Source organism: Lepidochelys kempii, chromosome 10 (genome assembly GCF_965140285.1).
Source record: "Lepidochelys kempii isolate rLepKem1 chromosome 10, rLepKem1.hap1, whole genome shotgun sequence".
In the NCBI taxonomy this organism is placed as follows: domain Eukaryota; kingdom Metazoa; phylum Chordata; order Testudines; family Cheloniidae; genus Lepidochelys; species Lepidochelys kempii.
Window position 1 is genome coordinate 33,026,695 of NC_136389.1, and position 123,744 is coordinate 33,150,438.

The window sequence follows — 123,744 nt, forward strand, 5'->3', positions numbered from 1 at the left end:
CTTCCCTCTAAGGCATCAATAATAGTTGTATGTGCTAACTGGACCCCTTCCTGTACTGAAGTGGGAGGAAAAGTTTAAAACATGAAAAGGTCAAAGTGGCTTTCACCAGAACTCTGTGGGTGAGGGGAAAGAGGGTAGGAAACTTTCCAGGTGAGACTAGAGCCTATGCAAGGAGGCTGGAAAGGAGAATTTTTTCAATATCAGTTTTGAGGGATAAGATCAATGATCACTTCCAGTGATCATTATGAGGGGTCATTTTAAAAACTGAACACTAACTCACCACCCTTTGCTTTTTGAGCTTCACTGATGCTTCCAACCCTCCCCTCCTCTAAGCTGGAGCAGCCTATGGGAAGAAAGTTTCCACCTGTGAGTGGAGTCCCCAATGTATACAAACTGCATTGATGAATGGTAATATACCCAGCCCTTCAATCTTCTGCCATGGTCCTGGGCAAATACCTCCAGCAGCAACTGAGCACTAGGAGACTGCCAACAACAACAAAAATACAAGCAGCTACTTTTGCCTCACCAGTAATTGTACAGGGCTGGGCCTGGAGGTGGGGGCTCCACAGCTGTTGGAGGGGAGATTTAAGCATCAGGGGGTACAGCTGCCACTCATGTCATTTAGGACAAATACAGAGGTTTGTGCTTAAATTGGGGTACACTGTTGCCCTCCTGTAGAGGTATGGCTACAGGTTACCCCCACACCTCTGCCTTGTTTTAAGGAGCTGATTAGCCTGGAGAATAAAAGTTAGCTCCCCTCAGGGAATCCAGCGATCAGCACTCCCAGCAAATGAGTGTGGCCCTTATAAAGAAGAGGCAGTTTCCACAAGGACTTGACTGGGTTGTGCAGCCACCCCTGCTGGCTGGATTTTGAAATGCAGGCAAGCAGCTTACAGCAAAGGCAGAAAGCATTAACCCACCTTCTCAGCCCCCTAGCTGCTTGCCTACAGCATACCATCTCCCAGCACACCCCACACACTAGGAGGCAAGGCTTTGTGCTGTTACTGATTAATAGTGCTTTGTCAGCAGGGGAGAGTACTGCTTCCCCTGGGCATAGGCTATCTGTGTTCTGCTCACCACTCTCTCCCCTCTCAACAGGGGTGGGAAGAGCTCCTCTGGAATCAGACCTCTGCCTCACAGCACTGACCTGGCTGTAGTGGGACACCACTCCTCCAAAGGCATTCAGGTTGCCCACTGTGGGCTTGGTGTAAAGGTACAGTGGTATACCCTTTCCAATAGCACAAACCCCTGCTGTGAAAGTCTAGGAGACTTGAGCCTGCTGTGGCCCATGGTTTCAGAAGATAATACATCAAGCAATCCCAGCTCTCTAACAAAGACAGAAAATTGCATATGAAAGCTACTGGGGAAAGAAAAAATTATATTCATCTGCATCCTGTGCAGCATGAGGAAAGCTTGGTTTCCTTAGTTAACCAGATACAATTCACATGCTAGAAGATCCCTCCAAAACCCTCCCCAGCCCTTGGACAGGGCTCCTGCAATAATATCTATAGTGCAATTCAATTCACTGTCACACACTAGAATCTGGTTTCCATGATGATTAGACAGTCTGAGGGGGAAGATCTGTTCCTTTGTGACAAAAGCGGCCCTCACTTTTGAGCAATCAAGTGTCTGTTGGACATAAGGAGCAGAAGGCAAACTACTTCCTTTGAGAGTCTCAGGTTAGGAAAGAATGTCACAAGGTTTTACATGCAGCTATGGTATAGGTAAGCAATTCCACCTGTTGAGGTTGCGCTAATAAACTGAATAATTTTGGAGGCAAAAACCAAAGCTAGTCTGTCCAGAGTGCCCAGAAGAATGCCAGTTGGAGATCCAGTTGAAAGGAGTGGAAAGTCAAGGTTTCACAACACTACACAGAGTAATTACCAGTGCCAAATTAAGCCTCCTGAATGAATTCCATGCTCCCTGTGCAACCTTGCATCCATCCCTGCAGAGATGAATTGACTGTAAAGGCCAGTTTGCAATGAAGTTCTCAGGGACTGCACCTCTCCTCTTCCACCTCTCTGCATGAAGAAAAACTCCCTTACGAAGACATCAGAGTATAAACTTTATTGGGTCAAAGGCTTTATCACAATTAAGTTACATGAAAAAGTTAACCGTTAACTTTAATATATACAAGGACTTGCTCCCCCAGCCCATGGGAAGTTATTTGCTCAGCAATTGCTACATGCCAGGGCAAAAAAAGGACCCTAATTTATAAAATTGGTTTTGAGCCTAGGGTCCTTGCAGCATGAGCAGCAAGTTATTCTGCCTTTGGGGCAACTGAGCTGTTTTTGGAGCAGTTTGAATCCCCCCCCCCCCCCACCACCACCTTCTCCTTGGGAAGGACAAAGTGCAATTCCTGATTGAGCCAGCTCTGAATGCTCTGTCCCAGTGTCACAAACTATGTGCTTGATCAGCATGTGAGGAGCTATACTACATTGGAAGGGGCAAACTAGCAAACCCTAGCCTGCTCAGGGATATGAAGAGCTGATCATTTGACAATAGGTGGCTAAAGCCATCCCCTGATTTAAGACCCGCATCCGGTCACTACAGATTTTGGCTTCAAGTGGCAGTTGTGGAGCTAGACTACAATTCCTGCATTAAGTTACTAGCTCAGAACCCTGCTGGGTAATTATATCGATTACTAGGTGTGGTACCATGCAGTATTTGGATTATTGGTATACAAACAGTCCTAGGCATTCACTGCAGATTCTGGTTTATTGTTTACTTAAATCTTGCATTTAAAAACTCCACCAACAACAGAGGAGCAGTCCCAAAAAGTGTGTGTTCATCTGCTTGTGTCACCATGAGGTAACTCCATCTAGTATCCATCCATCACATCACATACCAGGCTGCAACACCTGCAGCCAAGGCAATGCAAGCTGCAAGGACAAACTGTATGGTGGGCTGCTTCAGCATGGCCATGGCAACGTGATAAGGGCAGCCAGAGTCCCCCTTGCCTGCAGGGAAGGGCAGAAAGCACTGTTAGCGATATTACATTAAACTGCATTTCTGGGGTACTTGTAATAAAAGAAAACCTACCTAGTTTTGTGGCATAGTATGGGCACTTGCGCAGGTCTCCTTTTCCATCATGCACTGGGAGCCCTCCATCCTGGGCTTCTTCCGTTAACAATGCACCAATTTTGTCCAATTCATCAAATACCTGCCAGGGAAAATGAAGATTCAATGAGAGTCACCAAGAGCATACAGCACTTCACAGCCATTCTTGTAAATTTCACTTAAGTGCAGTTTGAAGCTGAAGTGTCATCTCACATTTAGTCTCAGTTTCCAGATCAAATTAGCTCAGCTAACAAGAGCTGCTGGCCAAGGTCTTCAGAAGGGACTGGTAATTTGGGTGCCCAACTTGACATTTTAAAGGGGTCTGGGTCTTCAGAACATGCTGATCACCCATCTTCTCAAAAGTTGGACCCCCCCCCCCTACAACCCACAGTCACTTTTGAAAGTCGTTGCTTCTTTTCCTAGCTGCCAGCCCTGCAAACTCAGTCTGAGGCTTGAGTGTTAAAACTGGGCACCTACCTTTAATACGTCAGCTGAATTAGGAATTTTGGTGAAGAACCAAACCAGTGAACTTGAGCTCAGGGGTTCTCAACCTTTTTGCTGAGACCCTCTCAACATGCTATAAAAATTCCATGGCTCACCTGGGCCACAACAACTGGTTTTCTGCATATAAAAGCCAAGGCCAGGGCTAGGGGGTAGCAAGCAGCACAACTGCCCGGGCCCCATGCCACAAGGGGCCCACAAAGCTAAGTTGCTCAGTCTTCAGATTCAGCCCTGGGTGGTGGGGCTCAGGGCCCCAGCCCCATGCAGTAGGGCTTCAGCTTTCTGCCCCGGGCCCCAGCAAGTCTAACGCTGGCCCTGCTTGGTGGCGGCCCAGGCCCCTGGTTGAGAACCACTGCTTTAGCTCACTCCTCCAGGGCAGACTTACTCTGCAAGGCTAATGAGAATTAAATTCTCTCTTCTAGTTCTGATGCACTTGGCAAGCGGGGCCATTTTCAGACTAGAACTAAACCCTTGAACAGAGTACTAGGGTTTATTTTTAGTTCAATATTTAGTAAATGAAGTGTGCAGCTCCAAATACTCTGAGGCTAACAACATGACTTCTCTGTTGAAATGCTACTGTGCAGCTTGCTCCAGCAATGTTACTCATTAAACAGAACAATTTCATGCAGCACTGTAAAACAGGATGAGCCCTTTACATACTGGCACCTGAAACAGGTGTCTAGGTTGCAGGTGAATCTTGTGGTTTGTGTGGACTTTACAGGACACAGCACTCCAGCCAGCAACAAAGGTAGCAGAACTTTCCGTGAGCCCTGTGAAACTGGAGGGACAGGGTACTGGCCCTCTTGTACTGGAACGAGTGGATCCTTAAATCCTAGAGGTTGTGAAGAAATCCCATCCTCCACCCTTCCGTGACAGTCATGAAGGAGGGGAAATAACCCTAGATACATCAAGGAGGGATCACCAGCAAGAGGGCACATCCCACACGGTCAGTCCACAGAGTTATTATATGGGGACCTTGGCTCTTCTTCCCCCCATTATGTTTACATACAGAGCAGTCCTAAAAAACAAAGATCTTGAAATGCCTACTGGGGACTATCTGTGCCTACAGGCCCCTGAAAAACAAACATCGGAGAAGTGCCAACATCTGACTGTCATAAATAGCACTAATTGTTCTCTAGTGCATCACATGAAATCCACAGTCTCTCTACTCCTGTTTACTCCTAAGGAGGGCAAATGTCAGTTTGGAGGGGTCAGCTCCATTTACAGCCCTATTTAAAACTGATTTCTCCAGAGCTGGCCGGGCCATGGGAATGTTACAGCCTGGAACTCTGCCCTGTTTGCAAGTGAGAGATTCAAGAGATCTTTCTTGTTCATCTTACAGGGTTTCACTGAAGGTGAAATGCCTGCACAGCACCAAGCATATTCTGGGAGCTACTGTTACCTGGGACTCTGACTTTTTTATTCCTGTAAGACAGGGCAGGGTGGGATTCTACTCCACACAGATGAGAATGCTGCTTTCACCAGCAGTGTTCCCAGGCCTCTCCCAAGTGCCTAGAGGAAAAGTTGGGAGGTCTCAGTGAAGTGTATTAGCAACTCAAAAGAGCCTTGAGTATTGCAGAAGGGTTGAGGCCACCAGGCTCTGCTGCTGTTCCTTTCCCTTTAGACTCTGGCCTGAAAAACCCCTTTCCCAATCCATTCTCTCCTCAGACATTCCTGCGAGCTTCACTCTGCTCCCTTTACTCCCTGTGAACACATTTTCGGTTCCCCCCTGCCCTGCATCCCGCCCCCAAACAGAGTGCTGAGCTTCATCATTACCCTTGATTCTGTCTGCTGGCAGAGAGCCCCTCCCAACTTGGAGTGTGAGGGAGTTTTAGTCAACAAAAGTTAAGGAGAACTACAGCACCATTCGCTGGGACCTGTGTCCCCTATGTTCTGAACCCAGCTATCACAGCTTGAACAAGGCAAGAGAGTACTTGGATAGTTTTATTCCAGGGTTTTTTTTTGGGGGGGGGGGGGAGAGAGGGGAGGGTTTGGCAGGGGGGAGAAGGGGAGGAAGAGAACTACTTTTGGTAGAACTGAACTGGGAATGTAAGAAATCATAACTTGTGCTCCTCTGTGCTCTCACACTCCAGCCAACAGGGGAAAGCGTCAGGTAGGGATTCAATATGACATGGAAGAACACATCAAATAAATAGGGCAAGACTATGACAGAAGCATCCTGCTGCTTGGTGCGAAGCTTGGAGAGGAGGCTCAAATAGTTTGCATTTAACTTGTGTAGAAGGTACAACCCAGCATGCTCAACAGGGTAGATGGGTGCTGTTGGGATAATTGGGCCTACAAAATTTACCTTAATTGTGAGTTCAACTGGAGGAAGCGAGTGTTGATGAGAAGAGAGATGAAAGGCAGGGGAAAGGGGGGGGCAGACTGAATTACTCTAAACGAAAAGGCCTAATGATGTAATTCAAAGACTGTATTAAGATCATGCCTGGTAAACAAGCACGGAATCAGAAAATCAATGAAACAAAATAGAGGTGTCAAAGACTAGGCCTAATCGGTGGAATAATTAGGGGATAGGCCCTTTGTGGGTCTTTAAAGAAAGATTTGGGGGAAGAAAAATATTGGCTACTTGAGCAAGCTTCACCATCATGGTGCCACCCCCCACTATCTCCTGGGACCCTGGGCCTTTGTCATCTCAATCCCGAGATGTTCTGACCAGACGAGGCCAGAGAGGAACCTAATTTAATACTATTTAATGCTGGACAGTGACTGGGTCATGTTAACCCCAACTAAATTAATCCAACAATACTTAAGTGCATAGAGGCCAAAACAGGTAGAACCTGTACATCAAAACTTGTACTCTCCCATCTGACTGATAGGGAGTCAAAACAGGTTGTGTGGTCCTGATGACCCACTGCATGCTGGAATGTTTAGTCTCTAGGTTACACCTTCAGATTAAAGAGGTAAAATACCTACAGTCTGCTCCATTTTATATAAATACAAAGCAGCCCTCAGAATCCTGCTAAATCGTCAAGTCAGCCTTTAGATGGCCAGAATGTGGAAGCTCCTGAGTGTATGATGCATTTGGCTAATTAAGTGCTTCCTTGGCACTCCAAAAGGTTGGAAGTAGGTTCAGATAAGTTTGTGGGGTTTTCCCCATTGGAGGAAGCCTGGTTTCTTCCCCTTATCTTACTGAATACTTAAGCATGTATTAATTATTGGCATTACAATAACTCCTGGAGGCCCCAACAAAGATTTGAGCCCAAGCATGGTAGTGCTCTCTCTACGTGTCCTTAGTAGAGACATCAGATGCAGTTTGCATTTCTTGTTTAAAAGGCTTATAGCTCTACTCTTTCCTCCTTCCCCTGTTTACATTACACCTGGATTTAGCCAACGCCATCAGTCCTGCACTGTCAGGAACATTAACGTTCCGTCTAAACCAGGTAGAAGATTAAAGCAGTGTAGCTTACTTAGGTACAGGCAGTTACAAGAGTTTGGGGATGCATGGTACCTGCATGTTGAATTCAAATGCCTTATTGGCTTCCTCCACAATCCTCTCCTTGGCTTTCTTGTCCAAGTCCAGGGCATTTATCCTGGCCCTGTAGAACTGTTTGAACTGCTGTGCATTGGAAATGTTGTCAAACACATAGAACTGGATCCCTTCCCCAGTACTGGGCAGCTTCAAGGCCCTCTGGGCTACCTTCTTGAGTACCTGGCCCCCAGACAGGTCCCCCATGTACCGTGTGTAGGCATGGGCTACCAGCAGCTCTGGCTCATACTGCCCAACATGATGGATTCTGTCTACATAACTCCTAGTTGCCTCTGAACACTGAATCTTCTCTTTCCAATTTTCCCCATAGAAATACTCCATGTCTTTAGCCAATGCTTCTTTCCGATGAAGCTCTAGAGGGAAGTACAAAGGGGCAAATGCAGGGTGGTCCTTGTTGCAGTCCATTTCCTCTTCCAGGGCAGAGTATGTGTAGTAAAGTGCCACAGTAGCCAACTAGGAACAAAAGCACAATGTATGTGAGAGACCACTTGCTGGAAAGAATGATGTATTTAGACAGATTATGTACAGACCCATGCGTTCCTCCCAATAAACCACACTCCATACAGACCACACTTGCCCCACCATATTATCTATTAGGCTAGGAAGGAATCTTAAAAGGAAATGGTGAAGTCCCTTTGCTTGGGACACATCCAGACATGAGACTGCAGGGACAATCCTGCAGGAACTGACAGAACACAGATGAGATGTCCTGAGAAATCTTCTCTCCCTCAGATTTCTGTACTGGAGAACAGACTTCCCCTCAAGGCATTGGACTGGGAGCCCAGAGTTCTAGGTTCTATTGCCAGTTCTGCTATGGACTTGTCTAAGGTGATGCAGCAAGTCACTGAACCCCTATGCCTCAATACCTATCTGTAAAATGGGAACACCACATCCTACTTCAAAAGGGCGTAGAGAAGCTTAATTCATTACTGCTTTAAGCCCCTCTAAGGGAAGGCACTATTTGGATGTGCAGACTGTTATGATCAAAAGATGATGTTCATATGTCTATGCTGAATGCTCTGATCTGCCCAAAAGGGACTGGCAATTAAAACAATAGAGAAAACACCTTAGTATAAATAGCTAACATAATTCCCAATACTTTCTGAAAATTTCAACTGCACTGGCATTTATAGACCTGAGGCATGACGTTAAGGGGCTTCCAGAAGCAGTCATGACAATGGAGCGGTGGCTGAGCCAAACACAAGTGGAGTTACAACGCTCTGCACCAGGTCACAAACACCAAGAGCAGGGAGGCAGGCCCAGCCCCACAGGACATGAGCTGCTGCTGCTGGACACATGTGAGGTAAGCTCACTTTACAACCTCTCCCCAGGGCCTCCCTTCCACACCAAGCCTACCACCCATCTAGAACCTTCTTGCAAACCACTTGTCTGTGGGGACCCACTGTTTTGGAAACACTGCTTTAGCTCTCCATTAATTGGTTTTCCAGACCAGCCAGCACAAGGTGCTGTGGAGCAACTTTTAGCAATTTGGGTTGGGAGTCAGCTTACTATGCCAATTCTGTAGCACTACAAGGTACTGCTAATTCTGGGAGTGAGACACCATGCTGGATTCCCTGACATGTTACACACAGTGTCACTTCTAGGCAAGTCAGGTTTCCAGCAGTTTAGTTTGATTTAGTTTGCCCATGACAAGTAAAAATCCACACCCAGAACATAAAAATAATATTACCTGGCTCTTATATAGCCCTTGTCATCAGTAGATTTCAAAGGGCTTCAGTCTGATGTAGGGAAGTATTATCCCCATTTTAGAGACTGGGAACTGAGGGAGAGAGGCTAAGCAAATTGCTCAAGTTCACACAGGAAGTTTCTAAAAAAGCAGGGAACTGAACCCAAGTCTCCAGAGTCCCAGGTTAGTGCCCTAACCACTGGACCATCCTTCCTCTCATTGTAACAGTGTGTCATGTCTCCAATTTGGGATAGAGCTTTCAACTCTACAGCTCAAGAGCTCATCACACATGCTGTTAAGGAAGCAGAGTTAGAAAGTACAAACCTTAAAGAGCTCCTTCTTGATCCGTCCTTTCAGGAAGTCTTTGACAAACTGAGTGTTCTCTGCACGATCATGAGACTCTTTCGTCCCCTCCTTGAGCATCTCTGAGAGGTCAGTGGGACTGTGAAGAACAGAAATTCACAAAGGGCATGAGATGGAGAACATGCCCAAAGGATCCCAGGAAGATTCTGTATGTCTTAAGAGCAACTTTTAAGTTACACAGGGCCAGGGCCAGGCCCATACTTTGGACCAAGGCAGCTATTTGTGCTTCAGGCCAGTCCTGCATTAGACCTGGTGGAAAATGAATTCCTATTTGCTGATGGCAAGCTCCAGGAAGATGCCACCTGTGTCTTTTTGTCAATTAGTGCTAACTGACATCCAGCTCAAGACAGTTATTCTCTGGCTCAAAATGTGGAGGGGAAATCCTGCTTCTCTGGCCACAGGGGACACAAAAAGTGCCGCTCCAAAAATCAGCCTGTTTTTTATTCCTGTGCACATCCCTAAGCTTCAGGGATACAGTTTACATGAAATATATTACATAAACCTGTGTTGTAAGGTCCCCCAAGTGAGGTTTTGGACACCACCATCATGGTCTCTTAAAATGTTGTCGTTTGGATAGGACTGTGCCATCACATCATCACACTGTCAGCATGGAAGTACAAACACCACCATACAAAACATGCTGAAGAACAATCACCACAGCATGACGACATTACACTTGTCCTCTTGACATTTGGGGTTGTTTTGAACATCCAGTCCCAATATGTTAGCCTCTGAAACAGGCAGTCTCATCAAACCCAGGACTGTCCCACAAAGTCATCATCAGTGATTACCCCAGATGCAACAGAAATCCAACTGACAATGCTCAGAGAATAAGATCAAGCACAAAGGTGACAGCAGCTCATAAGAGATGTTGAATATACTACTGAGCTATAGTAGTGTGAATCCACATTCCAGCACAGTCTGGATGTGCCTTGAGGTGTGACAGGTAGCAATACCGGCAGGAGAGAGAGGCTAACAGGTATGGTCCATTCAGACACCCAAATACCAAGTCATTAAAACTGACTTTTTTGCACAAATTCTCCTACCGTGAATTCTGAGAATATAGTAGAACCCCAGAGTTACAAACTGACCAGTCAAACGCACACCTCATTTGGAACTGGAAGTATGCAATCAGGCAGCAGCAGAGAGGGGGAGGGGGAAAAAGAAAATACAGTACAGTACTGTGTTAAACATAAACCACTAAAAAAAAAAAAAAAAAGAGAGAAAGTTAAAAAAAAAAAAAAAAAGATTTGACCTGGTAAGGAAACTGTTTCTGAGCTGGTTTCATTTAAATTAAGATGGTTAAAAGCAGCATTTTTCTTCTGCATAGTAAAGTCTCAAAGCTGTATTAAGTCAATGTTCAGCTGTAAACTTTTGAAAGAACCACAATGTTTTGATCAGAGTTACCAACAGTTCAGAAAAAGAAAAGGAGTACTTGTGGCACCTTAGAGACTAACCAATTTATTTGAGCATGAGCTTTCGTGAGCTACAGCTCACTTCATCAGATGTTTACCGTGGAAACTGCAGCAGACTTTATATACACACAGAAATCATGAAACAATACCTCCTCCCACCCCACTGTCCTGCTGGTAATAGTAACAGTTCAGAGTTACAAACAATCTCCATTTCCAAGGTGTTCGTAACTGAGCTTCTAATGTAATCTCAGAATAGTAACCAAGCCCTTCACCACATGGCTGGTGATCTCCCTGTGATCACTGTATTAGCTGTGCACCTTTGACAGCCTCAACTGCACTCTGCCCATTAACCCAATCTCACTCATGTCTATTAACATTCCAAACCTCCGAGCTGCTTCAGTTAAAAAACAACCTGACCTCAATGTTTTCCCTACTCCCAGTTGTGGAATTGTCCCATAGTCAGTCCTGAACTAGTGCCAACTCGAAGATCGCTCAGCTTGTGACCCATCACAGGTAGGAAACAGTAACTCTTCCTTCCCAATGACACAGGACTTTCTTGTTTCTGGTACTAGTGCCTTGAGATGGCAGATTTTAATAATTTACTACAACAGATAGCCTTAGTTCCTGTCTTCCGACAATGGCCAATGCCAGATACTTCAGAGGGAATGAACAGAACAGGTAATCAAGTGATCCATCCCGTCACCCATTCCCAGCTTCTGGCAAACAGAGGCTAGGGACACCATCCCTGCCCATCCTGGCTAATAGCCATTGATGGACCGATCCTCCATGTCTAGTTGGCAGCCGGTGTCAAGTGGAGTACCCCAGGGGTCGGTCCTCAGGCCGGTTTTGTTCAATATCTTCATAAATGATCTGGAGGATGGTGTGGATTGCACGCTCAGCAAATTTGCGGATGATACTAAACTGGGAGGAGTGGTAGATACGCTGGAGGGCAGGGATAGGATACAGAGGGACCTAGACAAATTGGAGGATTGGGCCAAAAGAAATCTGATGAGGTTCAATAAGGATAAGTGCAGGGTCCTGCACTTAGGACGGAAGAACCCAATGCACAGCTACAGACTAGGGACCGAATGGCTAGGCAGCAGTTCTGCGGAAAAGGACCTAGGGGTGACAGTGGACGAGAAGCTGGATATGAGTCAGCAGTGTGCCCTTGTTGCCAAGAAGGCCAATGGCATTTTGGGATGTATAAGTAGGGGCATAGCGAGCAGATCGAGGGACGTGATCGTCCCCCTCTATTCGACACTGGTGAGGCCTCATCTAGAGTACTGTGTCCAGTTTTGGACCCCACACTACAAGAAGAATGTGGATAAATTGGAGAGAGTCCAGCAAAGGGTAACAAAAATGATTAGGGGTCTGGAACACATGACTTATGAGGAGAGGCTGAGGGAACTGGGATTATTTAGTCTGTGGAAGAGAAGAATGAGGGGGGATTTCATAGGTGCTTTCAACTACCTGAAAGGGGGTTCAAAAGAGGATGGATCTAGACTGTTCTCAGTGGTAGCAGATGACAGAACAAGGAGTAATGGTCTCAAGTTGCAATGGGGGAAGTTTAGGTTGGATATTAGGAAAAACTTTTTCACTAGGAGGGTGGTGAAACACTGGAATGCGTTGCCTAGGGAGGTGGTGGAATCTCCTTCCTTAGAAGTTTTTAAGGTCAGGCTTGACAAAGCCCTGGCTGGGATGAATTGGGGATGGGTCCTGCTTTTGAGCAGGGGGTTGGACTAGATGACCTCCTGAGGTCCCTTCCAACCCTGATATTATATGATTCTATGATTCCACAGGTTGACTGTGCATTGTATGAAAAAATAATAGACAGCAGGTCTAAAACACAAGGAAGTAATTTCATTTGGTGACCCCTAATTCTTATGTTATGAGGAGGAGTAAATAACACTTCCTTATTTACTTTCTCCACACCAGTCATAATTTTATAGACCTCTATCATATCCCCCCTTAGTCATCTCTTTTCCAAGCTGAAAAGTCCCAGGCTTATTAATCTTTCCTCACACAGAAGCTGCTCCAACGTCCTAATCATTTTTGTTGCCCTTTTCTGTATCTTTTCCAATTCCAGTATATCTTTTTGAGATGGGGCAATCACATTTGCACACAGTATTCAAACTGTGTGCATACCATGGATTTATACCAGAGGCAATAGGATATTTTCTGTCTTCTTTTCTATCCCCGTATTAATGATTCCCAACGTTCGGTTCGCTTTAACTGCTGCTGCACATTGAGTGGATGTTTTCAGAGAACCATCCACAATGACGCCAAGATCTCTTTTTTGAGCGGTAACAGCTAATTTAGACCCCACCATTTTATATGTAGAGCTGGGATTATGTTTGCTAACATGCATTATTTTGCATTTATTAACATTGAATTTCATCTGCCTTTTTGTTGCCCCATCATCCAATTTTGAGAGATCCTTTTGTAGCTCTTTGCAGTCTCAGACTTAACTATCTTGAGTAGTTTTGTATCGTCTGCAAATTTTGCCATCTCACTTTTTCCAGATCATTTATGAATATGTTGAATAGGCCTTGTCCCAGTACAGACCCCTGGGGGACACCATCATTTACCTCTCTTCATTCTGAAAACTGACCATTTATTCCTACCCTTTGTTTCCTATCTTTTAACCAGTTACCATCCCATGACAGCTTACTTTGCTTAAGAGCTTTGGTGAGGGGCCTTGTCAAAGGCTTTCTGAAAACGAATGAATTAGCAGGATAAACTGAAATTAAGAAAATATTCTTTGCATCTGCAGAATAGCCTACTGCCATCAAAAGCTCATTTAGAGAGACAAGGTGGGTGAGGTAGTATCTTTTATTGGACCAACTTCTGTTGATGAAAGTAAACCGAGCTCTGCCAACTTGAGAGCTTCTCTCTTTCACCAACAGAAGCTGGTCCAATAAAAGTTATTACCTCATCCATCTTGTCTCTCTAATATCCTGGGATCAACATGGCTACAACCACACTGCAGAAACCTGGTTCCAGATGCTTAGCCAGTGACTTCCACCAGTTCTTTAGCTTGACTTTCTTTAAAAGCTCAGCAGCAAACATATACTGCTTGAATATTGTTTTTATATTTATTAAAATAATTTAAATTAGACTATAGTCTATTTAAGCCTTAACACTGGTTGCCAATGTTAAATGGGTTTACTTTTCAAATGAAAACTGAATTTAAATTAAGACAACAAAATCTGATTTTTAAAGTCAGTTTTGATCCACTCTAATAAACTGCTCTATAGGAGATGATAAAACACTCTCACCCTTCAATCCAGCAATGATTCCAGCCTCATCACCACATTCACTTCCTTCTAGGTCTTCCATGCTTGCAATGAATGGACCAGCCTCCCGATCCCAGTGTGCCATGCCATGCCCTCAGCCTCTCATTCAAATCCCACTTTAAGGTCCATCATCTCCATGTAGCCCCACAAATATTACTCAAATGCACTCTCCACCCCAACCTTCAGTACAGGAGAGACCATGAAAGGCTCTTTCTGGGTTTCCTAGTGCATCTGATTTTATCTACATCTTTTAGATTAAACTCTCTAGGGCAGGGACTGTGGGTATTGTAGCTACTGAGAACACTCTTGGTGCATAACAAAAAGAGTCAATATACTCCTGGTTATAGACGTGCGCTGCATTTTCATCTCACTAGAGGGTTTTTGATTTTTAGTAAAGTGAATAGATGCACTTTATCAAGTCACAGCATCTCCCGGTGGATCCTTAATGAAAGGGTTCATCTTTGCAGCTGCTTCACCCCAGAAATGCACAAGATAAGACTTTTGAACCGTCCAGTGATTCAGGAGGGATAGATTATTGCACTCCAAAATATACAAGAAAGGGAAAATCTCAATCAGAATATAAGGAATTATTTCTTGGCAGAAAGCAATTAGGTTGTGGAAGAAACCCTATTAACTCTTGTCATTTGAAACTGGATGGGATAACACTGTAGGAAATAAATTTGCTGGCCCCAGGGAGATGAGCTGGATTAACTAGTCACATCCCAATACATCCTCATCACTAGTCTTTCACTTCAGCCATTTACAGATATCCTTCTCTCCTGAATGGGGGTGGAATATATATGAAAAAAAGTGTTCCCACATTACTGAAAGCGGGGGTGGGGGGAAGAGAAAAAGAATGGGGACAGCAAACACCACATTCCTGCCTGCAACCCACATGCAGAGATACCCCTCTAGGAGACAAGTTGTTCTAACCAAGTAAAGCCCCACACTCACTAGCCAGGAGGGCCTGACAGGACTCACCTGACATTGTCGTCCTCTTCTGTTTCCTCATAGCGGACATTCTCTGCCTCATCTACCCCCTCAGAGGTTTCTGTTACATCAGACGGCATCTCTCCACAGACCTGATCTTCCTAATGTTCTCTTCACTTCTCAGTCCTGTTTGGAAACAGCCAGAGTTCATCATCCAGTTATTTCAGCAACACTTTAAGTGACTGAAGAGCAAAAACTTGACTTTAATAAAGCAGAAGATTCCTGAATGAGGAGTGGGGGGAAGCACCAAAAGCTGCAACTCCTTGAGCTAAGAAAGTCTTAACTCACTCAAACACATGCATTGTCAGTCGACAGAGCTGTGCACTTGACGTCCTCCCTTGGTGGGCTCAAGGATATAGGGCATAATACAAGCTTACCTGTTTATGGTCCAACACTGCCTTAGAAAACAAAGAACCTTGTGTCCCCTCTTGCAGCTCTAAGCAAAGGCACTGATAGCCTCAGCTCAGAGTTACATACAGTGCATAACAAAGCAGCTCACATACTAATAAACCGTAACCTTGTGCAAGAAAGACACCTGTAACTCAGCAAGCAATCCAAGTTAGGCTTCCCACTCGGGTTTGGTGAATCAACTGAGCAGACTAGAAGACCTGTATTTCACCAGCCTGCATGATGATACTTCTGAGCAAAACAACTCTCTTCCACCAGGACTGCAAAAATATCCCTAGACCGTCTGCAGAAAAGCAAGATTTAGAGCAGAGTGACTGACCTGGGGAAGGAAGGGAAACAACCCTCCCCCCTAGATCTTTTTCATCTTTAGTTTCTGGGATTTGAGCTGCAACTGACTCGCTTACATCAGCAACCTGCAGCCTCTCCTCTCTCCTATTAGCACTGCAGTAAGTTACACCAGCTAAGCAACAAAGGCAGACAGCTTGGCAGGGAATTAACAAAGCCTCTCTCTCTGCAACGTAGCACATCTGGAAGGGAAGAGAAATGGGTCATGGGATTGCAAAACAATGCTAGCAAAACAGGCCTCCAGATTGCACAGTTCTTTTCAAAAAGGCAAGGCAGAGTTCACTAGCCTGGCTTTCCGGGACAGGCTCCACACCTGTCCAAAGAGTTTGACAAAGCAAAACTTCTGTGTGGCTGAAGCATTTTTCTTTTGTTCCCCTTACATTACTCTGTTCCAGCATGGACTCTCCCAAATAATAGATCCCAATTATTCAATAGGCTTTAAAAAGGACTACTTGAAAAAGCTTGAGATAATATTGAATCTGTTCCACTGCACACTACTTTAAAGACTAGGAGCCAAACATCTGGCTTTTATTACCAACTCTGACTCACTGACACTTTAGGTAAACTACTCTGCCTCTGTTTCCCTCTCCCTACCCCCCACTCTGAATCTGTAAAATGGGAAATAAGACAATTAGCTGATAGACACTAATCACCACTAAGTTAAGAGTAGAAGATGGCAGAGCTGACAGATAATGCCAGAAGGCAGCTGGGCACAGACCAAGCCCACTGCTTATTATTTAGAAAGCATGTGTGCTAAACGCTGTCTGACCAAACACATTTCATCCTCTTATACAGTGTCTCCCAATCACCTCACTATGAGCCAGATATGTACATCACCACTCACCTTAAGAAAGCTTGTTTTAGACCTCCATGTCTATGTTTGGAGGCTGGGAAAACAGTAAATGAGATAAGACTGTTTAGAACAGGCCAAGCTAGTTAATGTGAAGCCAGAATTGGCAGCTCAGTCCCCAGCTCCCAGTCTGAAGAACAAACACACAAAAAGGATGCATCAATTATAAATTAACTGCCCTTCCAGTTAATGACCTCTGGTTTCCTAACCCTCTCCTTCTGCCTTCCAGTAACTGCCCTACCTTCCCCACCACTTTCTCTAAGTTTTACTAAAAATTTTCAAACAAAAGGTTCCAGCTGGAATGTCCTGAAGACTGAAGCCTTCAGTGATACACAAACAGCACAAACAATAGCCAGATAAGCCAGCCCTGCACAATGTGCCTTGCTCAAACCTGAAGGCATTATCACTCACAGGGTATGTCTACCCTGCAATTAAAAACCCATGGCTGGCCTGTGCCAGCTGACTCGGGCTCAAAGGGCTTGCACTAAGGGGCTGTTTAAACTGCAGTATAGGTGTTTGGGCTCCAGGACCCTGTGAGATGGGAAGGTCTAGCCCACGCCACAAGAGGCCAAGTCAGCTGGCGCAGGCCAACTGCAGGTGTCTAATCACAGTGTAGACATACCTACAGTGACCACAGTTAATCTTTGGCTTCTACTAAGAATACCAACTGCCCCAAATTGTGATAGCCATTATGCTAAAGACACTTGCCTACTGGGAACTGGCCTAAGACCCAGCATCTCATTTCATACAAGTTACCAACACTCTTTGTATGGTAAGTTTGTCAATGTAAAACTGAGCCAGATTCAAATTTCTGACTTAGAGGTCACAGCCTTGTAACTCTATTATCAATCCCCCCACAAGCCAGGCAGTGCCCACAATCTTCACTCCTCCTGGAAAACCAGTCAAAGCCTACTTTACGTGTTTTCTGTTGGACACGGTAAGCCTGTCAGAGTTACAAAGCTTTCCAAGCTTTGTCTCTGCAACCATGTCCTATTTTCCTCATTCCCTTTCTTTGATTACCGCCCCAGTTCCAACAGCAAATATGCATGCTCTAACAGCTACCTGTTAAATGAACAGTACGTGTTCTCCAAGTGCTACACAGATACTCAGTTTTGCTTAATGCCCCTCTGAGATGGTATTAATCTCATTTTACAAGGAGGAACTGAGGCAGAGAGGTTAAGCGACTTGCCCAAGCTCACACAAGGAAGTCTGGCCAAGATGGGGATGGAAATAGAATGTCTCCTGCATGCATAGAAACAGCAGTAGGTCAATCTTGTCTGCACACCACTTCCTTACAGCTGAGCTCTCAGTGAGCATTTGATTTAGTCCCTGCTCCAATATTTCAAAATTCAGGTTTTAAAGTCATAAATTTGCATCCAAGCCCAATCATTCTGAAAGTTCAGTCTTATGTTCCCCAGAAAATAAACCAAACTTTTGGAGAAATGGTATACAGATCTAGAACCACTACTGATATGGAAGCAGAGCATCTCTGGTACTGCAGCAAGTTACACCAGTTAAGCCATTTCAGCAGGAAGCTTGGCAGGGTAGAGTAAAGCTTTTCCCCATGCAATGCAGCACATCTGGGAGGGAAGAGATTGCACAGTACTCTTCAAAAAGGCAGAGACAGTGTTCAGAGAGCAGAGAGCTGCTCTGAGACCACTTCCACTCACTCAATGATACAACAGAGGTTAAAAACAAAAAACAAACACCGCCCTCCCCAGCAAAATCCTTCGTGTAAAGGGAAGCAAACTGAACAAGAATATATTAAAAAAAAAAAAAAAAGACAGGCAAGAGGAACTGCATGAGATAAGCCACAGTAACATGGTTTGATAAAGGTTCTTAGCAACCAGGTTTTATATAACACCGACTCTTTGGTAGGATTATTTGTTTACAAAATAGACCCAAGTGGCCTTTGGACTCTTCTCCCACAGATTTTTTAAGACCAGCATTTTCCTTGAATTTCCAAATTCATAATACAGTTTATAAAGTTTCAGTAGCAGCAAGTACTTGAAAGCAACGGTCTCCTCTCCACACACGTATCAGATTTTCTTTAATTAACACAAGCACTTTCCTACAGCTTTTGTGCCAGAGAGAAAAATGGTATAGCATAACACTGCTAGTTATGAAGCATATGGCATGTGCAGGAGATACTGTTTTAGAGGCAAACAGACCTTGAAAGATTGACAAGTCCCAAAAAAGCACCTTCGTTTTACATTTTCTTGTAACTGATTACAACAGAGTTCTTCTAGCTCCATTTTCATGTAATTTATCCTTTAAAAAGGGCACCAGTTCCCGTAGACCTACATACAATGTAGGGCCATATGCTGGAGAAAACCTCTTTTAAAAACACTAAGCTTCTAAAGGGTAAACTGATAATTTTAAAAGACTGAAAATACCTCCACAGTGTTTGTGGAAGTTCCGGGCCAGCAAAGTCTAGGAGGCCAACCCTCTCCAAGATTTGAATTCATTCATGGGGCATGGGAACTTGAAAATAAGGAGTCATACTAACTTGGCATATTTACCTTCATACCATCTGTTCTAGACTCTGACTGTTGAGTGAAAGGAACAGACTAGAGTCCCCTTCCCTAGAGCAGTGGTTTTCAAACTTCTTCCCTGGCTACCCAGTTGGAGAAAATTGTTGATGCCTGTGACCCAACAGAGCTGGGGATGAGAGGTTTGGGATGTGGAAGGGACTCAGGGCTGGGGGTGTAGGCTCTGGGGTTGGGCTGGGGATGACGGGTTTGGGGTGCAGGAAGGGGCTCCAGGTTTGTGGGGGTGGGGCTCAGTGCGAGAGCAGGGTATTGGGGTGTGGGCTTACCTCAGATGGCTCCTGGTCACTGGGGTGCTAAGGCAGGTGCCTGTCCTGGCACTGCGGACCATGCTGCACCCTGGAAGCAGCCAGCAGCAGGGCGGGCTCCAAGGCGGAGGCACACAAGCAGCTCCGCACAGCTCTCGCCCACAGGCACCACCCCGCCTCCCCCAGGCTCCCATTGGCCAGTTCCGAGCCAATGGGAATACGGAGCCGGTGCTCGGGATGGGGGCAGCGTGCAGAGCCCCGTGCCCCCCCCCCACCTAGGAGCTGTACCTGCTGCTGACCGCTTCTGGGGCACAGCGCAGGGTCAGAACAGGTAGGAGCTAGCCTGCCTTAGGTGGGCAGCACCACCACCGGCACTTCTAACGGCCCGGTCGGCAGTGCTGACTAGAGCCGCCACAACCCACTGCCTTCCATTCCACAACCTAGTACTGGGTCGTGACCCGCAGTTTGAAAACCATTGCCCTACAGTCACGGTATTAGTAGGCTCTCGGAACAGCTCTGCCTGTCTTTAAGAGATATGCCTCCTAGATAAGCAAAGGTAAGTTATTTAGCTGCCAGCCTGCAGCTCCTGATGAGCTGAATGGAGTTTCACTCTCTCCCACTTACTACTTCAGGTACTCTATACTGAAAATGCAACAACGGCACAGCTGAAGTGCTGCAATGCTTCAATGTGGTCAATACCCACACTGATGGTGTATGTAGTCCCTGTCATAAATATAAAGGGAAGGGTAAACACCTTTAAATCCCTCCTGGCCAGAGGAAAAACCCTTTCACCTGTAAAGGGTTAAGACGCTAAGACAACCGCGCTGGCACCTGACCAAAATGACCAATGAGGAGACAAGATGCTTTCAAAGCTTGGGGGGGGGCGGGGGAGGGTTCTCTCTGTCTGTGTGATGCTTTTGCCGGGACCAGAGCAGGAATGCAGGTCAGAACTCCTGTAAAAAGTCAGTAAGCAATCAAGCTAGATATGCGTTAGATTCTGTTTTGTTTAAACAGCTGATAAAATAAGCTGTGCTGAATGGAATGTATATTCCTATTTTTGTGTCTTTTTGTAACTTAAGATTTAGCCTAGAGGGATTCTCTATGTTTTGAATCTGATTACCCTATAAGGTATTTACCATCCTGATTTTACAGAGGTGATTCTTTTACTTTTTCTTTAATTAAAATTCTTCTTTTAAGAACCCAATTGCTTTTTCATTGTTCTTAAGATCCAAGAGTTTGGGTCTGTGTTCACCTATGCAAATTGGTGAGGATTTTTATCAAGCCTTCCCCAGGAAAGGGAGTGTAGGGCTTGGGGGAAAGACGTTTCCAAGTGGGCTCTTTCCCTGTTATATTTGTTAGATGCTTGGTGGTGGCAGCAAAAAAGTCCAGGGACAAAAGGTAAAATAGTTTGTACCTTGGGGAAGTTTTAACCTAAGCTGGTAAAAATAAGCTTAGGGGGTCTTTCATGCAGGTCCCCACATCTGTACCCTAGAGTTCAGAGTGGGGAAGGAACCTTGACAGTCCCCCTCCTTGAGGCAACAGCTAGGTTGATGGAAGAATTCTTCCATCGATCTAGTGTTGTCTACACAGAGGTTTAGGTTGGCTTAACTATGTTGCTCAGGGGTGTGGATTTTTCAGACCCCTGAGCGGCATAGCCACTCATGGCTGTAAACATAGAATCAGAACTGGAAGGGACCTCAATAGGTCATCTAGTCCAGTCACCAGCACTCAAGGCAGGACTAAGTAATAACTTGACCATTCCTGACAGGTGTTTGATTTGTTCTTAAAAACCTCCAATGACAGATATTCCACAGCCTCCCTATACAATCTGTTCCAGTGCTTAACTATCTTGACTGCTAGGAAGTTTTTCCTAATGTCCAACCTAAACCTCCCTTGCTGCAATTTAAGCCCATTGCTTCTTGTCCTATCCTCAGAGGTTAAGGAGAACAATTTTTCACCCTCCTCCTTGTAACAACGTTTTATATACTTTCTCTTCTCCAGACTAAACAAACCCATTTCCTTCCCCACCCCAAATCTTCCCTCATAAGTCATGTTTTCTAGACCTTTAATTGGCCAAACCGGACAGTCTCTATGCAAAAGAATAAATGGATACAAATCAGACATCAAGAATTAGAACATTCAAAAACCAGCCGAAGAACACGTCAACCTCTCTGAACACTCAATAACAGACTTAAAAGTGACAATTCAACAAAAAAACCTTCAAAACCAGACTCCAACGAGAAACTACAGAACTGGAATTAATTTGCAAACTGGACACCATCAAAATTAGGCCTGAAGAAAGACTGGAAGTGGATGAGTCACTACAAGAACTAAAAAAAACCCACTAATTCCCCCATGCTAATTTGCCCCTACTGTTACTCACACCTTTTTGTTAACTGTTTGAAATGAGCCACCCTGATTACCACTACAAAAGTGATTTTTCATCCTGTTGATAATAGTCCACTTTAATTGAATTGTTGTGACCCCCTACTTGGTAAGGCAACTCCCATCTTTTCATGTACTGATATACATCTTCCTAGTGTATTTTCCACTCCATGCATCTGATGAAGTGGGTTTTAGCCCACGAAAGCTTATGCCCACATAAATTTGTTAGTCTATAAAGGTGCCACAAGTACTCCTTGCTGTTTTTGCTGATACAGACTAACACAGCTATCACTCTGAAACCTGTTAATTATTCTTGTTGCTCTCTTCTGGACTGTCTCCAATTTATCCACATCCTTCCTGAAATGTGGCACCCAGAACTGAATACAACACTCCAGTTGAGGTCTTATGGGCACAGAATAGAATGGAAGCATTACTTCTCGTGTCTTGCTTACAACACTCCTACTAATACATCCCAGAATGATGTTCGCTTTTTTTGCATCAGTATTACACTGTTGACTCATATTTAGCTTGTTATTCACTTGGACCCCCAGATCCCTTTCTGCAGTACTCCTTCGTAGGCAAGTCATTTCCCATTTTGCTTGTGTGCAACTGATTGTTCCTTCCTAAGTCGAATATTGCATTTGTCCTCACTGAATTTCATCCCATTTACTTCAGATCATTTCTCCAGATCATTTTTAATTTTAATCCTGTCCTCCAAAGCACTTGCAACCCCTCCTGCCTTGGTATCATCTGCAAACTTTATAAGTGTATTCTCTATGCCATTATCTAAAATCATTTATGAAGATATTGAACAGAACAGAACCCAGAACTGAACCTTGTGGGACCCCATTTGATATGCCCTTCCAGCTTGACTGTGAACCATTGATAACTTGTTGGAAAACCATTCCCAGAGAGTAGTTATGTACCCACCTTATAGTAGCTCCATCTAGGCTGTATTTCCCTAGTTTGTTTATGAGAAGGTCATGCGAGACAATATCAAAAGCCTTACTACAGTCAAAAATATACCACATCTAATGCTTCCCTGCACTACATCATTAGAATACACCTCTGTACCATTCACACAGTGGGGCTTGATAATCAAAATAGAAATCCTGTGGCAAAATGAAGTTGAAAATTCTATCCTTCTGAAAACATCCTTTTCCAGGGCAAAAGCTGTACACATCTGGAATAAGCGTAAACCCATTCTGAACAATCCATCCAAAATTACAGACATCTCTCTAATTTCACTCCAATTTCAGTACTCATCAGGTTTACTCTACGAATTCCCAATGAAGTTACTAAAACAAATATGTAGGTTTAGTTGTTAGAGTATGGATCTACAAAGTCTGTTCCTGGCTTGACCTCTGATGCCATGTGACTTGGGCAGTCATTTATGGACTGTGCCTCAGTTTCCCCGTCCATAAAAAGCAAACGATACCCAACTCATGAATTTGAGGCTTGTAAAGCTCTTTGAGATCCATTGATTAAGAATGCTTGTGCCCAATATTCGTACAGTCTTCTCTCTATCATTTCTGTTTTGTGCTAAGGTAATAACTGTCCTACTTTACTGAGTCCTAAAGAACCATGAGCATTTGTGTCATATCCCATTCATTCTATGGAATTTATTAAAGATAATATTACCATAATGCCTCATTCCAGAGAGGCTAGAGATTAACTGCTCAGAAACTGATCTAGTAGTGAGGGGACTAAGACTGCAAGAGCCAAACCCCAAGTTTGTCCAGGTATTGTCTGGTATGAGCAGAGCAGAAACTGAGCAGTCTGGTGTAGTGATCTCTGTATAGTGCTATAGATGTTCGAATTAATACTAAATGGGTATAATACTCTTAACAAAACAAAAAAAACAACAACAAAAGCCATTTAATACCTCAAGATTTTCAGCAGGAACAAGTATTAGAGCAAGACTAGAGAAAGGTTAGACACTTCTGAACAAGAACATCTGCATCTCCAGCTAGGGCAGAAGCTACCAGCCAGGCTTGTCAATCCACATGCTTCTGGGTACAGTCTAATCAACAGCAAGTCAGGAAAGAAAATCCCTGATGCAGAAGAGGATTATGAGGACTTTACACCTTCCTTTCTAGTATGGATCTGGTCACAGACAGGATGCTCAACTGGGATACCTGCCTAGGCAGATCTTTGGCCTGCACCAGTGTGCAAGTTCCTATGGGAACCAGTATAGGATAATTTTGCACAGAGGCATAAAATGGCAGCACTTCCAACCCCAAATTACAGCTTCTAACCCAAAGTAGTTTTAGGTAACGTGCAGAATAAAGAATGGGTGTTTCCACACACCAACCTCTGCCACCCCCATTTAAAAAAAAAAAGAAAGAAAGAAAAAGGTATTGTACTTCAGGGACGTGTTTCTAACTCTAAGTCTCAGCCATGTGCCGCTGGCCAGACAGGACCGAGCAGTATTTTCTTCAGAGTGCAATAGCAAAGTCCCCTGCCAAGTTGCCTATTGAGTGAAGTGAGGCAGCCCGTGTTACAGGTTCTCCAGCCAGGTCAGAGATGAGGCTGCTAGGCTAAGAATGGCCTTACTTTGCAGTAAGAAAAGGAGTACTTGTGGCACCTTAGAGACTAACAAATTTACTTACGTTGCAGTGTTTCAGTCACGAGCACTGTAACAAGATTCTATATATTTTTCCTTAGTTAATTTTGCCTAGTGATTCAGTGACCACAAAAAACAAAGCACAGTTAAGGTTAATTTTGCTGTCCTGTTCATAAAAATCACATGGGAGGTACCAATGAGTGTTGAGGCAAGGCCTTGTGCAACTGTACTATTTGGCCAGCTTTCTAATGCTTTTGATACATATTACATCAAATTAAATCCTCTATTGTTCTAACAGGAAGCTTCCATCAAGCCAGATGTGCCCAAGAGATATCAAGTGGGGTCAGTAACAGACAGTTACAATGCATTAAACAATTCAACTATGTTGGTAACAAGCCTCAATACATAGCAGTTATGACAAATGTGTTATTCATGTATCTCACAATGGAAGCATTACCAGTGAGGTGGGGACAGTAAGAGGTCTCGGAGAAATGCCATTTTCAAAGCTCTTTACAGAACTAAATTTGGACAGAGTTAGAGGTACAAGTGCCTGATGCCAGTTCTTTACACTTGTGTGTACTGTTAACAGCACACGGATTGTAATAGATCCAAAATACTATAAATATTTCCATACTGAAGGACCTTAAAAGTCCTTTACTAACAATTACAGTAAACACAAGGATATCTTCCATCTACCCATTAACTGCAGCCCTCTCTGAGATGGAACATGCAATCATCTAACCACACTACACAATAGTGTAGGATGATGGGGAATGCTATCCAAAGGAAACTGAAGGGTAAATTTAGGAAGACAGAATGATTATCAACGTTGCAATTCAGTCAGAACACTGCACTAATAGCCATATTACTCTTTGATAAAGAATTCTACGAAACTTTTCACCAGTCAGCACCTTGATTTACATCTTATCCAAAGGACAGCATTTCCAGCAACACAGTGCCCCAAAGTATAATACAGGGGCATTGGTCCAGTACTGACTCTGGAAGAAAAGCACCAATACCACTTCCTGACACACACAGAGGAACAATGTACTACTTCCAAGGGCCGACTAGCACAACCCTGAATAGTGTGCAAGATATGCCAGTTGCACCACAAGGTGAGGTAGCTGCAGGCAGCACAGAAGGTTGTGTGTTGGGTTTGAAAGAAAGATTCTTCCTCATTTAGCTGATGCCACGCCAGATTAGAACTAACCTCTGACAGTGGAAAGCAGGCCAGATGTGGCAAAACTGAAACAGGAAGAGACCACAAAGGACCAAGAAGATAGAAATTTTGTTGAAGATAAGAAACCAAAATAGGTTTCTCCACAACAGAGGTGAAAGGATAAAATTTGCACATACACGTAAGTAGCGAGGCTGCAACATTCTGAATGAAGCTACCCCAGTTCTCTGAAAAAAGCTAGCAAAACAAGCACCCACTAGCGTGGGGAGTCCAGTTACCCATGGAAACCGGTACATGATTACCTATTTGACAATATAGTTCACAGTTACCGGACTTGCCATAGAACATCAGTTCCACCATCTCTTTTGAAAGCATAGGATACAAGATGGGCAGAAGAGCTTTTTAATGGCAAAAAAAGGGATGTGACAAGGCTTTCTAGGATATCATGGGAAGGTGTTATTGTCACTCCAGTATGGCAGCTAGAACTTTGCTTCCTCACATGATTGTGTCTCCTCCAGGCCCACATGTACACTGTTGCAGTTGGCCAGATACACCATAGGGGTATGACACTTTCCATAAAAACATAAGACAGCCATAGCCAGAAATAGGAAACTGGACCTGATGAGGCAGTGACCTAACCTTTTGTTGTTCTAATTTGTTGGCAACAGGTGGAAGGTTTCCTGTGATTACTAAGGGTAGATATTTGTGGACCTTCCCATCCTCTGTTCAAGATCCTGGGAAGGACCACATCTGGGATGAATTCTTCCTTGCCTCTGTACAAATAAGAGGCCATCTTTAACTCCTAAATGGTAGAGGAGTAAGCTGTTAATCATCTGGTTGGACTAGATACTTATTAAGGCCAACACTAAACAACAAAAACAGGCCAAATGGATAAATTCAGAGATGTATGCCTACAACTGATTTCAGAATAAGGATATTCCAAAAATATATTTCTAGTACAGCAGCCAGTTTCTCCAGGAGTCAGCTGGAGTTCAACTGCAGAGGTCTCCTCTGACCAGCAGTGATTGTGCAAAGAGGAACACATCTATGAATTGTGATTGCATACTGAAACGCTGACAAAGGGGAAAGTTGGAAATCCTGCAACATTTTAAAAATCACAGTCGTCATTATTGGTTTATTTTGAAGTTGTCCAAGTACATCCTGTGGTTTGACTAGACACCAGAAGGATAATCCCATTGAGGAAACTAAATTCCCAGCAGCAGTTTTTTGCTATTTACTGTAGGAAAATATCTGTTGCTGCTAGGCCACAAATTATGGTTTACTCTGGATTAGTTGAGGACAGTCCTCATTATGATTAATGTACTGGCATATTAGAAATTTAACCAGGCCTAGCACTGTAGTTGTACCAACCAATTTCATTGCAGTGAGAAGATTGCTGTTGCTAGGCCCTGAGTGATTTCCAGAAATAAGGCATGTAGAAAAGAGCAATGCACTATTTGTATCTTGTTAATGGATTACCATGGTTAGCAGATTAAATACATTTCTAGTGTCTCATTGCCTCTGCTTGGCTCTGTTTCCTGAGTAGTACATTTTTATAACTATTTACAGATAAAGATAAAAATATCAAATCATTTGAGTCATTTATTCAGTAAGAAATCAGGCAATGCGTTTTCTGGGCATTTTTACTTGCAGTGATATGGCACTTTACAAAGTCAACTAATCTGTCTTCTCAACACCCCTATGACGTAAACAAGAATTATCCTCATCTTATAGGAGGAAGAGATTAGTACCTGCCAAAGGGCACATAGGAAGTTTATGTCAGCATAGGAATTGGAACTCTGGAGCTGCTGATTCCTGGCCCTTTGTTCAAGCCATTATTTAAAAAGCTGCAGTCCAATTAAAAATAAAATATAAGCTACCCAGCAGCTATTGCTTCTCACTGAGAGACAAAGGCTTAGAACTAAAGGGACAGCTATGAACGGTGTTTCAGGACATGCGCGTTGAAGGTCAATTTACTGTTTGGAACCATATCATGGCAGACATTAACAGAATTAACAGAGTCAGCCAAGCACTCTCCACTGTCCTCTAGCACTGGAAACACCAGCTCTAATAGAAAGTGACGAATTTTAATACAGGGATAGCAAAATGTTATCCTTGGACTTTACTATATTGCCCACAGTTGCCCAAATCTCGGTTCTTACATGGCACCCATTACAGTGGAATCCAAATGTTTCACAAAAATTAGAGTATACAAACATATTTAACTCTTTCCTTTAGTCATCTGGGACCAGGCGTGTGTGTTAAGTTATTATGGGAAGGCTTGGTTGAAGTGGGTTTTGCAGTTCGATCAGAAAATGCCGACAATCACAGTCATCCCGGAGCTCATTCCAAACTCTCAGGCTGTTCAATGAGAAAGCTCAGCCTTCTACATACAAGAGTTCAATTCTTGAAACTGACAGTTCCAGTGCAACTTGGCTATCATGGGAGTTCCTGATTTTGCAGCAGAAAGTGGTCCCCGTACAGATATGGATCAATCTCATGGCGGACTTAAGAGGAGAACTGAAAAATGCTGAGTCAAATCTAAGTTAACAGGGAACCAAATACAGAGAACAGCAAAGATTTTTATGCTCTTGGCTGCTTGCGTTGTTGAGAAGCCTCATTGTTGCATCCTATGTCAAGTCTTCATGTTTTATTTTTTAGACTGCAATGAAATTGTCAATTTTCTCTATGATATCAGACCTGGACATGTGACTGAGTTGATTCCAACAGGAGTGGGTAGAGTTCTTGTCAGCTGTAGATTAACAATCAGAGGGTAAACACCCTCAAAAGAAGGTGATGTTATGAAGTGGAGAGTTCTTCAAAATATTTTCTTCTATCCATTAGCTTCAGCTCAGTCTTTCCAAGAATTAGCTTCAGCCAGCTGCAGATCTCAGCCAGGCGCTTAGAATTTAAAGAAGGTGTCATCTAGTACTGATGTCAAGGCAACAGAAGGGATCTGTCCGCTTATTGATGACTTAAAGAAGGTGGTGTGGGCTTTTTTTTTTTTTTTTTTTTAAAAGTGATTTGCTTTTAAAGGAAGCTGGAAGGGCATACTGAATGGGGGTCCCACAGGGATCAGTTCTGGGTCTGGTTCTGTTCAATAACTTCATCAATGATTTAGATAATGGCATGGAGAGTACATTTATAAAGTTTGTGGACAATACCAAGCTGGGAGAGGTTGCAAGTGCTTTGGCGGACAGGATTAAAATTCAAAATGATTTGGACAAACTGGGGAAATGGGATGAAATTTAATAAGAACAAATGCAAAGTACTCCATTTAGGAAGGAACAATCCATTGTCTACATACAACATGGGAAACAACTGCCCAGGAAGGAGTGCTGCAGAAAGGGATCTGGGGATCACAAGCTAAATCGAGTGAACGGAGTAACACTGTTGCGCAAAAAAAAAAACCACCCCAAAAAACGCAAACATTCTGGGATGTATTAGCAGGAGTGTTGTAAGCAAGACAGAAGAAATAATTCTTATGCTCTACTCTGCGCTGATTAGGCCTCAGCTGGAGCACTGTGTCCAATCCCAGGCACCACATTTCAAGAAAGATGTGGACAAATTGGAGAAAGCAGAGAAGAGCAACAAAAATGACTGAAGGTCTAGAAAACATGACTGCGACAGGGTGCTGGGCAAAGGGTTGCAGATCCAGCCCTCTGTCATACCCACTCCTTGTTAGGGGAACAAATTAGAGCAGGCTGGAGATAACCTGGCCCTAACTGGGGAGACAGAGACAGCTGCTACCTAATTAGCCGGGGACTGCATAAAAGCCTTCAGAGAAGAAAGCTCGGAGAGAGCAGGAGAAAGGAAAAATGGAGGGAATGGAAGCTAGGGGGTAGCTCTCCCCCCATAGACAGTGAAAGGTTACTTGCACATGGTGAAACGGTGGTGAGAACAAAGTGCCTCAGTGGTTACTAAACCGAGGGTCTGAGCGTGACTTTATGTACCTGGCAGAAGTCAAGGGGGCCCTGCTACACTCTGCTACAATAACCTCTGAGGGGAGACTGAAAAAATTGGTTTTGTTTACTCTAGAGAAGAGAAGGCTATGGAGGGACATGATCACAGTATTCAAGTACATAAAAGGTTGCTACAAGAAGGAGGGAGAAATATTGTTCTCCTTGACCTCTGAGGATAGGACAAGAAGCTTTGGGCTTAAACTGTAGCAAGGGCTGTTTAGGTTGGACCTTAGGAAAAACCTGTTGTCAGGGTGGTTAAGCACTGGATTAAATTGCCTAGGGAGGTTGTGAAGTCTCAATCGTTGAAGATTTTTAAGAGCAGATTCGACAAACACCTATCAGGGATGGTCTAGATAATACTTAGTCCTGCCATGAGTGCAGGGGACAGGACTAGATGACCTCTTGAGGTCCCTTCCAGTCTTACAATTCTATGCTTCTATAAGTGCACCCTCTCTTCCATGCATTGTACTTGTCAAATGTTTGCTCATTCAGAGCAAGCAATGCTCTCCCATTACCCTGAAGAGATTTTAGCCTGACTTTATAAAACAGACATGAACCTCAGTACAAGTGCTCCAGTGAAGGTTTGGGAGGGGAAAAGCCACAAACATGCAACCCTGCTTTCAAAGCCTTAATGAGCTCAGCTGGAAGAGAGCAAAACAGTATCACCTTCCTTCACCCCCATGGACATGAAGAGAAATGACAGTACAAGGACTTGGTATTTTCCATATTTACATTTTAAAAAAATCTCCATCCTCCCCTAACTTGTTAGTTTTGCAGTCCAAAACCAGTATGTCATGTAGTAACGCAAGCTTAATATTCAATAAAATCCATTTAACTCAGTGCTAAATTGTGAGGTCCAAAGGTGTTGGGTGTTTGGACTTTTAAGTTAAGATGTGACATGCACATAGAAACGTACACACTAGCCATTTCATTTTACTGAAGAAAAAGTCAAAGTCAGAGATTGCCCTCCCCCCTTCAACTTTTACATTAATGCTGTAGTTCCCAGGAAACTGAATGGCATCAAAACTTTATTACACACAGCAGCAGCAAAGAGTATATCAGCTCCTCTTGCACCCAGATCCAAACATGTAACAGTGAGATTAGTCCCAGACTTTTAGTGACACAAGTAAAATTAAATATTTTCTGTTTTTAATTTCAGAGTATGCATATGCCCTATTGTGTGTTTTATGGAAATGATTTAAGCAATAATGATAAGGAGGGGGGCACTTTTTGACAGCCAGTGACCCAGGGAGACTCATCATATAGATCTGAGGAAGTGAGCTGTAGCTCACGAAAGCTTATGCTCTAATAAATTGGTTAGTCTCTAAGGTGCCACAAGTCCTCCTTTTCTTTTTGTGAATACAGACTAACACGGCTGTTACTCTGAAACCTGTCATCATATAGAGTCAGTGACCAAAAAACAGAGGAGGAAGAGGAAAAAAAACACTCTACCCCCCAGAGACCAACAGCTGGGCAGCCAGTGTGACAGGTGATGGACATAGAAGCTGAAGCATCCTAAAAGAGGGGTGCAAGAGAAGCGTTTCCTCCGAGGAATGGCACCGCCCTTTCCATTGAGGCACGGGCAGGAAAAGCTGCGCCTCGCCCCGGGAGGCAGGAGAGGCGCCCGCCCCTGGGCAGTGGCAAGAGGACGGAGGGCGGTAGAGCGCAGGCAGACAGCGCTGTGCGGCCCCAGGCACGTGCCCGGGGACCCCCCCGGGACAGACAGGCGGGATGATCTCACACCGGCACGTCTCGGCAAGCCCGTCACTGGCTCCACCTGCCCTCCTGGGGCTGAGGCGAGGCGGTTCCCGCCCCCAGCAACGGGCCCAGGCCGCTCCGCCTGCCACCGCGCGCTCTCCAGGCTGCACGCCCGTTGCCAAGGGCGCTGCTCCGCGGAGCCAGCGCCCCGCGCCCCCGCCTGTCCCAGCCGGGCTCCGAGGGGCGACCGCCCGCCCGCCCTCGATCCCGCCCCAGCCAGAGGCGGCTCCGGGCAGCGAGCGGCAGCCACCCGCGGACACGGCTCCGTGGCGGGCGGTCTGAACACTGCTCGCCCCGCCACCACCTGTCAGGGACCCCGAGCCGCTGCCGCACCGCCGGCCCGCCCACTTGGCGGGGCGCACGTTGGGGCCGGGGCCGGGGCCGGGGCCGCACGACCGGCGGGCAGCGCACCAGCCTCGCCCCGCGGCGCCCACCCGGCCGAGAGACGCTCCGAGCGGCCCTCACCCGCAGCAGCTCCAGCCCAGCTCCTCTCAGCGCCGCAGCCGCCTCGGCCTGCCGGAAAAGGTGGGACAAAGGACTGTCGGGCTGATTAATTATTCACGAGAAGGCGGGGCACCGGCGAGTTTCTCTGTAATTCAGCCCAGGCTGACGTGACTGGAGCCGTGACGTAACAGTCCCCACCCCTGTGCAGAGGCCCCGCCCCTCATTTGCCCCCGCCATAGCCCGTGGATCGGGAGCGTCCACGTACCCTCCTCCCTGGCACTCTGCACTCCCACGTGCTCCCTTGCCCCAGCCAACAAGTTGTCCCTGATTGTCCATCATTAATGAGTGCCCAGAGTTCCCTGTCAGGGCTGGGGCTTCACTGCAGTAGGTACTATATACATAGCCTAGAATAAAGTCTCTGCCCTTTTCGGTCCACCCCCCCCTAGTTCGTAGTAAAAATCACAGGCAGGTCCTGGGCTTCCATGATTTTTATTTATTTCCCCAGACCTGTCTCTGACATTTACTAAAAATAACGGTGATAAAATCATCTCAACCTTAGCAATGTAGGGCTGGAAGGGACCTTGAGTGGTCAAGTCGAGCCCCCTGCACTGGGGCAGGACCAAATAACCTAGATCAGCCCTGCCCTGACAGGTGTTTGTCCAAGCTATTTTCCACAGGCTCCCTTGGAAGCCTATGCCAGAGCTTAACTGCCTTTACAACTAGAAAGCTTTTTCCTAATATCTAACCTAAACCTCCCTTACTGTAGATTAAGCCCATTATCTCTTGTCCTAACTTCAGTGGAAAGACAAGTGATCACTGTCCTCTTTATAACAGCCCTTAGCATATTTGAAGACTGTTTTCAGGTGCCTCCTCAGTTTTCTTCTCTCAAGCCTAAACATGCCCACTTTCTTTAACCTATCCTCAGAGGTCAGGTTTTCTAAACCTTTTATTATTTTTGTTGCTCTCATTTGGACTCCAGTCTATCCACACCCTTTCTAAAGTGTGGTGTCCAGAATTGGACACAATACTCCAGCTGAGGCCTCACCAGTGCTGAGCAGTACAATTACCTCCCATGTTTTATGACACTAGTGTTAATACATCCCATTAGCCTTTTTTTGCAACTACATCACACTGTTGACTCATTCTCAATTTGCAATCCACTATGCCCCCCAGATCCTTTTCAGCAGTACTACCACCCAGCCAGTTATTCCCCATTTTGTAGTTGTGCATTGGATTTGTCCTTCCTTCGTGAAGTACTTTGCATTTGTCTTGATTGAATTTCAACTTGTTGATTTCAGACCACTTCTCCAATTTGTCAAGGTCATTCTGAATTCTAATCCTCCCCTTCAAAGTGCTTGCAGCCCATCCCAGCTTGGTGTCACCTGCAAATTTTATAAGTTTACTTGCCACTTCGTTATCCAAGTCATTAATGAAAATATTGAATAGTACCAGACACAGGATTGACCCCAGAGGGATCCCACTAGATACACTCTCCCAATTGAACAGTGAGCCATTGATAACTACTTTTTGGGTATGGCCTTTCAACACATTGTACACCCACCTTATAGGAATTTCATCTAGACCACATTTCCCTAGTTTGCTTATGAGAATGTCATGGTGGATTGTGCCAAAAGCCTTACTAAAATGAAGATATACGACGTATACTGCTTTCCCTCATCCACTAGGCCAGTAACCCTGTCAAAGAAGGAAATTATGTTGGTTTGGAATGATTTGTTCTCACAAATCCATGATGACTAGTCCTTATAAGCCTATTATTTTCCAGGTGCTTACAAATCGATTGTTTAATAATTTTTTCCAGTATCTTTCCAGGTATCAAAGTTATGCTGACTACTTTATAATTCCCTGGGTTCTCTTTTTCCCCCTTTTTGAAGATAGATACTATCTCTTCTGGGACCTCACATGTCCTCCAGGCACAGTTGCCAACTTTCACGTGGTAAATAAGCACCCCAACTTTCACAATAAGCCAAAAATCAAGAAAATCCCATTTCAAAACAAGGCCAAAACAAGCCAATCCCTAAGAACCACAACACTCTATGTCTGGGACCATGGTGGGCCTGGCACCCCTGACTCTCTCCCCCCTTCCTCCTACTTGCCCCTAGTCCCTGCTTGCTGGAAGTTGATAAAAAAAAAGCAGCTACAAGCCAAAAACTAGCCAACAAGCAACTCACAAGCCAATTAAGCCAAAAACAAGCCCAATTTCTGTGTGGTTTTTTTCTTTGTTTGTTTGTTTGTTTTGCGGGTTTGGCATGTCTGCTTCCAGGAGTTCTCAAACAATTCTGAGATTGCTTCAGCTGGTTCCTTAAGTACCCTAGGATGAATGTCATCAGGACCTGCTGCCTTAAGTACATCTAACTTATCTAAATATTCTTTATCCTGTTTTTTTCCCTATTTTGGCTCATGGGCCTTCCTCTTGTTAATATTAATTGTATTGTCTGGTCACCATTAACCATTTTAGTGAAGACTGAAGCAAGATAGGCATTAAACACCTCAGCTTTCTTGATGTCATTCATTGTAGCGCACCTTCCCTTTTAAGTAGAGAGACCTACACTTTCCTTTGTCTTTCTCTTGCTCCTAATTAAAGAACTTCTTATTGCCTTTTATGGCCCTTGCTAAGTTAACTCATTTTGTGCCTTAGCCTTTCTGATTTTGTTCCTACAGGCTCGTGCTGTTCTTTTGTATATCTCCTTAGCAATTTGTCCATGTTTCCATTTTTTGTAGATTTCCTTTGATTTTCAGGTCATTAAAGAGCTCCTGATGGAACCATATTGGCCTCTTAATAGTCTTCCTGTCTTTCCTTTGCAGCAGGATAGTTTGCAGTTATGCCTTTAATGTTGCCTCCTTGAGAACCAACTAGCTGTCCTGCACTCCTTTTTCCCTTAGATTTCCTCCCCATGGGACTTTATCTACCAGTTCTTTGAGTGAGTTTGCTAAAGTAAGCTTTTTTGAAATCCAGCATTCTTATTCTGCTGCTCTCACTCCTTCCTTTCCTTAGAATCATGAAATCTATCACTTCAGAGTCACTTTCACTCAAATTGCCTTCCACCTTCAGATTCGCTACCAATTTCTCCTTGTTCATCAGAATCAAATCTAAAATGACTGTCCCCCTGGTTACTTCCTCCACTTTCTGGAACAAAACATTGTCCACAATATGTTCCAAGAACTTACTGGAAATTTTGTGTTTTCCCATATTACATTTCCAGCAGATTTCAGGGTAGTTAAAATCCCCCATTATTACTAGGTTTGTGTTTTGGATATTTCTGGAATCCTCTGCCCTTAGTGTATTCCTTGGCCCCATGCTTCTCTGCCCCCCTAGAAGAATGCTTCCTCTCTCAAGCTCCTCGTCAGCCTCCCAGGGAAAATCCTTTCCCTTCCCCCGCTGATTTTAAACATATTAAAACAGTAGTTCACCAACTGTGGTCCTTGCAGGGCACCCACACAGAATTGGCTGGTCACATGCTGCTGGTTCTTTTTTTTCAGCTCTTATATTCCATTAAAGAAAACTAAAAATAAACAAATACTGAAGGTGATTTGTAAGAAATTGTGTCAGTTGCCATGGAGATTATATATGATTTTGTACGATAAGGAAATCAGTCTGTTTGCTAGCAAATATAGGGGGATGAGTGAAAGGAGTGGGGCAGACAATCATGCATGGGAGGTGGGCAATTGTGACTGGGGGTAAAGGCCCACAAGACACTCTTTATTAAGGGGTGGTGCCCACTATGGTGAAGGTTGCAAACACCTGAATTAGATACAGACAAGCATTTGCCGTTTTACTCTCCCTGATGCTCAGTTACTCAGTGACACCAGCCATCCTTTGTTCTGTATCCAGGTTACATGTCCCTCTCTCATGGACAAGCTGTTGCTCTGATCTGAGCTGCACTATATAAATTCTGGCTGCATAGACTAACTGGGGCACCTAATCTGAGCCTGAGAAGAAACACTGATTCCTAACTTAGTTTCCCTGTAAATGCCACCAAATGGCAGACAACCCCAGAATGCAGCACCGTCCCTGTTCCTTCCCCAAGTGCAGAGTCCAGCTGGCCAAGGAGACTCAGAGGAGGAATTACTCAAACAGTGCGTTCGGCAGGGCAAATCTATTTCTCCTGGTGTTTATAAGGAACCAGAAGCAAGAGGCCAGTTTTCATTTTCCAGCTGAGTCTGGAGGCACTGACAATCGGTGTGTAATGGGAACACATGGAGTGATGTTCTGCCTCCCTGCCACTATTCAGACAGCAAGCGGCATGGTTTGGGTTGAAGCTAGACACATTCAGATTGAAAAATAAGGCATACATTTTTAACAGTGAGGGTAATTAACAATTACAAGGGTCGTGATAGATTCTACCAGTGATGCTTAGGAAATAGGTCTACTTCAAAGTCTCCATGATTACCTATGGTTTGCCTAAGGACTCCTGAGTTGTCAAGAGAAGGCCTGGAACTGTATAAAGATGTCTTGGGTCCTGATCCTTTTTATCTCAGATCTGCTTGATACTTTATGCAGGGGAAGCTTGAGTCATAAGACTGAAATCTCCAGTCCCATCTGGATCACCCTAGATATGAACATTGGACTACAACCTATGCAATAATTCTGAAAGAACTCTTTGCAACTGCAAAGCTCACCATCTCTACCATGCAGCTGATCTGAGAACTGTACTCATGTCTGTGTGTATACTGATCTTTTAACCAATACTCTCTTTTCTTTTTTAATAAATTTTAGTTTAGTTAATAAGAATTGGCTGTAAGCATGTATTTGGGTAAGATCTGAAATATTCATTAACCTAGCAGGTAATGTGTCCAATCCTTTGGGATTGGTAGAACTTTCTTATCTGATTAATAAGATTTTCAGTAATCTTCAACATATTTCACTTGGGTATCTGGGTGGAGGCCTGAGGCTGGATTGCTTTGAGGGAACTGTGTTTTGGCTTCTGGGTAACCAGTAAGGTATTATAGAAGCTGTTTTGAGGCTAGCTTGGTGGATCTAAGTACTGAAATGAGCACTAGCTTTAGGGATTGTCTGCCCCATTCTTTGCAGTTTGCCCTAATTAAGTAACCCGGTCCCGGTCACAACTCTTCTACCAGCTAATGCTGGCATCAACGAAGACTGGGTTCAATATTTAGGGGTTCCTCCTAATGTTACAAAACAGCTCAAGCACCCACCCAGAATGTGGGAAAACTAAACACCACCCTTGGGTGCCTCTAAGAGGCAATACTTCACCTCTTGCAAACACAGTCTGCGTATAACAAAAAAAAAACTTTTATTAAAAGGAAGAGGGAACTCAGCATTAATTTGGGAAAACACCACAACAATTCAAAAGCATGCAAACAATAAGTAAACATCCACCCCACAGTATCTTGGGCAGTGTCCTTTGCCTCACTTTTCCACCTTGCAGTGTGAATGTCCAACAGATGAATATCCCTTTAACACAATACTCCCCTTTTCCTTCCACTGTACCCCAACTCTCAGTGGTTGCAAGTTCAGCAAATCCCCAGAATCCAAGGGTGAATTCATATGGGTTCACCTCCAACCCCTGAAGGGGGATAGTGGTCAGGCAATTCCTCCACTGCTCATTGTGTTCTGAGGTTCTATCACATAACCTACTTCTTAATGATTTCAGCCATGGGCAGCATGTATAATAGGCTGGGGAAGGCTGTGCCAAGGCCCCCTCCTGCTACTAGTTGACCCCAGCCCAGGCAGGCTGCTTCTCTTCTGGGAAGCCTGCTGGGGCTAGGCATGGAGCTAGGGTGGCTGGGACTTCTTGGGATGGCTGGGGCCATGCCGCCCAGTGCTCCAGGGCTGGGAGGAGGGGAGACTGCACCACCTGCCCACTTGGCGCTCCGGGGCTGGGGGGGAACCACCCGCTGCCCACCGGGCACTCTGGGGCTGGAGGCACTCGGGTGACCCGAGGCTGGGAGGAGGGGGCTGGCAGCCACCAGGTGGGTGGTGGGGAACCTCTGGGCTTCAGGTGCACAACGGGACGGGAGGGGTGGGCCAGGCTGGGGGCCAGCCTCCCCAAGCCCATGGTTCACTCACCCCCAATGAGGTCAGCTCTTATTGATTTCTCTGGGTAATGGGGAACCTCATGCTGCTTCCCTCTCTATATTGCCTTTCATCACAACACTGGTTTAAGCTTCATCCCCCTAAATCACTGATTTCAGCACCAGTGATTGGTAAGCAGAAACAAGGACTACAAATTGAGTCCAATCAACTCTGTCTTTAAACACTGGAGAAAAAAGATCAAAAGATATCTAGGACTCTTTAAACAGCAGCCACACACCACATAGGAATTCACTAAGGGCAGAGGATTCCACATCCCCATCCTCTCTGATATGGCCTATAGGGCTGGCCTGCTTGCTTGCCTATACAGTAACTCCTTGCTTAACATTGTAGTTATGTTCCTGAAAAATGCTACTTTAAGCAAAATGATGTAAGCAAATCCAATTTCTCCATAAGAATTAATGTAAATGGGGCAGCGGGGGACGGTTAGGTTCCAGGGAATTTTTTTTTCACCAGACAAAAGACTATATTTTATTATATACACAGTATGAGTTTTAAACAAACAATTTAATACTGTACACAGTAATGATGATTGTGAAGCGTGGTTAAGGTGGTGGAGTCAGAGGGTGGGATATTTCCCAGGGAATGCCTTACTGCTAAATGATGAACTAGCATTCGGCTGAGCCCTCAAGGGTTAACACATTGCTGTTAATGTAGCCTCACACTCTACAAGGCAGCATGAATGGAGGGAGGACACACAGCATGGCGGAGAGAGAGACAGAGACACGGTAGGTGTGAGAGAGAGAGACGCATTGCCCTTTTACGTACGCTGATCCCACTCTAAGTACACTGCCTTTTTAAGTAGATCAGCAAGTTTAGACAGCAGCTGCTGCCAGTAAGCTCCCACAGTCCTGAGCCCTGTTGTGTGTCGTCCCCCACACCGTTCTATGGAGATGGGGTACAGGAGCGGGGGGGGGCAGGAGTGGAGGAAGGGGGACACCTAACATTAGCACCCCTTTTTCCTCCACCCCTGCACAGCAAGCAGGAGGCTCCTGGGAGCAGCTCCAAGGCAGAGGGCAAGAGCAGCACAGGGCAATGCGAGGAGTGACAGCTGAACTGCCCAGCAATTGATAGCCTGCTGGGCAGCTGCCACACAGGGAACTTAGGGGAGCTAATAAGGGGGCTGCCCTTATCTCGTGCCAAGCCCCCACCAGCTAGCTCTAATGAGCTGCTCTTCCTGCAAGCAGTGGACAAAGCAGGTGGCTGCCCAAACAACGTTATAAGGGAGCATTGCACAACTTTAAACAAGCATTTCCTCTAACTGATCAGCAACGTAACAAAGAAACAACCGGGACTATGTTAAGTGAGGGGTTACTATATATATCTCTTTTCTTATGGGTTTATTTGTTTTGTTATAATAGATTTATAGGTGTATATTAGAGCATTTTTGGTTGTAATGCAGTGGTTCTCAAACCTTTGTACGGGTGACCCCTTTCACATAGCAAGCCTCTGAGTGTGACCCCCCCCTTAAAAATTAAAAACACTTTTTTATATATTTAATACCATTATAAATGCTGGATGCAAAGCAGGGTTTGGGGTGGAGGCTGACAGCTCACAACCCCCTGAAGGGTCCCGACCCCCAGTTTGAGAACCCTTGCTGTAATGCAAGGGATCTACAGGCCACATCTTGTACGTTGAGCTAAGGCAAAGTTAGTGTACATATGTGTGGGACCTTTCACCTAGATAGGTGGCAATGAACTAAAGCCTAAGGTCCATATATGGCTGCAGCCTATAACATAGATAGATAAAGGATGCGTTGAAGCAGATTGGTATAAGCAGACTTCCTAAATTCATGCCCTCTTTAAACTTAAGAGATACACCACAAAGAACTTGGAAAGAATCGAAAGAACCAATTAGGCCAGAAACAACGGATGTGAGAATGAGCTAATGGCATTAATATGTATGCCTATGTCATCAATATCTACAAACAGACCAGCCTATGGAGTAAGTGTACCCCAACATTTGTGTGGGTGAAGAAACTAAGTTTGGACATAGAAGGTTCAAGCTCTGTAAGAGGGGTGACCCACCATGCCAAGGAGGCTTCTTTGTTCTTAGTTCTTTGTTTATTATCCTTTTGTCTATTAGCTGTTAGGTCTTAATTGTAAATTTTAAGTCAGTGAGTTAAGTAAAAATAAGTTAGCTTCTTTATAGCTCTTAGCTCTTTAGCTTCTCCTAAACTCTGCACCTCCCACTCAAGAATTGAGGAACCTGGACCTGAACTCTCTTGGCATGCCAGAGGCGAGGCTGGTCTTTTGTCTCTTACCACCAGGTTATCAAGGAAGGGTGTGAGTATATTAATCAAAAGCTTTATACTATATAATATCACATGTATCTCAAACAATATTATTGTCTTTGTAACGCTGATTATTTTACCATTTGATTACTATTCCATTTATCTCAATAAAAGTCTTTAAGGCTACATTTGTCTCAGTGTGAGCTGAGGGTGCGGGCTCTGGGTTGTGGCTGGGGATGAGGAGTTTGGGATGTAGGAGTGGGCTCTGGGCTGGGGCTAAGGGATTTGGAGTGTGGAATTGGGCTCAGCGCTGGGGCAGGAGGTTGCAGTGTGGGAGGGGGTACAGGCTCTGGCTGGGGATGTGGGCTCTGGGATGGGACTAGGGATGAGGGGTTTGGGGTGCAGGAAGGGGCTCCAGGATGGGGCAGGGAGTTGGAGTGCGGGAGGTGGTGCAGGGTGCAGGTGGGAGTTAGGGTGTGGGAGGGGGTTCTGACCTGGGGCAAAGGGTACGGACTTCAGCAAGGCAGCACTTACCTCAGGCAGCTCCCAGCTGGCGGTGCAGCAGGACTAAGGCAGGCTCCGTGCTGCTCCCAGAAGCAGCTGGCATGTCTGGCCCCTAGGCAGAGGTGCCCCAACAGCTCTGTCCGGTGACCGCACCCACAGGTGCCAACCCCGCAGCTCCCATTGGCCACAGTTCCCAGCCAATGGGAGCTGCAGAGCCAGTGCTGGGGGCAGAGGCAGCCTGCAGAGCTTCCCTAATCGCCCCTGCACCTAGGGGCCAGACATGCCAGCTGCTTCTGGGAGCTGCACAGAGCCAGGGTAGGCAGGGGGCCTGCCTGAGCCCCACTGCACTGCTGACCGGACTTTTAATGGGCCAGTCAGCGGTGCTGACTGGAGCCGCCAGGGTCCCTTTTCGACCAGGCGTTCTGGTCAAAAAACAGATGCCTGTCAACCCTTAATTAGGGCATGTTAAGTTCAGTTCTGGTGCTCTTTAGTCATACAGTAAGGATAACAACATTTCATTATCCCACATCGAAAACTAAAGTGAATTTTAACTGAAAACAGCCAAAATTGATCACTTTGGAAAAGCAGGACTGTCTGCTGATCCCCTAGGGAAAGTAGGTGTGTCTATGGAAATACAGGCTGCTCTTGAAGCCTTTTCCTCCAGTTCATTGTCATGCTCTCTGGAGTGGCTCATGACTGAGAGAACCAACCTCAGGGCAGACTCTCAAAGAGCAGGGCAGGCACTAAGGTGACCAGGTGTCTGGTTTTTGACCGGAATGCTCGGTCGAAAAGGAACCCTGGCGGCTCCGGTCAGCACCACTGACTGGGCCGTTAAAAGTCAGGTTGGGCGGTGTTGCGGGGCCTTTCACATTTCAAAAAGGATGTTGAAAAAGTATACAAGAGTTATCTGAGCTCTGGAAAACGTGCCATATAGTGAGAAACTAAAGAAGATAAATCTATTTAGTTTATCCAAGACAGGGTTAAGAGCTGACTGAATCACAGTCTATAAATACTTACATGGGAAAGAGATTTCTGATAGTAGATGGCTCTTTAATCTGTTATGTTCACAATATACAAATAGAGAAGCTGAAGTATTTTATGTTTTTATCCTTCTGGAAGGTTGCAACATAACATTACTTTATTTCTTAAGATCCAGAACTTTCACACACCAGAACTAAAACCAGGTTGCTCCCTAAGGCAAAGAGGCCCAACTCCCACCGCCTTGCTCTAGGTCAGCAGTTCTCAAACTGTGGGTTGGGACCCCAAAGTGGGTCATGACCCCATTTTAATGGGGTTGCCATGGCTGGCATTGGACTTGCTGGGCTTCGTCTTTGGCTCCCCGACCTGGGGTGGCAAGGCTCAGGTTTCGGTCTCCCTTCCTGGAGTCATGTAGTAATTTTTGTTGTCAGAAGGGTGTCAAGGTACAATGAAGTTTGAGAAACCCTGTTCTAGGTTGGCTCTTTGCAGACGCACTGCTGAAAGACCCAGATAGCATACTTCCCTAGAGGGCCACTGTGATGGGTTTGGTCACAGAGACCCCCTTGGGACTGCCACCTGATGTGCTGAAATTACCTCCAAGCCCATTTTCCCTGATGGCTTGGGACTCCAGAACCCTGCCTTGTTGAGCCAGACACGCTAGTCTGCTGCAACACAGACCCAGATCTGAACCACGTCCCCAAAGCTGCAGGCTTTAACTGAAAACCACTCAGCAGGTTACCTATCTCCTCTACCCAGACACCCAATTCCCAGTGGGATCCAAACCCCAAATAAATCCGTTTTACTCTGTATAAAGCTTATATAGGGTAAACTCATGAATTGTCCGCCCTCTATAACACAGAGAGAGAGATACGCACAGCTGTTTGCTCCCCCAGCTATTAATCACTTATTCTGGGTTTAATAATAAACAAAAGTGATTTTATTAAGTATAAAAAGAATTTAAGTGGTTTCAAGGAATAACAGACAGAACAAAGTAAGTTACCAAGAAAAATAAAACAAAACACACAAGTCTAAGCCTAATACATTTAAGAAACTGAATACAGGTAAATCTCACCCTCAGAGATGTTCCAATAAGCTTCTTTCACAGACTAGATTCCTTCCTAGTCTGGGCCCAATCCTTTCCCCTGGTACAGTTCTTGTTACTTCCATCTCAGGTGGTAACTAGGGGATTTCTCATGACTGGCAGCCCGCTTTGTTCTGGTCCACCTCCTTTTATGGCTTTGGCACAAGGAGGGAATATTTTGTCTCTCTGGGTCCCCACCCCTCCTTCTAAATGGAAAAGTACCAGGTTTAAGATGGATTCCAATACCAAGTGACATGGGCACATGTCCTGTGAGACCCCAAGCCTCCATTCTTTCCAGCCTGACTCACATGAACACAGGAAGTCTTACAAATAAACGGAGCCATTTACAACCAATTGTCCTGGTTAATGGGAGCCATCAAGATTCTAAACCACCATTAATGGACCACATTTTGCATAATTACAACAGGACTTTAGAGTAGTACTTCATATTTCTAGCTTCAGACACAAGAATGATACATTCATACAAATAGGATGAACACATTCAGTAAATTATAAGCTTTGTAATGATACCTTAAAAGAGACCTTTTGCATAAAGCATACTCCAGTTACAGTATATTCACATTCATAAGCATATTTCCATAAACATATGGAGTGCAACGTCACAGCCACTACTAACCTGGAAGCAGGACCAGGAAAATCCCTGAGAATTTAAAGTGATAGGTTATAATTTTAAGACAATTTTCAATACACCACACAATCTGTCAGAAAAAGGCTGAATGAGATCCATCCTGAAGCTGAAACTAGACAAATTCAGATTAGAAATAGGGTGCACATTTTTAACAAAGAGGTTAATTAGCTATTGGCATAACATACCTAGGGACATGGTGGATTCTTTCTAAAACGTCAGCTCTAGTTCAAACACAAATTATAAGTTTGATGCAAAGATTACTAGGTGAGGTTCTTTGGCCTGTGTTATACAAGAAGTCAGACTTAGATGATCATAATGCCCCTTCAGGCCTTGATTTATTAATATATGAAAACTACAGTCTAATGGTTAGAGATAGCCAAGCACAGTTTTGGCATGCTCATTCTGAGAGGCAGTGTGGCAAAGTGGAAATATTTGGGTCTGTCATAACAGAGACCTGTTTTTTATTCCTAGCTCTGCCTGAAGTGACATTGTGCAAGCTCTCAGTTATCATCACAATGAAACAGTTACATAATAAGAAAAGGAGTACTTGTGGCACCTTAGAGACTAACCAATTTATTTGAGCGTGAGCTACAGCTCACTTCATCGGATGCATACCGTGGAAACTGGTTAGTCTCTAAGGTGCCACAAGTACTCCTTTTCTTTTTGCGAATACAGACTAACACGGCTGTTACTCTGAAACCTAAAGTTACATAATAGTTGCCTATCCTCAAAACAGTTGTGAAATATGCAGATATATTAACAGAACAGCTAGGACTAGAACTCATGGTTTCCTAGCTTATAGCACATTCCATATAGGAGAAAGTCACCCCCATTCATATGGTATTTTATTCATGATGTGGGCAGGCGCGGCAGAACTCAAAGGGGACCTTTAAATCACCACTGGAGCTCCATGGTAGCTGTAGCTGCGGAAGCGGGTGGGAGCCCCAGGGCTCTGGCAGCAATTTAAAGGGCCAGGGGCTCCGGCTGCTGCCAGGAGCCCAGGGCCCTTTTAAATTGCCCACCTGGGGAAGCTGCCGCCTGCTGGTACGGTTGGCTGTGTACCGGCTCTTGCCGGTACACCAGACCGGACCGGCTTACTTTCCCCTCTGAAGGCAATACTTATATACTGTCTGTCATTGACAATATGGCAGCATTTATTGGGAGGAAATCTGAGCATCTGTGTACAGGAATAGCACCCGCTTCCACCAAAACTGAAAATCAATCAATAATTCAGAAATAGGCTTGGAATACTGGCAAAGTTGAAATTTATAACAGATGACCAAAAATCTGGGAATTCAAAGCCATTGAAACAAAAGGGATTGAGATCTTCATTTGATAAATCCTACCAAGATCCCTGATGCATTTAGTTTTGACTCCTGCTTTACTGACAGGATTGAGTTTACAGTGAATGGATGAATTATGATTACTGCTTGTTTATAAGAAATCATTTATGTCAACTACAGACCTGTATTTTCAATTTACTTCTTTTTACAAGGCATTTAATGCCTGAAATTGAATCTGCCATACACAAATCTTTGTGACTTATGAGTCTCTAAAATGTTTCTGTGGCTTTTACAGTGCAGCAGTAGTTCTTCAGCCAGACAGCTCTATACTCTTGCAGCAATTATGATAGTGCATCTCAAGAAACAAATGTGCTGTAGAGGGCCAGGTCCTTCCAGGAAGTAATGACTCGCAGGACAGCCAGAGTCTCCAAGCATGGCAACTCAGACCTCCAGGAGGCTAGTGCCCAGTAATAAGCCAGTGCAACCCAGGAGGCAAGACAAGCCAGTTGCTATAATATCCACTCAGTCGGCTCTGACTGCCTCATTTGGAGCTTTGCTTCCAGCATGCAGAGATTTAACCCATTAGTTTACAGGTGATTTCCTAGTATGATAATTTGCATCATAGATGGCTTTCAAACTATTGTTATAAACTGAAATAAAAAAATAAAAATAAAACACCTCCCCAAGACTAGGAGCTGGGTAGAGGTGAAGAGACATATTAGGTGTATGTGACACTTTTGGGGTAAATCACTACCACCCATTCACAGCAGGAGGGAGCCTTGTCTGTGCCCACCAGGGGAAACTCTCCCTAACCACTGGGTGCTGGAAACACAACTGCTCTGCGGCCCCCACTCTCTCCCTCTGGAGACTACCAATTAGCACACTCCACCTTGCTATACTTGAGTGCCCTGTCCATTGTCTTCTGGACATCTGCTGACTCCGAGGAAGCCATGCACTCCAGTTTAGTGGCTTCACTTCAGTTCAGCATTTTCATTGGCACAAGGCACTCAGACATAGCTACAGTAAAACCAAACTGACGTTTATTTAACAAAGGTTGAGTAAGGATTCAACTAAGGCAAGTTAAAGGATTTGGAAACATAAGGTTACAGGTTAAAAAAATATAAAACTTCCTGCCTAGGGAGATTGTGGAAGCTTCTTCACTGGAGGTTTTCAAAAGGAGGCTGGACAGCCATCTGTCTTGGATGGTATAGACACAACAAATCCTGCATCTTGGCAGGGGATTAGACTAGATGACCCTTGAAGTTCCTTCTAACCCTATTGTTCTATGAACCTACAGCCTATACCTATTAAGTTATTTTCCTGTCTAATAAGGTATTTCTCACCCAATGGTCAGTCCTTACAGCACTTGTGTAGTCCAAAGAGCTGGGATTCACTTTTCATGAGACACTCTCACTGGCTGAATATCACCTCTATGATGGATACCATCTTGTGCCCTTTCCTCTTCTCTTACACAGTTACAGACTATTGTCTCTTACAGCAGGGGGTTCCCTAGTCAGAGACTTTTCTTGCGGCTCTTTTGTCTTTGTAAATGCGCAAGCCTACATCTGAACCAGACAGCAAACACGGGACTCGGGCTGGCTCCACGTCAATTGTTTTCAATGTTGACAGAGTCAACACTCAGACTCCCTGCCTCAGATGACAAGTTTCACTTCCAACAGTTTTGGAACATCATATTCTGCATGTTACATAACTCTAAAACTATTTTCCTGTACAAACATCTCACAATAACCATAACAATCAGCTAGTTCTTAGCTTTTGGCAGAGACCAGACATAACCCGCTTTGGTGAAATATTAAGAAGATGGCGAGACACAGGGGTAATATACCTGCCTGGGTATGTCTGTGTTACAGGTTAGATACCACTTCATCTGCATAGATGGTTTGGTTGGAGAGTAGCACTGGATACAGTTTGTAGGTTATGGAGCAGCTTCACAGCTGCAGCAGAATTAAGGTTGAAATACCATTTCTGTTCAAAGGTAATTTTTTTTAAGTGTTCCACATGCATGGTCAAAAAGGCCTGAAAATCACTATGCCAGTAAGTGGATCAGGACAGAATTTATGGTGCACTTTTGGGCAATGGGTAGCTGTAGTAGATAAGCTAGACACTTGGACCTAGATTCTTCACTCTACCTGAATTGCACTTGGACGGAATGAAAAGAGGGGACCATGGAACCATTTGTAGCTCCCTGATTTGGGGCCACATGGCAAATTAGGGCTGCCCAGGGCAAAGAGAAAAGAATGGTAACTTACTCTACAGCAACTGTGGTTGTTCAAGATATGTCATCTACATGTATTCCCTTCTGGTGACTCACAAGCAGTGACCTCCCATTCCAGAGATGGGTGCTCGGAGTCTATTGAAACAACCATTGTAAGACAGCTCTACCAAAGAGGACCCGGCCCACGCATGCTAGAGCTATCATTACCATAATGTGATTTGCATAGAGGGCCAACCCAAAGGAAACCCAGAGAGGAAGTCAGGGTGTGATGCTGCAAGGGATCCTTGTCACTCATACCCACCTTTGTGGCCACTTGGCTCTGCGAGGGCCAGTGCAAGCCAGCGCTTTCTCCTGACTCCCTCTCTGGGTCTTCTGTGGTTTGGCTCTCTGGCCAAGTCACATACCCTGGATGGGGAGTGAACTGTTAACTACATGTTCAACTTGAAGTTCACAAACAATGTACATACACCTCTACACAGATATAAATACAAATTAAGCAGAGCACACATTCCTTTGTTTGAGACAGACCTGTTTGCCAGCCTCAGTTTGGAACGTGTTAATAACACCATACAGTGGAATCTTATAACTTCAATTAGCAGACAATATTCAGATGATCACAAGTGGTCTGTCATTGGTGCTTGAGTTTTATGGACCCAGAACCTCCAAGGGGGGGCCTTTGAGAGAAAATAGGCCAGTGGAGTATGCTTTGGGGGGAGGGGGGTTAATCCAGAGAAAGGGACAGAACAGGAAATTGAGGGATTCCAAAATGTACTACAAGACAAAATCCGGACATCTGATGGGAGCCAAAAGCCTGAGATGGAGTCTGGCCAGAACATCTGAAAACAAGCTCTGGCTGTTCCGTTTAAACAAAGAAAATTTGCTAAATTCTTAAAGATAAATGGAAGCCACAGAGAGAAGAATAGTGCTGAAGACACTCCAGAAAGAAGAAGACAGGGTACGCTGTCTCCAGCTGAAGTGTCCACATAACCAGTCTCTCAGGAAGGAGCCATGCCAGTTCTAAGACCCTGTATACAATAAGGAAATTTGCACCGGTGTCACTATGTCTATGTTACCAGACTGAGCTGCTCTGATGACAGCCCCAATTTGTGCTGTGCAGCACATCTACAGTTATTATATTGATGCAATTTCTTTAATACAGCCAGAACCTGAATGATCCCTTGTGTTTCCACGTACCCGATTCCTGGTGTTCACAAGCATTTGTAAATGGGCTGGATATAGTGATTAATGCTAACCCTATTTTGGGATCTTTTTGACATACTTCTTGACAGTGAGAAAATTTCCAGGCAACTGGAGGAGACATGGATTTTTAAGCAATTTAAAAAATAATGAAGATGATGTTTTTTGAAACGAGAATTAAAAACTCATAGGCTGTAGCATTTCCAGATGCAGCAGTAACCACACTCAGAGGAAAAACTAAAAGAATCCTTAATCCCATAACTCTGTTAATATTCCAAGTTAGTAACAGGTACAAGAGAATCCCAAAAAATAAGCTGTTTTTTTAAACTGTAAACTCTTCCAGACAGGAACCATGTAATCCTGTTCGTGCAGCACCTAATACAATGAGGCCATGACTGTCATTGGGGCCTATGGGCACTACTGTAATATAGATATTAACTAGTACAATCTCCCTGTGATGTAGGTGATTAATATTATCTCAGTTTTACAGACAGGAAAACCTAGGTACAGCAAGGTGAAGTGAGCTAAGGTCACAGAAAAAAAAAATCAATGACAGAGTTGGAAGTAGAACCCAAGAGCCCTGACTCTCCACCTCCTTCCCTAAACCACTAGAAAACAATCCCTAGCAGAGCCAGAAATAAAACAGCCCTACTCCTATCCCACTCATCTTGATATTACATAGCAATGAGTCCTGAAATACACCAAAAGCCCCATTTGACTGTGAAAATCTCACTATAAATTGTCTAAAGCCCATCCTGGGCATAGGGGAAAGGGCAATTTTATCTTTTCTCTTAAATGTATGTTTATTGATAACCTTCACAACATGACTTCTCTCCAATTATACCACCAGCTTCCCTTTTATCTCCAAATGTTCCATCCTCCTGCTGCCCACAGCACCTCCTGGTCTCTGGCTCTGGCTCCCACCATACATTCCTCTCCACACCTCAGGCCCCTATATGACTCATCTCTCTACACCAACATTTCCTCTTTGTTTAACTTGACCATCCTCAGCAAGGCATTTTTCATTCTCTGTGAAAAGAGAAGAGCCTTATGGACTCAAAGCAAGAAACATGCCTGGCTACTATCCATTGGGAGACTCTGGAGGGATATCTGACATGAAGCTTTCAGCCCATTTTTAGGGTTTCCCTCCCATGTGGATTCTCTGATGTCGAATGAGGGCAGAGCTCACAGTGAAGCCCTTTCCACAGTCGACACATTCATAGGGTCTCTCCCCAGTGTGGATTCTCTGATGCTGAATAAGATGCGCGCTCTGACGGAAGCTTTCACCACACTCAGTACACTCATAGGGTTTCTGTCCTGTGTGGATTCTCTGATGTCGGAGAAGGGCTGATCTCCAAAGGAAGCCTTTCCCACAGTCAGCACATTCATAGGGCTTTTCCCCTGTATGAACTCTCCGGTGCTGTATCAGGTGTGAGCTCACTGTGAAGCTTTTCCCACACTCAGCACACTCATAAGGTCTTTCCCCCGTGTGAAATCTCTGATGCTGAATGAGGGCAGAGCTCACACTGAAGCTCTTCCCACACTCGGAACACTCATAGGGTCTCTCACCCGTATGAATTCTCTGATGCTGAATGAGGTGCGAGCGCTGCCGGAAGCTTTCCCCACACTCAGCGCATTCATAAGGTTTCTCTCCAGTATGGGTTCTCTGATGTTGAGTAAGGGCTGAGCTCACACTGAAGCTCTTCCCACAGTCACCACATTTGTAGGGTCTCTCACCCGTGTGGACTCTCTGGTGCAGGATAAGCTGTGAGTTCCCAATGAAGCTCTTGCCACACTCACCACATTTATAGGGTTTTTCTCCTGTGTGGATTATCTGATGCCGAATGAGTTTTGAGCTCATACTGAAGCTTTTCCCACACTCGGTACATTCATAGGGTCTCTCCCCCGTGTGCTTTGTCTTATGCTGAATAAGATGTGAGCGCTGCCGGAAGCTTTCCCCACACTCAGCACATCCAAAGGGTTTCTCTCCAGTGTGAATCCTTTGATGCTGTCTGAGGTTTGATCTCAGCCGGAAGCTTTTCCCACAGTCATCACATATTACTGATTTCCCCATTTTGGGATTTCCTAGGTGGATAATGTCTGGCAGTTTCCTAAAACCTATTTCACATGCAGTTGATTTACCTCGTCTCTTTCCTGGAGGAGTTCTTTGGTGCCTTTCTGATCTGTGCTGACCCTCACAAGCTTTATCCTGCTCAGGACACTGGGAAATATTCCTTTGGGATGCTCCTGATAACGTGCCATGTGGTTCCATTGACTCATGACTGTCCTGGTGTGGATTCTCCTCCTCATTCTCATTCACAATCCCATCACCTGTTAGAATAAAATGAGAATCTAGAGAAGAGTGACTGGAGAAAAAGGAAACCTTGGGAAAGGGAATATCATATTTCCATATGAACACATTGTACCTACTGTTTTTTTTACAGGTTACCCATAAGATAGTAAAAGAATGGTGAAAAGAACCTTCTGAATAAACAGCACAGCAGAAAAGCACCAGTAACGAATTTTAGAGGAAATGTTATAAATTAAGTTATATTGTTTAAAGGAAGAATTGATTTTTTTAAAATTTAGTCAATTAAAAGAAATCAAGTTGACCACAGCTCCTGGGAGACCCAATCAGGGACCCACTCCCTAGACACTGTACAAACAACTAATAAGTAGAGTCCCTGTCCCAGAGTGCTCACAGTCTAGCTTGAAATATGGTTTCAGGACTAGAAGCGTTCCAGGTTTCAAACAGGACTAAATCATAAACTGAGAGCAGATTCTTCCCCCAAAGAGGGGGAGAGGCCCTATTCTCCCTCCACATTCCATCTGAACTCTCAGCAGAACAACAAGTGAGGTCACAGACGCCCACCTGAAATTAATCAGTATGGCTGGGAAGTCCTCAGAGATATCTGTCTTGAGAACATGATGAGTATTGGTTACAATAATGGGACAAAATGGTGCCAGCTCACAGCATTTCTGGAGGAATTCCAGAGTTTTATTCTGCTCACTGACAGTTCTCCAGACAGTTGAGCTTATTCCTCACCTGCACAGGTGCCACTCAGCATCTCCTTTTCCTCGTAGTCCAGAAGATCAGGAACCCACGGCTCTTCCTCTCGTTCTATGAGGGAGATTATATCTGGTTTTTTAACTGGAAATTCTGCTCAGGGTAGGAAAAATGAGCAAGATCAAGGTTTGTCACATCTTGCTACAAAAAACCCTGGCCCTCTCTTTGCTGGGGGGACATTTCATCTTCATGGAAAGGAAATAGCTCCTGGGAAAGTTAGATGTGCTGTTAAGTGTGTTGTGCCACTTGTAGGAGATTCAGAGATCTCCACACCATGGGGGACTATGGCAGAGTATTACTGTGCCATTTGCACATCTCTAACCCAGCCGGTTAGAGACCAGGGCCTGCTAGAGAACAGAACCAGCCCCAAGAGTGGAGGAACAGCCATTCTATGTGTGTGACTGACCAGTGACAGGTTAATGTCACAGTTTTTTCCCCCTTGGAAGCCCTGGGAAGAGGGAGATTGGCAGTGGTGTGGTATCTCTGATCCTCCTTCCCAAATGGAGGAGATAGGGGAATACAGTCTCTTCCCACAAGCTTTTGGAGCTATCAGGAGTGAATACATAACAGGGAGCATGCCACCAGGCATTTGCTGATGGTGGTGACCCCCTATCTAGACCACAGGGCTGCTGAAGAGAAGGAACAATGTCCTGTTCTATGCTAGCACTGCCTGCTCCCACTCACTTGTCCATAGAATCACAGAATATCAGGGTTGGAAGGGACCTCAGGAGGTCATCTAGTCCACCCCCCTGCTCAAAGCAGGACCGATCCCCAACTAAATCATCCCAGCCAGGGCTTGTCAAGCCTGACCTTAAAAACCTCTAAGGAAGGAGATTCCACCACCTCCCTAGGTAACGCATTCCAGTGCTTCACCACCCTCCTAGTGAAAAAGTTTTTCCTAATATCCAACCTAAACCTCCCCCCACTGCAACTTGAGACCATGACTCCTTGTTCTGTCATCTGCTAGCACTGAGAACAGCCTAGCTCCATCCCCTTTGGAACCCCCTTTCAGGTAGTTGAAAGCAGCTATCAAATCCCCCCTCATTCTTCTCTTCTGCAGACTAAATAATCGCAGTTCCCTCAGCCTCTCCTCATATGTCATGTGCTCCAGCCCCCTAATAATTTTTGTTGCCCTCCACTGGACTCTTTCCAAATCCTCCTTGTAGTGTGGGGCCCAAAATTGGACCCAGTACTCCAGAGGAGGCCTCACCAATGCCGAATAGAGGGGAATGATCATGTCCCTCAATCTGCTGGCAATGCTCCTACCTATACAGCCCAAAATGCCATTAGCCTTCTTGGCGACAAGAGCACACTGTTGACTCATATCCAGCTTTTCGTCCACTGTATCCCCTAGGTCATTTTCTGCAGAACTGCTGCCTAGCCACTCAGTCCCTAGTCTGTAGCTGTGCATGGGATTCTTCCATCCTAAGTGCAGGACTCTGCACTTGTCCTTGTTGAACCTCATCAGATTTCTTTTGGCCCAATCCTCCAATTTGTCTAGGGCCCTCTGTATCCTATTCCTACCCTCCAGCGTATCTACCACTCCTCCCAGTTTAGTGTCATCTGCAAACTTGCTGAGGGTGCAATCCAGGTGATTCTACAGATCATTAATGAAGATATTGAACAAAACCGGCCCCAGGACCAACCCTTGGGGCACTCCGCTTGATACCGGCTGCCAACTAGACACGGAACCATTGATCACTACCTGCTGAGCCTGATGATCTAGCCAGCTTTCTATCCACCTTACAGTCCATTCATCCAGCCCATACTTCTTTCACATGCTGGAAAGAATACTGTGAGAGACCATATCAAAAGCTTTGTTAAAGTCAAGGAATAACAGGTCCACTACTTTCCCCTCATCCACAGAGCCAGTTCTCATCATAGAAGGCAATTAGGTTAGCCAGGCATGACTTGCCCTTCGTGAATCCATGCTGACTTTCCTGATCACGTTCCTCTCCTCAAAGTGCTTCAAAATTGATTCCTTGAAGACCTGCTCCATGATTTTTCTAGGGACTGAGCTGAGGCTGACTGGCCTGTAGTTCCCCGGACCCTCCTTCTTCCCTTTTTTAAAGATGGGTGCTACATTAGCCTTTTTCCAGTCATCCGGGACCTCCCCCAATTGTCATGAGTTTTCAAAGATAATGACCAATGGCTCTGCAATCACATCCGCCAACTCCTTTAGCACCATTGGATGCAGTGCATCTGGCCCCATGGACTTGTGCTCATCTAGCTTTTCTAAATAGTCCTGAACCACTTCTTTCTCCACAGAGGGCTGGTCACCTCCTCCCCATACTGTGCTGCCCAGTGCAGTAGTCTGAGAGCTGACCTTGTTTGTGAAGACAGAGGCAAAAAAAGCATTGAGTACATTAGCTTTTTCCACATCCTCTGTCACTAGGTTGCCTCCCCCATTCAGTAAGGGGCTCAAACTTTCCCTGACCTGAAGGAAAGAGGCCAACTCCTGTTCTCCCCACTCTTACTCTACTCTTCCATGGAGACCAGGGAAAACTATCTCTGCCACTTCCATGTGGATGGGACTGCTGGGAACGACCTCAGGGTCTCTGTGGGAGACATTCCACTAGCCAAAGAAGAAAGTAGGTTGGCGTGTGACTGGGGGTCTGAATAGTAAGGTGACTAATGTGTGAGAGATATGGGCCTGAGGGGTAGAATGGCAGGATGACTGGTGTGTAAGTGGCTAGGTCTGTATGTGACAGCGTGGATGATGTATGATTTGTGTGGGGTAGACTGGAATGGGGGGGGTCATGACCTAAGAGTGGCAATTTTGGGACATCTGAATGAGAAACTGGGCTGAGTGAGGAAGGTGAGGAAACTGTTGGTGGGGAGGTGAAGAGAGTATTAAAGGATGAAGAGTGGGGTAAAATATTAAGAGAGAAGATGGGGAAAGGGAGGAGAAAGCATGATTCAGGAAAGGCAAGGGGGACTGAGAGAGAAGGAAATAAGCAGGGAGAGGGATAGAGCATAAAATGAGAGTGGGAAGATTAGATAGATGGATGGATGGATGGATGGATGGATGGATGGATGGATGGATGGATGGATGGATGAAAAAAAAGAAAGAAAAACTCCAAAGAAGAGACAAACACAAATTACTCAGTTATTTTTGGGCTGCTTGAAAGATATTGCGTAGACTGTTTCTACCTTCCAGGAACCAGAGAAGAACGCAGAGCTAAAGTCACCCTGGGAACACCAGAGACCACAAAGCTCCTACTAAACATGGACAAATAAATCCTTCACCACTGATAGCAGAATCTGGTCATTCTCCTGCTCAAAGTCTTTGCAGAGGGCCCCTCCCACCTTAAAGGTCCCTCTCTGCCTAGGTTAAACACATAGCTGCTTCCTCAAGCGTCACTGGCATGCATCACTCCCTTTTTTTGGTCCTGAAAGAAAGAGACTTTGGGAGGACTAGAATAGATAGAAGAACAGAGAGACACTACTGAAGCAAACTTCACCATCACAGCTGCTACCCCCCACCACCTCTTGGGATGCTGAGTTTTTGTCATCCCAAGAGATTTCCTGACTAGACCAGGCTAGCACAGAATCATAGAATATCAGGGTTGGAAGGGACCTCAGGAGGTCATCTAGTTCAACCCCCTGCTCAAAAGCAGGACCCATACCCAATTAAATCATCCCAGCCAGGGCTTTGTCAAGCCTGACCTTAAAAACTTCTAAGGAAGGAGATTCCACCACCTCCCTAGGCAACACATTCCAGTGTTTCACCACCCTCCTAGTGAAAAAGTTTTTCCTAATATCCAACCTAAACCTCCCCCACTGCAACTTGAGACCATTACTCCTTGTCCTGCCCTCTTCTACCACTGAGAATAGTCTAGAACCAACCTCTTTGGAACCACCTCTCAGGTAGTTGAAAGCACCTATCAAATCCCCCCTCATTCTTCTCTTCTGCAGACTAAATAATCCCAGTTCCCTCAGCCTCTCCTCATAAGTCATGGGTTCCAGACCCCTAATCATTTTTGTTGCCCTTCGCTGGACTCTTTCCAATTTATCCACATTCTTCTTGTAGTGTGGGGCCCAAAACTGGACACAGTACTCCAGATGAGGCCTCACCAATGTCGAATAGAGGGGGACGATCACGTCCCTCGATCTGCTCGCTATGCCCCTACTTATACATCCCAAAATGCCACTGGCCTTCTTGGCAACAAGGGCACACTGCTGACTCATATCCAGCTTCTCGTCCACTGTCACCCCTAGGTCCTTTTCCGCAGAACTGCTGCCTAGCCATTCGGTCCCTAGTCTGTAGCTGTGCATTGGGTTCTTCCGTCCTAAGTGCAGGACCCTGCACTTATCCTTATTGAACCTCATCAGATTTCTTTTGGCCCAATCCTCCAATTTGTCTAGGTCCCTCTGTATCCTATCCCTGCCCTCCAGCGTATCTACCACTCCTCCCAGTTTAGTATCATCCGCAAATTTGCTGAGCGTGCAATCCACACCATCCTCCAGATCATTTATGAAGATATTGAACAAAACCGGCCTGAGGACCGACCCCTGGGGTACTCCACTTGACACCGGCTGCCAACTAGACATGGAGCCATTGATCACTACCCGTTGAGCCCGACAATCTAGCCAACTTTCTACCCACTTTATAGTGCATTCATCCAGCCCGTACTTCTTTAACTTGCTGACAAGAATACTGTGGGAGACCGTGTCAAAAGCTTTGCTAAAGTCAAGAAACAATACATCCACTGCTTTCCCTTCATCCACAGAACCAGTAATCTCATCACAGAAGGTGATTAGATTAGTCAGGCATGACCTTCCCTTGGTGAATCCATGCTGACTGTTCCTGATCACTTTCCTCTCATGTAAGTGCTTCAGGATTGATTCTTTGAGGATCTGCTCCATGATTTTTCCGGGGACTGAAGTGAGGCTGACTGGCCTGTAGTTCCCAGGATCCTCCTTCTTCCCTTTTTTAAAGATTGGCACTACATTAGCCTTTTTCCAGTCATCCGGGACTTCCCCCGTTCGCCACGAGTTTTCAAAGATAATGGCCAATGGCTCTGCAATCACAGCCGCCAGTTCCTTTAGCACTCTCGGATGCAACTCATCCGGCCCCATGGACTTGTGCACGTTCAGCTTTTCTAAATAGTCCCTAACCACCTCTTTCTCCACAGAGGGCTGGCCATCTATTCCCCATGTTGTGATGCCCAGCGCAGTAGTCTGGGAGCTGACCTTGTTAGTGAAGACAGAGGCAAAAAAAGCATTGAGTACATTAGCTTTTTCCACATCCTCTGTCACTAGGTTGCCTCCCTCATTCATTAAGGGGCCCACACTTTCCTTGGCTTTCTTCTTGTTGCCAACATACCTGAAGAAACCCTTCTTGTTACTCTTAACATCTCTCGCTAGCTGCAGCTCCAGGTGCGATTTGGCCCTCCTGATTTCATTCCTACATGCCCGAGCAATATTTTTATACTCTTCCCTGGTCATATGTCCAACCTTCCACTTCTTGTAAGCTTCTTTTTTATGTTTAAAATCCGCTAGGATTTCACCGTTAAGCCAAGCTGGTCGCCTGCCATATTTACTATTCTTTCGACACATCGGGATGGTTTGTCCCTGTAACCTCAACAGGGATTCCTTGAAATACAGCCAGCTCTCCTGGACTCCTTTCCCCTTCATGTTAGTCTCCCAGGGGATCCTACCCATCCGTTCCCTGAGGGAGTCGAAGTCTGCTTTCCTGAAGTCCAGGGTCCGTACCCTGCTGCTTACCTTTCTTCCCTGTGTCAGGATCCTGAACTCAACCAACTCATGGTCACTGCCTCCCAGATTCCCATCCACTTTTGCTTCCCCCACTAATTCTTCCCGGTTTGTGAGCAGCAGGTCAAGAAAAGCTCCCCCACAGTTGGCTCCTCTAGCACTTGCACCAGGAAATTGTCCCTTACGCTTTCCAAAAACTTCCTGGATTGTCTATGCACCGCTGTATTGCTCTCCCAGCAGATATCAGGAAAATTAAAGTCACCCATGAGAATCAGGGCGTGCGATCTCATAGTTTCTGCGAGCTGCCGGAAGAAAGCCTCATCCACCTCATCCCCCTAGTCCGGTGGTCTATAGCAGACTCCCATCACTACATCACTCTTGTTGCTCACACTTTTAAACTTAATCCAGAGAGACTCAGGTTTTTCTGCAGTTTCGTACTGGAGCTCTGAGCAGTCATACTGCTCCCTTACATACAGTGCTACTTCCCCACCTTTTCTGCCATGCCTGAACAGTTTATAACCATCCATGACAGTACTCCAGTCATGTGAGTTATCCCACCAAGTTTCTGTTATTCCAATCACGTCATAATTCCTTGACATCACCAGGAACTCCAGTTCTCCCTGCTTGTTTCCAAGGCTTTGTGCATTCGTATATAAGCACTTGAGATAACCTGCTGATCACCCCTCATTCTCAGTATGAGGCAGGAGCCCTCCCCTCACAGACATTCCTGCCTGTGCTTCCTCCCGTAGCAAGAGGGATACAAATGACATCACCCTCCCTACCAGCTCTAGCTGAATCCAAAATACCACCTGAGATGAAATGGGATGGGTCTTTAACACAATAGCTCCAGCCCACCTCAACTAACTTCCTGTCTTTTCCCCAAAGGATAGTTATTACCATCTTTGATACTATCTAAGAGATTGTCAAACAAGGGGGTTTTGCCTTTAAAACTCTCTCCAGCTAGAGAGAAAGGGAAGAAGAAATGTTGTTAAAATGAAAGCCTTACTTAATACTTTACATTTCAACACTTTAACTGTTTTTCCTTTTCTATATCTTTAATAAAAGGTTAAAATGGTGCATTTGCCATGGTACTAACCAGGCTGAGGTCTCTGTATACCAAACTTCAGATCTTCTTACTGTTTAGTGACTGGGTTATCTTAGCCCGTATATTCCATCTAAATTAATATAACAGGTAATCTGGAGTGACAAACAGGAAGCTATTCTACAACCTGTCAGGGTGATAAAGGGTTTTGGTCCATTTTAAAGCTAAATTCTCCTCAGGCTTTCCTTGGGCACAGATATTCTAAACTCTGATATTGAAAACCACTTGGTCCCTTTACTACAGTCCAGACCCAGCATCTTCCCCAGAACTAAATGAACCAAGACATTTGTGTAACCTCCCTTTAACAGACTGAACAAATTTCTGTAGAGGAGCAGAATAAAACGCTACACTTTGGGGAGCTTCCCTGACAATGTCCCTAAGAGCAGAGCATTTCCTCTGCTGTATGGTTACTAGACAGAGATAGGGCACTGCCTTTTTATTCTTGTTCCTCTCAATTTGCACAGTGATGATGCAGTAACAGGACTGGGTAGCACTGGGAGCTCATCACCTCTCATTATTTTTCCTGTCTCTTTCAGTCCCTCTTCCTTTCTATCTCCTCCCACTCTGCTAGGAGATTTGGTGACTTCCATTTCCGGGTGCATAGGCGCTCCCCTACCTGGATTGGCTCCTGCATGTGCTAACAGGACCAAGAACCTGTGTGTGAGTGTCAGTAAAGTCAGCAGATCTGAGCGGTACAGTCACACATGGAGCAGACATGGGGGGTGGAAGGGGCCATAGGCGGCAAGTTATATTGGCCCGTGGTGCCTTGGCATCAGCAATATTCAGAGCCCAGAGGCCCAGCTCCACCAATATTTGGGGCTGGGTGTCCCCCGACCCCGCCCACCTGCCACCACCTCACGCCTCGCCTCCTACGAGTGTCCCCTGGCCTCCCCTTGCTGCCCCCACCCACCGGAGCAGAGTGTCCCTGCCTCTGCTGTGCAGCTCCATGCTGCCTCCCTGCAGCAACTGCTGCTGCAGGGTCCTACTGCCCCCCATCCCCTCTCGACTGCCAGGGAAGACTGACTGTGAGCCTGCCCTTCCACCTCAGACCCTTCCCTTTTCCGGCGGGACCCTTCACCAGCACAGGGGCCCCCCCGCCCGCAGTCATTGCTCCTGCCCCATGCTGAGCAAGGAGGCAGCCCCATTGCTCACTTCCAGTGAGGCTACAATCAGGGGCAACAGCAGGGGAGGAGGCGCACGCAGCACCCCCCCACACCCACCATGGGGGAGGCGAGGGAGATTCCTGGACCTGAGAGAGGCCCTAGGAGCACATGCAGTGACAGTGGTGGGGATGAATGTGCTGCTGAGGGGGCGGGAAAGGGGGGCTCCTCCCCCAGAGTTCACTGCTGCCAGCAGGGAAAGGGCTGGGGGAGTCCTCCTCTCTGGGCCCTGTCCCAGAGCAGCCTGCATGCACCCTAAACTCATCCCCAGCCCTGCCCCACCCCAGAGCCCACACCCCCAGCCAGAGCTTTAACCCCCCCACACACACCCTCAACCCTCTACCCTAGCCCTGAGCCCCTCCACCACCCCAAACACCTTATCCCCAGTCCTAGCCAGAGCCCTCATCCCCCTGCACTCCAACCCCCTGACTTAGCCCTGAGCCTCTCCAACACCACAAACCCCTCATCTCCAGTCCCAGCCAGCACCCTCATCCCCCCACACCCTAACCCTCTGCCCGAGCCCTGAGCCCCTCCAGCACCCCAGACACCTTATCTCCAGTCCCAGTCAGAGCCCTCATCCCCCTGCACTCCAACCCTCTGCCCCAGCCCTGAGCCTCTCTAACACCCCAACCCCCCAGCCCCAGACAGAGCCCTCACCCCCTACACCCCTACTCTCACCCTGAGCCCCTCCCACACCCCAAACTCCTCATCTGCAGCCATACCCCACAGCCCTCACCCCCCACCACCCCTCCCTCTGCACCCTCTCCCAGAGTCTGCACCCTGCACCCCAATCCCCTGCCCCAGCATAGGGCCTGCACCCCAGACCTCCTCCCCCATCCAAACTCCCTCCCAGAGCCTTAGGCAGGTGGGGGGTGGAGTTTGGGCAGGGGCGGGTTTTGGGCACCACCAAAAATTATATAAACCTGCCACCCCTGGAAGGCACAGATTTACAATCACGTTCCCCAAGTTCTCTCGGTTACCTGGAGTCTTCGCTCCGAAAGAAGCTAGTTACAGTCTGAAACTATCCCCCACCTTGCTTGGAACAGAAAAATCTTACCATGCAAAACAGGAAGAGAAGAAAGTGAACCGCAGCTACCGTGCTAGGGCTCCTGGTAAAAAATAAGGCAGCAGCAGCAGTCTCAGCAGCGGGAGCACTAGCCCTTGTCACGTGACAGTGGTAATGCTAAGGAACCAGGAATTGTCATGTGACAATAGCAGCAACTCACAGAATCCCTTTTTCCCGGAGCTGAACAAGGGATTTGTCTAGATGCAACCACTGGCTCATTTTGTTGTTCTTTAAATGTTAAATAATAGGCAAAAGCATAACAACTCTCTGCTCTGAACAAGACTAAACTAGTGCCAACAAAGAGAACGATTTTATTGTATGGAAATGAGAAACCGCTAGGTTTGATGGGTTCATTCAACAAAACAGTGACAAAGGAGTGCACTGGCCACAGAATCAATGAGTTCTGTAAAAAGAAAAGGAGTACTTGTGGCATCTTAGAGACTAACAAATTTTAAACCCAACTCCTGTCTATATATTGGGAGGTTCTCAGACCTGAGGAAGGGGCCTGTGAAGCTTGAAAGCTTGTCTCTTTCACCAACAGAAGTTGTTCCAATAAAAAGTATTACTTCAACCACCTTGTCTCTCCTATATATTGGGGGGACATTTCATGTGCATGTAAGGGAACTAGCTCTTGGGAAAATCAGATGTGCTTAGAAATATGTTGTGCCACCTGTAGCATAAAATCCCTCCTTTACCTGTAAGGGGTTAAGAAGCTCAAATAACCTGGTTGGCACCTAACCAAAAGGACCAATAAGGAAAGAAGATCCTTTCAAATCTGTGGGGGAGGTTTTGTTTGTGCTCTCTTTGTGTGCTCTCTCGGGACAGAAAGAGGGACGAGGCAGGGGGAAAAAAAACCCTCTCCTAAAAGCCTACCTGAATTAAGATTACAAAAATTGTAAGTAAAAGCAAGGAAATGCGTTAGATTGTCTTTTGTTTCAGCTTGTGAATTTTCCCTATGCTAAGCAAGAGGTTTATTCCTGTTTTTTGTAACTTTGAAGTTTTGCCAAGAGGAGAATGCTCTGTGTTTTAAATCTTATTACCCTGTAAAATTACCTTCCATCCTGATTTTACAAAGGCGCTGCTTTTACTTTTTTCTTTATAATAAAGTTCTGCTTTTAAGAACCTAATTGGTTTTTAGCATCCTAAAAACTCAAGGGTGTGGTCTGTGCTCACCTTGTTTACCTATTTGGTTGGTATATTATTCTCAAGCCTCCCTAGGACAGGCGGTGAAGGGGTTTGGGGGGATATTTTGGGGAAACAGGAACTCCAAGTGGTCCTTTTCCTAAATCTTTGTCTAACTCACTTGGTGGTGACAGCAATACAGTCCAAGGACAAGGAAGAATTTGTGCCTTGGGGAAGTTTTTAACCTAAGATGATAGAAATAAGCTTAGGGGGTCTTTCATGCGGGTCCCCACATCTGTACCCCAGAGTTCAGAGTGGGGAGGGAACCCTCACATGGGGACTTTAATATGCCACTTGTACATATCTAAAATAGCAGAGATAACACAAGATAGAACCAGACCCAGAAACGGAGGGATGTTTAGAATGCAGAACAAAGCTCGTCCAAGCTTAAACCAGGAGATCAGTTCTGAAAAAAAGGAATGAGGAAAAATATTGACATCACCAGCTGTTGTTAGTGGACATAAGATGTGTACTCTAAGATCCTACAGGGATCAAGGTACTAAGCACAAAAGAAATGGCAGCATCTTCAGCTCATTCCAAACCCAGCTGAATTACTGTGTGACCCTGATAGCAATGGCACTTCCATCACAATTTTAGTGACAGGAGCAAATGCTGTTGTGAATAAATCCTGAACTAACTGAAGAGAAGGCTACACCTTTGCGATTGGATAATCTAGACTAGGGGTAGGCAACCTATTGCACACGTGCCAAAGGCGGCACACGAGCTGATTTTTAGTGGCACTCACACTGCCCGGGTCCTGGCCACCGGTCCCGGGGGCTCCACTGCTGGCCTGGGGTACTGTCCACCGGTCCTCTACCAGCCAGGGTTCCATCTGCTAGCCCCACTCAGCCCGCTGCCGGCCCTGGGTCACGGCACTGGTCCCAGGGGCTTTGCTGCCGGCCTGGGGTACCGGCCGCTGGCCCACTGCCAGCTGGGGTTCTGGCCACACGCCCCCTCAGCCCGCTGCCAGGCCCCAGTCTCGGCCACCAGTCCAGGGGGCTCAGCTGCTGGCCTGGGATACCAGCCACCAGCCCCCTGCTAGTCAGGGTTCCATTCGCTGGCCTTGCTCAGCCCTCTGCTGGCCCTGGGTCACAGCCACTTGTCTGGGGAGCTTTGCTGCTGGCCTGGGGTCCTGGCTGCCGGCCTGGGGCTCTGCAGCTTCCCCCAGCTATGGCCCTCTGGCCCCAGCCTGGGGCAGTGAGGGGTGCAGACAGGGCCAAGAGGGGGCGCAGTTCAGCATGGATCACATGGATTCTTATTACTGGCACACAAAACCTTAAATCTGAGCGAATAAATGAAGACTCAGCACATCACTTCTGAAAGGTTGCCAACTGCTGATGTAGACGAATCCACCAAACAAAAACCCACCTCTCAAAACCAGATGATGACCAGATCTGGATGAGTGCTGAAACTGCTTTCTCAGATGGATCTTTTCTGTTGTAATTTGTTAAATATAGGTTCTGTTCTTTAAATCTGTCTTAGGAAGCTGGGGAGCATTCTCGGTAAAGCTCTCCAGCGACGCAATGGTAGAGACAGACAAGATTTAAGGTAATACTTCAGTAAATGGGAAATGACTGCCTAGGAAGGAGTACTGCAGAAAGGGATCTGGGGGTCACAGTGGAAGACAAGCTAAATATGAGTCAACAATGTAACACTGTTGCAAAAAAAGCAAACATCATTCTGGGGTGTATTAACAGGAGTGTTGTAAGCAAGAAATGAGAAGTAATTCTTCTGCTCTACTCCATGCTGATTAGGCCTCAACTGGAGTATTGTGTCCAGTTCTGGGTGCCACATTTCAGGAAAGATGTGGACAAATTGGAGAAAGCCCAGAGAAGAGCAACAAAAATGATTAAAGGTCTAGACAACATGACCTGTGAAGGAAGATTGAAAAAATTGGGTTTGTTTAGTCTGGAAAAGAGACGACTGAGAGGGGACATAATAACAGTTTTCAAATACATAAAAGGTTGTTACAAGGAGGAGGGAGAATAATTGTTCTTCTTAACCTCTGAGGATAGGACAAGAAGCAATGGGCTTAAATGCAGCAAGGGAGGTTTGGGTGGACATTAGGAGAAACTTCCTAACTGTCAGGGTAGTTAAACACTGGAATAAATTGCCTAGGGAGGTTGTGGAATCCCCATCATTGGAGATTTTTAATAGTAGGTTAGACTAACATCTGTCAAGAATGGTCTAGATAATACTTAGTCCTGCCGTGAGTGCAGGGAACTGGACTAGATGACCTCTCGAGGTCCCTTCCAGTCCTATGATTTTATTATGCCAGTACCTGTTATATTATCCCAAGCCCTCCTATTTTGGGGCATTTCTAAATGTAGCTTAGTGACATGATCAGCTACAGTCAAAATTTTTCAAGTGCCAGCAGATACCCTGTTAGTCACCAGAAGCCACTATTTCATTCACTGAGTAGACAACATTGGCTGTGCAGTGAGCCCAACATAGCAGGGCAGTGGGAGTAACCACAGTATTAACACCCTCAATAGTTCAGAATCATGAGTCAGACCCCAAAAAATCAAGAGACTTAAAAAAATATTATATCATGTTTTTGGTTATCTTTTGATGTTTGAATTCCTCCTGCCCACCCCCAGTGCGTGCAACAATTTCAGAGCTGCCCATTCTCCCAAATGTATAGAATGGTACTCGGTAGTGTGAATTCATTGTTTCATTTACTATAGTAATGTAAGCAGTCAGAATGAGTCTCCCTTGACATCTGGTGGTGAGCTATGGAAAAGGACTTCAGGGGCTGATTTCTTTTGCATGGGCACACCCAACCTGCCTAGCACCCTTATTGGGGCAGGAGTAATAAAGGGTTGTTATCCCGGTTACGTGAATCAAGGACAGTAGAACTGTACTTGGCATTTTATGACTAAGGGACTCACCCTCAACTAAGCAGCACTCACTAGGCAAGGGGCATGGGTTCCAAAGCCCAGTGAATTGAGAGAGGTTGGGGATAGGTATTTGTACCTGGTAGTATGGGCCCCTTTTAAGGGTTCTAAACACCACCTTGATCCTTCCTCTCTCCACTGTGTAAGAATAGAGCTAATTTAGACTCAAGTAAGAGTCTTGTTACATGCTGCAGAGCTGAAATCACTGATACCTAGGTCTAAGCATTAGACCTACTCTGGGCTAGTGGTTCTGATGCAAGAAGACTATCCAGGTGCACCAGCAGTGAGGCTCCCCTACTAACAGCTGAAATCACTGAGAGTTTAAATCACAGAGAGCTGTGTTAAGTAGCGGGGGCCTGAAGACATATTGGTGAGCTGATAGCAGGACGGCTAGTGGAGAAGTGCAGCCAGCTGGGTGGCTCGTGGAGAGGCGCGGCTAGCAGGACAGCTGGCGGAGAGGCATGGGCAGCTGGGCGCCTGGCGGAGGGGCACAGCTAGCGGGATGGCTGGCGGAGAGGCATGGGCAGCTGGATGGCTAGTGGAGACACACAGCCAACTGAGCAGCTGGTGGAGAGGCGCAGCTAGCAGGATGGCTGGCGGAGAGGCATGGCCAGCTGGGCGGCTGGTGGAGAGGCGCGGCTAGCGGGACGGCTGGCGGAGAGGACGGGAGCAGCATCCCACAGACAGATGTGGCAATCAGCTGTCGAGGGCCCGAGCAGCGGAGAGTGTAAGGTGCCTCCATACCTCCACCCAGGCTGGGAGGTGAACTCTACCAATGAACTTCTGAACTCTAGGGCTGCACTGACCAAGGACAGCAACTGTGAGTGGGGGAACTTTTGGGTTGCTGGACTTAAGACCCTGAGGGGAAAAGGACACTGCCCAACTTACTTGGCGGTGGGTCTTTTGCTCATGGTTTGTGTTATGAATCCTGTTTATTGCGTTTCCCGAACCTAATGCTGCATTGTTTCCCTACTTTATTAAAAGGCTTTTGCTACACTCAGACTCTGTGCTTGCAAGAGGGGAAGTATTGCCTCTTAGAAGCACCCAGGGGGGTGGTACGTAATTATCCAAGGTCATTGGGTGGGGGCTCGAGCCCGTTTTGCATTGTGTTATTGAAAAGGAACCCCTAAATACTGAACCCGTCCCTTGTTGCTGCCAACTCTGACGGGAAGCAGGGTTACAGTACTATTCATATTTAAAACAGTATGCCCCCGGAAATATTTAGTTTATATATTATATTCACAACAACTAAGTTAATAACAGTGCAAGCTGACAACTTAATTGGTTAATAACAGTAAAAGCATTCTGATTGGTTAATAACTTTGAGCATAGAATCATAGAAGATTAGGGTTGGAAGAGACCTCAGGAGGTCATCTAGTCCAACCCCCTGCTCAAAGCAGGACCAACACCAACTAAATCATCCCAGCCAAGGCTTTGTCAAGCTGGGTCTTAAAAACCTCTAAGGATGGAGATTCCACCACCTCCCTAGGTAACCCATTCCAGTGCTTCACCACCCTCCTAGTGAAATAGTGTTTCCTATTCCACCTATTCCACCTAGATCTCCCACACTTCAACTTGAGACCATTGCTCCTTGTTCTGTCATCTGCCACCACTGAGAACAGCCTAGCTCCATCCTCTTTGGAACCCCCCTTCAGATAGTTGAAGGCTGCTATCAAATCCCCCCCTCACTCTTCTCTTCTGCAAACTAAACAAGCCCAGTTCCCTCAGCCTCTCCTCATAAGTCATGTGCCCCAGACCCCTGATCATTTTCATTGCCCTACACTGGACTCTCTCCAATTTGTCCCACATCCTTTCTGTAGTGGGGGGCCCAAAACTGGACGCAATACTCCAGGTGTGGCCTCACCAGTGCGGAATAGAGGGGAATAATCACTTCCCTCGATCTGCTGGCAATGCTCCTACTAATACAGCCCAATATGTCATTAGCCTTCTTGGCAACAAGGGCACACTGCTGACTCATATCCAGCTTCTCCACTGTAATCCCCAGGTCCTTTTCTGCAGAACTGTCGCTTAGACAGTCGGTCCCTAGCCTGTAGTGGTGCATGGGAGTCTTCCATCCTAAGTGCAGGACTCTGCACTTGTGCTTGTTGAACCTCATCAGATTTCTTTTGGCCCAATCCTCCAATTTGTCTAGGTCACTCTGGACCCTACCCCTACCGTCCAGCATATCTATCTCTCCCCCCAGCTTAGTGTCATCTGTGAACTTGCTGAGGATGAAATCCATCCCATCATCCAGATCATTAATAAAGATGTTGAACAAAACCGGCCCTAGGACCGACCCCTAGTGTATTCCACTTGATACTGGCTGCCAAGTAGACATCGAGCCATTGATCACTACCCTTTGAGCGCAACAATCTAGCCAGCTTTCTATCCACCTTATAGTCCATTCATCCAGTCCATACTTTTTTAACTTGCTGGCAAGAATACTGTGGGAGACCGTATCAAAAGCTTTGCTAAAGTCAAGATATATCACATCCACCGCTTTCCCCATATCCACAGAGCCAGTTATCCCATCATAGAAGGCAATCAGGTTGGTCAGGCATGACTTGCCCTTGATGAATCCATGTTGACTGTTCCCGATCACCTTCCTCTCCTCCAAGTGCTTCAAAATGGATTCCTTGAGGACCTGCTCCATGATTTTTCCAGGGACTGAGGTGAGGCTGACCGGTTTGTAGTTCCCCAGATTCTCCTTCTTTCCTTTTTTGATGGACACTTGATTCGTTAATACTGATGGGCACTTGATGGGCACTTGATTCGTTAATACTGTAGAACCTCAGAGGGACAAATACCTTGGGAATGGAGGTTGTTTGTAGCTCTGAAATGTTTGTAACTCTGAACAAAATGTTATGGTGGTTCTTTCAAAAGTTTACAACTGAACATTGACTTACTACAGCTTTGAAACTTTACTATGCAGAATAAAAATGATGATTTAACCATCTCAATTTAAATGAAACAAGCACAGAAACAGTCTCCTTACTTTGTCAACTCTTTCTTTAGACTTTCAATTTATTTTTTAGTAGTTTACATTTAACACAGTACTGTGCTGTACAGTATTCGCTTTTTTATTTCATCTCTGCTGCCTGACTGCGTATTTCTGGTTCCAAAGGAGGTGTGTGGTTGACCGGTCAGTTTGTAACTCTGGTGTACATAATGCAGAGGTTCTACTGTAATTAAATCACACACTGTTTTAATATCATGTGCTGCAAAGAGCCAAAGGAGACACATTACAGAACCAATTTCCGCTCGCGAGCCACAGTCTGAGTTATCACTGGTATAGAACAAGGGGATTTGGGCCCCTGTTGCAGGAGCTCTCACTACAAGACTCAGCTGAGATCAAATCATAAAAGGTTGTCTAAAACACTGTCTGATGGCACGGAGAATTCACAGCTTCTCCCCAAACTCATATTCTACTTAATTAATTCTGCATCCCAGCTCAGCCTTCCCCCTACTCCAGCAATTAAGTATGCACCTCCAGCCCCAAGAACAACCTCCTCTTATTAATCCAGGATTTTATGTGTCCCCACCACTGTAGTGTCTATTTGGTGTACTTTTTTATTCCTGAGTTACATTCAAACAGGCCGTTGTCACTTGTGAATATCAATTTTTCCATTGTATATCTGCCTATCCCGTTTCTATGCTCCGACTATACAGTCAATACTAGGAAAGGAGGGTAGGCCACTTTCTATTTGGGATCAAAGGGAGAAATTGGTGCTTGCATTAATTCAATTGCTTTAAAGCAAGAGAAACGTTCCACCCCAGCTACCCCCCTGCTCTGATTCAGCCACTGCCTGAGCAGCCAGAACATGCTATTGTGAGAGACAGGTGGAAAGTTCCATTTCCCTGTGGGGCTGTCCATGGATAAATTCTAGAGAATTTCACATAATTCAGTGCTTTTTTTTCTGACATAAAAATCAGAAATTAGCCATAGGGATTCTCAGAGGTGAGAGCACAGGAGAGATTGGAGGCTTAAGTTAAAAAAAAACTGAGGTAAAATTCTGACAAGGACACATCTTTCCATGATGAGACATTCCCGCAGGGGTCAGATGGCTCATCCCACTGGCTTGTTTACTCTTCAGGTGCTGTAGCATTTCCCTCCAACAAATCCATAAAGCCCACCCCCATCCCCATGGCTCAGCAAAGCCAGTAGGTGTCAGGCTGTAGACATGTATATCTAGTTCCCTATAGTGTTGTAATGCTGCAATCCATCCCACGCACCCCAGAAACACAGCCTGAGGCCCCTTTCCCTCAAAGGCCTTCCAAACAACTCGAGTTGGATGGGCTGGAGTTCAGATGAGCCTGAGAAAGCCAAGGGGTTGTTGCAGGGTAAACAGGGACGTTGTGAGAACCTCTGCTATTTGAAACACCATTTCTGACTTTTACCAAACTTCACAGCAAACTCTGCTCCGGGATGAGATAGGGCGTGTGACATTTCAATGGGATCCCATTTTTTGTGAGGGGGAAGTTGTGGTGAAGAGGGTTTAAAAATCAGGATTCAACGTTGACTATGGAAAGACTACTGCTGTCAGACTGTTTGGGGCGACATTTCTTGTCAGAGGGAACACTACAGCCAATACATTCTACCCTCTAACCCTGTGCCAGCACTTTCCCCCATTTTACTGACCCCCTCCTAGCTGTAAGCAGATACCTCTATGTTCCTGCTCAGGACAGAGGGATGGGACCTCCCTGTAGCAGGACAGGGAATGACAAATTCTCATTCCTGTTGCTGCTACCAAAAGAAAAAAAAAGAGTTGGGGAGGACAGGGGAAATGAAGGATCTGGCACCCCCATTCTGGTGCTTTCAGCCATTTTAGGGGAGATAACACACTAGTGTCAGATGAGCACAGTGATAGCCCCCACTTCCTGAGACCTACTTTCTTGCTTCACTGCTAGTTGACTTCATTAACATGTCAGCTTGCTCACTGGTTCTCCTGGTGATACATACTACATCCACTTCCTCCAGACCACCCTCTCCACACCACCACAACTAATCTGGCATAGGAACTCTAAGGACCACAATGCTACATTCAGATCAACACCCGTCTCCTATCCCATCAAAAGAAGCATCGCAAACACAGCCTTGGTACAAAGTATATGGCGAGCCCTTTCTCTCCTTACTCGTAATTGCACCTCTAACCTCCTTGCAGGGAAAGGTGCACCAGGCACGCCCCCCCTGCCACCTACACAAACACCTTTTCAGGAAGAAGAAACACTGTCCCAGCAGTGATCCTCACTTGAATCTCCCATCACATCCCTTCTCCTCAAAACTTCAGAAGGGAACACAGAGAAAGGAGTAGCTGGTTTCCCCTTCATGCTATATGCCTTTTGCATATGCTGACCCTATATCTCATTATAAATATAGCACGTTTGCTGCTCATTCCCAACTCTAGGTCTCTTTTGCCCATTGCTTCTTCTGCACATTTCACCTCCCACTGAATAGCTGTTTTTCTGATTCACCATTAAAATTTTACATTTCCCCCTGTCAAGGTTCCTCCCCCACTCTGAACTCTAGGGTACAGATGTGGGGACCTGCATGAAAAACCTCCTAAGCTTATCTTTACCAGCTTAGGTCAAAACTTCCCCAAGGTACAAAATATTACATCCGTTATCCTTGGACTGGCCGCTACCACCACCAAACTACTACTGGTTACTGGGGAAGAGCTGTTTGGACGCGTCCTTCCCCCCAAAATACTTCCCAAAACCTTGCACCCCACTTCCTGGACAAGGTTTGGTAAAAAGCCTCACCAATTTGCCTAGGTGACTACAGACCCAGACCCTTGGATCTTAAGAACAATGAACAATCCTCCCAACACTTGCACCCCCCCTTTCCTGGGAAATGTTGGATAAAAAGCCTCACCAATTTGCATAGGTGACCACAGACCCAAACCCTTGGATCTGAGAACAATGAACAAGCCTCCCAACACTTGCACCCCCCCTTTCCTGGGAAATGTTGGATAAAAAGCCTCACCAATTTGCATAGGTGACCACAGACCCAAACCCTTGGATCTGAGAACAATGAAAAAGCATTCAGTGTTTTACAAGAAGACTTTTAATAAAAAATAGAAGTAAATAGAAATAAAGAAATCCCCCCTGTAAAATCAGGATGGTAGATATCTTACAGGGTAATTAGATTCAAAACCATAGAGAACCCCTCTAGGCAAAACCTTAAGTTACAAAAAAGATACACAGACAGAAATAGTTATTCTATTCAGCACAATTCTTTTCTCAGCCATTTAAAGAAATCATAATCTAACACATACCTAGCTAGATTACTTACTAAAAGTTCTAAGACTCCATTCCTGTTCTGTCCCTGGCCAAGACGACTACAGACAGACACAGACCCTTTGTTTCTCTCCCTCCTCCCAGCTTTTGAAAGTATCTTGTCTCCTCATTGGTCATTTTGGTCAGGTGCCAGCGAGGTTACCTTTAGCTTCTTAACCCTTTACAGGTGAGAGGAGCTTTCCCCTGGCCAGGAGGGATTTCAAAGGGGTTTACCCTTCCCTTTATATTTATGACACGCCCCCCAAATCTCAGCTAGGGTGAAACACTGGCTGGGATTTCTTCCTGGAGCTCTAGGAAACAGAGTTAATAAGACACATGCATCTCTAAATATACTACCAAGTACATAAAGACTAACAATATTTTCCACATCTGAAGGACGATTTTAACCAGTTGATTCTGGGAAACTTTCACGGGAGAGTGCATCAGCCACTTTGTTAGAAGCTCCTGAGATGTGTTGGATGTCGAAATCAAAATCTTGGAGAGCTAAACTCCACCGAAGAAGTTTTTTGTTAGTTTCTTTGACGGTGTGAAGCCACTTTAGTGCAGCATGGTCGGTTTGCAGGTGGAAACGCCGTCCCCAAACATATGGGCGTAGCTTTTCCAGAGCATAGACAATGGCATAACATTCTTTTTCAGTGACTGACCAGTTGCTTTCCCTCTCAGACAGTTTTTTGCTGAGAAACACTACAGGGTGGAATTCTTGATCAGGTCCTTTCTGCATTAAAACTGCTCCCACACCACGCTCGGATGCATCTGTGGTTACTAGGAACGGTTTGTCAAAGTCTGGGGCCCTTAGTACAGGGTCAGACATGAGTGTCGCTTTAAGCTTGTTAAAGGCCTTCTGACACTTTCTGGTCCACTGAACAGCATTTGGCTGTTTCTTTTTGGTTAGGTCTGTCAGTGGGGCAGCGATTTGGCTGTAGTGCGGTACAAATCGTCTGTAATAACCGGCCAAGCCTAAGAAGGATTGAACCTATTTCTTTGACTTTGGGACAGGCCACTTTTGGATAGCATCCACTTTGGCTTGTAGGGGGCTGATAGTTCCTTGACCCACCTGGTGTCCAAGGTAAGTCACTCTGTTTAGGCCTATTTGACACTTCTTAGCCTTAACAGTTAGTCCTGCCTCCCTTATGCGCTCAAGGACTTTTTGTAGATGTTCCAGGTGGTCTGCCCAGGAATCCGAAAATATGGCCACATCGTCAAGGTAGGCGACTGCATATTCTCCTAATCCCGCTAGGAGACCATCTACAAGTCTTTGGAAAGTGGCGGGTGCATTTCGCAGCCCGAAAGGGAGTACATTAAATTCATACAGCCCGAGATGTGTGATGAAGGCTGACCTTTCCTTGGCAGATTCATCTAGCGGTACCTGCCAGTACCCCTTGGTTAAGTCCAAGGAAGAGATGAACTGGGCCCGTCCCAGTTTCTCTAATAGTTCATCAGTGCGTGGCATTGGATAGTTGTCTGGGCGAGTTACAGCATTTAGCTTACGGTAGTCCACGCAAAAACGTATTTCCCCATCTGGTTTGGGAACTAGAACCACTGGAGATGCCCATGCACTTTCAGAGGGGCGGATTACACCCATCTGTAACATATCCTGGATCTCCCGTTCTATAGCAGTTTTAGCTTGAGGAGACACCCGGTAAGGGTGGACCCTAATTGGGTGAGCATTACCTGTGTCAATGGAGTGGTATGCCCGTTCAGTCAGTCCTGGGGTGGCTGAGAACGTTGGCGCGTAGCTAGTGCACAGCTCCTGGATCTGCTGTCGCTGCATACGCCCAAGGGTCATGGAGAGGTTCACCTCTTCCACACCACCAGCACATTTCCCTTCGTAATAGACACCTTCAGGCCACTCAGCGTCGTCTCCTCCCTGGGCTGTAAACTGACAAACCTTTAATTCTCTGGAATAAAAGGGCTTTAGAGAATTAATATGATACACCTGTAACCCTTCTGCCCGTCAGAGTTGGCAGCAACAAGGGCCGGGTTCAATATCTAGGGGATCCATTCCAATAACACAATGCAAACCGGCTCGAGCCCCCACCCAGTGACCTGGGACAAATATATACCACCCCCGCTGGGCGCCTCCAAGAGGCAATACTTCCCCTCTCGCAAGCACATAGTCTGAGTGTAGCAAAAGTCTTTTAATAACAGAGAGAAACAATGTGGCATTATGTTGGGGAAACACCACCAACCGGATTCATAACACAACCCATGAGCAAAAACAACCCCACCCCAGGCAAATTGGGGCATGCCCTTTTCCCTTTGGTTCTTGAGTCCAGCAACCCCAAAAGTCCAATGCCCCAAAAGTCTCTGTCCCTGGTCAGGGCAGCCCCAGAGTTCGAAAGTTTATCGGCGGAGCTTTACCTCCCAACCTGGGTGGAAATGGGACAGGGGTAAGAGGCACCTTACGTGATCTGAAGCTGACCGCCCCATAGCTCCATAGCGGCGCTCTGCTCCGCCAGCCGCCCCACAAAACTCCTTCGCGCAGCTGCACTCCGCTCCACCAGCCGCCCCACGAACTCCTTCGCTCAGCTGCGCTCCGCTCCGCCAGCCGCCCCACGAACTCCTTCGCTCAGCTGCGCTCCACTCCACCAGCCGCCCCACGAACTCCTTCACTCAGCTCCACGGCCCACAAGCAGCTCCTGCCATCCACACACTGCTCCATGTCGAACTGCTTCACCAGCCGTCCCGCAAACTGCTCCACAATATATCTTCAGGCTCCTCCACTACTTAACACAACACTCAGTGATTTCAGCTCTTAGGTGAATTCAGCTTATAGTAGGGGAGCCCCAGTGCTGGTGCACTGTCAGCCCAAAGTGAGCTCAGCAGCCTATAACTAGACTTCTAATGAAATCAAAATTAGCTCTGATATTTCACAGTGGAGAGAGGAGGAAGTGCAATCAGCATGTAAGACCCTCACCAAGGGGCCCATGCCACCAAGTATTAATACTTGTCCCCAGCCTCTCTCCCTTCACACAGTTTTGGAACCCATGACCCTTGCCTAGCGAGTGCTACTTAGATGATGGTGAAGCCCTCCATCGTAACAAAAGGCCACGTACAGTTCCAAGCACAGTTCCCATAATCAGGGTAATAACAATTTATTCTTCCTGCCCCAATAACAGAGACACTGGGGATCCCACAGCAGCCAAAGTGACCATTTGGGCAGCTATGGTCTCATTCTAGGCGTGGTGGGTGTGCCTATGCAAATGAGATCGGCCCCTGAAGTTCTTTTGCACAACTTGCCACACCTCACCACCAGATGTCAGGGTGGAGCTCATCCTGACACTGCTTACACACCTTAGGCTTTCGGTTGGAGGTGGGGAATGCTATGAGATAATTAACAGCTCCCAGGCGCTCCTGGACCACGAATGGCCCTTCCCACGATGCTTCCATTTTATGGGCCTGGAGCGCCTTTAAGACCATGACCTGGTCTCCTACTTTGAAGGAACGCTCTCTGGCATGTTTATCATACCAGGCTTTTTGCTCTTTTTGAGCATCCTGTAAGTTTTCTCTAGCAAGGGCTAAAGAGGTTCGGAGGGTGTTTTGTAGGTTGGTTACAAAGTCCAGAATGTTCGTTCCTGGAGAAGGTGTAAATCCCTCCCATTGCTGCTTCACCAACTGCAATGGCCCCTTAACCTCACGGCCATATACAAGTTCAAATGGGGAAAACCCTAAACTGGGATGTGGTACAGCTCTGTAGGCAAAGAGCAACTGCTGCAATACTAGGTCCCAATCATTGGAGTGCTCATTTACGAATTTACGTATCATGGCCCCCAAAGTTCCATTAAACTTCTCCACCATGCCATTTGTTTGATGATGGTAAGGAGTGGCAACCAAGTGATTTACCCCATGAGCTTCCCAAAGGTTTTTCATAGTTCCTGCCAGGAAATTAGTCCCTGCATCTGTGAGGATGTCGGAGGGCCAACCTACCCTGGCAAAAATGTCTGCTAGTGCCTGGCACACACTTTTAGCCCTGGTGTTGCTTAGAGCTACTGCTTCCGGCCATCGGGTGGCAAAATCCATGAAAGTCAGTATGTACTGCTTTCCTCTGGGTGTCTTTTTCGGAAAAGGACCCAGAATATCCACAGCTACTCGCTGAAATGGAACTTCAATGATGGGGAGTGGCTGGAGAGGAGCTTTGACCTGGTCTTGGGGTTTTCCCACTCTTTGGCACACCTCACAAGACTGGACATAGGTAGAAACATCCTTGCCCATTCCCTCCCAGTGGAATGACCCCCCCAAACGGTCTTTGGTCCTGTTCACCCCAGCATGGCCACTAGGGTGATCATGGGCTAAGCTCAAGAGCTTGGCCCGGTATTTAGTTGGAACTACCAACTGTCTCTGAGGATGCCAGTCTTCCTGGTGTCCCCCAGAAAGAGTTTCCTTGTATAAAAGTCCTCTTTCTACAACAAACCTGGATCGATTAGAAGAGCTGAGAGGCGGTGGGTTGCTCCGTGCCGCCGTCCACGCTCTCTGGAGGCTTTCATCTGCTTCCTGTTCGGTCTGGAACTGTTCCCTTGATGCTGGAGACATCAGTTCCTCATTGGATTGGGGACATAGGCTTGGTCCCTCTGGAAGCGATATAGGGGATGGAGCTGTTTCTGTTGACTGTGAACCGCTCTCCGCTGGTGCACTATGTTGGGATTCAGGCTCCGGCTGAGCCTCTTGTGTAGGGTTATCGGCTGCTGCCAGTTCAGGTTCGGTGGGGCCCTCTGGTGTTGAGGTTGCAAGTACTGGATTCAGTGCTGGCACGGGGTCTGGTGTTGGTTGTTTGGCTGGTTCCGGTTCTGGGACTGGTTCCGTCTGGGTCTCTGGGACTGGATCCAATACTGCTGTTGCAGACATTGGCCTGGGGTCCAGGTCCATCACCTCTGACTGGGTCCTGATAGAAGTTTCCGGAACAGAGCTAGGCCTCACGGCTTGTTTAGCCTGGCTGCGGGTGACCATTCCCACCCTCTTGGCCTGCTTCACGTGATTGGCCAAGTCTTCCCCCAACAGCATGGGGATGGGATAATCATCATAGACTGCAAAAGTCCACATTCCTGACCAGCCCTTGTACTGGACAGGCAACTTGGCTGTAGGCAAATTGAAAGAGTTGGACTTGAAGGGTTGAATCGTCACTTGGATCTCTGGGTTGATTAAATTGGGGTCCACTAAGGAAGCATGGATAGCTGACACTTGTGCTCCGGTGTCCCTCCACGCGGTGACCTTCTTCCCGCCCACACTCACAGTTTCCCTCCGCTCCAAGGGTATCTGGGAGGTATCTGGGCCTGTGGACCTCTGGTGTGATTCCGGTGCAATGAACTGTAATCTGTTGGGGTTCTTGGGGCAGTTGGCCTTTACATGCCCCAGCTCGTTACATTTAAAACATCGTCCAGCTGACGGGTCACCGGGGCGAGGTGGGTTGCTGGAGAACGGGGTGGTGGGACGATAAGGGGTCTGGAGGGTTCTTTGGGAGGTAGGTGGGGCTTTGGGCGGCCCCCGGTAATAGGGTGTGGTCTGGGGTGGTCCCTTCTGGTCTCCGCTCCAACTGCGACCAGTTTTCTTCTTCTCTGCCACCTCCACCCATCTGGCTCCAATCTCTCCTGCCTCGATTACAGTTTTGGGTTTCCCATCTAGGATGTATCTTTCTATTTCCTCAGGAACACCCTCTAAGAATTGTTCCATTTGCATTAGGAAGGGCAAATTTTCTGGAGATTCACCACTTGCTCCTGATATCCAGGCATCCCAATGTTTCACAATGTGGTAGGCATGTCGGGTAAATGACATGTCTGGTTTCCACCTTAGGGCTCGGAACCTCCGACGAGACTGCTCGGGTGTTATCCCCATTCTGACTCTCGCCTTGGATTTAAACAGTTCATACTTGTTCATATGTTCTTTAGGCATTTCAGCTGCCACCTCAGCTAAGGGTCCACTGAGCTGCGGCCTCAGCTCTACCATGTATTGGTCAGTAGAGATGTTGTACCCAAGGCAGGCCCTTTCGAAGTTTTCTAAGAAGGCCTCAGTATCATCACCTGCCTTGTAGGTGGGGAACTTTCTGGGATGGGAAGTGGTACCTGGAGAAGGATTGCTAGGGTTTGTTGGTATATTCTGCTGGGCCTTTATCCTCTCCATCTCCTCCACATGCTTCCTTGCCTCCATTTCCCTCTTGTGGGCAGCCTCCTGTACCTCCTTCTCCAGCCGCATGAGTTCTATCTGTCTTTCATGTTCCCTTTGTTTTTCCTCAGCCTGAAATTTGGCTAATTCCAGCTGTAGTCGAGCCGAGGATTTGGCCATTCTAACCTCTCTGTTTTTAACTAACTTTACACCCGAGGTTTAGAAATAAACAAACAAAACTTGGCTGTAAAATTTTGCTGTGCTGGAATAGAATACCTATTCTCTGATAGTGATTGTCAGCCTACAGAAAAAGACAATTCCCTTGTCTCTGTTCTGGGCCCAAATTAAAGCAAAAAACCTCCAACTACTTGGAAACCTGCTTACCCAGCCCAAAGAAAAAAAATTTCTTTTCAAACCTGTGCTCCTTGTAAAACAAAAAAAAATCAAAATCCTAAAAAAAACCCTGCCACTTTTGTCTCCAGGCAAATGGGTAGAGCACACACCCCCTATTTACTTTTAGGAAGAAAAGAAAAAAAAACCTCTGGGTTGGAAGACTGTGAATTTCCCTGCAGGAGTTAAGTACCCTGCCTCCAGGCAAAGAAAACCTGCAATTCACAAGATAATCCCCTTTTGTCTCTGCTTGGCCACAAAGCAGAGAGAAACCAAGCTGCTTTCAGTTTCAAAGCTGCTTTCTGGACTTCCTAAAAATTCCTTTTTAAAATCTGTATTTCTAGTTCAAAAAATCTCAACTGGATCTCAAAATGATTTCAGGTTAATCCCACCACTGTGCCACCATGTCAAGGTTCCTCCCCCACTCTGAACTCTAGGGTACAGATGTGGGGACCTGCATGAAAAACCTCCTAAGCTTATCTTTACCAGCTTAGGTCAAAACTTCCCCAAGGTACAAAATATTACATCCGTTATCCTTGGACTGGCCGCTACCACCACCAAACTACTACTGGTTACTGGGGAAGAGCTGTTTGGACGCGTCCTTCCCCCCAAAATACTTCCCAAAACCTTGCACCCCACTTCCTGGACAAGGTTTGGTAAAAAGCCTCACCAATTTGCCTAGGTGACTACAGACCCAGACCCTTGGATCTTAAGAACAATGAACAATCCTCCCAACACTTGCACCCCCCCTTTCCTGGGAAATGTTGGATAAAAAGCCTCACCAATTTGCATAGGTGACCACAGACCCAAACCCTTGGATCTGAGAACAATGAAAAAGCATTCAGTGTTTTACAAGAAGACTTTTAATAAAAAATAGAAGTAAATAGAAATAAAGAAATCCCCCCTGTAAAATCAGGATGGTAGATATCTTACAGGGTAATTAGATTCAAAACCATAGAGAACCCCTCTAGGCAAAACCTTAAGTTACAAAAAAGATACACAGACAGAAATAGTTATTCTATTCAGCACAATTCTTTTCTCAGCCATTTAAAGAAATCATAATCTAACACATACCTAGCTAGATTACTTACTAAAAGTTCTAAGACTCCATTCCTGTTCTGTCCCTGGCCAAGACGACTACAGACAGACACAGACCCTTTGTTTCTCTCCCTCCTCCCAGCTTTTGAAAGTATCTTGTCTCCTCATTGGTCATTTTGGTCAGGTGCCAGCGAGGTTACCTTTAGCTTCTTAACCCTTTACAGGTGAGAGGAGCTTTCCCCTGGCCAGGAGGGATTTCAAAGGGGTTTACCCTTCCCTTTATATTTATGACACCCCCGAAATGCATTCCTGTTTTGTAATCTTCTGACCATATTTCCAGTCTCCCTAGGCCCCTTTGGATTAATCCTCTGTCACCTATAGAATAATGACTGGTTTGGAGAAAGTAAATAAGGAAGTGTTATTTATTCCTTCTCACAACACAAGAACTAGCGGTCACCAAATGAAATTAATAGGCAGCACGTTTAAAACAAACAAAAGGAAGTATTTCTTCACACATCGCACAGTCAACCTATGGAACTCTTTGCCAGAGGATGTTGTGAAGGCCAAGTTATAACAATTCAAAAAAGAACTAGATAAATTCATGGAGAATAGGTCCATCAATGGCTATTAGGGATGGTGTCCCTAGCCTTTGTTTTCCAGAAGCTGGGAATGGGTGACAGGGGAATGGATCACTTGATGATGACCTGTTCTGTTAATTCCCTCTGAAGCACCTGGCATTGGTCACTATTGGAAGACCCAGTATGGCCATTCTTATGTCACCACGGCTCCCAAAGAGATCTTAGAGAAATTTCCCATTTCCTGGACAGGACAGTTCTGTTTCTATTTTAGGGTTTGTCTACACAGGGGATTTAATCAGCAGCTATTTGGCAAGCTTTAGGTAACACACAATAAGGAAGCAACACTAATAGCATGCCTACAGAACGGGTGTACCCACTTCAGTTTACATTATGGCATGCACACGGTGGGGGTCTGCTGCGTAATAAGCATACAGCATGAGTCTTAGGGGATATCCCATGATCCTTTGCTTTGCGCTGAGCTGTGTGCATACTGGGATTTTTCCTCACTGCACATTATGGGATGCATATAGCGCAGGGGCGGGCAAACTTTTTGGCCTGAGGGCCACATCGGGTTTCCAAAATTGTATGGAGGGCTGGTTAGGGGAGGCTGTGTCTCCCCAAAAAAGCCAGGCGAGGCCCAGCCTCCACCTCCTATCCCCCTTCCCCCCCCCGCCCGCTTCTCGCCCCCTGACAGATCCCCTGGGACTATTGACCCATCTACGGCTAGCCCACCAAGCAGATGATGTGGCAGCAGCTCCTCCAGAAACAGCAGCGACCACTTCAGTGGTGGTGGAGGAAGTAGGACAAGGATGATGAAGGGGGGTGGGGAGGGTAACACCAAGCAACTGCTACTACAAGCGTGGTTCCTGGGGCGGTTTCACGTGGTACAATGCTGTTTCTGGACTTGGGAAAACAACATTGATTGGTGGGAAAGAATTGCACTGCAGACCTAGGATGAACAACAGTGACAAGAGAATTTCAGGATGACAAAGGTGATCTTTTTTGAAATATGTGTTGAAATAGCTCCAGAGCTGCAGTGGGAGTGTACCAACCTGCAATGCCCCATATCATAATGGGTTGTGATCAAGCTGCTTGCTCATAAACAGGAGAGACTCTCCTTCCCCGTCTGTACACCCCATTACAGTCCTCTACCCAAAGTGCTGCAGGAGTGGAAGGAAATTGCGAGTTATACTGGGAAGAATGTTCATGCAGCTATCCCTCATAATTTTCAGACCAAAACTGAGCAATTTCTCAGTCTCAGATTCTGCTTTATCTCTCCTGCAGACATGGTGAAAGTGAAGAGAAAAATAGAGAGGGTTTTGCACTTACTGACTGAAGCATTCACTGTTCCCAGGCTTTCTTTATGCAAGTGTGTGAAAAGCCATTAAAAGCGTTGCTATAGGGAGTTGTAGTCTTAGTACCTGTATGGATATGCAATGCCCATGTCTACTTCACGTAAACGGAGAATAATAAATGAACTTCTTTCCCTGTAACCACTGTCTCAATAAACAGTTGAATTTCCCAGAATTGCATGTTTTCATTGTTAGACTATGCTGTGGGAGAAGAGGGGAGGTGGGGTAGAGGTTGTGGCTGCCCTATGCTGCTGGCTGACATTTTGAGCAGACAAACAGGGTTGGGGAGTGGGGTGGGGGTGGTTCACTGGGCAGACAAAGGCAGGAAGGGAAAGGAAAATAGGTAAATCGGTATGTGCCCTCCGTTGCATGGTCTTGCAATCATTTGATGATCAGGACTCTAGGATGTGACAGAAGCCAACTGTTCAGCAAGAAGAGCCACCATTATGAAAATGTATACGCAGGAGGGAGCGGGCGTGCGCGAGAGTTGGCTGAGGGAGGGAGGTGAGGGCTAGAGACTCAGAAAGGCTTCTACTTCACATCTGTGAAAAATGGCTGTGGCTGTGGAACAGAACAGAAGGTACCACAGCAGTATAGTATAGTAATATATGATGAAGATAGACACTTACTTGCCGAGGTTCCCTCTATAGGATCTGCCTCCAGAGTCCCGGCCTGGGTTTCTGACTGGGAATTGGCCTCACAGCCTACAGGGCTGCCCTGAGGGTCCTGATCTGAGGAAATCCTGGGTTTCCAGGGAGATCTCTTCACCTTATCTTCATTGTGTCCCTCCTCCAATGACTTTCTGCTCATCCTTGGGGGATTGAGGGGCTTTTGGGTCACAGGGTCTACAACCTCCTTGGGTTCAGTAGTGATGTAATTGCATAAAATCTTGTCCAGCTCCCCCAAAATGGACACACTATATGTCCACATCCACACTATTTCCTGCCATCCCTGTGTGACGGGATCCCCAGGATGCAGCCTGGGACTGTGGGACTGCTGTGCCCCCTGAACTCTCTCCAGCCTTGGCTGTCTCTCACAATGCCTTGCTAATGACCAGCAGCAAACCCCTCCAGGTGCTGTGATCACGCAGCACAGCAGCATGTAGAACCCCACACTCAGCTATATTGCATGAATGCTCCCAGAGCCACTCATGAATCACACAGAGAAAGGCACCAGAACCAAATCCCCCCAGCACTGTACCTTAGATATATATCATCTTGCACTGCTGAAGACGAGCAATGCAGATTTATTAATCGGTTCACCACTTCATCAATGGAAAGTGGATATACATCAGCCTTTGTAAAACCTGAGTGGATTTACCACACATTTCAAGACAAACTCACTGGTAAAGATAAACAATTAAAGAAGTGTATTGATTACAAAAGATAGATTTTAAGTGATATTAAGTGATAAGCAAAAAGGTCAGAGTTAGTTACCAAAAGAAATAAAATATAAGCACGCAGTCTAAACTCTCAACTCTATTAGACTGGGCAACATCTAGATTAAGCAGTTTTTCTCGCCCCATTGGATATTGCAGTCCTTAATATACAGATTTGTCCCTTAAATCTGGGCCAGTCTCCTTTGTTGGAGTTTTCAGCCTTCTTCTCGGTGTCTTTGTTGTTTGCAGCATAGGCGGGGGCAGGAGAAAAGGCCAAGCACGTGGTCACTGTGTCTGTTTTATACTCTCAGTCCATGTGGTGGAAAATACAAGTCCAGGCATGTCTGATGGGCACTGCTGAGTCTCCAGGCAAGGCTGAGCAATTCCCCTAGTGTGGCCTCATGCAGGTGAGTCATTGCATCGTAGCTCCTTTGCTGGACAATGGTTATTGAAGGGTTGATTGACACCCCCACCTCGGTGCTGGCTACTTTCCTTACGATTGCCTCTGGGGAGCTAATGTCTGGCTGAGTCCCTAATTTACAGCACGTTTTAGTGACCATCATACAACACAATTCTCATAACTTCATATGCATTAATGATACACATATATAGATAGAGAAAAGACTTTCAGCAGATCATAACCTTTCTCCGATACTTTTCAAGGCATGCTTTAGATGTAAGATCACAATAATACAAAAATGAGGAATATGGGGGTTCCAGGATGCTCCCCCAAGGTATAGAAAGTCACACCCTGGTTTTAGTGTAAATACCCCTGAGCTGTTTGCTCAGCATTGGTAGGCACCCAGTTGTAACCCCTTGCAGACATCTCCTTAGCCACATCCACAAAAAGATCTTTATTACAGTGACTTGCCACATAAGATAGTTGCACCAACACTTCTCCCCAGATGGCTATGAGGTCTCAACACTCCAAAAGGCATAGAATAATAGAATCATAGACTTTAAGATCAGAAGGGACCATTATGATCATCTAGTCTGACCTCCTGCAAAACGCAGGCCAAGGAATCTCACCCACCAACTCCTGTAACAAACCCCTAACTTATGTCTAAGTTACTGAAGTCCTCAAACCGTGGTTTAAAGACTTCAGGGTGCAGAGAATCCTCCAGCAAGTGACCTGTGCCCCACGCTGCAGAGGAAGGTGAAAAACCCCCAGGGCTGCTGCCAATCTGCCCTGGGGGAAAATTCCTTCCCGACCCCAAATATGGCGATCAGCTAAACCCTGAGCATGTGGGCAAGACTCACCAGCCAGACACCCATGAAAAAATTCTCTGTAATAACTCAGATCACACCACATCTAACATCCCATCAGAGGCCATTGGGCATATCTACCGCTAGTGGTTGAATATCAATTAATTGCCAAAATTAGGCTATCCCATCATGTCATCTCCTCCATAAATTTATCAAGTTTAATCTCGAAGCCAGATATATCTTTTGCCCCTACTGCTTCCCAGAACTTCACTCCTTTGATGGTTAGAAACCTTCGACTAATTTCAAGTCTAAACTTCCTGATGGCCAGGTTATATCCATTTGTTCTTGTGTCCACATTGGTACTGAGCTTAAATAATTCTTCTCCCTCCATTGTATTTATCCCTCTGATATATTTATAGGGAGCAATCATATCTCCCCTCAGCCTTCTTTTAGTTACGCTAAACAAGCCAAGCTTATTGATTCTCCTTTCATAAAACAGGTTTTCCATTCTTTGGATCATCCTAGTAGCCCTTCTCTGTACCTGTTTGATTTTGAATTCATCCTTCTTAAACATGAGAGACCAGAACTGCACACACAATATTCCAGATGAGGTCTCACCAGTGCCTTGTATAACGGTACTAACACCTCCTTATCTCGACTGGAAATACCTCACCTGATGCATCCCAAGACCACATTAGCTTTTTTCACGGCCATATCACATTGGCGGCTCATAGTCATCCTGTGATCAACCAATACTCCAAGGTCCTTCTCCTCCTCCTCTGTCACTTCTAAGTAATGCGTCCCCAGCTTATAACAGAAATTCTTGTTATTAATCCCTAAATGCATGACCTTGCACTTTTCACTATTAAATTTCATCCTATTGCTATTACTTCAGTTTACGAGGTCATCCAGATCTTCCTGTATGATATCCCGGTCCTTCTCTATATTGGCAATACCTCTCAGCTTTGTGTCATCCACAAACTTTATTAGCACACTCCCACTTTTTGTGCCAAGGTCAGTAATAAAAAGAGGTTACTCCACTAGTAACCTCCTTCCAGTCTGACAGTTCACCTTTCAGTGTGACCCGCTGTAGTCTCCCCTTTAACCAGTGCCTTATCCACCTTTCAATTTTCATATTGATCCCCATCTTTTCCAATTTAACTAATAATTCTTCATGTGGAACGGTATCAAATGCCTTACTGAAATTGAGGTAAATTAGAGCCACTGCTTTCCTTTTGTCTAAAAAAATGTTACCTTCTCAAAGAAGGAGATCAGGTTGGTTTGGCATGATCTACCTTTTGTAAAGCCATGTTGTATTTTGTCCCAATTACCATTGACCTCAATGTCCTTAACTACTTTCTCCTTCAAAATTTTTTCCAAGACCTTGCATACAGATGTCAAACTAACAGGCCTGTAGTTACCCGGATTGCTTTTTTAACCTTTCTTAAAAATAGGAACTATGTTAGCAATTCTCCACTCATACGATACAACCCCTGAGTTTACAGATTGATTAAAAATTCTTGCTAATGGACTTGCAATTTCATGTGCCAGGTCCTCATCTGTTACTTCCAAGTAATGCGTCCCCAGTTTATAACAGAAATTGCATGTTCCAAAGTTTCTGAAATAGCATTACAGCAACACTGCTACAGCCAAATCCAGGAGCAAGTGGGCAACTTCTGGGCCTGTGCCAGTTTTTAAGTGCAGGAAGGAACATCTGATCAACTTGACCCCAGAGCAGTGGAGGGCACACAGGTAAACAGACAGGTCAATAATGGACACCCACAAAGCAGTGTGGGATAGAAGTTGGAAGACTGCCAAAACAGTGCAGACAAACAAGGGACCTAACTTGATTTGCATCAAACAATACACTTTGAAAGAGAATTCCAGAGCTTGTGATAAATGTGGCATTCATGCGCTGTGACGAACTGTGTTGTGTATACGCAGACATTTTCACACTGGACTAACTTGAGTTAATGCGGACTAAACCCCTCCTATTTAGACACACCCATAAGGGTTTATACTGCCACCCATCATGCTAGTATCTGAGCACCTTCCATGTGAAATCAATAGCATTAGTCCTAATGGCCTTTATGGAGTCTGTCACTACTCCCTTTTCAGTATAAAAAATCAGCTTAGAGTGTTTTTTTTAAAATTAACACATTTTAAGTTGATTGGTTTCAGGTTTTTGTTTTGATATTTATGAGAGGGAGGTGAGGGAGGGGGTTGAATGCATTTTGGGGGGTAAAAGAAGGTGGCAATGCCTTTTGCTCCTGTTCAGACTAAGTGGGTGAGGCTAGTATAAAACATCAAACTAAAATGATTTGTCTAATAATTTTAGATTTTAACACGTGTCACACGTTTTCTCCAATAATCCCAGTTGTTTGCTGACCTGTACAAAGACAAGTGGGTGAATGTAATCAGAGCCCAGCTATTGAGATGCAACTATAAGCCCCATCTATAGAGCCAGAACCTCCAAGGGAGTCTTTGAGATAGAAAATGGGCTAGCTGAGTATCAAGGAAAGAGGATGTAGGGACTCTTGACACAGCAGGAAACACGGATCATTTTAAACAACTTTTTATTAGAACTTTAAAAAAACAATAAAGATAATGTTTTTTTAAACTAAAATTAAACTCAGATACCCTGTGAAATCCATATTTCAAAACACACACACAAATAAAAACACACAACCATGCTCCCTGCACTCACAAAAAGAATCCTCAAAGTTCATAACTTCAAGAAAAATTCTTGTCAGTAACAAGGGCTACAGAATCCCAGAGAAGGAAGCTGGTGTCTTACATTGTAAACTCTTCCAGGCAGGAACTGTGCAAACCTCATTGTGCACCACCTAGTACAATATAGCCCCAATTCCTGATGAGGCCTCAGGTCACTACTTTAATATAGACATTAAATAATAAAATCCTCCTGTGAGAGTGATTATCATTATTATTATAGTCTCCGTTTTACAGATGGGGGTGGAGGGGGGAGAACAAAGGCACAGTGAGGAAGTGAGCTGCCCAGAATTACCAAACAAGTCTGTGACAGAATTGGGAATAGGACCCAAGTGTGTTGACTTTCCACCTTCTGCTCAATCTGCTAGAAGATGCTCCACTTATTTCCCACTATAAATTGTCTGGTGCCCTCCCTGTGCTCATTTTTTCATTCCTCTTAAATATATTTATTAAAAATGACTAAAATGACTTCCCCTTAATTACAGTACATACTTCCCCCTTCCATCACCCAAATGACCCCCCCCCAGCACCTCCTGGTCCCTCCTCTGGCTCCTACCATGCATTTCTCCCTACACCCTAGGGCCCTACATGACTCTTCTTCCAGCACCAACACTGCCTCTTTGTCTAACTCAACCACCTACACTCCATCCTCAGCAAGGCATTTTTCATTCACTATGAAAAGGGAAGAGCCCTGTGGCCCCAAAGTGGAAACACAACTGGCTTCCATCCACTGGGAGACCCTGGAAGGATATCAGATATGAAGTTTTCTCCATTTTCAGACAGCTCTTAGGGCTCCCCCACAATGTGGATTCTCTGATGTCGAATAAGGGCAGAGCTCACAGTGAAGCCTTTCCCACAGTTGGCACATTCATAGGGTTTCTCCCCAGTGTGGATTCGGCGATGCTGGATAAGATGCGCACTCTGACGGAAGCTTTCCCCACATTCAGTGCATTCATAGGGTCTCTCTCCTGTGTGGATTCTCCGATGTCGAAGAAGGGCTGATCTCCAAAGGAAGCTTTTCCCACAGTCAGCACATTCATAGGGCCTTTCCCTCGTGTGGAATCGCCGGTGCTGAATGAGGTGTGAGCTCACTGTGAAGCTTTTCCCACACTCAGCACATTCATAAGGTCTTTCCCCCATGTGGAATCTCTGATGCTGAATGAGGGCAGAGCTCACACTGAAGCTCTTCCCACACTCAGCACACTCATAGGGCTTCTCGCCTGTGTGGACTCTTTGATGTTTCATAAGCTCTGAGCTCTGACTGAAGGTTTTCCTGCACTCGGCACATTCATAAGGCTTCTCTCCAGTGTGGGTTCTCTGATGACGAGTAAGGGCTGAGCTCACACTGAAAGTCTTCCCACAGTCACCACATTCGTAGGGTCTCTCTCCTGTGTGGATTCTCTGATGCTGGATTAGCTGCCAGTTCCCACTAAAGCTCTTGCCACATTCGGCACATTTATAGGGTTTTTCTCCAGTGTGGATTATCTGATGCCGAATGAGTTTTGAACTCATACTGAAGCTTTTCCCACATTCAGAACATTCATAGGGTCTCTCCCCTGTGTGGATTCTTTGATGCTGAATAAGGTGTGATCGTTGTCGGAAATTTTCCCCACACTCGGCACATCCAAAGGGTTTCTCTCCAGTGTGGATTCTCTGGTGCTGTCTGAGGTTTGAACTCACCCTGAAGCTTTTCCCACAGTCATCACACATTATTGATTTCCTCCTCATGGAATTTCCCTGTTGGACAATGTCTGGCAGTTTCCTGAAAGCTCTTTCACATGCAGTTGATTTACTTTGTCTCTTCCCTGGAAGAGTTTGCAGATGCCGTTCCGATCTGCGTTGACCGCCACAGGCTTTGCCCTGTTCAGGACTCTGGGAAATATTCCTTTGGAGCATTCGTGATAACTTGTCCTGTGGTTCCATTGACTCAGGACCTTCCTGGTGTGGATTCTCCTCCTCATTCTCACTCACAATCCCATCACCTAGTCAATAAAATGAGAATCCAGAGATAAGTCACAGGAGAGAAACGAAACCTTAGAACAAGGACTCATCTTGAAAATCTTATTTACATATGAACATATGACACCTGCACTTGTTACATGTGACCCCACAGGGTATGTCTACACTTCAAGCCTGGGGGTGTAGTTCCCAGCTTGTGGAGACATATTCATGCTAGTTCTCATCTAAGTTAGCATGCTAAAAACAGAATGCAGCCCCAGCAGCAGGATGGGCTAGCCACCCTGAATACATGTTTATGGTCTTGGACAGACAAGCATGCCAGGTGGCTCCCTCCAGCTACTTGTCCTACCATGGCTACATTTTATTTTTTGTTTAAATAAATGCCTATAGATATAGTGTATACTCCTGGTTAGTAAAAAGTACCAAATTTCGTGTAAAGGCTATATTTGGTTGAAAAGCACTATATTTTTAATAGTTATACCAACCATGAGACTTAACATTTCTTTAGGAAAGTAACTAAAAAGTACAAATGCAAAACAAGATTAAAATTAACTATTTAAATCAAGATTTCCTGCTTGCTAATTTAAACCATGATTTAAATCAGAGATTTAAATGACTTTGAAAAGCCCTGGCTGGGATGATTTAGTTGGGGTTGGTCCTGCTGTGAGCAAGGGGTTGGACTGGATAACCTCCTGAGGTCTCTTCCAACCCTAATCTTCTATGATTTAACTCAATCCAGCCTGCTCTGCATATTCAGCAGTTTGGGTTGTCTAGTTGGGGTTTGCCAGAGGGCTTTGTCTGGTTTCAATATGCCTTTGTTAATGGGCATTTCTAGACAGAGGGTATCAAATAATCTGTGGGCCTGTCTGTTGAACCACTGAAGTCTCAATTTCCAGTGTCTCAGTGATTCTGAATAGCAGATCCTGAAAGGCTTTAAAGTCATCTGAGGCCAGTAATCGTGCTGAAGATACTGCTGCCTCAGGAGAGGAAGATGAGAGGTCCATTGGAGAGGCTGGATCTAGAAACTGCTGATCAAGTATTCTTCCACCTCTTCCCTAGCTATTGAAGAAGGTCTAGGTAGGGACATCTCAGTATGAGAAGTCAAAAGCAGCAGCAGCAGCGCTAGATCTTCACCATTGCATAGATGAATGAGAGGGGCAAGCTTTGGAGGGAGGGCTTCAATCTCTAAAGTGTTGCCAAGAGGGAATATTAAAAGGAAAAGGCTGATAGGGTTGAGTAGGCCAAGGTGAAGGCCAAGCAGAATGTGAAGGGTGAGATGGGGCCCTAGGATGAGGAGTTATATGGTGAGAAGGTGACCCATCATCTGACCCAGTTGCACAGGGAGAAGAAACTGGGGATGGTTTCTACCTAGAGGAGGGAGAAAAAGCATGGTCAAGAGAGGAGAAGGAATATGCTGTAAGTAGTGATCTTGATGATGACAGAAGCTACCAGTGATATGGTGACTGAAGCCAACAGGCTGTCTGCTGGCACCACAATTGATTCAACCACCAGTGCTTGTTCTGGTACTAAGGGCTTCAGTGTCTAGTAAAACTGCCTGGTTTTGGACTCTGGCACCGGGTTGATTTGACTTTGCTTGATACTGAGCATGCAGGCATTCATGCCACATTAGCCCCGCGGTAGGAGATGGCTTAATGTTTGGCTCCTGAGGAGGCAGAAGGGATATGATTCTTCTTAGGCCTCTTAGATTTTTCCTTTTATGGGGAGGCAGATAGGTGCCAGGAGTCTTCTGACTGATGCGCTGACCTGCCTTGCCATAGTGTGGAGGAGGCAGGGTTGGTCTTTGACACTCCCAATGGTGCCAGGTGTGGATTAGGAATCCAGGGATTACCTAACACTAGTACTGATACTGGTCTTAGGTGTTGGGTTTCCACTCACTGGAGCACTGGCTGGATATGATTTCAAGGCCGCGGGTCCTCTTTTAGTGTCAGAGGCGCATTCTTCTGGATGAGATGTTCCTCTCCTTGACTGTTCCAGGAGTAACAGCTTCAGATGAGTATCTCTCGACTGACAGGCTCTTGATGAGAAGGGCTAGCAGATCAAACACCTATCAGGCACATGGTTCTCACACAAAAAAAATAAGCAACAGCAGTGGCTGTCAGCCAGGGGAATAAGTCCACTACAAGATGGACAAGGCTTAAAGCCCAAAGGCTTTGAATTCCCTATTCAAGGTGATAGTGACAAAGACACAAGGAGATAACAAAGAAACCTTTTTTTAATTAACAAAAAGATGACTGGTTGACTAACCCAAACTCACCAATTATTAAGAGTTAGAGAGAAAAAATGATGCACAGTAGAAGGCGGACACCACCGAGTTCCATCTTGCTGCCAAGGGCAGTAAGGGGGAAGTCAGGAACAGTTGTAGCCACTCGGCTCTTTATGAACTCAGATGGATGACACAAGGATATGCAGGGGCAGCCCCAATGGACTGGTGAAAGATTCTGATCTCACACGCATGAGGGACATGTTTAAAGACTCAAAAAAGACTGGTTACAACAGTGGTCTGAGTTAGACAAGACAAAGTGGTGAGAACTCACAACAGGTCTGAGGGAATTCCAGATTTTCATTATGCTCACATGCATCCGATGAAGTGAGCTGTAGCTCACGAAAGCTTATGCTCAAATAAATTTGTTAGTCTCTAAGGTGCCACAAGTACTCCTTTTCTTTTTGACTATTCCCTAGTTTATCTAATGTCTCACCTGTGCAGGTGCAATTTAGTCTCACTGTTTCCTCATAGCCCTGGAAAGAGGGGATCAACAGCTCTCCCTTTTGTTCCATGTGGCAGATCATCTCCGGTTTGATAACTGGAAATCCTGATCAAGGGAGGAGAAATGGGCAAGATCAGGACTCTCTTTACTGAGGGACGTTTTAGTTGCATGGAAGGGAAATACCTGTGCTAAAGTCAGATGTGTGCTAGGATGTGTGTTGTGTCCCCAGTAGGAGAGTTGGCTCTTCATAAATTGGGGGATTTAGGAGGAGAACAATACTAAGCAACTTGCAAAGATCTTACTGGCAGAGACCAGAGCCCATCAGAAAACACAACAAGCCTGGGGAGTGGAGGGGACAGCGATTCTATGTGTGTGAGTAACCAGACAGGTTAATGTCAGTTCTCTCCCCGCTGGAAGCCCTGGGCAGAAGGAGATGTGGCCTCTCTGACACTCCTTCCCAAAGGGAAGAAATAGGAGGTGACAATCTTTCCCCACAGGCACAAGACATTTGCTGTGTGTAGTGCAGAGATGAGCAAACTATGGTCCACAGGCCACATCCTGCCTGGCCCTTGAGCTCCCAGCCAGGGAGACTAGCCCCCGGCCCCTCCCTTGCAGCATCACCTCGCCGTGACGCCAGTGCTCTGGGCTGCGAGCTCCTGCTGGGCAGCGCAGCGGCATGACTGGGCTGGGCAGCACGGCTGCCACTCCTGCTGCTCTGAGTGGCATGGTAAGGGGGCAGGAGGTCCCGGGGGGCAGTCAGGGGACAGGGAGCAGGGTGCGGTTGGATGGGGTGGAGGTCAGGGGACAGGGAATGGTTGGATAGGCATGGGAGGCCCGGGGGGCCTGTCAGGGGGCAGGGGTGTGGATAGGGGTTGGGGCAGTCAGGGGACAGGGAGCGTTGGATGAGTCAGGGGTTGTGAGGGGGGAAGTCAGGGGGTGGGAAGTGGGAGGGGGAAAACAGGGGGTGGGGGCCAGGCTGTTTGGAGAGGCACAGCCTTCCCTCCCTAGCCCTCCATACAGTTTTGGAAACCCAGTGTGGCTCTCAGGCCAAAAGTTTGCCCACCCCGGTGTAGTGGTCACCTGTTCTATGCTGGCACTGCCCGCTCCCACTCACCTGTCCTGAAAAGCTGCCTCTACCCCTTAATTAAAGCATTGCTAACCTAAGTGTTCAAATATCATGTAATTTTTAAAAACAAATTTATTTGCCTTCTGGTTTTTGAGCCTTTAGAGGTCATGTTTTAAATGACAACAGATTCGCACATAATCACAAAGCTGGAGCTTTAAGAGAAACACCAGTTATGAGAGTTGGCAACACTGGATAATGTCTCACTCCTGCCTTCTTGAATTTATTGCTTCCTCACCCTTTTCCTGATATCTCCATTAACAGTTCCCCAAGCCAGCTCCCCTGCAGTCATTTCACTTCCCCTGGAGAGTCACAGGGGCCAACTTCTCATGGCGCCAGTGGGTGCTCGTGCCCCCCTCCCCGCCCCCATTCCAACCCCTTCCCCCAAAGTCCCTGCCCCAACTCCACCCCCTCCCTGCCCCTATTGGATCCCTCCCTAAATCCACACCCTGGCCCTGCCTCCTCCCTTGAGCGCGCTGCTTTCCGCCTCCCCCCAGCTGTTTTGCTGCGGCAAGCGCTGGGGGGGGGGGGGGGGAAGAAGTGGGCACCTGGCGCGCTCAGGGAGAAGGAGGAGGAGGCAAAGGCGAAGGCAAGCTGTGGCGGTGGGGGAAGGGTGGCGAGCTGCCGCTGGTTGCAGAGCCCCGGAGCACCCACAGAGTCAGCGCCTATGGACAGAGTAACACATGGATGTTGTTCAGATCAGGGCAACCGGGGAGATTTTATAAAGGGTTTCAGTCCATTTTGAAGCTGAAGTCCCCTCAGGCTCTTTTGAACAGGCTCTTTTGAACCACTTGCTTGTCCCTCTGCTACTGTGCAGACCCTGCGTCTTCCACAGGACTAAATGAACCAAGACATTTGTGTAACCTCCTTTTAACAGAGCCTGAACAAAACACTGGGAGAGAGCAGAATAACTGGCTTCACTGTGGGTGGTTTCCCTGGTCTGGGAGGGCAGCATAATCTTTCATCAGCATAGTTACTAAACAGAGATAGGGCACTGCCTTTTACTCTGCCTCCTTTTAGATTAACTCTTCTCGATGATACAATGACAGCTCTGGGCAGCACTTCTCTTGGAGTTTATCACCCCTTTTCTTATTTTTCCTTCCCCTCTCTTGCCTTCTAACCCCTTCCCTCTCCAGCTGGGGGACTTGGTTATTGCTCCATTTCCGGGTGTACTTGCTGTCCTATAACTGGGTCAGCGCCTGTGGGCGCTAAGGGGATGTCAATAAAGCCAGCCGGTCTGGGACTCGCAAACACATAGGAAGCGGAGATGGGGCAGCTGCGGGGGGGAGGGGGTGTTTTTACTGACGCACTTTACCCGAGATCTCTCAGTTACCTTGAGTCTCCGGCTCAGGAGTTGGCGTTTGGAGAGTCCTAGGGAGCTAGTTACAGCCTGAGACAGTCCCCAGCTTGGCTAGGCTAGTAATTGAAGCCTTCCTCCCGGGCGCACAGCCGAGGAGCGGAGAGCGGACGGCCTGGACCAGCTGGGGGCTCTGCGAAGAAACCAGGCAGCAGCAGTAGCTAGCCCTTATCATGTGACATTGCTAAGGAATCACAGTTTCTCCCCTGCTAAGCAAGGGAGTGTCATGTGACAGTGTTAACAAATCACAGAGAGGGACATTGATCCCAGTGACGAAGAAGGGGATCGGAACGATTATCGAACAAACACCCCCTAACTTCCTTTTGTGACACTTACATCATTTGTAACTAACAAGCCAGCCCATAAGAGCAGCTAAGGAGCATACAAAGGAGAACCACTGGGTGGTCACTGAGCAGGGAAAAATATATAGGCTAATATCCATATTTAAACTATTACGTTAACTATAAAAATGGGATTCTCTTGCAAAGAAATTAAAGCCCTTTCAATAGTCTCTATTACCGACATATAGAAAGGAGACTATCTATGTTTGTAGAGTAAAAGGGACTTTGAAGACTGGGGAAAAGCAGGTATTTATATATTCAATGACACATTCCAAATGACAGGTTTCAGACTAACAGCCGTGTTAGTCTGTATTCGCAAAAAGAAAAGGAGTACTTGTGGCACCTTAGAGACTAACCAATTTATTTGAGCATAAGCTTTCGTGAGCTTCATCCGATAAAGTGAGCTGTAGCTCACGAAAGCTTATGCTCAAATAAATTGGTTAGTCTCTAAGGTGCCACAAGTACTCCTTTTCTTTTTACATTCCAAATGAAACATTATTTCAGTGAGAGGGGAAAAATACAATTACCAAGATTTGCAGGATTCACAACATTTACAAATCGAGGAATACAGCACTCAGAAAAGAGCAAAGAAGCTTTAGATAGGGATGTTTTAGTACAGATAACTAAAATGTTACAGAGAAGCATATAAAATAAGCTGTGACATAAAGCCTTGAATAATTTTGATACTGTAATGTAGTTGTGACACATTTCTTATTAGGAAGGACAATGGGAGCATCAGACTGAATACATTCTATCCTCCAACCCTGCTCCAGCCCTTACTCCCATTGTACTGACCCCTCCTAGCTCCAGGTACCTGTCAGTGCTGCACTTATAGATGTTGCAGGCACTGTGGTCCTATGTCTGTCTTGTCTGAGGGATCCGATGATCTGCAAAGCAGTCTGGATCTCAAAAATAGTTTTTCAGCTCCAAGAGATAGTCTGAATCTTGGGAAAACTCTCTTAGATATAAGCTTTCTGCTTTTCCTTCTGGCTGAAGTAACTTTCAGGAATCAGGCTGTAGAGGCTATGGCGGCTGAGGTAGCCAGCCGAGCTGTCCCTAGGGCAGTCATTCCCTTCACAATGCTGCAGTAGGCCCTGTGGGAACCTAACTTGACAGAGTTTTCCAATTTAGGATTGGGAAAATTGAAAAAATAGTCACTCTGTGAGGGGGGCTGGATGCTCCCTTCCCCTCTGGCTCTCTCTGCCCCCCTCTCTTTCCTTTCAACTGACACCCTTGAGGGGGGATCTATCTCCTCTCTCCCAGGCATCTGGTCTGGAGTCAGGCTGAGCCAGAGCAAGTGAGGGGGGAGTTATAGAGTGAACAGGGACCCTGTGAGAACCTCCACTATTTAAAACTCCTTTTCTGAATTTTACCAAACTGCCTAGCAAACTCTGCTCAGAGATGAGATACTGCACATGAAATTTTCAGGGGATACAGTTCTTTTTTTGGAAATCTTGGGTAAAGAGGGTTCAAAAATCAGACTTCAACCTTAACTATTGTAGGCTACTGCTGCCAAACTGTTATTGTCTGGGGAGCCAAGATAGGTGAGGTATTATCTGTTATTGGACCAACTTCAGATCCTGAAGAAGAACTGTGTGGGGCCCAAAAGCTTGTCTCTCTCACCAACAGAAGATGGTTCAATAAAAGATACTACCTCACCCTCCCTGTCTCGCTAATATTCTGGGACCAACATGGCTACAACACCATTGCAGACAAGATTGTTTGGGGAGACATTTCATTCCAGGAAGGTCAAACCCATCACATTGTTTCCTCTAGCCCTGCTCCAGGCCTTAACCCCATTTTACGGACTCTGCTGGTAAGATAACATGCTGGAGTCAGATGAGCACAGAGAAGCACACACACATCTTGCTTCACCACTAGGTGATTTTATTAATGTACCAGCTTGGGCACTGGCTTTCCGCATGGGTTCAAGCTACATTTACCTCCTCCAGACCATCCCTCTCCTCACTCACTGCAAATAATGTGTGCTGGGGATGTCAAGGACTATGGTGCTTTATTCAGGGCAACATTCCTCCTCCTATGCCATTAAGGCAAGCAGTTAAAGATAGGCCCTCTGCTAAGCATCTGGAGAGACCCTGCTTACCCCACAATTTCCACCTCTGACTGCCTAAGGAACTCCTCCCCTCATGCACTGATTTCAGGAAGAAGAAGAAAGGCCATTCCTCCTGCGGTGAGTTCCTTCCCCAACCCCCAGCTCTCCCATTGCTATTGTCTGCCCCCTCCCTGTCTCTTGATGAGGGTGAAGAAAGGGGTACCTCGTTTCCCTTCCTTGTTTCATGCTATGAGGCCTTTGTGTACATGATCCTTGTATCATAACACAAATATAGCAAGATTGCTGCCCCCTCCATCCTCTCCCTTTCTCCCATTGCTGCTTTCTGGTTTTCATCCTCCCACTATCTGTGCTTCCAATTCATCATTAAGATTTCAAATTTCCCCTGAAATTCATTCCCATTTTGTAATTTCCTGCTCAAATGTCCATTCTGTCTAGGCTCCTTTGGATTATTTTTCTGTCATCATCAGTCCTTCCAACCCCATTTATCTAGTTCAGGAATGAAATCTCACTTTCTCTTCAAGAGATCCTGGAGAAATTCCCTCGTCAGAATGGTTTTGTTTCTCTCCTATTTAGATGACATATATGAGTCTATTCTAAAATACCAGACTAAGATGATTTAACTAATAATTTTAGATTGTAAACAAGAGTCAGATATTTTGTCCAGTGATGTTAGTTGTTTGCTGTCCTGCACAAAGACAAGTAGACTGATATGCAATCAGAGACCAGCTGTTGAAATTCAGTGGTCCCATCTATATAGCCAGAACCTCTAAGATGCAACTTTGACACAGAAGATGGGCCAGTGGAGTAACAGGGAAACACACCAGGGAACTGAGTATTCCAAAAAGTACCAGAAAATTGGGAAAGGAGGTGGTCAGCTGATTAATACCAGAAGCCTGGGAGGGAGTCTGGCCAGAACCTCTGAAAGGAGCTCTGGCTGTTCTGTTTAAATAAAACCAGTTAATTAAATTCCTAAAGAGAAATGGAATCAACAGAGGGGAGACAGGAGCAGATACTGCTGCCAGGGAGGAGACAAGTTGTGCCCCAGCTGGAAGAGTTCATATGTCCAGGCTCTCGGGAAGCAGCCATTCTAGCTCTAATGCCCTATCTACATTAAGGAAAGTCATACATGTATCCCTACATTAGTGTTACCAAACTGAACAACCCAATCAAAGCCTCACTTTGTGCCATGCAGCTTGTCTGCCTCAGGGGTTAGCATCCGTGTACCTTCATTACATTGGTGGAAATTTCCTTCAAGTAGCCAGGGTCTCAGCAAGCTGTTTAGTGCACACATATCCCTTATTCCTGATTGTGGAGAGATAAGTGAGTAAGGGGGAAATTTGTCTCCTTGGGAATTTGTCACAAACATCTCAGATACTGAAAACATTTCCAGGAAACTGGAGGACACAAAGGAGTTTTTAAAACAAGTTTTTATTAGGAATTTTAATAAAGGATAAAGACTGTTTTATGAAACTAGAATTAAACTCTGATGCTCTCTAAAGCCCACATTTTCAGAAAGTTCACCTCAGCCTAGAGAAAAAGGAAAAGAAGTCTAGTCCCAATCTCAAAGCTCCAAGAAAAATCTTAGTAATAAGGAAGCTGAGACCTACCCTACGGTAGGCCTGGCTTAACATGAGTAATTGGACATTAGTGAGGCCTTGTTTTTTGGGAGACAGGATTAGGGAGGTAATGAATTAGCAGGCTGGAAACAGAATGTCTATACTAGCTAAAATAAGGGGGAACACCCATGGGAACCATTCAATAATGTTATAATTACTTTAAAAATATAAAATTAAGTCAATATGTTCTAATAACAACACTTGTAGTATTTAAAAAATAGATGCTATACAAAGTAAAAACAGCCGTAAGTAATATAAAGCAAAACAAAAAACAAAAAACTTGCCCTCTTTTATCACCACAAAAAAATTAAAAATTTTGTACAAAAGTAACAAGTTAGTGCAAAATAAAAAAAACAAACAACAAGAGTCCAATATCATAAAATTAAATGTAAAAGCATTGCAATCCGTACAGTGTAAAAAAAAAGTTTGTTTTCCCTCCTCAAACAATGCAAAGTCTAACCTCCACCCCAAATTGTACTGCTGTTTGACCCTAAAAACACTTACACATGCAAGTGTAATGTCACACACACAAAACTGCTAGCATGTGGGTTCACTTTAAAAAAGAAATCTACCTCCAAAATGCACAGTACAGTTAAAAATGTTAAAACATTAGTAAAATAAACCTATCTATACTAAAAATGGAAAGTCCTGTGTAATAGCTAAAGAAAACCACTTCCAATATAACCCCCCCAAAATGTTATATTCATTAACTTATGTGCTACTTCACACCTAAATTTCCTGTAGTAATAAATAAAAACATTATGTCCCCTACCAGTTTTTTAAAGTGTAATTAAAATAAAAGCAAAAAGTTAACATTACAAAAATATACTTTGAAAGAAAAACAAGTAATTTATAATATAAAATTACACCCTGGTAGGCTATATATAAAAAGTAAGCTTGCACTCCCTGGTTTATACTTTAAGACTAATATTAATAATAATTCAAATAATTACAACTACTATAATCTTAAAATATATTGCTAATTAATAAACTTTTTTTTTGAAAGCACAACCCCCCTCCCCAAAATACAAAAAAATAAAATATATATAAAACACAAACAAAAGCAGAGGAATGTACACCTGGCTTGACATGAGTAATTGGACATGGGTGAGGCCTCATTTCTTGGGAGACAGGATTAAGGAGGTAAGTGGATTAGCAGGCTGGAAACAAAATGTCTATACTAACTGAAATAAGGAGGAACACTCAAAGAACTATTTACAATGGACAAAATAACAATGAATAAAATAAACCTGAAACATAAGATGAGGTAAAGAGTAAATCATACACAGACAGTGCATGCACAAAGCATGCTGATCAGCAGGGGTGGGCAAACTACGGCCCATGGGCCGCATCTGTCCCACCAGCCATTTTAATCCAGCCCTCGAGCTCCCGCTGGGGAGCAAGGTCGGGGGCTTGCCCCACTCCAGCCAGGGAGCAGGGTCAGGGGCCACGGCATGTCATCTCTCCAGCTCCTATGCGTAGGGGCAGCCAGGGGACTCTGTTCTGCATGCTGCCCCCACCCCTAGCGCTGCCCCCACAGCTCCCATTGGCCAGAAACCATGGTCAATGGAAGCTGCAGGGGCAGCGCCTGTGGACAGGGCAGTGCGCAGTAAAACCTCCTGGCTGCGCTTCAGCATAGGAGCCAGAGAGGGACACGCTGCTGCTTCAGGGAGCTGCTTGAGGTAAGCGATGTCCCAAGCCTGCATCTCTGAGCCACCTCCCCAGGCCCCAACCCCCCTGTCCCAGCCCTGATTCCCATACCACCCTCCAAAACCCTTGATCTGAGTCTGGAGCACCCTCCTGCATCCCAAACCCCTTATCCTGAGCCCCACCCCAGAGCTTGCACTCCAGCCAGAGCCCTCGTGCACCACCCCCTGCCCCAGCCCTGATCCCCCTCTCACCCTCCAAACCCCTCTGCCCCAGCCCAGAGCTCCTTCCCTCATCTTGAACTCTTCATTGCTGGCCCCACCCTGGAGCCCTCACCCCCTCCCAAATCCCAACCCCAATTTCATGAGCATTCATGGCCCGCCATACAATTTCTATACCCAGATGTGGCCCTCGGGCCAAAAAGTTTGCCCACCCCTGCTGTACAGGGATTGGTTCCTACAAAGTAACCAAGCCAATCTCAAAACATGTAACGCAACATATAGTAAATGTAATGTAATGTGTAATTGTATATAAAAGAGGTTTGATGTGTAACTTTAAATGTGTGGTACATTCTACAGTCACTCCCTATGCTTGAGTCTAATCACCTTAGCGTAGCTTTGCTGTATGCCAAATATGAAAACCTAAGTAACAAGACTGAGGTCAAACTAAGTTTTTAAAATAACAAATGAAAAAGGTCTCAAAACCCCCCAACACCTATAAATGAAGAGAAGAGAATCCTAGAAAAATAATCTAGTTTCTTAGACTATATAAATTCTTCTGGGCAGGGACCATTCTATTCCTCTCTGTGCAGAATTTAATGTGGCCCCAATTCTTATGACTCTGTGAGTCTACTTTAAATAGTATGTGAGGTGGGTGATTCTTATCCCAGTTTTACAAATGGGGAAACAAAGGCACAGAGAAGTGGAGTGAGTTACCTGAGGTTGTAAAACAAGTAAGTGGCAGAGCTGGGAAAGAATCTTTGCACCCCACTCTGACCTGCAGAAGACCCTCCCTACAGGAGCCAGGAGTAGGTGTCATTCCATCCCACAGCAATAAGCCGTGCAGTCCCTATAAAGCCTCCACTTGACTGTGAAATTCCTTCTATAACTTGTCTGAAGCCCACCCCGTGCACAGAGAAATGGGCAAGTTTACCTTTTCTCCTAAATGTATTTATTAATACCCCATGAAAGTGACTTCTGCCTAATTACACTAACAGGTCTCCCTCCCTCCCAAATGATCCATCCCCTCCAGCATTTCCTGGTTCCTCCTCTGGCTCCCACCACACATTCCTCTAAACGACTCATCTCCCTGCACTAACCATTCCTCTTTGTCTAACTCAACCACCTACACTCCATCCTCAACAATCCACTTTTCATTCTCTATGAACAGGTCAGAGCCCTACAGGCCCAAAGAAACACATTTGGCTTCTATCCGTTGGGAAGGATATCTGACACGAAGCCTTCCCCACCCTTAGCCCATTCTCAGGGATTCCCTCCCATGTGGATTCTCTGATGCTGAACAAGGTGCGAGCTCTGACTGAAGCTTTTCCCACACCCTTCGCATTCATAGGGTCTCTCCCCTGTGTGGATTCTGCTATGTTTGATAAGTGCTGAGCTCCAACTAAAGCTCTTTCCACACTCAGCACATTCATACGGTCTCTCTCCTGTATGGATCCTCTGATGTTTCATAAGGTCTGAGCTCTGACTGAAGCTTTTTCCACAATTGGCACACTCATAGGGTCGCTCTCCTGTGTGGATTCTCTGATGCTGAATAAGATGAGAGCTCACACAGAAGCTCTTTCCACAGTCAGTGCATTCGTAGGGCCTCTCTCCTGTGTGAATTCTCTGATGTTTCATAAGGTCTGAGCTCTGACTGAAGCTTTTCCCACACATGGTGCATTCATAAGGTTTCTCTCCAGTGTGGGTTCGCTGATGACGAGTAAGGGCTGAGCTCACACTGAAGCTCTTCCCACAGTCACCGCATTCATAGGGTTTCTCACCTGTGTGGATTCTCTGGTGCTGGATAAGCTGTGAGTTCCCACTAAAGCTCTTCCTGCATTCGGCACATTTATAGGGTTTCTCTCCAGTGTGGATTATCTGATGCCGAATAAGGTTTGAGCTCACAGTGAAACTTTTCCCACACTCGGTACATTCATAAGGTCTCTCCCCCGTGTGCTTTGTCTGATGCTGAATAAGGTGTGACCGCTGCCGGAAGCTTTCCCCACACTCGGCACATCCAAAGGGTTTCTCTCCAGTGTGGATTCTCTGATGCTGTCTGAAGTTTGAGCTCACCCTGAAGCTTTTCCCACAGTCACCACATACTGTTGATCTCCCCATAGTGGGGTTTCCCAGCTGGTCAATGTCTGGCAGTTTCCTGAAACCTATTTCACATGCAGTTGATTTACCTTGCCTCTTCTCTGGAGCAGTTGTCTGATGCCTTTCTGATTTGTGCTGACCCTCACAGGCTTTGCTCTGCTCAGGACTCTGGGAAATATTCTTTTGAGATAGTCCAGATAATGTGCCACATGGTTCCATGAACTCAGGACCTTCCTGGTGGGCATGCTCCTCATTTTCACTCATAATCATATCACCTGGTGCATTGAAATGAGAATCCAGAGATGAGTCATTGGAGAGAAAGGACATCTTAGGAAGGGGCACTGAAAGGGATACAACTTGAAAATCATATTTCCGTATGAACATGAGATACCTACCATCATTACAGGTGACCCCTAATTGCTGCTGTTGCTGCTCTCAGACCCACCGAAAATAGCCTTCTAAACAAACAATAGAGCAAAAACTTGCCAGCAACAAATTTTACAGGACATTTTAAAAAATCACAGCAGACTATTTAAAGGGAGCCCTGACAGAGACTGATTTATTTACATTAGTCAATAAAAATAATCAAGTTGATTCTGTCCTTTGAAATCCAGTGAAATATATCACCTTACCCACCGTGTCTCTCTAATGGTTCCTAACATTCTATGCACTTTTTTACTTCTGCTATACATTGAGCAGATGTTTTTGGCCATCAACAAGTTTAGGCTTGATATCAGACAAATGTATCTAACCCTCAGAGGAATGAAGTTCTGGAACAGCCTTCCAAAGGAAGTAGTGGGGACCAAAAAAACCCAATTTGTTTCAAGACTGAGCTTGATACATTTATGCAGGGGATGGTATGAGGAGGTTGCCTACAATGGCATATGGCCAACTCCTTCAAATTGCAGTGGATATTCCTGCATTTTAGATGGGGAGAGAGAGTATCTAGTGGCCAGATGGAAAATCTCTTCCAGTTTGCAAGATTAGTTGTCCTGGTGGAAACCTTTCTGCTACTGATAAGAATGTTTTGAACTCCTTGAGAGCAGGCTCTTTCCCCTGGGTTCAACCACTCAACTCCCTTGCTGTGAGGTGGTGATCGTGAGGGTTGGGGTGGAGAACTTTGGTCATGGTTCAGTGATAGTAAGGCCTGAACAATGGTAGTGCCATTGGAGGCTGTATCGAGAGAATCTGGAGGTCTGACAACCAGTGGTGTCTCAAGCATGCTGGGACTATAGGTATCAGCCTGGCATGTGCCTTCCTCAGCTTCTTGAAGAAACTGTGTAGCAGTAGGACTGGAGGGAATGCATAGAGAGGCTCCAATCCCCAAGGAAGCAGAAACACATCCCTGACTAAGTCTGGACTCAGACTTGCCCTGGCACAAAAACAGTGACATTTTTGGTTTTGTCTTGCTGTGAACAGATTGGAAGGGAGGCTGATGGGAGATGCAGAAATCTTACTAGCAGAGGCTAGTACAGGGTGGGCAAACTTTTTGGCCCAAGGGCCACATCTGGGTATGGAAATTGTATGGCGGGCCATGAATGCTCATGAAATTGGGGGTTGGGGTGCGGGAGGAGGTGAGGGCTCTGGCTGGGGGTGCGGACTCCGGGGTGGGGCTGGAGATGAGGGGTTGGGGGTGCAGGAGGGTGGAACCGAGGGGCTCAGAGGGAGGGAGGGGGATCAGGGCTGGGGCAAGGGGTTGGGGCGTGGGGCGTCAGGAGTGCAGGTTCTGGGCAGGGCTTACCTCAAACAGCTCCCAGAAGCAGCGACATGTCCCCTCTCCTGCTCCTATGGGGAGGCGTGGCCAGGCAGCGATGCGCACTGCCCCTTCCACAGGTGCTGCCCCTGCAGCTCCCATTGGCTATGGTTCCTGGCCAATGGGAGCTGCGGGGGCAGCGCTAGGGGTGGGGGCAGCGTGTGGAGCCCCCTGGCTGCCCCTATGCATAGGAGCTGGAGGGAGGACATGCTGCTTCTTCCAGGAGCTGCACGGAGTGGGGCAAGCCCCTGATCCTGCTCCCCGGCTGAAGCACCAGAGCGGGGCAAGCCCCAGACCCCACTCCCTGGTTGGAGCACTGGAGCAGGACAAGCCCTGGACCCTGCTCCCCAGTGGGATCTTGAGGGCCAGATTAAAATGTCTGGAGGGCTGGGTGCAGCCCTCAAGCCATAGTTTGCCCACCCCTAGGGGCAGGAAGGGGCCGGATGAGCTTCACCTGTGAGCAGGAAGGCCATAGCCACCACTCTTGCATCAATGTGGATGTGACTATGCCATAGCCTGCTTCCCCAAGCCCTCAGCACTCCTTGGGAATCCCAGTGCTCTTGTTGTCCCCGATATAGTCAAAGGGGTGGAGTTTCCAGGGACTGGCTGACTCCAGACATTCATACGTGAGCAGCTGCTGGGCCCGAATTTCCCACTGATTGAGGGAATGTTTTTTATAGGGTGTACCCATAGAGATTTCCCACCCTCCCCCATTACTGGGCTTAAGCTGTCTGTAAATAGGAGGTCTACAGAGTTGGTGGTGACCATGGCAAAAGAACGGTCATACCCAGTGGTGCTGGGCTGCTACTGGGGCCTGGTAACTGGCCTGCTACAAGAGGCAAACCAGTCATGCTCAGATGCTAACTTGCCTGGGGAAGAGGGACAGAGTGGATGTACTGCTGGGAAAGATCTTCCCTTTGCTGACCCTGAGCTCTGAGGCCCTACGAATCTGACCCAGAAAACAAGTGAAGAGCGTCACCTTGCCTGGAACAAGCTCTAGTGACATGTTAGGGCCCAGGGAGATGGGCCAAAAAAAATCTGCTGCCAACTAATACGACTCTGACCTGCCTGGAAATACCTCTGCAGGGTCAAATTCCCTGGCATCAACAACTGCAGAAATCCAAGGTCCTAGGGGCCCTACAGTCCCCCAAGCTAGAACCAGTGAAATAATCGTGCAAGGACACAATCACCCAGTGCAGTTTGAACACCCCTAAGAAGTCCACACAAGTGTTGCTTCTTCCAGCACCTCCCACTGCTGGATGATCAGTCTCTTGCCTGTTCCAGTGACTTTGTGTAAGAGCAGAAAAATCATAGGGTGTTAACCAGCTGTACGGACCATTAGCCACGGGGGAACAGAGCCCTGTGGATGCGATACGGGATGCAAAATATTCTCACTTCGAGATAGAGGGATATTTCCTGATTCAGGTGGCCAAACAGCCCCAAATGGGGATACATTTGGTCTCCAGGGCCTTTAGGAACAAAGTACACAGGCTGGGCCATGAAATACCATGGTCTGGCCACTTAGGGGATGGAAAAAAACCAGGAATGGATATGGGCTTATTTCTTATTTCTTCTGGCCTGGGGAATACCAAAAGATCAAGAACTATTGCAACTCCTGTTCCAAATGCCAGCTAATGAGTTCCAAATCTACCCAAAGGACCCCCTTGGTTCCTCTTTCCCCTTGATAGATGCTCCATTTGAGCGCATTGGGGTAGATTTAGCTGAACCCCCCTGACCTGAGGATTAGTGGGTGCTGCTATATTTTAGTCATTGTAGATTACACCATCCGGTACCCCAAAGCCATTCTTTTGCAATCAATGTCAGCCTAATTAGTCACCAATGAGTTGCTAAAATCATCTCTTGGGTAGGTATTCCCAGGGTGATATAAACCAATCAAGACAGCACCTTCATGTCAAGGTTATCATGAGAAGTTTCCTTTCTACTTGAAATAAAGTCCATAAGAACATCGGCCTACCACCCCCAAACATATGAGTTGGTGGAATGTTTTAATTGGATCCTCCAAGAAATGCTGCTCAAGTTCATAAGAGCCAAATCCCACAACTAGAACAAACTCCGGCTGTATCTACTGTTTGCCATCAGGGAAGTGCCTCAGTCTTCCATGGGGTTCTCTCCTTTTAAGATGGTGCATGGAAGGGAGCCCTGTGGAATTCTGGACCTTGTGTAGAAAGCTTGTTGGGACCAAAGCTGAGAATGTTGTGCAGTATGTCCCAAATCTGCAGGAATGGATGGACTTGATAGGGCCGCCTTTGTCCGGCAGAATTTTCAGGCTTTGCAAAACTCACAGGAGCTATATTATAATAGAAATGTGGCGCTGATGGTGTATCAACAGAGAATGATGTTATTACTACCTAGGTCTGAGAGCAAACTACTAGCTAAAGGGCAGAGGCCCTGTAAGACAGTGCGCTGAGTAGGGGAGTTAGCTTGTGAGATTTGGTTAGTAGATCTACTGAGTGAATGTACTAAAGCCCTGAAAGAACTGTGAGGCCATGTTTATCCACCCTGTTCAACAAGAATTAGACTTGGGCCCTCAGGTACCAGAGGCAGGGGTCTGCAGGGGAGTTTGAGTGGGAGTTTGAGGGGAAGACTAGGAGAACCAGGCAGAGGAACAGACAGGCTAGTGAAGGGAGTGTGTGGTGTTCTGGGAGTATTGTGGTGCTTGTTGGGGGTTTGTTTTGTTTTGGTTTGTATTTCCCGGACTAACAGGACTTAGGTGAGAAGGCTATGACAGATACAGAGGCAGCAGTGGTAGTGACCCAAGCAGTGGAAGACACAATGAAGATGACTGGATGTGGAAGCTGCGGCATGTACATGATCCTGAAGGGGGTACCTGGTAAGAGTTTTGTCTGCATGAAGTGCTGCCTGATAGAGCTGATGGAAGAAAAGATCCGAGGATTGGAGATGCAGGTGGAAACTCTGGTTGAGTTTAGAAGGGGTTTCAAGTGGATGATGGAGCAAAGACATGAGCAGGCTGAAGGGAAAAGCTCAGACTTGCAGATGGAAGTAGGATCAAAGAACTCTGAGGGGAGACTGCTGGGTGAGGAAAAGTGGACAGTGGAAGCACGTGACTAAGAGAACCAGGCAGAGGAAAAGACGGGCTAGTGAAGGAGAAATAGAGCTCAGGAACAGGTTTCCAGAGTTGAAAAATGAAGAAGGGGCACAGCAGGTGGTCACTGAAGGTGGGAAGACAAGGAAGAAGAGAAGAGCAGCTAGTTCTATAGGAAGAGGGGAAGAGTCAATGGAGATAACACCACCAAATATGAGCCCCGGGAGGATACAGGATGGGTTGCAGAGGATTGCAAGGGAGAATAGGAATCGAGAGGACTTGCAGCCAGAGGGAACAGGGGATAGACCCGAGAATCGCACCATGACCAGGAAAAGGCAGATCTACATGATTGGAGACTCCTTACTGAGAAAAATAGACAGGCCTTTAAAGCTGATCCAGAGAACAGAAGGGTGTTCTGCCGGGTGCTAAGATATGGGATGTGGACCTGAGGCTGAAGAGGATCCTAACGGGAGTGGAAAAGAATCCACAGATTGTCCTTCATGTGGGAACAAATGATCCAGCGAGAATCTAGCTGTAATATATCAAGGGAGACTATGCCAGGCTGGGGAAAACGCTTAAGGAAATCGAGGCTCAGGTGATCTTCAGTGGGATTCTGCCTGTTCTTAGAGAATGGCAAGAAAAGATGTGACAAGATTATGATGATCAGCAGATGGCTCAGGCAGTGGTGCTATAAGGAGGGCTTTGGGATGTATGGCCACTGGGAGGTATTCATGGACAGAGGATTGTTTTCTTGGGATGGACTTCACCTGAGTAGGGAGGGAAATGGACTTCTAGGATGGAGGCTGGCACAACTGATCAAGAGAGCTTTAAACTAGGAATTTGGGGGAGATGGCTGGGAGATGTCCAGGTAATCTCCACGCTGGATTTTAGCATTGAAAGGGAAGAAAACGAAGTAAGAAAGGATACAGCCGTGAGTAGAGGAATGGACATAAGGAGGAAGGGCAGTGTAGATACCAGTCTAATAGGTGATACTGGCGGTAGAATGACCGTGCCTAATCGGGTACAGAATGTGAGCGAAGCCAAACAGCAAAAATTAAGATGTTTGTACACCAACGCGAGGAGCCTCGGTAACAAAATGGAGGAACTAGAGCTACTGGTGCAGGAAGTGAATCCAGATATTATAGGGGTAACAGAAACATGGTGGAATAGTCGTCATGACTGGGCTACAGGTATTGAAGGGTCTGTGCTGTTTAGGAAAGACAGAAATAAAGGCAAAAGGTGGGGGACTAGCATTGTATATCAATGATGAGATAGAATGTAAAGAAATAAGAAGTGATGAAATGGATAAGACAGAGTCTGTCTGAGCAAAAATCACATTGGGGAAGAAAGCTACTAGAGCCTCCCCTGGGATAGTGCTTGGGGTGTGCTATAGACTGCCGGGATCCGATTTGGATATGGATAGAGACCGCTTTAATGTTTTTAATGAAGTAAATACTAATGGAAAACTGCGTGATCACGGGAGACTTTAACTTCCCAGATATAGACTGGAGGACGAGTGCTAGTAATAATAAAAGGGCTCAGATTTTCCTAGATGCGATAGCTGATGGATTCCTTCACCAAGTAGTTGCTGAACCAACAAGAGGGGATGCCATTTTAGATTTGGCTTTGGTGAGTAGTGAAGACCTTATAGAAGGAGGGATAGCTCAGTGGTTTGAGCATTGGCTTGCTAAACCCAGGGTTGTGAGTTCAATCCTTGAGGGGGTCATTTAGGGATCTGGGGCAAAAATTGGGGATTGGTCCTGCTTTGAGCAGGGGGTTGGACTAGATGACCTCCTGAGGTCCCTTCCAACCCTGATATTCTATGAAATCTATGAAATTCTAAGAAATGGTTGTAGGGGACGACCTTGGTTCGAGTGATCATGAGATAATTCAGTTCAAACTAAATGGAAGGGTAAACAAAAATAGATCTGTGATTAGGATTTTTGATTTCAAAAGGGCTAACTTTAAAAAATTAAGGAAATTAGTTAGGGAAGTGGATTGGACTGAAGAACGTGTGGATCTAAAGGCAGAGGAGGCCTGGAATTACTTCAAGTCAAAGTTGCAGAAACTATCAGAACCCTGCATCCCAAGAAAGGGGAAAAAAATTCATAGGCAGGAGTTGTAGACCAAGCTGGATGAACAAGCATCTCAGAGAGGTGATTAAGAAAAGGGAGAAAGTCTACAAGGAATGGAAGATGGGAGAGATCAGCAAGGAAAGCTACTTTATTGAGGTCAGAATATGTAGGAATACAGTGAGAAAGGCCAAAAGCCATGTAGAGTTGGAACTTGCAAAGGGAATTAAAACCAATAGTAAAAGGTTCTATAGCCATATAATTAAGAAGAAAACATAGAAAGAAGTGGGACTGCTAAACACTGAGGATGGAGTGGAGGTTAAGGATAATCTAGGCATAGCCCAATATCTAAACAAATACTTTGCCTCAGTCTTTAATGAGGAGCTTAGGGATAACTGTAGGATGACAAATGGGACTGAGGATATAGAGGTAGATTTTACCACATCCAAGGTAGAAGCCAAACTCGAACAGCTTAGTGGGACTAAATCGGGGGGCCCCAGATAATCTTCATCCAAGAATATTAAAGGAACTGGCACATGAAATTCCAAGCCCATCAGCAAGAATTTTTAATGAATCTGTAAACTCAGGGGTTGTACCGTATGAGTGGAGAATTGCTAACGTAGTTCCTATTTTTAAGAAAGGGAAAAAACGTGATTCTGGCAACTACAGGCCTGTTAGTTTGACATCTGTAGTATGCAAGGTCTTGGAAAAAGTTTTGAAGGAGAAAGTAGTTAAGGACATTGAGGTCAGTGGTAATTGGGACAAAATACAACGTGGTTTTACAAAAGGTAGATCATGCCAAACCAACCTGATCTCCGTCTTTGAGAAGGTAACAGATTTTTTAGGCAAAGGAAATGCAGTGAATCTAATTTACCTCGATTTCAGTAAGGCATTTGATACGGTTCCACATGGAGAATTATTAGTTAAACTGGAAAAGATGGGGATCAATATGAAAATTGAAAGGTGGACTGGTTAAACTAGAACTGGTTAAAGGGGAGACTACGATGGGTGAAAGGTGAACTGTCAGGCTGGAGGGAGGTTACCAGTGGAGTTCCTCAGGGATCAGTTTTGGGACCAATCTTAATTAATCTTTTTATTACTGACCTTGGCACAAAAAGTGGGAGTGTGCTAATAAAGTCTGTGGATGACACAAAGCTGGGAGGTATTGCCAATACAGAGAAGGACCGGGATATCATACAGGAAGATCTGGATGACCTCGTAAACTGGAGTAATAGCAATAGGATGAAATGTAACAGTGAAAAATACAAGGTCATGCATTTAGGGATTAATAACAAGAATTTTTGTTATAAGCTGGGGACTCATCAGTTGGAAGTAACAGAGGAGGAGAAGGACCTCGGAGTATTGGTTGATCACAGGATGACTATGAGCCGCCAATGTGATATGGCCGTGAAAAAAGCTAATGCGGTCTTGGGATGCATCAGGTGAGGTATTTTCAGTAGAGATAAGGAGGTGTTAGTACTGTTATACAAGGCACTGGTGAGACCTCATCTGGAATACTGTGTGCAGTTCTGGTCTCTCATGTTTAAGAAGGATGAATTCAAACTGGAACAGGTAGAGAGAAGGGCTACTAGGATGATCTGAGGAATGGAAAACCTGTCTTTTGCAAGGAGACTCAAGGAGCTTGGCTTGTTTAGCCTAACCAAAAGAAGGCTGAGGGGAGATATGATTGCTCTCTATAAATATATCAGAGGGATAAATACCAGGGAGGGAGAGGAATTAGTTAAGCTCAGTACCAATGTGGACACAAGAACAAATGGATATAAACTGGCCATCAGGAAGTTTAGACTTGAAATTAGGCGAAGGTTTCTAACCATCAGAGGAGTGAAGTTCTGGAACAGCCTTCCAAGGGAAGCAGTGGGGGCAAAAGACATATCTGGCTTCAAGACTAAGCTTGATAAGTTTATGGAGGGGATGGTATGATGGGATAGCCTAAATTTGGCAATTAATTGATCTTTGACAATTAGCAGTAAATATGCTCAATGGCCTATGATGGGATGTTAGATGAGGTGTGATCCGAGTTACTACAGAGAATTCTTTCTTGGGCATCTGGCTGGTGAGTCTTGCCCACATACTCAGGATTTAGCTGATCGCCATATTTGGGGTCGGGAAGGAATTTTCCTCCAGCGCAGATTGGCAGAGGCCCTGGGGGTTTTTCACCTACCTCTGCAGCGTGGGTCACAGGTCACTTGCTGGAGGATTCTCTGCACCTTGAAGTCTTTAAACCATGGTTTGAGGACTTCAACAGCTCAGACATTGGTTAGGGGTTTATTACAGGAGTGGGTGGGTGAGATTCTGTGGCCTGCGTTGTGCAGGAGGTCAGACTAGATGATCATAATGGTCCCTTCTGACCTTAAAGTCTAACTCTGGGAGACTAACCTGCAGCTAGCAGAGAGAGTAAACCTGAAAGCTAGTCCAGAACTTTAATGATGTCTTCACCACCAGGCCTGTGAACATTCACCTCCTAGAGCACCACATACAAATTATCCCAGGAATCAGTGCATAGAAGAGAGGCTTCTAAATCCCTGAATGAACATGGGAGATTTTCAAGAGGGAGATAGAAAATAGGTTAGAACGAGGGGTAGTCGAGGAGTTGCAAAGTGAATGGTGCAGCCCAATTGTTCTAGTTCCCAAGTCAGACAATAGCGTTCATGTTTTGTGTTGATGTTAGAACAGTTAATATATAATGATGAGGTCTAAATTAGGTGTTACCACTCAAGAGATCTTGGAGTCATTGTGGATGGTTCTCTGAAAACGTTCACTCAATGTACAGCAGCAATCAAAAAAGCGAACAGAATGCTGGGAATCATTAGGGAAGGGATAGATAATAAGACAGAGAATATCATATTACCTCCATATAAATCTATGGTATGGCCACATCTTGAAAACTGCGTGCAGATATGGTAGTCCCATCTCAAAAAAGATATATTGGAATTGGAAAAGGTTCAGAAAAGGGCAACAAAAATTATTAGGGGTATTGAACAGCTTCTGTTTGAGCAAATATTAAGAAGACTGGACTTTTCAGCTGGGAAAAGAGACGACTAAGGGGGGATATGATAGAGGTCTATAAAATCATGACTGGTTTGGAGAAAGTAAATAAGGAAGTGTTATTTACTCCTTCTCATAACACAAGAACTAGGAGTCACCAAATGAAATTAATAGGCAGCAGGTTTAACACAAACAAAAAGAAGTATTTCTTCACCCAATGCAGAGTCAACCTGTGGAACTCCTTGCCAGAGGATGTTGAGAAGGCCAAGACTATAACAAGGTTCAAAAAAGAACTAGATAAATTCATGGAAGATAGGCTATTAGCCAAGACGGAATGGTGTCCCTAGCCTCTTTGCCAGTAGCTGGGAATGGGTGACAGGGGATGGATCACTTGATGATTGTCTGTTGTGTTCATTCCCTCTGAAGCACCTGGCATTGGCCACAGTCAGAAGACAGGATATTGAGCTAGATGGACCATTGGTCTGACCAGTATGGCTGTTCCTACATTCTTATGTTCTAATGCCATGTCAAAGTTCAGCTCAAATCCCATGCTGATGTAGATGAGTTGCTGGATAGGGCCCAGTTCATGACCACATTCGACCATACTAAAGCTACTGGCAAATTCCTCTGGCACCAGAATCCGTAGAAAATTTGCTACCCCTTTTGGCCTATGTCAGTTCTGAACCCTCCCATTTAGATTCTGTGGGGTGCCTGCCACCTTCCAGTGACTAATGGACAGGGCATTACGGCCCTCTCGGCAGTACGCTGCTGCCTAGCTCAACAATGCTGTAATCTATTCTAGTCCATGGGGAGAGCATCTCCGGAGGATTGCTGAAGTTTCTAAGGGAAGCAGGCCTAAGTGCAAGGTGAGTAGTACCAAAATTTAACACTTAGACCTTGGAGAATGGGTGAATCTGACCCTTGGCCAGCTAAGTGAAAGTCCCGCTAGAGTTCCCAATCCCTGCCCACCAAAAGGCAGGCGAAGACATTCCTGGGGTTATCAGGGTATCACAGATGCTTTGGCTCCAGGTTTTCCCCTAACAGCGCCCCTCCCAGACCCCTAAAGGACAAGCCCCTCAAAATGTCCAACGGACACCGGCTTGTGCAGGTACATTTGGCGCAGCCAAGCGCATCTTGTGTAGTAAACTGGACCTGCTGAGTCCAGACTTTACAAAAGGAGTCATACTACAAAGTGATGCCTCTGAGGTGGGACTTGGGATGGTTGTATTGCAGGTGACGGAGGATGGAGAACACCCCATCCTAAATCTCAGTAGGAAGCTTCTCCCACAGAAGAAGAACTATTCCAATATAGGAAAGGAAAGTCTTGCAGCGAAGTGGGCAGTGAAGACATTATGATACTACCTCCTGGAAGCACCCTTCACCCTGGTCACGGACCAGGCCCCCCTTAAATAGCTGCAGGCTATGAAAGATGACAACCCCAGACTCACGCCCTGCAGCCATTTGCTTCTTGGTGCACCACAGCACATGGAAACACCAATTTTTTTCCCCATAAGGGGCAGGTGACGTTTTCACAGAGCGTGCCCTTTGCCACACTTGCAGGAGTGCATGACAGGGTAAAAAGGCACTCCCTAGCCCAGACCCTAACAGGTTAATGCAGCAGCCAATTAACCCTGCTGCTTAGCGGGAGCAAGGGACATATAAAGGGCCGCCTGGGAGATGGGGGAACAGCTGGGTCTGAGCTGGAGTCCCACCCTGAGGTCTACATGGGGAGACCATTGGTTGCAGTTTCCATCTTTGTTTCGCTATAGCAGGTTTTGTTCTGTTTGGACACCCTAAAGAAGGCCCTGTGGAGAAGGGGCCACAACTAACTGAAGGCTGCCTAACTATTTTAGTTTTGTGCCTCCAAAACACCCCTGTTTGCTGCTCCAGTTCATCAGTTCAAAAGTCCCACCCCATCCTCCCCCTCCTTCTCCCCTGGGCATCTGACTTATCACCTAAGCCTCACTGGCCAGCTCTCAGTACCAGTGACATATTCACCCCACAGAGACTTCAACCACTGAGGCTGATCACAGACCCAAAAGTCCAAGCCACATAGCTCTCACTGAGGCACAAGCATCCCAGTCTCATCTGGCCTATTCATGGCCTCAAGGCCCAGCCACACAACCCTTGCAGAGAACAGAAATAGGCAGACTTAATGCACCATTCATCTAGTCCCTCTACACACAAGCACAGACTCCACAGCTACACCCTCTGAATCGCCCGTTTGCTATTCCTGTTCACCTGGGATGCTGGGAGCTCATGGCAGCACTTCGGCAAATCCAGATTTTCACCTCATTCACTGACAGTTCCCAAACGGTTTAGTTTATTCCTCACCTGCGCAGGTGCCACTCAGCATCTCCTTTTCATCGTAGCTCTGGAGAGTGGGGACCCGCAGCTCTTCCTCTCATTCCCGGCTGGAGATCATGTCTTGTTTGGGAATGGGAAATCCTGCTCAGGGGAGGAGAAATGGGCAAGATCAGGGCTTGTCACCTCTTCACCAAAGATTTGCTACACAGATCCCTCTGGGGTTTAAAACCCAGCCCCTCTCTTTGCTGAGGGAACATTTCACCTGCACAGAAAGGAAATACCTCCTGGGAAGTGTGTTGTGCCGTATACAAAATTCAGGGATCTCCACACACTGAGGGACTTGACAAAAAGAAAAACAAGCCACTTGCACATCTCTAACCAGGCCTATTAGAGACCAGAACCAGCCCTTGGGGCGGAGGGACCCCAGGCAGGACAATGTCCTAGTTCTGTCCCCCTTGGAAGCCCTGAGCAGAGGGAGATCAGCAGCAGTGCAATGTCTCTCAACCTCCTTCCCAGAGGGACGGTATGGGAGGTGACAAAGGCATTGGGGCCATCAGGGCAGAAAGCATGGTTGGAATGGGCCCCAACAGGTGGCCCCTTGGCTGGGGCTGCAGCAGTGCAGGAGCAGTGATTGCTCTCTACTAGCACTGCCTGCTCCCACTTATCTGTCTAGCAGGACTGCCTCCACCCTTACCCCACCACAGGGAGAAAGACAATGATCTGGGACTCAGAGTTCCCCTTCAACATGGGGAGGGGGAGAGAGGCCAGCTCCTGCTCCCCACATGGGGGTCAGGGAAGACTCTCTCGGCTACTCCAGTTCTTCCATGTGGTGGGGAGGGCTGGGAACAACCTCAATGGAAGCTGCTGCTGGGCAGGAAGGGAATTGGGCTGGAGTGTGACTTGGGGGTGTGAATGGGGAGGTGAATGTTGTGTGGGAGATGTAGGGCAGAGTGCTCAGATGACGAGTGTGTGAGTGGTTTGGTCTGTAGTGACAGGGTGCCTGGTATAGGAGTTGCGGGGAGGGGTGTGTGTGTGACCGTCATGGGGGGGTGTGAGTGGAGAGTGGTGATTTTGGGAGGCTGAGTGAGAGACTGGGCTGGGGAAGAGGTGGAGAAAATCTTGGCCAGGGCTGAGGATGATAGTAAAGAATGGAGGGGGGAGAGAGCTTGGGTCAGGGAAGGAAGGGAGGATGGAAAGAGAAGGAAAGAAAAGGGAGAGGGAGAGAGACAGCAGCATGAGAGAGGGGAAAGAGCAAAATAAGGGAAAAGGGAAGGATGGTAGGAGAGCACTAAGGAGCAAAAGGGAGTTCCCTGGTGAACACAGTATTTACCAGAGCACAGCAAGAATACGGAGAACATCTGCCTAGAATGGGGCAGCAGTGGGAATTCCTCTGAGCCCAACTACCCCAGCCCCCCACAGAGGGGCTGACACCCCTCCCAGCCCAGAAATTACTTGAGCATTTATGGGTTGCTTGAAGTAGAATGCATAGGATATTTCCACCAGCCAGGGCCAGGGGCCAGAGAAGCAACCTTGGGAGCTTCAGAGACCACAAAGCTCCTAACACTCATGAGGAAACCCGTCACTCTCCTGCAGTGTCCCCGCAGAGTCACCCTCAGGGCCCCTTTCTGCCTAGGAGAAAGACATGACCACTTCCTCAAATGCTGGCAGCTGGAACAAGTATCCCCAGCTCCCTGCCTGCTTCAACCCCACTGGGCAGGGAAGGGGCTCCCAGGTTTGGCCCAGATTCCCTTACCTTATGCACCCTGGAACAATAATAGCTCCCATGAATCCTGGCTTAGACTCATCACTCCCAGCTGGGCCTTTATACCCAGGGTGCCCACACTCCAGACCCACTTCCCTCGCCCCATACAGACTGCTGCTCTCTCCCTGTCAATAACGACTCAGAAGGAAGCAGCCTACAGAAAACACACTTCATAGCTCCATCCTGTGCCCACTGTGTGTCCATGTGTGACCCATAGTAACCCCATGTGGGTCTTTGTCCCCCACAACAGGATTTATGAGGCTGCTGCTCGTAACAACACCACAGCTGGGAGATCAAGCCCAAGACCTCTTAAGCTAAGGGCATGAGCCTCTACTGCTTGAGCTCATGGCACAGGTCCATTAACTTTCAGGCAGTGGCGGAGTCAAACTTCTGAGCTCTGCTTTACCAGCTTGGGTACAAAAATCTACACTTTGCCGCTGGGAATTGCTTGGTGCCTTTACTATGGTGCAGACCCAGCACCTTCCACCAGCACTAAATGCACAGACATGTGTATCATGTCCCTTTAACAGAGCCTGAACTAAACACTGTCAAAGAGAAGAATAAACAGCTACACTGTGGGGAGTGTCCCCGGAGCAGCATCATTATTAGGCATACAGGGCACTGCCTTTTAGTCTCACTCCTGTTAGACTAAATCTGCCCAGGGATGAGGCAGTAACGGGTCTGGGCAGCACTATTCTTGGACCTCGTCAGCTCTTTTTTTATTTTTCCTATCCCCTTCAATCTCCTTCCTTTCTCTCTCCTCCCCCTCCAGCTGGGAGAGTTGGTTATTGTTCCATTTCTGCATACATGCTCGCTCCAATATCGGGATCAGCTAAGAGCCTGTGTGTGCCAATAAAGCAGCAGATCTGTGACTCACAGACACACATGGAGCAGAGATGGGGGAGGTGAAGCATTTTTACAGAATCACTTTCCCCAAGTTCTCTCAATTACCTGGAATTTCCATCTCAGGAGTTAGTGTTTGCAGAGTCCGGAGCTTCCCCTAGGAGGCTAGTTACAGTCAGAGACAGTCCCCAGCATGGCTAGTAACAGAAGGTTCTTTAAATAAGGCAGATAGTGTAGAGAGGAGAGGAGGGAAGCAGCAGTTGCTCAGTCTAGGCTCCTGGGAAGAAAACAGGCAGCTGCAGCAGCAACCCTCATCATGTGACAGTGGTAAAGGAGAGAGAGAGAGAGAGAGTCCTTTCTTCCAACACTGAACAAGGAACTGGCATGTGACAGTGGTAACCAATCAGAGAGAGAGTTGATTTCTCCCAACGCTGAACAAGGAACTTTATTAGAACAAGGAAAACAGTATTATCCCTAAAGCCATTCTCTCTCTCTGCTTCCCTGCTGAATTTCTACTTAGAATCTTACCCAGCCCTGCTCCCTTGCCTAGCTTCCTGTTACAGATTTAAAGCCACAGCATACATATCCTCACAGCTGCTTAACTATTTAACCTGTCTGTACTGTCACGTCTGCAATGGGGCCAACACACTGGGCCATGCAACTGTATTTGTTCAGGAAGGCATGTGACACCCAAGCAAGGGAAACTGGTTTGGTGCTGGTTTTGAGGACAACAGCAACCAAGGTCACAGCACAATGCAGCGCAACACAATGTACAAGACACAGCTAATCCAAAAGCAGATGAAAGGGAACAGTACACAGATGCTAAGCATCCGAACTCCCGTGTGGCTCTTCTCAGCCTTCCCAAGCTTTGCATAACAAAGACAATTTGTATAACAAGGACAATCTAAGTTTAGAGAGGTTTCAGAGTAGCAGCCGTGTTAGTCTGTATTCGCAAAAAGAAAAGGAGGACTTGTGGCACCTTAGAGACGAACAAATTTATTTGAGCATAAGCTTTTTGAGCTACAGCTCACTTCATTGGATGCATGTAGCTCACGAAAGCTTATGCTCATATAAATTTGTTAATCTCTAAGGTGCCACAAGTACTCCTTTTCTTTTTAAGTTTAGAGAGCCACTCAAGATCGTGCAACAGAAAAGCCCTTCTATACATAACCTATGAGTAGACTTGGATGGATTAGATTTTTGTTGGTAAATGTCAATTTAATCATGTACACACAAACCCACCAAAAATATTTCCATTGATAAACAATATTTACAGATAGGCAAAATAAGAAAAATGCTGCTCGAGAACTTAGAGTTTGAGTTAAGGATCGGTACTGTATATATTTTGCATATGATGTTGATCATTTGTGTTTTAATGGTAATAAAGCTTTAACTCTTTGAATCTCAACATTTACTGTCATTAAATAATTAGTCAGACCCCCCCCCACTGTTGTCTGACTCTCCCCCATAATTTCCCACAACTGGGAATATTTAAATAGATAAAAGTTTTTAAAATGCTTAACATAATTTTGCACAACTGTGAAAATTTAAATTGATAAAAATAGAAAAATGCTTAAAAAGAAACAACTTCAGTAAAAATTATTTAAAAAAAACAAAAACAAATTCTGCCAAGACTGCCTATCAGATGGGGAAATGCAGAATGCTACACATCCGTATGTGTACACCAGGAACAGAAAGGCCGCATTGCTGTTTCTTGGGTAGATCATGGTATTTGTTCCCCACTGAAAGTAGTTCTCTATTGAAAACGTTGTGCCATGCTGCCACAGCATTAGAACAAGAGGAACACTGGTATGGACCAGGGACTTTCAGATGACAAGATGATAGATGTAGATGATCTACTTTTCAAACTCTAAAAAGAACGAGGCGTTCTTGTGGCACCTTAGAGACTAACAAATTTATTTGCGCTCAAACTTCTGAGCCTAAGCCCAAATAAATTTGTTAGTCTCTAAGGTGCCACAAGGACTCCTCATTCTTTTTGCTGATACAGACTAACATGGCTACAACTCTGAAACATTTTCAAATTGTGTTGGCTGTACAATGATGTAATGTTACAAACAGGTATCGGGGTTAATTGCCCCCTGTACATATGACTGACATCTGTAAACAATTCTCTGGGTTCATCTGGAATTTGATTGCATCAGAGCCTCACTAATTCTCACTCAGAGCAGGAAGGCTCATTGCAAATCAGTGCAGCTTATGAAGCAGCATAATAAAAAAAGATTGTCAGAGTTTTGACAATTGTTTAATTTACAGATGCATCTTTTCTAAAAATAATAAAATTTTAGCATTCTTCGGACCTCACCGCCAAGTTATTAATATAGGCAGCATTTGGGGGGGCACATGGGAGGCATTGTCCCCCCAAACTGCAAGCCTCAGGGGCAGGCAGCCTAATGTACAATGTAATGAGTTCTGCAGAGAAGGCGACGAGCTGCTCCCAGCTTGTGCTTCTGAGCCCTGGTCTACACTAGGACTTTAGGTCGAATTTAGCAACGTTAAATCGATTTAAACCTGCACCCGTCCACACAGTGAAGCCCTTTATTTCGACTTAAAGGGCTCTTAAAATCGATTTCCTTACTCCACCCCTGACAAGTGGATTAGCGCTTAAATCGACGTTCCCAGCTCGAATTTGGGGTACTGTGGACACAATTCGATGGTATTGGCCTCCGGGAGCTATCCCAGAGTGCTCCATTCTGACCGCTCTGGACAGCACTCTCAACTCAGATGCACTGGCCAGGTAGACAGGAAAAGAACCGCGAACTTTTGAATCTCATTTCCTGTTTGGCCAGCGTGGCAAGCTGCAGGTGACCATGCAGAGCTCATCAGCACAGGTGACCATGATGGAGTCCCAGAATCGCAAAAGAGCTCCAGCATGGACCGAACGGGAGGTACGGGATCTGATCGCTGTTTGGGGAGAGGAATCCGTGCTATCAGAACTCCGTTCCAGTTTTCGAAATGCCAAAACCTTTGTGAAAATCTCCCAGGGCATGAAGGACAGAGGCCATAACAGGGACCCGAAGCAGTGCCGCGTGAAACTGAAGGAGCTGAGGCAAGCCTACCAGAAAACCAGAGAGGCGAACAGCCGCTCTGGGTCAGAGCCCCAAACATGCCGCTTCTATGATGAGCTGCATGCCATTTTAGGGGGTTCAGCCACCACTACCCCAGCCGTGTTGTTTGACTCCTTCAATGGAGATGGAGGCAATACGGAAGCAGGTTTTGGGGACGAAGAAGATGAGGAGGAGGAGGAGGTTGTAGATAGCTCACAGCAAGCAAGCGGAGAAACCGGTTTTCCCGACAGCCAGGAACTGTTTCTCACCCTAGACCTGGAGCCAGTACCCCCCGAACCCACCCAAGGCTGCCTCCTGGACCCAGCAGGCGGAGAAGGGACCTCTGGTGAGTGTACCTTTTAAAATACTATACATGGTTTAAAAGCAAGCATGTGAAAGGATTACTTTGCCCTGGCATTTGCGGTTCTCCTAGATGTAGTCCTAAAGCCTTTGCAAAAGGTTTCTGGGGAGGGCAGCCTTATTTCGTCCTTCATGGTAGGACACTTTATCACTCCAGGCCAGTAACACATACTCGGGAATCACTGTAGAACAAAGCATTACAGTGTATGTTTGCTGGCATTCAACCAAAATCCGTTCTTTCTCTCTCTGTGTTATCCTCAGGAGAGTGAGATATAATTCATGGTCACCTGGTTGAAATAGGGTGCTTTTCTTCAGGGACACTCAGTATAGCCCATTCTTGCTGGGCTGTTTGCCTGTGGCTGAACAGAAATGTTCCCCGCTGTTAGCCACAGGGAGGGGGGAAGGTTGAGGGGGTAGTCACGCGGTGGGAGGAGGCAAAATGCGACCTTGTAACGAAAGCACATGTGCTATGTATGTAATGTTAACAGCAAGGTTTACCCTGAAAGAGTGTAGCGACTGTTTTATAAAATGTGTCTTTTTAAATACCGCTGTCCCTTTTTTTTTCTCCACCAGCTGGATGTGTTTCAATGATCACAGGATCTTCTCCTTCCCAGAGGCTAGTGAAGCTTAGAAAGAAAAAAAAACGCACTCGAGATGAAATGTTCTCCGAGCTAATGCTGTCCTCCCACACTGACAGAGCACAGACGAATGCGTGGAGGCAAATAATGTCAGAGTGCAGGAAAGCACAAAATGACCGGGAGGAGAGGTGGAGGGCTGAAGAGAGTAAGTGGCGGGCTGAAGAGAGTAAGTGGCGGGCTGAAGACAGGGCTGAAGCTCAAATGTGGCGGCAGCGTGATGAGAGGAGGCAGGATTCAATGCTGAGGCTGCTGCAGGACCAAACCAGAATGCTCCAGTGTATGGTTGAGCTGCAGCAAAGGCAGCTGGAGCACAGACTGCCACTGCTGCCCCTCTGTAACCAACCGCCCTCCTCCCCAAGTTCCATAGCCTCCACACCCAGACGCCCAAGAACGCGGTGGGGGGGCCTCCGGCCAACCAGCCACTCCACAACAGAGGATTGCCCAAAAAAAAGAAGGCTGTCATTCAATAAATTTTAAAGTTGTAAACTTTTAAAGTGCTGTGCTTAAAGTGCTGTGTGGCATTTTCCTTCCCTCCTCCACCACCCCTCCTGGGATACCTTGGTAGTCATCTCCCTATTTGTGTGATGAATGAATAACGAATGCATGACTGTGAAGCAGCAATGACTTTATTGCCTCTGCAAGCGGTGATTAAAGGGAGGAGGGGAGGGTGGTTAGCTTACAGGGAAGTAGAGTGAACCAAGGGGCGGGGGGTTTCATCAAGGAGAAACAAACAGAACTTTCACACTGTAGCCTGGCCAGTCATGAAACTGGTTTTCAAAGCTTCTCTGATGCGTACCGCGCCCTCCTGAGCTCTTCTAACCGCCCTGGTGTCTGGCTGCGCGTAACCAGCAACCAGGCGATTTGCCTCAATCTCCCACCCCGCCATAAACGTCTCCCCCTTACTCTCACAGATATTGTGGAGCACACAGCAAGCAGTAATAACAGTGGGAATATTGGTTTCGCTGAGGTCTAAGCGAGTCAGTAAACTGCGCCAGCGCGCCTTTAAACGTCCAAATGCACATTCTACCACCATTCTGCACTTGCTCAGCCTGTAGTTGAACAGCTCCTGACCACTGTCCAGGCTGCCTGTGTACGGCTTCATGAGCCATGGCATTAAGGGGTAGGCTGGGTCCCCAAGGATACATATAGGCATTTCAACATCCCCAACAGTTATTTTCTGGTCTGGGAAGAAAATCCCTTCCCGCAGCTTTTGAAACAGACCAGAGTTCCTGAAGATGCGAGCGTCATGCACCTTTCCCGGCCATCCCACGTTGATGTTGGTGAAACGTCCCTTGTGATCCACCAGAGCTTGCAGCACTATCGAAAAGTACCCCTTGCGGTTTATGTACTCGCCGGCTTGGTGCTCTGGTGCCAAGATAGGGATATGGGTTCCGTCTATAGCCCCACCACAGTTAGGGAATCCCATTGCAGCAAAGCCATCCACTATGACCTGCACATTTCCCAGGGTCACTATCCTTGATATCAGCAGATCTTTGATTGCGTGAACTACTTGCATCACAGCAGCCCCCACAGTAGATTTGCCCACTCCAAATTGATTCCCAACTGACCGGTAGCTGTCTGGCGTTGCAAGCTTCTACAGGGCTATCGCCACTCGCTTCTCAACTGTGAGGGCTGCTCTCATCCTGGTATTCATGCGCTTCAGGGCAGGGGAAAGCAAGTCACAAAGTTCCATGAAAGTGCCCTTATGCATGCGAAAGTTTCGGAGCCACTGGGAATCATCCCAAAACTGCAACACTATGCGGTCCCACCAGTCTGTGCTTGTTTCCCGAGCCCAGAATCGGCGTTCCACAGCATGAACCTGCCCCATTAGCACCATGATGCATGCATTGGCAGGGCCCATGCTTTCAGAGAAATCTGTGTCCATGTCCTGATCACTCACGGGACCGCGCTGACGTCGCCTCCTCGCCCGGTATCGCGTTGCCATGTTCTGGTGCTGCATATACTGCTGGATAATGCGTGTGGTGGTTGATGTGCTCCTAATTGCCAAAATGAGCTCAGCGGCCTCCATGCTTGCCTTGGTATGGCGTCCGCACAGAAAGAAGGCGCGGAACGATTGTCTGCCGTTGCTCTGACGGAGGGAGGGGCGACTGACGACACGGCTTACAGGGTTGGCTAAAATCAACAAAGGGTGTGCCTGTACATCAAGGAGTATTTCAGGCAGGACTGCACGGAGGGTTCCAATAAGAAATGGTGCACCAAAGTTATCGTTGTTATTGGAACAAGGAGGTTAGCCTGGCCTCTGATTGATACATGGCTAGATTAACCTCACTGCGCCTTCTCTGTGAGTGACTGCAGTGTGATCTAGAGAGGGGAGGAGGAAAATGAGTACAAAACAAATCTGGTCTATTTCTTGTTGTGACCCACTCCATCTATCCTTTACATCTTTGGCTGGCAGCAGACAAAAAAGGCGCGAAATGATTGTCTGCCCTTGCTTTCACGGGGGGAGGGAGGGTGGGAACGGGGTCCTGACGATATGTACCCAGAACCACCCGCGACAATGTTTTAGCCCCATCAGGCATTGGGATATCAACCCAGAATTCCAATGGGCAGCGGAGACTGCGGGAACTGTGGGATAGCTACCCACAGTGCAACGCTCCAGAAGTCGACGCTTGCCTCGGTACTGTGGAAGCGCTCCGCCGAGTTAATGCACTTAATGCACTTAGAGCATTTTCTGTGGGGACACACACACTCGAATATATAAAACCGATTTCAAAAAAACCGACTTCTATAAATTCGACCTAATTTCGTAGTGTAGACATACCCTGAAGCAGGGACTCAGAATATTGTTTATAAACAGAGTGATTAACAGGTGATTAAGATAGGTTTTTTCCTAAAGTTAAATGATCTGTTCCAAGCTTGGTGAACTGTAAAAAGTAAAAAGAAAAGGATGACTTGTGGCACCTTAGAGACTAACCAATTTATTTGAGCATAAGCTTTCGTGAGCTACAGCTCAACGTGAGCTGTAGCTCACGAAAGCTTGTGCTCAAATAAATTGGTTAGTCTCTAAAGTGCCACAAGTACTCCTTTTCTTTGTGCGGATACAGACTAACATGGCTGCCACTCTGAAACCTGTAAAAAGTAAGTAGCCTAAGGCTTTGTCTACACTGCACTTTCGTTGGTAAAAGTTTTGTGGTTCAGGGGTGTGAAAAAAAGCACATATCTCCAAATGACAAAAGTTTTACCGATGAAAAGTGCCAGTGTGGACAGCGCTTTGTTGGCGGGAGATGCTCTCCCTCTGACAAGGCTACCACCGCTCGTTGGGGGTGGATTTATTTTGTGGGTGGGAGAGCTCTTGCCTGCCGACAAAGAGTGGCTACACTGCACATCTTTTAGCGGCAGGGCTGTAGCGACAGTGTAGACATAACCTAAATGATAGAAAATAATTGTAGATTTTTCTACAATTGTTTCAACTGTTATATTCACGAGGTTGTAACAAAGTTACTAATACCTTTCTTTGAGAAGGTAACTGATTTTTTTAGCCAAAGGAAAGGCAGCAGATCTAATCTACCTGGATGTCAGTAAGGCATTTGATACAGTTCCACATGAGACATTGTTAAATTGGAGAAGATGGGGTTTAATATGAGACCGGAAAGGTGTATAAGGAACTGGTTAAGGAGGAGACTACAAGAGATCATGCTGAAAGGTGAACTCTCAGGCTAGAGGGAGGTTACTAGTGGAGTTCCTTAGGGATGAGTCTTGGGACCAACCTTATTTAACATGAAGAAAAGGAGTACTTGTGGCACCTTAGAGACTAACCAATTTATTTGAGCATGATGCATCCGATGAAGTGAGCTGTAGCTCACGAAAGCTCATGCTCAAATAAATTGGTTAGTCTCTAAGGTGCCACAAGTACTCCTTTTCTTTTTGCGAATACAGACTAACACGGCTGTTACTCTGAAACCTTATTTAACATGTTTATTACTGACCTTGGCACAAAAAGTGGGTGTGCGCTAATAAAATTTGCAGATGACACAAACTTGGAGGACATTGCCAATACTGAGGAGGACTGGAATATCATACGAGAAGATCTGGATGACCTTTTAAACTGGAATAATAGAAATGGGATATTTAATAATGCAAAGTACAAGGTCATGCATTTCGGGACTAACAACAAGAATTTTTGCTATTAAGCTGGAGACTTATCAGTTGGAAGTGACAGAGGAGGAAAAACAGCTAGGTGTATCGGTTGATCAGAGGATAACTATGAGCCATCAATGTGATGTGGTGGTGAAAGAGGCTAATGCGGTCATATGATACATCAGACAAGGTATTTCCAGTAGAGACAGTGAAGAGTTAGTACCATTATACAAGGCACTAGTGAGACTCATCTGGAGTACTGTGTGCAGTTCTGGTCTCCCATGTTTAAGAAAGATGAATTCAAACTGGAACAGGTCCAGAGAAGGGCTACTAAGATGATCTGAGGAAAGGAAAACCTGTCTTATGAGAAGATACTCAAACAGCTTGGCTTGTTTTGTATAACCAATAGACGGCTGAGGGGAGCTATGATTACTCTGTATAAATACACCAGAGGGCTAAATACTAGGGAGGGAGCAGAGTTATTTAAGGTAAGCATCAAGGTGGACCCCAGAACAAATACATATAAACTGGCCATCAACAAGTTTAGGCTTGAAATTAGGTGAAGGTTTCTAACCATCAGAGGAGTGAAGTTTGGAGCAGTGCGGGCAAAAAAACCTA

At 46.0% G+C, this 123,744-nt stretch overlaps 3 protein-coding genes across 8 annotated transcripts; all 3 read right to left on the reverse strand.

The window, feature by feature from the left end:
• Nucleotides 1-2,052: 2,052 nt before the first annotated feature.
• On the reverse strand, nt 2,053-59,915 carry HMOX2 (heme oxygenase 2). Of its 3 annotated transcripts, XM_073362763.2 has the most exons (8): nt 59,851-59,915; nt 50,793-50,867; nt 49,889-50,077; nt 14,812-14,946; nt 9,081-9,198; nt 7,031-7,522; nt 3,043-3,163; nt 2,053-2,960 (listed from the first exon to the last, which is right to left on the reverse strand). In XM_073362763.2, the coding sequence occupies exons 4-8, from the start codon at nt 14,898-14,900 to the stop codon at nt 2,836-2,838; spliced, it is 945 nt and encodes a 314-aa protein (XP_073218864.1). In that variant the 5' UTR covers nt 14,901-14,946; nt 49,889-50,077; nt 50,793-50,867; nt 59,851-59,915; the 3' UTR covers nt 2,053-2,835. The 3 variants fall into 3 exon arrangements, with proteins under 3 accessions (XP_073218864.1, XP_073218863.1, XP_073218865.1); XM_073362762.2 differs by lacking the exons at nt 49,889-50,077; nt 50,793-50,867; nt 59,851-59,915 and adding an exon at nt 31,534-31,641; XM_073362764.2 differs by lacking the exons at nt 49,889-50,077; nt 50,793-50,867; nt 59,851-59,915 and adding an exon at nt 15,548-15,635.
• On the reverse strand, nt 42,215-49,881 carry LOC140918416 (uncharacterized). The gene has a single exon (XM_073362766.2). It carries the CDS (start codon nt 49,818-49,820, stop codon nt 48,882-48,884), a length of 939 nt encoding a protein of 312 aa, XP_073218867.1. The 5' UTR covers nt 49,821-49,881; the 3' UTR covers nt 42,215-48,881.
• Nucleotides 59,916-84,829: 24,914 nt separating the features above from the next.
• On the reverse strand, nt 84,830-115,262 carry LOC140918414 (uncharacterized). 4 transcript variants are annotated; one of them, XM_073362759.2, is made up of 5 exons: nt 115,074-115,262; nt 112,388-112,501; nt 99,381-100,433; nt 92,475-92,481; nt 84,830-86,675 (listed from the first exon to the last, which is right to left on the reverse strand). In XM_073362759.2, exons 2-5 carry the CDS (start codon nt 112,407-112,409, stop codon nt 85,787-85,789), a joined length of 1,971 nt encoding a protein of 656 aa, XP_073218860.2. In that variant the 5' UTR covers nt 112,410-112,501; nt 115,074-115,262; the 3' UTR covers nt 84,830-85,786. The 4 variants fall into 4 exon arrangements, with proteins under 4 accessions (XP_073218860.2, XP_073218857.1, XP_073218859.1 ...); XM_073362756.2 differs by lacking the exons at nt 92,475-92,481; nt 99,381-100,433; nt 112,388-112,501; nt 115,074-115,262 and adding exons at nt 89,677-89,790; nt 92,142-92,336 and having other exon boundaries at nt 84,830-86,982; XM_073362758.2 differs by lacking the exons at nt 92,475-92,481; nt 99,381-100,433; nt 112,388-112,501; nt 115,074-115,262 and adding an exon at nt 92,142-92,336 and having other exon boundaries at nt 84,830-86,982.
• Nucleotides 115,263-123,744: the final 8,482 nt, after the last annotated feature.

Coding starts and splice junctions, on each gene's coding strand:
- HMOX2 (XM_073362763.2), bottom strand. CDS start 14,900: ATGCCGTCTGATGTAACAGAAACCTCTGAGGGGGTAGATGAGGCAGAG. Junction 9,199..14,811: donor GAAGAGGACGACAATGTCAG/GTGAGTCCTGTC, acceptor TGTTCTTCACAG/TCCCACTGACCTCTCAGAGA. Junction 3,164..7,030: donor CATTTGAATTCAACATGCAG/GTACCATGCATC, acceptor TTTCCCTGGCAG/GTATTTGATGAATTGGACAA.
- LOC140918416 (XM_073362766.2), bottom strand. CDS start 49,820: ATGGGGAAATCAGTAATATGTGATGACTGTGGGAAAAGCTTCCGGCTG.
- LOC140918414 (XM_073362759.2), bottom strand. CDS start 112,409: ATGCTGAGTGGCACCTGCGCAG. Junction 100,434..112,387: donor GCTGAGTGGCACCTGCGCAG/GTGAGGAATAAA, acceptor TCAATGCACCAG/GTGATATGATTATGAGTGAA.